General features: G+C 42.4%; 5 protein-coding genes across 6 annotated transcripts in view; 3 read left to right on the top strand and 2 right to left on the bottom strand.

Annotated features, from left to right (window-relative positions):
- The window catches only part of LOC311233518 (rap1 GTPase-activating protein 2-like), a gene marked incomplete at its 3' end in the record, with an annotated part of 221692 nt that extends 207680 nt beyond the window's left edge, over positions 1-14012 (top strand). The window contains exons 13-24 of the mRNA XM_084320484.1: positions 531-660; positions 1193-1348; positions 2805-2876; positions 4264-4350; positions 5361-5504; positions 5883-5987; positions 7493-7584; positions 8819-8926; positions 10013-10121; positions 10643-10739; positions 13823-13893; positions 14004-14012. Of these exons, the coding sequence (XP_084176610.1) occupies positions 531-660; positions 1193-1348; positions 2805-2876; positions 4264-4350; positions 5361-5504; positions 5883-5987; positions 7493-7584; positions 8819-8926; positions 10013-10121; positions 10643-10739; positions 13823-13893; positions 14004-14012 (1180 nt within the window). The remainder of the gene's footprint in view (positions 1-530; positions 661-1192; positions 1349-2804; positions 2877-4263; positions 4351-5360; positions 5505-5882; positions 5988-7492; positions 7585-8818; positions 8927-10012; positions 10122-10642; positions 10740-13822; positions 13894-14003) is intronic.
- A 35771-nt stretch (positions 14013-49783) lies between these two features.
- smpd1 (sphingomyelin phosphodiesterase 1) lies at positions 49784-78257 on the top strand. The gene is made up of 9 exons (XM_084320859.1): positions 49784-49921; positions 50088-50376; positions 55611-55931; positions 59506-59786; positions 62781-62954; positions 66729-66900; positions 70844-70920; positions 72501-72646; positions 76199-78257. Exons 2-9 carry the CDS (start codon positions 50155-50157, stop codon positions 76612-76614), a joined length of 1809 nt encoding a protein of 602 aa, XP_084176985.1. The 5' UTR covers positions 49784-49921; positions 50088-50154; the 3' UTR covers positions 76615-78257.
- A 550-nt stretch (positions 78258-78807) lies between these two features.
- On the bottom strand, positions 78808-108312 carry tpte (transmembrane phosphatase with tensin homology). 2 transcript variants are annotated; one of them, XM_084320860.1, is made up of 19 exons: positions 107744-108312; positions 105982-106107; positions 101846-101932; positions 98449-98496; positions 95737-95901; positions 91214-91333; positions 90356-90455; positions 89735-89798; positions 87509-87573; positions 87361-87421; positions 86887-86968; positions 85563-85651; positions 85210-85271; positions 84745-84825; positions 84286-84391; positions 82148-82245; positions 81792-81887; positions 81597-81667; positions 78812-81134 (listed from the first exon to the last, which is right to left on the bottom strand). In XM_084320860.1, the coding sequence occupies exons 2-19, from the start codon at positions 106029-106031 to the stop codon at positions 81029-81031; spliced, it is 1551 nt and encodes a 516-aa protein (XP_084176986.1). In that variant the 5' UTR covers positions 106032-106107; positions 107744-108312; the 3' UTR covers positions 78812-81028. The 2 variants fall into 2 exon arrangements, with proteins under 2 accessions (XP_084176987.1, XP_084176986.1); XM_084320861.1 differs by lacking the exons at positions 101846-101932; positions 105982-106107; positions 107744-108312 and adding an exon at positions 101803-101814 and having other exon boundaries at positions 78808-81134.
- A 430-nt stretch (positions 108313-108742) lies between these two features.
- Positions 108743-119568, top strand: fgl1b (fibrinogen like 1B). The gene is made up of 8 exons (XM_084320227.1): positions 108743-108940; positions 110426-110660; positions 110940-111099; positions 114805-114902; positions 115670-115758; positions 115857-115982; positions 116975-117039; positions 118476-119568. The coding sequence occupies exons 1-8, from the start codon at positions 108854-108856 to the stop codon at positions 118654-118656; spliced, it is 1041 nt and encodes a 346-aa protein (XP_084176353.1). The 5' UTR covers positions 108743-108853; the 3' UTR covers positions 118657-119568.
- Positions 119569-123099: 3531 nt separating this feature from the next.
- thsd1 (thrombospondin, type I, domain containing 1) lies at positions 123100-139590 on the bottom strand. Its single transcript, XM_084319610.1, has 8 exons — positions 139474-139590; positions 136236-136350; positions 131013-131416; positions 128607-129267; positions 127158-127319; positions 126208-126586; positions 125273-125828; positions 123100-124479 (listed from the first exon to the last, which is right to left on the bottom strand). The coding sequence occupies exons 2-8, from the start codon at positions 136288-136290 to the stop codon at positions 123772-123774; spliced, it is 2925 nt and encodes a 974-aa protein (XP_084175736.1). The 5' UTR covers positions 136291-136350; positions 139474-139590; the 3' UTR covers positions 123100-123771.
- Positions 139591-142162: the final 2572 nt, after the last annotated feature.

The following is a 142162-nucleotide window of genomic DNA, read 5'->3' as shown; positions in this document are numbered from 1 at the left end:
AATCATGATTAACAGCTGGGAGTGATGACAGATGACAAACAGCTGGGATGACAGGATGCCTGAATGCCTTCTACAACAAAACTTTGTTTCCGCGTCTCTGATTGGCCAGGTCATTTCTGGTCATGTGACATGTACGCCCAATCGTGGGACCGCAAGTTTCTACACTGGTTAAGCTTAGGCGCTCTTTCGAAGAAGGTTAGAGTTTGTCTTAGAGCATGGCGATAGAACGCCAGGTAGTTTGCAGGCTGATAGACCCAGAAATAGGTGCAGAACTTGCTGTCCCACGATTGGCGCACATGTCACATGACCTGGCCAATCAGAGCGCAAAACTCGAACGCGGAAACGAAGTTCTGTTGTAGAAGGCATACACGCAGACAGGATACAGGATACAAAGGGTGTTTACATCTCCTCTCCATGGTATACAGTGTTTTAACATGTTAGACACAGTGACCACCGGGCGTAGAACTGCCACCCTCCAGTTGTCTACATTCTCATCATCAACCTCCTCTTCATCCCTCCATGTCCGATAGGTTTCGGGGGGGTTTGGATGTGTCCCACGGTCAGACAGGGTCCCGGTCTGTCTACACCATCCACCGAGACCTGGAAATCATGTTCCATGTCTCTACCAAGTTGCCCTACATAGAGGGGGACACACAACAGGTACACAACTAGGCTGGGTGTCATTTGAAATGTTCAATACCACTTTTTTTCAATATACCTTACTTTGCTGAGTCATGTGTGCCGCATGATTTTGCTGTATGATTTTGGATTGTGGTTGAACAGAAGAAATGTTATATCTTGGAACAAACATGCTTATTGGCTCGCTGACCCTGATGAGATTAACTACATAAGTATGTAAATTTGGTATCAAATGACTGTCATTTGATGCCTAATTTCGATACCACAGCATTTTTCGATAGTATTGAAGCAATTTGATTGATAACATAAATGTGTGTCGAATTCCAACACCCAGCCCTATACACAACACACTATAACATGTCTCCACCAAGCTGTCCTACACAGAAGGAGACACACAATACAATATACAATACACATGTCTCCAACAAGTTGTCCTACACAGAAGGAGACACACAACACAATATGCAGTAACATTTCTCCACTAAGCTGCTCTCAAAGAGATGAAAGCTAGAGGGAGCAGTTCCTATCTCACACAGTCCTACCTTCTCCCCAGCTCCAGAGGAAGAGACACATAGGAAATGACATAGTCGGGGTGGTGTTCCAGGAGGAGGCCACGCCCTTCGTGCCGGACATGATCGCATCCAACTTCCTCCACGCCTTCATTCTGGTGCAGGTGGAGAAGCCCTGCTCCGAGAATACCACCTACAAAGTAGGTTATACACAGCCAGGCCTGGGCACACTGCACTGAATAGACCTTCCTTCATACAAGCGGCCATCAGGCTCCACAACAGTGGGCAGGGACTGCTGCCAGACATCCAACTACTAGGAACATAGTAGCTGACTCCCACCTAAAAGGACAATATACTACCTTATGCATACCGCACCTTATGTGAATACTGTATACTTCATCAGATCATATATTTAGCATTTAGCATTTTAGCATTTAGCATTTTTAGATTATATATTAGATTTAGATTATTGGATTATTAGATTATATATTGTATATATTTAGCATTTTAGCATTTAGTTTTTTTAGATTATATATTAGATTAGATTTAGATTATTGGATTATTAGATTATATATTGTAACTATTTATTGTAGGGCAAATATAACTGAGATGGCATACATACCCTCATCCCGCACCTTGTTGCCCATATGCACATGTCCAGAGTTAATTATATTGATTTGTTATATTGTTTACACAGTTTTTTGTACTACCTGTACCTCCCCTCCCCACTCCCCCATGCTGCTATGATACTTGAATTTTCCCAAGGGGATCAATAAAGGAATATCTTATCTTATCTTATCACCCCCAAATTATGTTTTTACAGGTGTGCGATCATACCAGTTTGATTACAATTTTGATAACTGAACATTCTAATGATGACGTGGCTTCTGGTCACCGAAAGCTACAGACGGTTTCAATTGTGACAACATTAACATTCTAAAAGGACCCAAGTTTGTTTCCTGTCACAAGGTTTTGCTAATGCAATAACTGACAGGAAATACACTGTTCCCCTAGCAACAGAATTCCAGTGAAACTGTAAAATTGTAAAAAGAGGGAGAAATTCCCCCAAAAAACGTCCACCTGAAAGGATCACCTTATTAGTTATTATGAACATAACACAACACATGTTTAACATTTTGTAGACCATACATACAGTATATTCCATTTACCTAACAATACTACATCCTTCAACAACAACAACAACAACAACAACAACAACAACAACCACCACAACCACAACAACAACACAAAATAAAGTCACATTAATGTATTATGATTCTGTTGTACACTACTCTTCCATTTAAAAAAAAAAAAATTAGCAGCTGCATTACATTTTTCAATTACATATCTCTTTCAGAGGCATATTTCCTCTGAGCCCTTGAAAATGTCCTTGACACTGATTCCCTTTTTAAATTGAGATAGAAAGGGAGTTCCTCAGTATGCAGACTTTATTGTATTTTGTATTTTGTATTTTGTTCATTAGTTCGGCAAATGTGCCTGATTGGATGAGTGTGCATTCTTTGTTCTTTCATCATATCCATGTATTTCGTATGGAGCAACGTGCATATTGTGTTACACATGTTGAAGCTTTGTGATGCCTTTTGACCTGCTTAGAGCACACACCCGGGAAATATTGATGACTGGTGTGATTGACAGGTGTCTGTCACGGCTCGAGAGGATGTACCATCGTTTGGCCCTCCTCTCCCAAACCCAGCCATCTTCAGGAAGGTGAGAAATTACACTTACAAGAGTTTGGGGTGGGTGGGTGGGCTGTTGAGGTTTGTTATGTGGCTGTTCATAACTGGAGGAGAGGGTTAAATGAACATGCTAACCAGTGCGCTGCGCTTGCCTCGCAGGGAGGACTTTTCTGTGACGCTTTCTGTACTCGACATACTGTAGGCCTTGTGTATGTATGTGACAAATAAACCTCTTGAATCTTGTCATATATTCAATCAGTTTCAGTAACTACAGAACACATTGTAATAGACTCACTTGTTGTTGTTTTGTGGTCCGGCCGTCTGGGCTTGCACTTTACATGATAAAAAAGTATCCATTTAGTTAGATAGATCCAACACTGTCTACAGTATCTCGTGATTATCTCTCAGACTCCTGACTTAGTTCCAAGCATTATTTTCTCGACTGACGAGTCACTGAGCTTGCTTCGAGCACTAGAAAACGCGCCCCCCAGACATCATATTTGAAGACCCTAATAGGCTACATTTATTTGCTTTCCCCATTGGCTGTGACAATACATTGGCTGCAGTGACGCCCACCACTGTTTGATTTGTGCGTGCCTGCAGGCTGCAGCGCCGCCACGCTCCGAATGGTAATCGCAAGAATAGCATGCATCTATTACGGCAAATCATTAATCATACATCAAAATAGCCTAATTTTATTATTATACACGATGATGACGATACAGAAAATTACAGAAAAATGAGAAATGCATGGCAAAAAGTATTTTAGAGACCCCCCAAAAATTCACAAATCATGGTTCGCACCCTTTATGGGGAAATGTGCTTTCCGACTCTTCTCCAGAGTCAGACAAGAAGATACACCAATTATAGTATGGGTATGAGGGGATCCGGGAGGGTACTGGGTGGGTATGAGGGGATCCGGGAGGGTACTGGGTGGGTATGAGGGGATCTGAGAGGGTACTGGGTGGGTATGAGGGGATCCGGGAGGGTACTGGGTGGGTATGAGGGGATCTGAGAGGGTACTGGGTGGGTATGAGGGGATCTGAGAGGGTACAGGGTGGGTATGAGGGGGTCTGAGAGGGTACTGGGTGGGTATGAGGGGATCTGGGAGGGTACTGGGTGGGTATGAGGGGGTCTGAGAGGGTACTGGGTGGGTATGAGGGGATCTGGGAGGGTACTGGGTGGGTATGAGGGGATCTGAGAGAGTACTGGGTGGGTATGAGGGGGTCTGAGAGGGTACTGGGTGGGTATGAGGGGATCTGAGAGGGTACTGGGTGGGTATGAGGGGATCTGAGAGGGTACTGGGTGGGTATGAGGGGGTCTGAGAGGGTACTGGGTGGGTATGAGGGGGGACCTGGGTTTTGGGTCAGATGTATATGTGATTTAGTGTGAATGGTTCCTGGATGTTCTAGATGGATGGTCTGGAGTTCAGAGAGTTTCTGCTCACAAAGCTCATCAACGCTGAGACGGCCTGCTACAAGAGCGAGCGCTTCGCCCGACTGGAGGTTGGTCTGAGTGCAGTACAGTAGTTCGCTTTTCCTCTTCTAAAGCATTGACTTATTCTTAACACATGCTAAAGGACTTCAGGAGAAGTCAACAGTCTAAAATTATATCTTCTCTCCCCGAGGATCCGCTGTCGCCATCTGCCATTTCAATCAATCAATAATTCCAAACAGGCAAAATTGCTTCTTGTAGGAGTAATACTCTAGCCTAGATCAAGCCCTCTGAGTCACTGTCAATCACTTCTGCCCTTTTTCTTTTCATATTCCTATATTTCTAGGAATTAATTCCATGAATCACCTGAATAAAAATTCATTTTTTTTTTAAAAAAGGGCAGAAGAGGGCGCTGTTGACAGAGATTCTCGAGGCTGGATGCAGGCAAGTAGGTCCCAGGACATCAAATCAAATCAAAGTTACCTAGTAAATCATATTATATTAGAAATCAGAAATACTATCACTTCAACATAATGATAGTATCACCTTTCCCCCCTGTGTATTCTACATGCATGTAATAGTATATACATAGATCTATTATAAAAGTATAATAGATCTTCCTTGCCTATCTTACTACCTACTATACTAATTATGTCTCTACTACTATGCACTCAACACTGCAGCACCCAAGTTTCAACATTGTTTGATGAACATTGTTACTCAGCTGAAAGAGTTGTACCCTTCCTGCTGACTTGTCGTACAGAACTTCTAAGTCGCTTTGGATAAAAGCGTCAGCTAAATGACTAAATGTAAATGTAAATATAAATATAGGTACAGTATGTGTGGATGTATGATGTAATGTCAGTGTACGATGTGTGTGTGTGTGTGATTGTGGGCCTGTTGGGTAGAGATCAAGCAGCTGGCAAGGTTTCTCCACTGTAGTGAGTAGCATGGCAGCGTGGTGGTGGAGACGATGTTTCCTGTGCCCAGGAAATGTCCTTAAATGCCTGATGATCTGCGGATAGACATTAAAAACGTGTTTTTTTAGGGTACTTATATGTGGGTATTTATATGTGTGTAGGAGCGGACGCGGGCCGCCCTGCTGGACGGTCTCCATGACGAACTGCACAGGCACACCCAGAGTATGCTGGGATTTGGGGCAGGTCCAGAGGAGGAGCGAGCAGAAAACGGTCACGCCCACGGAGGACTGTTGGAGTCCATTAAGGTAGAGGGATGGGCCCAAATGAACATTAAACCTGCAATATGGAATTTTTTCATGAAAAAATATCACTTCTTTAGCAAGCTCCCGAGATGGGCTGAACAAGAGGAAACCCTCCCAACAGCGATGCATGAAACACAATGAAATTCCCCAGTATGAACTCTTCTGGTCAGTATGCTGCGAGATCCATAAAAGGCTACGGTCTCATCATTTCTTTTTTTTCTTATTCTCATCTTTCTGTCTCTCTCTCTCCCCCTCTTTGTCTCTCTGTCTCTCTCCCTCTCTTTCCATCCCTCTCTCTCTCCCCCTCTCTGTCTCTCTCCCTCTCTTTCCATCCCTCTCTCTCTCTCTCTCTCTCTGTCCCTCTCTCTGTCTGTCTCTCAGAGGGCGATGCGAGGACGGAGTATCTCCATGGAAGCAATGGCTAAAGGAGGAGGTGGTCTGCCCACCAGTCTGAGTGGAGGAGGTCTGGCTCACATCAGTTCTGAGGTGAGTAGTGGAGCCCACAGGCTCAGTCCAGACAGACAGTTCTGAGGAGAGTAGTGGAGCCCACAGGCTCAGTCCAGACAGAACATACGATATTTAATGGGGGGGAGGGGTAGACAATGTCAATCATTTTTGCCACTTTGCCCTTAGTGGCCTCTCACAAGCATGGCACTCTGTGTAGCATCGGTTCAATCCATACGAAAGTACTTTGCATCTACTGTATGACACCATGTGTCTTGAGATGATGGTAACCTAAAATCTTTCCATCGTTCCTTCCATTTTTAATGTCTTTGTCTTTGCATCTGCTCATGTTCTCTCATGTCCTCTCATCTTCTCATGTCCTCTCATATTTTCATGTCCTCATCTTCTCATGTCTCCTCATATTTTCATGTCCTCTCATCTTCTCATGTCCTCTCATCTTCTCATGTTCTCATCTTCTCATCCTCTCATCTTCTCATGTCTTCTCATCTTCTCATGTCCTCTCATCTTCTCATGTCCTCTCATCTTCTCATGTCCTCATCTTCTCATGTCCTCATCTTCTCATGTCCTCATCTTCTCATGTCCTCTCATATTTTCATGTCCTCTCATCTTCTCATGTCCTCATCTTCTCATGTCCTCTCATCTTCTCATGTCCTCTCATCCTTTCATGTCCTCATCTTCTCATGTCCTCATCTTCTCATGTCCTCATCTTCTCATGTCCTCATCTTCTCATGTCCTCTCATCTTCTCATGTCCTCATCTTCTCATGTCCTCTCATCTTCTCATGTCCTCATCTTCTCATGTCCTCATCTTCTCATGTCCTCATCTTCTCATGTCCTCTCATCTTCTCATGTCCTCATCTTCTCATGTCCTCTCATCTTCTCATGTCCTCATCTTCTCATGTCCTCTCATCTTCTCATGTCCTCTCATCTTCTCATGTCCTCATCTTCTCATGTCCTCTCATCTTCTCATGTCCTCTCATCTTCTCATGTCCTCATCTTCTCATGTCCTCTCATCTTCTCATGTCCTCATCTTCTCATGTCCTCTCATCTTCTCATGTCCTCTCATCTTCTCATGTCCTCATCTTCTCATGTCCTCTCATCTTCTCATGTTCTCATCTTCTCATGTCCTCATCTTCTCATGTCCTCATCTTCTCATGTCCTCTCATCTTCTCATGTCCTCATCTTCTCATGTCCTCTCATCTTCTCATGTCCTCTCATCTTCTCATGTCCTCTCATCTTCTCATGTCCTCATCTTCTCATGTCCTCTCATCTTCTCATGTCCTCTCATCTTCTCATGTCCTCTCATCTTCTCATGTCCTCATCTTCTCATGTCCTCATCTTCTCATGTCCTCTCATCTTCTCATGTCCTCTCACCTTCTCATGTCCTCTCATCTTCTCATGTCCTCATCTTCTCATGTCCTCTCATCTTCTCATGTCCTCTCATCTTCTCATGTCCTCTCATCTTCTCATGTCCTCTCATCCTTTCATGTTCTCATCTTCTCATGTCCTCCATCCTCAGACATCTACCAGTAATGTGAAGTCTCCAGTGAAGCGGCGCTCAGGACTCTTCCCTCGTCTGCTGAGTGTGGACAGCCAGACGGACAAACACAGTCAGCGCAGGTAGGACAACTGGCCACAAACTATACACAGGTCTCCTGTTTACCAACATCGCTGGTACCTTCAGCTTGGTCAGTTGTCCCTATGAGCACAATTGGCAGTGTTTGCGGGTGGGAAGCCGGTGGGGTATGAGTCCTGGTCGTAGGGAGCACAATGACTAGAATTGACATAATGACTAAATAGGGGATGGGAGAAAAGATAGAAAGGCAAACATTTATAAATAAAATAACAATATTGATACAACAGCCAATGCACAATTGTGATCAGTATATTATACAATATCTTGTTTGTAAATCTTGTTAAAACATGAATAATTATGGAAAATCAGGTTCATTTAGCCCTCCTGTTATCCTCAAATTTACTTTACACCCCTTATCCTTGGGGTAATTTTGACCCCAGCAGTTTAAACCTCCAGAAAATAATCATAATCAAAACTGTTACCCACGTGTATGTTTCAGGTGCTTTATGTTTCTTTGTTGACTACCTAAATAACTTGTTAAATAAAACATTACCCCCACCCATCATTATACATCCAGAATACCTATTATGTGACTATAGAAAAATATATAAATCACCATAAAATCTCAGTAACATTCTATGCTGATCTTTGCTGCTATACAAGCTTTTATATGTTTGCTTCTCCCCTATGTTGTGTAAACTACCAATATCCTTGCGGGAACCATATATCTGAGTTCTTGCAATGTGGGTATTATGCCCCCTCCCCTCCCCGTGTTGCAGGAACCATATGGCCCCGCCCACATGTTGCAAGAAATATCAAGAGTTCTTGCAAAGTGGGTCATATGTACATCCCCATTTCCAGGAAATTATCTGTCTCCCCTCCCCCATGTGAACTATGAGTGGTTCTGGCACTGCAGGTATGGTATGTTAGATTAGGGCCCTAAAGCAGAGGGAAGATTTTTTAAGATTATACATTTGCATTTAATAGTCACATCAATATCATCCTAAACAATTAAAACAATGTATGTATAATATATGTTTTATACAGTCTGGGGTCACAGCCTGGCGTACAGAGTGTGTACAGGACATTGAAAACACATCATCATGTTCATTTTATGTTTACTCATTTATCCTCATAAAATCAGGAAAGGTCATGAAATAATAAGCGAACAACTTTTATTAATTTTCAGTTTCAGTTTCAGTGGTTGCTGCATGTACTATCGTTGGTAGTTGTACTTCATGGTAAATAAAGGCGATTGTTATTTTGTGACTTCCTCAGTCTTCTCAGTGAACAGAGAAGCTTCGACTGTGGTCATCTACCACAGGAAGTGAGGTCAGACACGCCATCCAATCCTGGCTCTCCAGAAGCCTGCCACAACAAGGACCGGTGTGTGTGTGTGTGTGTGTGTGTGTGTGTGTGTGTGTGTGTGTGTGTGTGTGTGTGTGTGTGTGTGTGTGTGTGTGTGTGTGTGTGTGTGTGTGTGTGTGTGTGTGTGTGTGTGTGTGTGTGTGTGTGTGTGTGTGTGTGTGTGTGTGTGTGTGTGTGTGTGTGTGTGTGTGTGTGTGTGTGTGTGTGTGTGTGTGTGTGTGTGTGTGTGTGTGTGTGTGTGTGTGTGTGTGTGTGTGTGTGTGTGTGTGTGTGTGTGTGTGTGTGTGTGTGTGTGTGTGTGTGTGTGTGTGTGTGTGTGTGTGTGTGTGTGTGTGTGTGTGTGTGTGTGTGTGTGTGTGTGTGTGTGTGTGTGTGTGTGTGTGTGTGTGTGTGTGTGTGTGTGTGTGTGTGTGTGTGTGTGTGTGTGTGTGTGTGTGTGTGTGTGTGTGTGTGTGTGTGTGTGTGTGTGTGTGTGTGTGTGTGTGTGTGTGTGTGTGTGTGTGTGTGTGTGTGTGTGTGTGTGTGTGTGTGTGTGTGTGTGTGTGTGTGTGTGTGTGTGTGTGTGTGTGTGTGTGTGTGTGTGTGTGTGTGTGTGTGTGTGTGTGTGTGTGTGTGTGTGTGTGTGTGTGTGTGTGTGTGTGTGTGTGTGTGTGTGTGTGTGTGTGTGTGTGTGTGTGTGTGTGTGTGTGTGTGTGTGTGTGTGTGTGTGTGTGTGTGTGTGTGTGTGTGTGTGTGTGTGTGTGTGTGTGTGTGTGTGTGTGTGTGTGTGTGTGTGTGTGTGTGTGTGTGTGTGTGTGTGTGTGTGTGTGTGTGTGTGTGTGTGTGTGTGTGTGTGTGTGTGTGTGTGTGTGTGTGTGTGTGTGTGTGTGTGTACTATATTTGTGTGTGTTTGTATTTGTGCACATGTTGTTACATTATTATTTATTCAGGTGTACTATGTCTAATGGGAAAGGAACATATGAGTGCATGTGTCCAATTTTGTATGATTGTATGATTTGTATGATTCTTTTTTTGTTTTCATTTTTGCTTTTGCTTTTAATTCAAGCATATTTTTAATGTAAAAATCATCTCACCTTCTCTTTCCATGTGCGCCTCCATCTGTAGGCTCCATGTGAAGCCGAGAGAAAGCAGTAAGATCTCCCGCTCCACATCCAGCACCGGTAGCTTCACGGCTCTGACAGGAGAGATGGATCTAGCTGAAGACCTAGACACTGTGAGTTCATTCTCTGACCCCATCATTAGACCTTGGCCTGAGCTGCCGGGTTTGAGTCAGTCAGACCTGTGGCTTTTATCTCTTGTAATCCCCCTTTTGGGCTCGATCAGATCACAATCAGAATCACTCTATTTGCCAGTGTTGCATAGACTTTGGTTATCTGCACATACAATGAGGTAGCAGTTCTAACAGGACACCACACAGAGTATAATAGCAACATACAGTAATTTACCTGTCACTGAATAAAGGTTCTCTCTTTATCCTTCCATCTCACTCTCTATCTCTTTCTCCCATCACTCTCTCTCCCGATCACTCTCTCTCTCTTTGTCTATCTCTCCATCTCTTTCTCTCCCATCACTCTGTACCTCTCCATCAATTTCCTCATTTCCTCCATTGCTCGCTTTCTTCCCCTCTCTCTCTCTCTCTCTCTCTCTCTCTCTCTCTCTCTCTCTCTCTCTCTCTCTCTCTCTCTCTCTCTCTCTCTCTCTCTCTCTCTCTCTCTCTCTCTTCTTCCTCTACAGAGCTTCCAGGCAGCTGCTCTTCCTCCCCCAGGCTACACCTCCTCCTCCCTGGCAGTGGAAGGTCAGACCCCTGTCATCATGTGCCGCAGTCCCACAGGTGTTTAAGCCTGACTTTAAAAACATCCCTTTAAATATTTAAAGCAAAGGTTTATATTAGTTTAGTTCTGCATTGAGGAAAGAATTAAAAACAACATTAAACTACGAACAACACCTTAGGATAACACATTCAGGTATTAAAGATTCTCTTTCCCAATGCGGTCCTCAATGTCACACACCACATACAGAACACAGTCAGTCAAAGTTATGTTTATTGTAATTTTTCCATTGACATGGAAGCACGAGATATAGTACTCAGGTCTCAGTTATAGCCATTTGATACTAGATATATACTAAATAAATAAATACTGATCCTCATGACAGACATACAAACTGATTCAATAAAAATCCAGTAAAACGAATCATTCAATAAAAACGGTCAATAAAAACAGTGAATTGATTCAATAGCAAACTAATCCATTTCAATAAAAACCTAGTCTAATTCAGTAAAAACTTCACTTGATTCACTGATTAAAAGATTAAACGAGATAGGTGCCATAAAGTGCTACAGTGCAGTGTGCAGAGGCATGGCACTGAATGTGAAAACAAAACATAACACATCATTAGAAATATCGTCAATATCCTCAGTAACAACTATAACATTCTCATTAACCCTTTCACTACAAAATATTGAGTGAACACCAGTATGGGTTTAGGGAAAATAGAACTACTACATGCAGTGATGGAGATGGTAGAAGAAATAACAAAAGCAATTGAAAATGACAAGTGTTCTATTGATATTTATATTGACCTACAGAAGGCTTTTGATACAATAGATCACAGCATATTAGTGAGAAAATTGGAGAAGTATGGGATACAAAGTATAGCTAACTCTTGGCTGAAGAGCTACTTGGAAAACAGACAGCAATGTGTGCAAATTAATGACACTGTGTCAGGATTTAGGAAGGTCACCTGTGGAGTACCCCAGGGATCTGGGATAGGTCCAAAACGTTTTATACTTTATATTAATGATATGTGTAATGTTGCAAAGTAAAGTTTGTTATTTTTGCAGACGATACAAATGTATATTGCTTAGCAAGTAATTTAAAGGAACTTGATATTGAAAGATAACTTGAAATTCTCAAAACTTGGTTTGATGTTAATAAATTGTCTCTCAATATTAAGAAAACTACATTTATGGTTTTTGGTCATCAAAAAGAAATAGAGGGGGATATCGAGTAAAAAATATGTGATGTAAAAATAGAAAGGGTTTCTGATTAAAAATGTCTAGGGGTAGTTATTGATCAGAAATTAACATGGAAACAACATGTTAACTATATTCAAGGGGAAATAATCTAAGTCAGTAGTAATATTGTATAAATGTATGGATATATTAAACTATAAAGCCTTGTACCTCATTTACTGCTCACTTATACTTCCTTACATATCTTACTGTGTGGAAGTATGGGGGTCGACATTTAAAAAGACTGTAAATCCGATAGTCTTACTGCAAAAGCGGGCCATTCTGAACCTTTTCAAGGCTGGTTACTATGACCACACAAATCCATTGTTTATAAAGTCTCATGTTATGAAATTTAATGATTTGGTTTATTATAAAATTATGCAAATAATGTACAGAGCTAAAGCAAAGTTACTCCCGGACGGGGTGCAATGGTTCTTTTCAATACATGAAAGAAAATATGATTTGAGAGATATTTGTAAATGTACTGTTCAAAAAGCTAAGAAAGGGATTAAAAGGAGGTGTATTTCTATTATTGGGGTTAACTTGTGGAACAATGCTGGTATAAAGTTAAGAATGAGTCATTCGCTTTTGGTTTTTAAGAAAATGGTTTGTAAAGCTATTTTTGAAAACTACAAATGTGAATAATACTTAATTTTTTTGTTATTTCTTTTAGAATACTAGTTTTACTTTAAGAATATAGGACAGGCATGTATAAGCATTATGCTTCAGTCTACCTTTTCAGTCACTGTCAAATCAATTATTGTAAAATTATTGTGCATATTGTATTGTGTGAGATGATGACTGAATAAAACTACTACTACTACCCCACTACAGCAGGTTAACCCTTTCACTACCACACTACAGAAGGTTAACCCTTTCACTACCACACTACAGAAGGTTAACCCTTTCACTACCACACTCTAGAAGGTTAACCATCTAGGTGGCCGGGTAGCGCAGCGGACTAAGCATCTGTCTACCACCGCAGAGACACTGGTATCGAATCCAGCTGTCAGCGGTGCCTCCGGCTTGGCCGGTCGTCATACTGACACAATTGGCGGTGTCAGCGGGAGGGAAGCCGCTGGGTGGTAATCTGGTCGTTGTAAACAGCGACTCCTACAGGTCGGTCAGGGCGCCTGCACAGCGAGGAAGGGATCTGGGTGAGCTAGTGTGCCCTCCCACGCGTTACACTCACCCAATGAGTCCTCGCTGCCAGGTGAAAAGAGGCTGCTGGCTGTCTCCTATGTATCGGAGGAAGCATGTGATTGACTTCAGGGCTCCCTAGACCGGCAAGTAGGGGTCAAATGCACGCAACGACCAGGAAGGGGAGGGGGGAATTGGCACAACGACTAAATTGGGATGGGAGGAAAATACAAGAAAAATAGTAGGAGAAAAAGTGGATAAAAAAAAGAAGGTTAACCATCTGTAGTGTGGTAGTGAAAGGGTTAACCTTCTGTAGTGTGGTAGTGAACGGTTTAATGAGAATGTTAGGCAGTACAATAATGTAACTGTGACTTTAAAGGTCCCATATTGTGGGAAATGGGTTTGCCATGTCTTGCTGTGGATTTGGTATTCTGAAGTGTTATTTAGGCACGGACGGGGGACGACGACATAGGTACGCCTTGCCGTTTTGCTAGGGGTGTTACGTGCAAATTAAACAAGCCAATCAGAAGTATTACCCTGTATCATGTCACACCAATCAATTAGCTTTAAATTTATCAATTTAATTAAAGTAAAATAGATTTACTCTTGGGTGTGGGGTAGCAAGGCAGGGAAGGGAATAATGAATAAGACATGTGGTGTGCCCTACACCCACCAAAAAGAGAGAGAAGAAAGAAAAAATGTATAATTAAAACACAAACTGATGTTTTTTATTGTCTGTTGTCTTTCCTTTTTGCTTAAAGAACTGAGAAATAAAAGCTCTCCCAGATCCAACTTGAAGTTTCGTTTTGACAAACTGAGCCACTCTACAGCGGTAAGTATCTGACTAAACTCTGTGGGGCGAATTCACAAAGAATGTATTGCGCGGTGGTAATTGCACCCTTAACTGCGCGAGTTTAGCACGGGTGTCCGTGTGCCTGCCAGATTTTGTGACCACGCAGATACCCCCATGGATATGCGCGCCGACTGCGCATGTGCCCAGCTGTCATAACATAAGCATGCAACGCTGCCGCTTACAGACACCAAAAATGGACTATAAACAGAGCTGCATGTCTGCAGCCACATGCGTGTACGTGTCAGTTTCCTCATTTTACTTTTCCGGCAAGCCATCTGAAGGATCGAAGTGATTGCAGAGCCGGAAAACAACGTGGAATACATATTTACAGTACCCAGCGCTGAATCAATAAACGCGATCGATATTTGGAATGGCAGGAATATATAATATCAGGAATTGGAATAATCTTTTTGGAGAACATCTGATCTGAGGTAAGGAATCTTTTTTACCAGTCTTGGGGTAATCGGATCTGTTTTCACCTATATATCAGCGTTTGTGGGTGTGTGTGTGTGTGTGCGCGCTGATCAGGAAATGAGAGAATAGATTTTTCAGCCCGCTTCTCTAGCGTGCATAAGTACACATATACTATCGATAATCTAGCGTATATTTGAAACCGATTCATAAATAGGCAGAAAAATGACAAGGTTTTTTGTGTATTCCAGAATATTCCAGTAAATGCCGTTTATCACGGAAAAGTTATATTTTCCTGAAACTTTCGAGAAAACGAGGGCTTTTCAAAATGCTATAAAACGGAAATGAACCGATTAAAAAAACAATCCGTTTCGACAATGTTGACTGCAAACAAGTCATTGATAAGCGACGGGCAGATTAGACACATAGCCATAATTTAAGACATAGATTATGCGTTCACAACGCTATCATTGAAGTGGGTGGTGGCATTCAATGGGGGTAAGGCGCACCGCATTGCTGGTAATCAAAGTGTTAAAGGCTATATATACCAAATATACTCGAAAACTGACACGGACACCCGTGCGACGTCCGTGCAGACAAGAGCAGTGGCGAAATTCACAAAATGTATGTCACGCATACCAACACGCACCCGCGGAAGCAGTAAGTACAATTGGGCCTAAGGACATTGCACGGATGAAATACTAGCGCAAATATGCCCATAGGTGTGCAATTTGCTCCTGATTTACGCAATCTAACGAATTCCATTTGCTCATAATAGCCTACTGCTGAATAATATTAATTAATAATTATATACATTAATTATAAATTATTTTGTGCAGAGACACCGGGTTCGACTCCGGCTGTCGGCGTTGCCTCCGGCTTGGGCCAGCCGTCATACTAACTCAATTGGCAGAGTTAGAGGGTGGAAGTCGATGGGTGGTAATCTGGACGTTGTGGACAGCGACTCCTACAGGTCGGTTGGGGACGCCTGCACAGCAGAGACAGGAAATGATGGGGGTAGTGTGAGCCTCCCACACGTTACACCTCGCCAATGAGAGTCCGCGCTGACAGGTGAAAAGATGTGACAGGCTGCCTCCTCGTGTACCGGAGGGGACGCGTGATGCAAGGCTTCTATCCTCCCTACAACCGGCCAGTGGGGGGCATATGCGAGCAACGTTCAAGACAGGGGAGGGAAGAATTGGCACAATGGAATTGGGATGGGAGAAAAATAGAGAAATAGGAGAAAAACAGGAAATGTAGTGATAGTAAGTCACAGAGAGGCTGACAGGAACCAGGATGATGCTCGGGGCAGATATACCAGCCAGGGCCTAGCTGCCCACAGACCCCCCTACAACCACATAGACTGTTAAACCACCACCCAGCGTGGCCTTATCAGTAGCCCTCTGTCCTGGCAAGCCAGTGTGTGTGAGAGTGAGAGTGTGTTGTGTGAGAGTGAGAGTGTGTGTGTGTGTGTGTGTGTGTGTGTGTGTGTGTGTGTGTGTGTGTGTGTGTGTGTGTGTGTGTGTGTGTTCAAGTTCAAGTTCAAGTTCTTTAATAGTTGTCATACAGAAGTACAGAATACTTTCATACAAAATGCTTCTTACTGTTACGCTCCAGAGACTGTGCTAGACAAGATAGTATCAAATAACATAATAACATAATATAGCATGAATTTAGAAGAAGAAAAATGAGGTCACAGTGTTCGGTATAGACATATGTACAATGTTCTGAGTTACCATATAATATACAATACACAATACAATGCAGTGTACTAATGTACAGTACTATCTAGTGCAAAGCAGAAATGGGATGAGGTACAGTTTTAGGTACAATTTACAGTAAGGTGTACGAGTTGTAGTGCAATCCTTCATCCATAAATATAAAGTGTGGGGAGTGGGTGCTACAGTGTGTTTGTTTAAAGTGAGTGTGTGCGTGTGGATGTGTGTGCTATGTGCGTTTGGTGGTTGTTGTTGTGTAGTGTTCATTCATTGTTCGTTTAGCAGCCTGATGGCCTGGGGATAGAAGCTTCTTCTGAGTCTTTCTGTGCTCGCCTTGAGACTCCGGTATCGCTTGCCTGACCGCAGCAGTTCAAAGAGGCAGTTGTTCGGGTGACTGGAGTCTTTAATGATTCTCTTAGCCTTGCCCTTGCAACGCTTGTAGTAAATGTTCTGGAGGGTGGGGAGCCCCCCTCCAATTGTGCGTTCGGCTGAACGTGTCACTCTTTGTAGTCTGCTTCGGTCTTGTGCAGTGCTATTCCCAAACCAGGAGGTGATGTTGCCGGTCAAGATGCTCTCTATTGTACATGAGTAGAAGTTCTTAAGGATCTTCTGGCTGACTTGGAACTTCCTTAGGCGCCTGAGGAAGTAGAGGCGTTGTCGTGCCTTCTTCACAACACTGTCAATGTGTGTGGTCCATGTCAAGTCCTCGGATATGTAGGCTCCGAGGTACTTAAAGCTGTTGACTCTCTCAACCGGTGCCCCGTCGATGCTGAGGGGGCTGTAGTCCTTGACCCCCGACCTCCTGAAGTCCACAATCATCTCCTTTGTTTTGCTGACGTTCAGGGAGAGGCTGTTTTCCTGGCACCATCCCGCCAGGACCTTGACCTCTTCCAGGTAGGCCCTCTCGTCGTTGGCAGAGATCAGGCCCACCACCACTGTGTCGTCAGCAAATTTGATGATTGTATTGCTACTCCGCTGAGCCACACAGTCGTGTGTGTACAGGGAGTAGAGGAGGGGACTCAGAACACAGCCCTGGGGGGCCCCTATGTTGAGGGTGATGGATGAGGAGGTGCAGTTGCCTGCTCTCACCACCTGGGGTCTGCCAGTCAGGAAGTCCAAGACCCACTGGCAGAGGTCATAGCCCAAGCCCAGGTCCCTGAGCTTGGCTATGAGTATGGAGGGGACTATGGTATTGAATGCCGAGCTGTAGTCGATGAATAGCATTCTCACATAGTTCCCCTGCCTCTTGTCCAGGTGTGATGCTGCTGTGTGCAGCACATGGGCTATGGCGTCCTCCGTGGACCTGTTGGGGCGGTATGCAAATTGCAGGGGGTCCATGTTGATGGGGAGGGAGGAGCAGATGTAGCCCTTTACTAGCTTCTCAAAGCACTTCATGGCTATGGAGGTGAGAGCTACAGGGCGGTAGTCGTTGAGGCAAGCAGGCTTGGATTTTTTGGGTACAGGGATAATAGTGGACTTCTTCAGGCAGGTGGGGATGACAGCCTGTTCTAAGGACAGGTTAAATATGTCAGTGAATACTGGGGCCAGTTGGTCGGCACAGACTTTTAGGACGCGGCCGGGGATGCCGTCCGGACCTGCTGCCTTCCTGATATTCACTTTTTTAAAGGTCCGCCTCACCTCATGCTCTGTTACCCTGAACACTGCGCCTCCATCAGCAGCCGACCCCCCCCCCCCCATTGCCGAGGCTTGTGAGCTGGTGTTGTTATTACCAGCATCAAACCTCGCATAGAAGGTATTGAGGTCATTTGCTAAGGAGATGTCACTGTTCAGTTTGAGGGAGGCGCCTTTGTAGTCTGTCATCGTTTTGAGCCCCTGCCACATAGCTCTAGAGTCAGCTTGTTCAAACTGGAGTTCAATTTTATCCCTGTAGCGCCGTTTGGCCTCTGACACTGTCCTCCTTACGTTGTATCGCGCCACCTTGTGGTCATTCATGTTGCCTGCCACTAGGCCGTCGTTGTATGCTTTGGTGCGCTCTCTCAGAGCTTCACGGACGGATTTGTCTACCCAGGGTTTTTGATTTGGGTAAACTTTCATTTTGGTAGTGGGGATTGTTTCTTTCACCCTAGTACAAACATAGTCCAGCACTGTTTCCGTGTAGACATTAATGTTATCTGTGTCGCGGAACACACTCCAGTCTGTGTAGTGAAACACTGACCGGAGCGTCTCCTCTGACGTCAAATCCCATTTCTGCACCTCTCGCGAGACTGGTGTGAATGAGTGCTCCTGCCAGAGTCTTCAGGGTATTCTTGTTTACCAGAGAGGAGATCCGGTACAAGAATCGAGTTCGTTGGTTGACTTTTTTTATTACATTGGATGGCATTTTGTCACAGGAAAGATTTGCCTCTAGGATGGAACCCAGGTAGGTAATTTCATCTTTCCTTGTGACAATATTGTCACCCACTGTAACTCAGAAGCCGTCGGTCTTGCAGCACACCCAGAGTCCACAGTTAAAACAAGATCATCGAACATTCTTAAAAGAGCAGTTTCAGTGCTATGCCGAGGTCTAAAACCAGACTGAAACTTCTCATTGTGATCTTGGACACTACACTATATTATTGTTATTATATTATTGTTCCTGCTCTGGCTGGCACCCTGGAGGAAGTGGCACTGCTAATATGCTCAGGATGCTCACTAATCCTGTTTATTTACAAGGGGCATAAACTACAATGGGATATTACAAGCAACTGGTCATTTAGTTGCATCACAGTTATTAGCCAATATTAGCTCGTTTTCAATGCCTGTCCTTGGAGCAGGTTGGTATGCTATGATGGTCAAAATTGTGGAGTGTACCTTTAAGACGCTTGTGTTTTGGTTTTGTATGCGTGCATCAGAAGCAACGTCACTGCAACATGCCATTTTGTTAGTTGAGAATAAAGTTTATCAAAAGGACAAGAATTCTCATTAATTTCAGTATTGCTTCTTCATCTTCATCTTAATTTTGATCTTCTTCTTCTCCTTCTTCTATGTCTCCTGATACAGTAGCATGAAGGCTTCAGGAGGACAAGGTACAACAAGGAGGTACAGAAGAAATGTCTGTCTCTCCAAGACTTGTGACTAAAGACAATGAGGCAGATGAAGTAGCAAATACACACACACACACACACACACACACACACACACACACACACACACACACACACACACACACACACACACACACACACGCTTACAAACACACACTCTGGGCTTAAAGTTGACACTAGACAACAGCAGGTGCAAATGTACATTTAGTCTATGGTTGTCAATTCTACGAGCCGCTTTGGCAGTTGTCAGCCTGTGTTCAGGCAGTCTCTTCTATCCTAACAAGACTAGGTTCCCTACTAGTACGGCTGGATACTCATTCACAACACTGTCTCAGTGACTACCTCAGTCAGTCCGGCACAGAGCTCTTTCAGGTGTGAGTTATTTTTATTCGAATATTATCTTATAATTCTACCACTCTATAGACAGTTTCAACGTGACACCATTCTAAAAGGACCCACGTTTATTTCCTGTTGCAATGTTTGCTAATAAAATATTTTGGGTCCAAACTGTTCCCCTAGCAACAGAACACCAGTGAAACCGTCTATAGGCCAGTAGCCATTGTAACATCGTCATTAGAATGTTAAGCTCTCAAAATGTAATTGTTTATAAAGAAATGTTCATAAACATTCTATCTTGGTCCCAGTGTATTTCCTAATAAAGTTGCTGACAGGAAACACACTGGGGCCCAAGCTGTTTCCCTAGCAACATAATTATTTTGAAAAGGATACCTGAAAGGTGCAGCTAATTTGGATACTTAGTATATCCTATAATAATAACATTAATAATAATAATAATAATAATAATAATAATAATAATAATAATAATAATAATAATAATAATAATAATAATAATAATAATAATAATAATAATAATAATAATAATAATAATAATAATAATAATAATAATAATAATAATAATAATAATAATAATAATAATAATAATAATAATAATAATAATAATAATAATAATAATAATAATAATAATAATAATAATTATTATTATTATTATTATTATTATTATTAATAGTTGGCAAGTTCTGAAATTCACTGTGACTGGCTGATGAAAGCATTACCGTAGTAACCTGGAACTCATTTGAATAATTGATTAATATTCACATACTGTACTGTACAATACGACTACAAACAGGCAAGAGACACAGACACTGTAAAGCCAGTGGGACAGGAAAACACCTGCCAACTACATGTATGTGCTCCACTGACAACCAGGTTGACAAACTAGTCTCCAGAATATCATCTCGCATTTAATATCACTGCTTTAATAATGGAAGTTACGGCAGGCAAGAAGTTACTCAGAATAGCATTTTTTTGGGCACTGAGCTGCGTGCACGCGCACACACACACACACACACACACACACGCACGCACACACACACACACACACACACACACACACACACACACACACACACACACACACACACACACACACACACACACACACACACAGTAGCAACACTACTAAAAGACAAGAGGTTGGTTAGGACCAAGGCAGTTCTGTTCTCTGTATGTAACAGGCTTATGGCCTTATCTGTCACTTTACATCATTCTGTTCCATACAAAAAATTATATAGAGAAAGATGCACCAAACAAGGTATTGGTACGCTGGTCCTGGATAACGGGCCGATATCAGACTAAAATACACTACCACCATCAGAGAATTTCCCCAAGGCATAAAGATGCATTGTGTACGATTTTCTACCTTTTTCGAATGAGGACCATGTAGACTCCAGCACGTCCACAATTACGTAGGAATAACATAAGCACGTAATTTAGTGGTTTGAGCCTACGCAGTCCTCAGCCGACATGGACCGTGTAGACTCGACTCCCAGTGTGCTTAATGTAATTGCACACGGTTGAGTCTATGCCGTCCTCATTTCAAATGACCAAAAATCGTCCACAATGTGTCTTTAAATCTAATACCAGGAGCCATGTGTAACACGTCAGAACTGGAAGCGACTTGAATGATCTGCCTTTCTCGAATGGAGAAAAACATTAGATTTTTTGTTTTTGACCCTAAAGTAATTGCCTACATCTGCACTCTTACACATTAGTTAGAGTTTGGTACTGAGGAGAATCAATATCGGCAGTGGAAAAGGGGTATTGGTTCATCTCTATATCATACACAAGATAACAGAGAGACACATCGTGGACAGCAACGTGAAGTCTGGGTTCATGTTATTCACAAAGCCTCTCAAAGTGGGAGTACTGATCGAGAGTCAGCTTCGGGTTGGTAGTTTGAATAAGATCATTAACTTGGTCACTGATCTAGAATCAGCTTTAGGCTGTTAGTTTGAATAAGGTAATTAAGACAAGTGTTCCTGGTCACTAATCTAGAGTCAGCTTCTGGCTGTTAGTTTGAATAAGGCCACGAAAACAAGTGTTCCTGGTCACTGACCTCAGATCAGCACTCCTACACTGGGAAGCTTTGTGTGTTCAAGTCAAGGGCATACAGCAGAGAATAGAGTCTAAACTTACTCTTCTGTTTTGAAATATTTATCCCTAGTCAAATGTGCCATTGAAATAGTTGATTGGTACTGTAGCATTGTCTGTTCATGCTGGTCAAGGTAGGAATCAGGAGTTTTTAAGACCAGAGGGCTAACCCTGAACCAAAGCTGTTGTCTTTGCTAGCATGAATTACACATATTCATAGGATTCTGATGACGTCTCACATGTTATTTGATTACAATCACCTGTTGTTCTGTCCACCAAGATGTCTGCAGTGATGATGTCATGGAATATAGGGATGACACACACGTTTAGCCGGCATCGCTTGTTAACTCATTTACAATCAAACTATCAAGCAAAACCCGAAGAGTTCTGTTCCAAAATGAGATATTGTTGTGTCTTTTTCTATAGAGTTGATAAGCCTCCCATGGAGCTCTTCACTGGCCTGCTCACTGTTCACTGCCTAGGTTGTGCAGTATCCTCTCTCTGATATGAATACATACAGTAGGAGACTGAGTAGGTTTGTTTTACTGTTCTTTAGTGACACTTTGCTATAGTACAATTACATAAGGTTCACTAGTTTCAACATACCTGTTTACTGATCTTTAGTAACTCTTTGTTTGCACATGGTTTGCTAGCTCCAAAGTAACAGTTTAGTAACACTTGACTAGAGTACAAATAACCCCAAGGTTTGCCAGCTCCAACATAAAGGGAATAACAATTTACAGTCACACGCAGCCAGCGTGCATGATTTTGAATTGTACGACAATTATTAATGTGTAACAAAAGGTTACAACAAAATGTGAGAAACCAGACCAAACGCACAGCATGTATAAAGAAAATAATTTAAAGTCAAACCCCATCACCACAACAATATCCATTTGAGAAATTGCCTATTTACTCAAATCAAAACTCGATATGGAAAATGTATGATCTACAGTATGCTGAGAGCTTCACTTTCAAAAATAGTTATAATAGTAATTAGGGCTGTCAGTTTATCGCATTAATTAGATTAATTAATTACACAGCAAATTATTGCGTTATGAAAATTAACTAAAAATTAATAAAAAAAAAAAAAAATCTCATTCATTCTATAAGAACGTAGAATGAACATTTACAGACTTTTTTTTTAAATGGTCCATTTGCATGTTCTTGCTATCTGATTCTAGGGACATCTATGGATCTCAGGGAATGTATTCCCAGTGTCAGAAATACTGTGTCTGTTACTAGGCTTGAGTAAATTGTAATGAACCAAATTATCTTTGACTGAATAACACCATGCTAAAATTGACCAGACCTGAAAAATCTAAGCAAATTAATAAATGGAAGATTATTAAACAGAAGGTTCTGTAGATACAGTACTGAATTCTGCCATCCGGACACTTGCAATTTGAAATATGATTATAGAATATAGAATATCAGCCCTAAAATGGTTATGTGATTAAAATGCAAATCCTGTAATTTATTAGATTCATTTTTTAATCGCCTGACAGCACTAATAGTAATTCAATATTGAGTGATGAACATCAGATACTGTGATAAATAGCGTGTAGCATTTTGGAATGAAACCCTTCACTTGTTAATGTTCCTATCTCTCTGAAACAACAATCCCTGCAAATAAATACAAATCATAACTGCCTTGTGAAAGTGAGGGAAAAAGAAAGTTTGTATATTTTGCACTAAAATGACAAAATGCTGTTGTGTATATTTCCTGTGGATGCTATTTATGAATTATGTCATGTAAAAGAAAAGAAAATGTATAATTTCCAATGGGGGGCACTTACCTTGAATATAATAATGATGATTCTAATTGTGTCAATTGCACTGAAAAGCACAAAGTACTTATTGTCTGCCATTATTCTCCTCGCTTTGCAAATCTGATTTCAGGTGTGAATTCCTTATTATGTGTCTTAAACCTTTGCAAAAACCTAAGGTTTTAATCAAGCGATGGTGTGTAAATTATTTTCAAAGGGATTATAAAAGGAAAATGTAACATATAATTTTTAAATGTTGATTTCTTTGTACTGGATGTTTTATGTGATTGTATTATGAAGGAAAGCTGTGAGGTTTCTGTGAGATTCTTAGCTGTAAGTTAGGCTGTATTTCCAAATTGAATATTGTAGGTCAATGGTTTTCAAACGTGTGTTCCGCAGCAGGGGATAGTGGGTCGCAGAATGAGGCATGAGGACAAAAGCAAAAGTATCCTAATATCCTTATCCAAGTGAAAGGCAGTTTGTGAACAGAATATACAGTACAAGTAATGATGTTTAATTTTTACTAACAATGTTGAGCTAAATTAAACTTTTTGACCTTCGTCCTTCATCCCGTGACCCACCTGGCCCCCCTGCTTGGAGACGCACGTTTGAAAACTGCTGTTTTAGGTTACCGTACTCATGGTTCCACCCAGGAATTTGTGAAGAGATAGTCCAATATCGCTATTACCTTACTATGTAAACAGAACGTATATTGCTGCCATGTGGGAGGAGGGTAAATATGGACTCGCTCTCATTGAAAACAACAAAAGCTGGAGTGAGAAAGTACCTTTTTTAAGTTGCCAAATTATCATTTTAATTTCAGTGATTGTAAATTCAATTGATGGAACATAATATGCAAACCGTGTCTTTTAATTTACCAAACAGCCATTGCAATAGCGAGAATCATTTGGACCAAAATAACCCCACTCCACGAGATATCTTGTTTACATAATAACGGAATTGGGAAATAGGGCCATTGATTCTCCAGTTGAAGTGATCTTTTTTAAACTGGCTGATGGAACTGAAAGTGGTCCAGCACCATGGTTACACATGGGGAAATGACAGCTGCACTTTGCTCCCACTGTCGTCTCAGAGATGACTACAGAACTATGTTTTATGTAGGGTAGTGTCTAGATCTCGTAGCCCGGCAGGACGTTTCCATGGGAATCATCACTTTTTGACCTAGCTGCAAAGGCGTACCTCATCATAATTTCCCCCTAAAGAGTTGTTTATACATCTATCCCTTACCTTCACCCTAACCTCAACCACTCCCACCTCCTAAAGGGTTTTAATTAATATACAAACAGCTTTCCAGAGGCTGGGACCAAGAGCCACTGAATGTGTTTACATGCACCAAGTATTCTGGATAATAGCTCATATTATCACAGTCCAAAGTATTCAGCACATCCTGTTTATATGCACACAATACCTGACCACAAATATCCCTGTATACACAAATAAAATACAATATTGTTCATATTACCATGGAAACTGAGCTAACACAGACTGCAAAAACCATCAGTAAACACAGGACATGTATACCTTATACATGCCTCAGTGTCCCAGACATTGGTGTACGTATGTTATTTGGGTTCTCATAATCATTATAAGAGTTTATTTGGGTTGTTGTAAACAGGATATGATGCTTTCATGAGCCAACTAAACTGGAATATGAATGGCATATAAGCGCAATTGCTGGCAGAAGTCTTGGCCAGGCTGTACTTGAATACTACCGGTATGTAGGCTACGGTACCATGTTGCCATAATTTCTCTAGAACCTAAGATCAGTTGGGAAGCACTTAGACTTTTAAGAATATCGCAAGTGCTATTCCTCTGCCCCGGGACAGTTCGGTCAATGTTGGTGAACGTGCACCAATCTCTCCTAAAGCGAGATATCAGAGAACCTTCTCTATGAATGGGGCCCTGATTTATGTAATCTCGAGGTTAACATTCCAGTGCGGATCTGTTGGCGATACTAGAATGTAAACCTTATTTGGGTGCGAGACCTCAACATGGTATGGCTCCGCCTCCACCCATACATGTCTACTGTATGATTTTTCAAAGTCCACAAATATCAACAGAACTGTCCTGGGGCACAGGGATATCATACATTCTTAAAATGGGTGGCACTCCTCTTTATGTTTCCCCTCCTCTCTGCAGTGAATGTATTAATTTCCAGCCCTCTAACCTCACCATTACTCAATTACAGATAATGAATCCCAAGGTTTTTTTCCACGAATTTTATTTAATGTGTGTGTTTTTCCTTACAGTATGTACCAATGGATAATTTGCTGAATAAAATGTATTTTGTGTCAACACCACGTGTTACTGTTTCCTCCCAGTTTTCACACGACATAAGTCTAATTTATATCAAGGATTATGTCCTCTGATGAGATCACAGGAGGAGATATTTTTCAACTCATTAACTGAAGTGGATGATACTCTTTCCTTCCCAGTCAGCTCCCATGCCAGTCCCATCTGCATTCTCTGCTCCTGTACTGCTCAGTAGTAGGGGTATAACGGTCAGATCGATAATCCCATAGACGTGCCACTGGCAGCAGTTTAGGTCATATTCTTACCACGGGAGTGTCTACAGCTTAAAGATGCACTCTCCACTGAGATCTTAGGCTTAACAGTGTCTCTCCTCTACTCTGTGTGAGTCAAAGATATAGGGAACACTAACAGTAACATAATCAGATGTACTGTCAGAGACTCATTGGTGCGCATTCAAGCATATTGATATTGATTTTCTTTCTTGCATATTTATGTGAAGGCACTGTAGGACATGTGCTGAATGCAAATGCAATAGAATAATGAACGTAGTCATCATAATACACGTCATGACGTGCGCATTTTGGCTGCTGAATATTGCATTCCACTTGCCCTCTTCCTGTTATGGTTTGTAACCGACCCCAATCGCACAACACAAGACAGGTATGAGAGTAAGCCAAGAACGGGCATTTATTGAAAACACTCAGAAAAACGGCACTGTCCCTTTAAGGGAGAACACCAATACTGGATAAACAAGAAAGGGAAAAGGCCCAGTGCCTTTAAGAGGCGAGCTGGCTAAGGGGAAGGCAAAGGGAAGGCTAAAGGAAACAGGGCCGGGGCAAGGGAAGGCAGGAACAGGGAGGACTAGGAGGACTGGACAGGGAGGACTACGAGGAACTAGAGAGGGGAGAACTAGGAGGACTAGGGAAAAACAGGGTAAGGCCTTGGAACAGGGCGAGGGCTGGAGCTGCATACTGGGACAGAGAAAACAGGGTAAGGCCTTGGAAAAAGCATTAATGATGTTGCTGCTCTGCAGCTTCTCCCGGGATGGTAGTCTGGGGAAGCAGGTGGGAACATCAGAGCCGCTCAGCAGACTTCTCTCGGCAGATCTCCGAGGTGGGTAAACGGAACCGAGAGGGAGAGAGGGAGTGGGTTAGCTCAGAGTGCAGTTGGAACAGAGCAGGAGACAGGAGAGGTGACTTGTAACCAAAAACAGAGTTATCCAAGTGACTGAATCTTCGGTGTATAATAAACACTGTGAGCGAAGTCCCAAAATACAAATCCAGGTGATAATATCTTCGGTGTGTAAACACACAGTGGGCGATGTTAGGCCAAAATATCCCAATGAAACAATCCAAAAAGGGCTAAACGCTGGGTGAGTGACTGTCTGATAAAAAGCTGGATATCTTCAGTGTTATATAAACACACGAAAAACGGATAGGATCAAAGACAGTCATAAAAACTCACCCAGGCGCTGTGCGTAAAGAGCGTTGGAACAGAACGGAGCGAGCGCGTCGCCACGGGGAAAAGCGGAGGTCTGAGTGGTGCGCGACTTGCTTAGAGTACGCGCCGGTACGGAGGGCGCATCTGGCGCGGAGGTCTGAGTGGTGCGCGACTGCTTGGAGTGCGCGCCGGTACGGAGGACGCATCTGGAGTGCGTCTGCGCGGAAGAGCGCGCCAGGCTCGGAGGTCTGGATGGTGCGTCTGGGCGTCTGCTGCGCGGAGGTCTGGATGTGCGTCAGGACGTCTGCTGCGCGGAGGTCTGAAGTGGATCACTGGGATACCTCCCGTGGAAGTTTTAGAGAGCGCAGTCCAGTGTCTCCCTCAGGCAACGGCGACAGGAGGCGAAGGCTGGAGCACATCTCACGCCGGAGATGAAAACATGCAGCATAAACAGACAGTGGACCTCCCGAAGGAGTCTTGGTGATAGAGAATATGATACGGAATGATACGGCATGTTACGGCACGACCCGACAAGGGACAGAGGGGAAGAGCCAGGTACTTAAAGCCCACAGGGGTGCTAATTAGAATACACATCAGGTGCGGGAGGATAATTGATACTTGAACTAAAAGTTTGTGTTCGGCACCAGACCAATCAAACACATAATGACAGGTAGTCCAAGGGTGTGGCTGCTTGAAGAGAAAACGAGAGTAACGAACGCGAGGGTGGGGGCTAGTGAGGTGAGGAGAATGCAATTGAAAAACAGTAGGCTTAAAGGAACAGAGCGAGTAGGTGAGCAGCGGACAAAACCTCACAGTACCCCCCCCTCCACGGGAGCCACCCGGCGACCCAAAAATACAGACAGAGTGGCAGGGGACAAAACAAGGCAAAAAACAAAAGGTACTGGGCCAAGCCAGCAGGGGAAGCCACAACAAAAGTGGGGCTAGCAAAAGAACAGGGTAGCCGAGGGGTAACTAGGGTAGCAGAGGGGCAACTGGAGGAGCTGAGGGGTAACTAGAGGAGCTGAGGGGTAACAGCCAAGGGCACTGAAAGCTACAGGGCCTATGCTAGCTGTACTGCTACATCAACATAGAGGCTGCGCTAGCTGCCGGAGCTAGGCTAGCAGACAGGGCTGGAACAGCATGAGAGAACAAGCTAGCTGGAAGGACAGTCCTAGCTGTGGGGAACTGACCTCGCTAGCTGAAGGGGCAGTCCTAGCAGTGGGAGAAAAACAGACACTGCTAGCTGAAAGGGCAGTCCTAGCAGTGGGATAAACTGACCTTGCCAGCTGAAAAGGCAGTCCTAGCAGTGGGAAAAACTGACCTTGCTAGCTGAAAGGGCAGTCCTAGCAGTGGGAAAACTGACCTTGCTAGCTGAAAGGGCAGTCCTAGCAGTGGGAAAGCCACACAAAAGGTGGAGGCCATGCAGAGGGACCGGGTCAGCTGCCTGGGCATGGCTAGCTACAGGGCCTATGCCAGCTGCAAGGGCTGCATTAACATAGAGGCTGTGCTAACAGCCGGGGCAAGCTAGCAGACTGGGGCCATGCAGAGGGACTGGGTTAGCTGCCAGGGCAAGGCTAGCTACAGGGCCTATGCCAGCAGCAAGGGCTGCATTAACATAGAGGCTGTGCTAGCAGCCGGGGGGAAAGCTAGCAGACAGGGGCCATGCTGGTAGTAGAGGCCTAACAAGCTGCAGGGGAGCTAACGAGGCTAACAGGGAACCAAACAGGGGAGTCAACAGGCTAACAGGGGAGCTAAACAGGGCTAACAGGGAAGCTAACAGGGCTAACAGGGGAACTAGAGGGAACAAGAAAAAAAAAGGCAAACTCAACATACACCGTCTGTGCTGGCTGGGGTCGTCGATTTGGTCGGGTCGTACTGTTATGGTTTGTAACCGACCCCAATCGCACAACACAAGACAGGTATGAGAGTAAGCCAAGAACGGGCATTTATTGAAAACACTCAGAAAAACGGCACTGTCCCTTTAAGGGAGAACACCAATACTGGATAAACAAGAAAGGGAAAAGGCCCAGTGCCTTTAAGAGGCGAGCTGGCTAAGGGGAAGGCAAAGGGAAGGCTAAAGGAAACAGGGCCGGGGCAAGGGAAGGCAGGAACAGGGAGGACTAGGAGGACTGGACAGGGAGGACTACGAGGAACTAGAGAGGGGAGAACTAGGAGGACTAGGGAAAAACAGGGTAAGGCCTTGGAACAGGGCGAGGGCTGGAGCTGCATACTGGGACAGAGAAAACAGGGTAAGGCCTTGGAAAAAGCATTAATGATGTTGCTGCTCTGCAGCTTCTCCCGGGATGGTAGTCTGGGGAAGCAGGTGGGAACATCAGAGCCGCTCTGCAGACTTCTCTCGGCAGATCTCCGAGGTGGGTAAACGGAACCGAGAGGGAGAGAGGGAGTGGGTTAGCTCAGAGTGCAGTTGGAACAGAGCAGGAGACAGGAGAGGTGACTTGTAACCAAAAACAGAGTTATCCAAGTGACTGAATCTTCGGTGTATAATAAACACTGTGAGCGAAGTCCCAAAATACAAATCCAGGTGATAATATCTTCGGTGTGTAAACACACAGTGGGCGATGTTAGGCCAAAATATTATCCCAATGAAACAATCCAAAAAGGGCTAAACGCTGGGTGAGTGACTGTCTGATAAAAAGCTGGATATCTTCAGTGTTATATAAACACACGAAAAACGGATAGGATCAAAGACAGTCATAAAAACTCACCCAGGCGCTGTGCGTAAAGAGCGTTGGAACAGAATGGAGCGAGCGCGTCGCCACGGGGAAAGGGTTGTCCAAGCGGAGGTCTGAGTGGTGCGCGACTTGCTTAGAGTACGCGCCGGTACGGAGGGCGCATCTGGCGCGGAGGTCTGAGTGGTGCGCGACTGCTTGGAGTGCGCGCCGGTACGGAGGACGCATCTGGAGTGCGTCTGCGCGGAAGAGCGCGCCAGGCTCGGAGGTCTGGATGGTGCGTCTGGGCGTCTGCTGCGCGGAGGTCTGGATGTGCGTCAGGACGTCTGCTGCGCGGAGGTCTGAAGTGGATCACTGGGATACCTCCCGTGGAAGTTTTAGAGAGCGCAGTCCAGTGTCTCCCTCAGGCAACGGCGACAGGAGGCGAAGGCTGGAGCACATCTCACGCCGGAGATGAAAACAGCATAAACAGACAGTGGACCTCCCGAAGGAGTCTTGGTGATAGAGAATATGATACGGAATGATACGGCATGTTACGGCACGACCCGACAAGGGACAGAGGGGAAGAGCCAGGTACTTAAAGCCCACAGGGGTGCTAATTAGAATACACATCAGGTGCGGGAGGATAATTGATACTTGAACTAAAAGTGTGTGTTCGGCACCAGACCAATCAAACACATAATGACAGGTAGTCCAAGGGTGTGGCTGCTTGAAGAGAAAACGAGAGTAACGAACGCGAGGGTGGGGGCTAGTGAGGTGAGGAGAATGCAATTGAAAAACAGTAGGCTTAAAGGAACAGAGCGAGTAGGTGAGCAGCGGACAAAACCTCACACTTCCACTTTTCCACAAAATAATGTGAAGACGTCGAAAGGCTTTTCAAGTTGGTCAATAGAGGGCAGTTCTAAAAAATAACAAAGTTCAATGCCCAAAAATACAAAAATAAAAGCATAGGGTGGAAAACATAGAAATACTAGAAACAGGCTTCCGGTTTCCACTCAGGTCGGATGGCTGCGTGATTTTTTCAAGCTCTGCAACCACTTCACATTAATCGTTATAACGACGTTAATTTCACGCCATACGCTCATAGCACACATCGTAAGGATGTCCAAACTAATACCGAACCTGACTGGAACGTTAAAGGAGGAAGACAGAGATTTTATCAGGACTTTATTCCGTGAGGAACTTGAAGCTAGCACACTGAAGCTAGCTAACAGATTGGACTCATTCCAAGCAGAGCTAGCAAGCGTGACCACGCGGCTCTCGGGAATTGAAGATACATTTTGAGTCCAACTCCACCATTGTCTCAGCTATTAAAGACAAGATGCTTATTCATGAACGGAGGGTGGCCGACCTAGAGGACCGAAAGACGGTCCCCCGGAGAGGGGTGGACATCCCCGCGACTTCATATTCTGCTGCCTGCGTTTCACTGCATGCCGGGCTCCTTCGGGAGGCCGGGAGGCGCCCTCCAACCATGGGTAACCTTCCCCTCAGATTCGCCGTGGACTTTGGTGATTGCCCCGCCAAACATCGCAGAGGCTTCTCTCAAGCTATGGTCTACGCCCGTGGAAAGGCCATCGATGTTTCCCTACTCTACTCAGCCACCTTGAAAGTAAAGATGGGCCACGGTGCTGTTACATGCTACCTCCTGTTCACCCCGCCGACTGAGGCGCAACGTCTCCTACGGAGCGGCATGGTATTCTCCCCCCCCTCGGCGGAACTGGCTACAGGAATCGGGGTGTAACAGGCCTGGTCCTGGATGGCCTCCCGGCCGAGGGGGGTGGACCCTCCTCGGCGGAGCTGTCTACGTGAATCAGGGTATAACAGGCCCTGAGCCTGCTTAAGCTAAGTACAAGGCATGCTGGTTATCCGTCTCTCCCAGCTAACACTACCGTTACCACGCGCCTACCATAACTTTTTATTCCAACAGAACGGTAACGCTCAAGGTTTATCTTCGCTGTATTATCTCAACGACTGTTATGCATATTGACTTTTTTCAAGTTTCACTTAGACAAGCTGTGTTTTAAAGTAGGCTACGTGAATCAGGTTATAACAGGCCCTGAGCCTGATTAAGCTAAATACAAGGCGTGCTGGTTATCCAACTCTCCCAGCTAACACTACCGTTACCACGCGCCTACCATAACTTTTTGTTCCAACAGAACGGTAACGTTCAAGGTTTATCTCAGCTGTATTATCTCAACGATGGGTATGCATACAGTATTGTCTTTTTTCAAGCCTAACTCAGACGAGCTGTGTTTTAATGTATCTGCTTTTTATCGTCTGCACATTGAACTTCGCATTGAACTTTGCATAGATTTCTTCTCTGTTGAGCGAAGTGGGTTCCTTTTTCTAAATTGTTACAAGTTGTTACAAGTTTTTGGTATGGTTAAGTTACACAATGTTGTTGTGGTTGCTATGCTCGGTCATAGTGGTCAACTGATGTTTGATCGATATCGGACAAGTATTCTGATGGGGGGGGGGAATGGGGGGGTGCGTTGCTTTTTGTTTTTATTTTTGTTTTCACGCTCATGCTCGGAACTCAATAGGACCTTAACGAGTGGATATGTATCTGTTCTAATGCTCTACTCCAAACGAATTACATTCAATCATACTGCAGCCCTTTTAGACTATGGCTAATTTAAATATCTTGATCTCGAATACAGGGGGTCTTAATCTACCGCATAAATGCACAAGTGTACTAACGTGGCTAAAAAGGAAGGAAGTGAAACGCACCTTTTAATGACTGATAATGCAAGACTGGCAAATAGATTTTACCATAACATAAGTTCTTCTTCTTTTAGCACCAAGTCCTGAGGGGTAGTCATAATAGTGAAGCGAAATTTGAATATTAAACTGTTAGATGTGTGGTCTGATGCAGATGGTCGAATTACTATTGCTAAAATGGAATACTCTAACCGAAAAATTGCTCTGATCTCTGCATACGCCCCTAATTTGTATGACACTAACTTTTATGCTGTACTCACTGATGTTGAAACTACCTGATTACTCGTTTATAGTAGGAGCTGATTTTAATGCAGTATGGGATCCATTGATCGATAAATCAAAACACACTGAAACCTTTTATCAGAAACAAGCTACCACTGCCCTACAGGCCTGGTCCAAGGACACGGGGGTAATTGATATGTGGCGTTCGCTCAACCCATCCGTGAGAGATTACTCTTTTTTCTCTTCGAGAGATCAGACCTTTTCCAGAATTGATTATGTTTTTTCTTCTCCGCGTCTCTTTGATAGCTTTGATGTTGACTTATTGCCCATTGCACTTTCAGACCACAAAGGTATCCTTCTCAAGGGTTTTCTCAGTAAAATAACATCCTGCGCCCCTAGATGGCGCTTTAACTCAACGCTGCTGAAAAATGGAGAGTTTAACTTGCAATTTAAAGAGAAGCTCACTGAATTCCTGCAGTTTAATGCAGGCTCGGTACAGGATCCCAGAATTCTATGGGATTCAGTTAAGGGTTTTATTAGAAGTAACACTACTCTCTTTGCATCTAATCTCCGCAAGGGACGTCTCTCCAAGCTGGTGGAATTGGAAAAGCTTCATGCCACGTTGATCTCCTCTTTGCAGCACAACTACTCTAGTCGACTGGAGCTTCAAATTAAGGTGGTGAAAAAAGAGATTAACTCCATTTTAAGACAACAGTCTGAATTTCAAATGCACAGAACAAGACAGCACTACTACTTTCACGGCTCCAGGCCTAGCCACCTACTAGCTATGAAGATACGAGCCAGTGAACAATTAGCTGATATCCCTTCCATTAAGAACCAACAGGGGGAGGTAACCACCAACCCCAAAAAGATTAATGATACATTTCGCTCTTTTTATTCCAACCTGTACAAGTCAGAAGTGGTCTTTGATCATACTAAGCTGGAGGACTTTCTTAATCAAATCAACTTACCACAGGTCTCAGAAGATGACGCTAAACGGTTAGCTGCACTTATCACACTAGATGAGCGTAGGGAGGCGATTGCTGATATGCAACGGAGCAAGGCTCCCGGTTGGGACGGCAATCCTCTATCTTGCTTTCTGGGATGTACTCGGTCCCTTAATACTTTCAATGATTTTACACTCAGTCGAAGAGGGCAATTTTTCCAGAGATGTCAATATGGAGCTTATATATGTTTTACTCTAGAAAGATAAGGACCCCACCGAATGTGGCAGCTATAGGCCCTTAAAGTGGAGATGAAGCAGTGAACAATGTGATCCTAGTTTGTTTGTTGTGTACCTTGTGTAAGACAGGGTTCTATAATCAAATGTGAAATCTATCTTATTTGTCTGAAAAATCAAATATAATATCCCTGTTTTCAACATGGGCGCCGCCATTTTGTTGCTGACGTCATGGCTGACGTCATGGGGCTGGTTTGGTGTATACACTGCTGGTTAGCTGCCTATAGTGAATGGGTCAGTCAGTAAATAAAATGTTGCCTACAAAACAACGGGACCGCGGTGGTTCTGTTTGTATTGCTCCTGGCTGTTCAAACTAATTTTACCATGTGAAAGAGAGGAAAGTTGGTTAATTTCCACAAACTACCAGTGAAAAAAACAGTGTTGTTGGCACGTTGGCTCAGGCTGGCTGCACTCAGGCGGCGCGACCAGCCTGTTGGACAGGGAAGGAGGATCTGCAGCGAACACTTCATTGCCTCGGATTATGTTGTTGGGGGTGGAAGGTTTGTCCAGAAGACCACTAATCAGCTGAAGCCGGACGCGGTTCCCTCAGTCTTCGACAGACAGACCGGCCCAGGCAGTTCAGCGTCGCGGAGCATTCAGCCTGCTGGCTACCTAGATCCACTTCAACCAGCGTCGCGGAGCATTCAGCCTGCTGGCTACCTAGATCCACTTCAACCAGCGTCGCGGAGCATTCAGCCTGCTGGCTACCTAGCTCCACTTCAACCAGCCGAGCGTCGGGAGCTCCAGCAGCTTGTCGATGTGCTAATAGCCTGGAGCCAGCTACCGTTAGCTTGCCGAGGCTATTAGCACACCGACAAGCTGTGTAGCCAGCTACCGTTAGCTTGCCGAGGCTATTAGCACACCGACAAGCTGTGTAGCCAGCTACCGTTAGCTTGCCGAGGCTATTAGCACATCGACAAGCTGTGTAGCCAGCTACCGTTAGCTTGCCGAGGCTATTAGCACATCGACAAGCTGTGTAGCCAGCTACCGTTAGCTTACCGAGGCTATTAGCACATCGACAAGCTGCTGGAGCTCCCGACGCTCGGCTGGTTGAAGTGGATCTAGGTAGCCAGCAGGCTGAATGCTCCGCGACGCTGAACTGCCTGGGCCGGTCTGTCTGTCAAAGACCGAGGGAACCGCGTCCGGCTTCAGCTGATTAGTGGTCTTCTGGACAAACATCCCACCCCAACAACATAATCCGAGGCAATGAAGTGTTCGCTGCAGATCCTCCTTCCCTGTCCAACAGGCTGGTCGCGCCGCCTGAGTGCAGCCAGCCTGAGCCAACGTGCCAACAACACTGTTTTTTTCACTGGTAGTTTGTGGAAATTAACCAACTTTCCTCTCTCTCACATGGTAAAATTAGTTTGAACAGCCAGGAGCAATACAAACAGAACCACCGCGGTCCCGTTGTTTTGTAGGCAACATTTTATTTACTGACTGACCCATTCACTATAGGCAGCTAACCAGCAGTGTATACACCAAACCAGCCCAATGACGTCAGCAACAAAATGGCCACGCCCATAATGATAAATGCTTCAAAAATGCACATAACAAATAGTTTTTTCTTAGAAACTGCTTATTTTTATAACGTGATTTTTTCTGTGGCTTATCTAAATACTAATGTGATGCTATGAATATGTATTTATCGCTATGCTTCATCTCCACTTTAAGTCTCCTCTGAGCCGATCTCAAGCTGATTGATTGATTGAATTTATTTATCAAAATTACATACAATACCGGTACACAACATGTACAGCCATCACATAATCTAAAATCGTCGAGGATTAAAACACAATAAAACCTTACGGTTTATTTCCATTGTGGTCCTCACAATGGACAAGATTACTAGTATGCACCATGCACAAATAAGACATATAAATACAATAAAAAATTGAAAATAAAAAAATATAATGCAATAACACAAACAAAACACAAAGTCTACAGCACACCCCCATATATCATCATCCTACGTGACTAAGCCATTTCTTCATATCTTTTTTGAAATTTCTTTCTGAGACAATCATTTTTATGGACACTGGCAGTTTGTTCCACTCATAGGCTGCAGAGTACCGAAAGGTATTTTCCCCCATTGAGCTACTGAAAATGCACAGTTTGATGTCAGTTAACATGCCCCTCGTTGCATAGGAGTGGGTGTCCCTAAAGCACATAAAATAATTTGAGAGATATGAGGGGACCCTATTATACATTATTTTATGGGTAAGGCCCAACTTGATTTGAATAACCCGTTTTTCCACTGGGAGCCAGTTAGGTTGTTTAAATATGGCTACATCCAGGTGCGGGTAGGACGCTTCAACACTACTCTAATCATTTTGTTTTGGGCAGTCTGAAATTTATTTTTTATTTTCTGGGGTGCACTACTGTACCAGAAGGAGGCAGCGTAGTCAAAATTACTCTGGATCAGGGCACCTGACAACATCCTAAGTGTTTTTTTATCCAACATCTCAGACTTACGTGCTAGGGATTTGGTCCTTTGGCTTATCCTAGCCAGGGCTTTCAAGGCCATAGCCTCCCCTAGCTGTGAGACATTCGTCGAAGGTGCATCCTAAATATACTACCGAATCATTACCAGCAATGACCGACTCTTCTGCCTGGATCTTCAGCCCTGGGGACCTTCGCAGCTTTACTTTGGATCCAAAAAGTATGGCCTCAGTTTTCCCAAGGTGGAGAGACAGCTTATTGTCAGCCAGCCATGTTCCCACACTCTGAAGCTCCTTACTTAAGGTCTTCACTACCTCTCCTAGGTTTTTGTGAGACACAAGAATGGCAGAATCATCGGCGTATAAAAACAGGTCAGACATACAGGCAGATGTCATGTCATTAATATATAATAAAAAAAAGAGTGGTCCTAGCACACTCCCTTGAGGCACCCCACAGCTAACATTCTTGGGGGAGGAAAAGGTACCATTTATATTGACCATTTGGGTCCTTCCCGAAAGGTAGGAGTTTACCCATTCAATTGACAACCTGATGAAGCCAATGGCCTTTAATTTCATTAGCAGGATGCCATGGTCGACCGTATCAAAGGCCTTTTGGAGGTCGAGAAGACCATTCCACAAAAGTGGCCTGTGTCAACCTCTTTTCTGATGCGGTCCGTTAAATAGAGGAGGCATGTTTCCGTAGAGTGGGATCGTCTAAAACCTGACTGAAGTTCAAATAAAATATTGTGACCTGTTAAAAATGCATTAATCTGCTCGTGAATAATCTTTTCCATGACCTTGGATAGAACACTTAAAACTGAAATTGGTCTGTAGTTACCCTTTTCAGATGTTTTTCCCTTCTTATGGAGGGGGATGACTCTAGCACTTTTAAAATCAGAAGGTACCTTGCCCTGTTCTATGGAGAGATTAATGATATGAGTTACCACGGGTGAAATGCACTCAACTGCATCCCTTAAGAACCTGGCCGGTATATTATCGAGACCTGTGGCTTTGTTGTCTTTTAATTCATTTAGCCTCTTGAGAACAGTACTCTCCATTACCCTGCTAAAATGAAAGGAGTTGGCTTGAAGCCCTTGTTGACGATAATGTGATGCACCATATGTGCCAGAGTGGCAAGGGAGCTCCTTAACCAGGTTGCTTGCCACAGAAGTAAAATAGCTGCCTGCTCAATATTCTGCCACTTCCACCTTATCAGATATGGTAGAACCTTTTATATCCAGGCTAAAGCTGCTGGGTTTTGTTTTAATGTTTTTGCTGTAACCCAACTCTTTCAGGGATTTCCACAGCTTGCGTGAATAATTTTTATGTTCTACTAACTTTTCACACATAAAGGATTTCTTAGCCAGTTTTATTGTCCTGTTCACTTCATTTCAATTTTTTTTAAACTCATTAAAAGTTGTCTCATCCTCATAATTTCTTAAAATAAATAAAACTTAAATTCCTTAACTTAATCAACTTTAAAATCTCATCAGTTACCCATGGCTCTGTACGTTGTTTGATTCTAACTATCTTAAATGGGGCCAAACTATCTACTATTTTTAAGAAAGCTGATTTGAAGTTGACCCATGCCTTGTCGACAATTCAGAACATTAGACCAATCTACTTTGGTCATATTCTCAATGAGAGAGTCTTTACTATACTTTTTCAGCAATCTCATTTTTACTGAATTATGGCAATTAAAAAAAAAATTCTGGATCTTTCTGTTGGCGAAAATCATAGAGTGGTCACTGAGGCTATAATCAACCATGCCACTGTTGATAATCCTACTCCTGTCGGACACCAGATTAAGGTCTATAATAGTTTGGGTAGTGGTTGTGACTCTCGTGCCAAGGTTCTAGCCATCCGACTTCAAAGGCATATGACATCTCTAGTTCACCCTGATCAAACTGGTTTTATAAGAGGCCGCCTGGTTACTGACAATATCAGATGGTTGCTGCATGTGATTGATGCCAGCAAAGATGTCGCAGTCCCTACAGCTGTCATGTCCTTGGACGCAATGAAGGCCTTTGACAGATTGGAGTGGTCTTATTTATGGGCAGTTCTTAGAAGGATGTGGTTAGGTGAGGGGTTCATTCATATGATCAAAGTTCTCTACACAGGGCCTTCAGCCATGATCTTAACAGGGAAGTTCTGCTCGCCACTCTTCTCTGTCTTGCGCTCTTCTAGACAGGGTTGTCCTCTTAGTCCCGGACTTTTCGCCTTATCCCTCGAACCTCTGGCTCAATACATAAGACAATCCCAGATTATATCTCCTGTTTCAATTAAGGGCACACATCACCATATCAGTTTATACGCAGATGATGTACTCTTATTTATGCAGAATCCCGCCATCTCTCTACCTCATCTTCTCAGCGTAATAGATGAGTTTGGCAGCCTATCCGGCTTTAAAGGGGACATGCATTATAAATGGCTTTTTTCAGTATTTACCATTGTTTTATAGTAATAGGAGTTAGTATCAATGGGTCTGTGTCTCTAATTACCATATTGACTCATCAGTCTAGTCTCGAGTTCACGAGATCTTCCCTCACTCAACTAAACTGTTCTGATTTGACGGTTTCTGTGACGTCCCCTCTATGGTTGTTGTAGCGCACAGTGAAACCTGACACTTCCTCAAACAAGAGAGGCAGAGCGAGCGAGAGAGAGGGAGAAGGGGACCTGTCTTATCTCACACATGCAGCGTTTGTTTACACAGTGCTCCATGCCTTTCTCTATCTCTCTCTCGCAAGCAGTCGGACTCGGGAGGAGCATATCACTGTAATATCTTTGTGCATGCTCCCACGCGCACGCCCGTATTCCGATCCGTACAATAATAATCACAGGGGTATATAGTGTCATTTGAAACAAGTTACCAATGCATTGTCCCGTGGGATTATGCCCCCCGCGGCGAAATTAATTAGTATCCCCCTCAATCTCTCTATCTCTCTCTGTCTGCCAGGCTCAGACTGTGTGGATGACTGTCACTCAAAGTGCTTATGGGCGGAGCCAGGCCAACACAGCCTGAAATCCAAAGTGAGAACAATGTGGTGTTTGAATACTTGATTAGAAATATAAAACAATGATTTTTTTTTAATAAAACCTTACAGAGGTGTTCCATAGACTCACAGGAATTGTGTAAAGTTTCCCAAATAGTGCTAGGAATAGTAATGCATGTCCCCTTTGAGATCAACTGGCCAAAATCTGCCTTTCTTCCACTTAATGAGACTGCGAAGGCTACCATCCTCCCTGCAAACATACTTATGGTGGAGCACTTTAAATGTCTCTGGATTGAAATATTCCCCACTATTAGCCAGACGGTAAGGTATAATTACTCCAGCTTGGGTGACAGGATTACGAATGACTTCAACAGATGGTCAAAATAAAAAAAATCATTACAGGCCTGTGCGTCAATAAAATGAATATTTTACCCAGAATTAACTTTATCAGCTCCATGCTCCCGTTACTTCCTCCTGTTGGTTACTGGCAGAAATTGCACTCTGCCTCATATAAATTCGTCTGGAACAACAAACGCCCGCGCTTAACACATTGGTTGCCAGCAGGGGGTGCGCGATTTATCGCTTGAGTGCCAGCGCTTTAGTCAATGAGAGGACGAGCACATTTGGGAACGCATAAACTATATCTTAAATTATGTGTCTAATACACCTGTCGCTTATCAATGACTTGCTTGCAGTCAACATGTACTAAACGGATTGTTTTTTCATCAGTACATTTCCGTTTTATACCGTTTTGAATACAAGTATAGTTTGGAAGATTTCTAGTGATTCCAGAAAAATCCACGTTGTCATTTTTCGGCCTATTTATTAATCGTTTTCAAATAAACGCTAGATTATCAATAGTATATGTGTACTTATGCACGCTAGAGAAGCGGGCTGAAAAATCGATTATCCATGACCTGGTCAGCGCTAACGTCATACACGCACACACATACACACACACACATTGTGAAATCTGTGAAAAAACATCTGATTACCCCAAAACTGGTAAAATAGATTCCTTACCTCAGATCAGATGTTCTGCAAAAAGATGAATCCAATTCCTGATCGCCATTCCAAATATCGATTGCGTTTATTGATCCAACGTTATACCTCGAAACACATAATCGACGCTTCTTCCAGTTCCCTCAGTGGATGCAATAGTCTCAGGTTATATGCCTGAGAAGTCAAATGTGGAGCCCGGAGTAATTTTTTCTCATGCATTTTCATTTACTCCATTCCAATGGGTGCAATACCATCCGGGAGACGATGGGGGGCGGTATTTGCCCTTTTCGAGCTCAGAGCCAGTCCCAATGATAACGTGAGGCTGGATGGATGAAAAATGAATGGATATCGCTAATAAAAGAAATAACAATTAAATAACGAGATTTCTCGTCATTGGCACTCAACGCATGGCGGCCAACAACGAGATTTCTCGTCGTTGGCACCCAATGTGTTAAAGAGATCCACTGCCCAGATGAGTAAACTCGACTGGGGTTTAGCATTTCCAGACTTCAAATATTACTTTCAAGCTTTTTCTTTGAGACCATTGATCACATGGTTCGACTCTTGAGCAGCCGTATCCTGGCGACCATTGGAGGAGAAGATAGTATCCCCACATAGACTTCAGGATATAGTGTATACCAACATATCAATTAAGCAATGCAATTTACGATTTGGCCCTCTTATCACACATGTGATCCAGACTTGGCGGGACACCCAGAAATTGTGTACTAACCGCCATCGGTGGCATACGCGTTCCCCTCTATTTAATAACAATCTACTCCTCTACTAGGTACCCTAGATCGGAAAAGAAAGGCATTCACATGTTGGGGGATATCTTCGATAACTCTGGTCTCCGCTCTTTCCAGGATCTATCCGACGGATATGATCTCCCCGGAACTTCCTTTTTCTTTTATTTACAAATAAGGGCAGCTCTGAAGGCTCATGGCGTGCCATGGGACGCTCCACTAGAACGTCACCGATTTCACAAATTATTTTATGACAGAGACATCGAGAGGCTTAGTTTCTGACTTTTATCGCCATTTACTTATGTCCTCGTATAAGGACCTCCCCCTGGATATGATTTGGAGAAAGGATGTCCCGGAGTTGGATGTAGATTTTGATTGGGATACAGTCTGGGAGAATGTCCAGCTATCCTCACGCAACCCAGATCACCAACAGATTCATCAAAGAATATTTCACAGGACTTATCTGACCCCCAGACGATTGAATCTAATGGGTCTCAGACCTGACTCTCGATGTACCTTATGTCCAAACGGTGCCACAGGAACATTTATGCATATGTACTGGGAATGCCCTCCTGTTGAGCTCTTTTGGGAAAATGTTACCTCTCAGCTCTCAGATATTTTCTCTCTAACCATACCTGTTTCTCCTTCTGTATTGCTACTTAATGACGTTTCTCAATTACCGACCTCTACACATGTGAAAAGACTGGTTCTAGCCGGCCTCACAGCCGCCAAAAAATTTATTGCCTCACGATGGATACACCCAGACAAACTCTGCCCGAAGGTATGGATTCTCACTTATCTCGATGTGATCTACTTGGAGATATCCACGGCACGTGTTATAGGGGTCAATGAGTCTAACATTGCGACCTGGGTGGCTGCTGCTGCAAAGCTAAATGAGCGCATATAGCTGATTGCTGAGTACTGTGTTATGTATGTAACTCTTGTTGGGGTCCTGGGATGGGTGGGGCCCATCCCAGGGAGCGAGCGAGTGTCAAATGTCCACGTATACATTCTTTGTTTTTTGGGGGGGGGGATACTTCTGGGGGGCGGGCAGTGGGGGGGTTTGTAAATGTCTCTTGTAGTATAATCTTATTTAAATTTTATTTTCCTCTCCATGTCCCCAATGACCATCATTACATTAATGCAAAATACATTAATTATCTATGAAATTGCAATATTTACACACATCCCCCAGTTTGTTTCAGCCACATCACAATACCATTTCCCCCCTATAAAGAGAATGGTGACAAAATGGCAACCAATGTAATCAAAAAAGTCAACCAACAAACAAGATTCTTGTACCGGATCTCCTCTATGGTAAACAAGAATACCCTGGTTTTGATAGTCTATCAGTGAGCTGGATACAATCCTACCTGGAGGGGAGAGAACAGATGGTGGAGGTAAACGGTACCCTATCTCCCCCTCACAGTGAGCTGTGGTGTTCCACAAGGAAGCATACTAGGACCGCTACTATTCCTAATTTATGCAAATGACATGTCGTCAGCTTGTGACTGCAACTTGTTCCTGTTTGCGGACGACTCAGCCCTGCTGGTCTCTGACAAGAACAAGTTACAGGTTGAAAAAGCCCTCAGCTCGGAACTAGGCAAAATCTGCATATGGCTCGCCGACAACAAACTATCATTACACATGGGCAAAACAGAGTCCATTCTCTTCGGTTCAAATAACAAACTCAGCAAGACCGACGACTTCTCGGTTACAGTGGGTGACAATATTGTCACAAGGAAAGATGAAATTACCTACCTGGGTTCCATCCTAGAGGCTAATCTTTCCTGTGACAAAATGGCATCCAATGTAATAAAAAAAGTCAACCAACAAACTCGATTCTTGTACCGGATCTCCTCCCTGGTAAACAAGAATACCCTGAAGACTCTGGCAGGAGCACTCATTCAAGGGTACTACGACTATGCTTGCACCTCATGGTACCAAAGCACCTCAAAGGCACTAAAAAACTAATTACAAACATCTCAAAACAAGCTAGTCAGACTACTGCTTGACCTGACTCCTAGAACCCACCTCACCCCTGCCCACTTTGACAACCTAGGATGGCTTAGAGTAGACGACAGAGTACAGCAACTTGCAATGGGCCTGGTCTACAAAATACACTACGCGACCAAGATACCCATGTACATGTCAAAATACTTCCCAAAGGTCAGTGAATACCACGATCACAACACCAGAGGGAGCTCCACAAATCATGTTAAACCCAGATTCGGCTCAAACAAGGGACTAAACACGTTTCGCAATTATGCCACATCAATGTGGAACGCCCTACCCAAAGCTGTAAAGGAATGTGAATCACTACCCACTTTCAAAAACACTCTGAAATTACACCTACGGGAGACTGCAATTCAAAACTGGCCCCTACAAATGTCCTAACCCAGTTGTACAGTAAAAGACCAAGTATAGGTTAATAAGGTTTTCAATCAATCAATCAATCAATCAATCAATCAATCAATCAATCAATCAATCAATCAATCAATCAATCAATAGTTCAGTCCCACTTGAGGAAGTGATCTTTTTGAAGAACATGCTGCAAAGAGAGGCAAGTGTTTTTTCTTACCTATATTTCATTTTTTTTATTACATTTCAACTCTGTTGTATGAATAAATTATAGTAAACAATTGTTTAGGAAAGAATAAACAATAGTGTTGCAAATTATAACAATTTCATGATTTCCTAATGCGATGTGGTGCTAAATGTTTAGGCTAACTATGGACTTATGTGGCTACTATAAAAACATCAACCCTGTCACATTCAACCCCTTCCCAATTATTATTGTGACAGGATTAAAAAAATATTCAATATTCAGATATCAGTATTGAATATCAGATGGAAAAATCAGCAGCAGAGAGGTGAACAGAGTACAGGGCAAGAATAAATGCAGATCCAGAGAGAAGGGAAGAATATGTCAGGAGTGAGCTTGAGGTGGAAAAAAGAAAGAAATCAATGAACTGAGTGACAGAGCTAAACGACAAAAGCATAAGATGCGGAGGAAGAAGAAAAGAGAAGCTTTGTGCAATATCAACAAACCTCGGCAAAGTCCTGATCATTTCATTTCAACCTTTATTTAAAATCGTAAGCTTCTAATAATAATCAATATGTAGAGCAAGCCAGACCTATGTATTTTATTTTTATTTAATTTAAAAAAAATGTTTTACTGCTGATGATATGGACAGATCCATTCCAGAATTCCATTGCTGCCTGGAAAGAATTTTGCAATGTTTTTGATTTAATGTTCAAATACTTCATGAAATGTTTTATGGTTGTTTTTTCATAATATGACAGTTTAAAATGTGACTGTTGCCAACTGTGACGTCTTAAGAATTCAATGTTATGTACTGAATACATATAGTTTCAATCAAAATGAGATTCTAGCAAGGTAGTCTTCTTTACAGTAGCCTACCTATGCTGTATATATGTGTTTTTTTCCCTTTTTATACTGCTGGCGATATGGACAGATCCATTCTATTAATGTCTGTGATGAATCTATGCTTGATGTTTTTGATTTAATGTTAAATACATCATGCAATGTTGTTTGTTTCATGTTGTTTGTTTTAATTAAATTAAATTCCCATTTTATTGAATGTTATGTCATTAATTTCTCAGGTAAATAAATCCATACAATATTGAAATATAAATCATACAAGAATTTGCTTTAATATCTTTTAAAATGATATTCACATAGGGTCCAAGTTGTCTGTGACAGGGTTGAGCTCAAAACAACTTTTAGTGACAAAGAAAGGGTTAACAATTGGCGGCTAGGTGGCGCAGTGGGCAAGGCGCTCGCCACCAACGCAGGAGATGCTGGGTTCGAGCCCAGCTCTCGGCGTTGCTACCAGCTTGGCTGGTCGTTCATACTAATACAATTGGCAGTATTAGGGGGTGGGAAGCTGGTGGGTGGGGATCGGACGTTGTGGACAGCGACTCCTACAGGTCGGTTGGTGTGCCTGCGCAGTAGAATCAGGAAGCGACGGGGGCGGCGTGTCCCTCCCACGCAGACCCTCGCCGCTGAGAGATCGCGCTGTTCAGGTGAAAAGATGCGACGGCTGCCTCCTCGAGTACCGGAGGGGACACGTGATGCAAGGCTTCGTCCACATTGCAGCCGGCCTGTGGGAGGCATGGCCTACAGCGTTCGAGACAGGGGAGGGTAGAATTGGACAATACGAAATTGGGGAAGGGAGAAAAATAGAAAAATGGGGAGAAAAAAAGTAGATAAAAAAAAAAGGGTTAACAATTGTGGGAGAATGTTACCAGATCAAATCAATGTCAGGTAGGCTTGATAAATACCCAAATAGGTACAAGTAAATCAAAGAGTTACAGCTGGATGACTCAGAGTGGACACTGGCTGGGTGTATCCAAAGTGAGCTCCTGATTGATTGATTGATTGATTGATTGATTGATTGATTGATTGAAAACTTTATTAACAGATTGCAGAATGGGTACAATACAGTACGGCTCAATACAAACAATTGTTAAGGGGATGCAGACCAGAAAAAGACTTTCGTCTTGTTTACATCAGGGTCCCCCATTTTAAATTCATCAAGACATTTATGACATACATGACATACAGATACAGTACTGTTTCATCAAGACATTTATGACATACAAGACATATACACAATATACAGTACTGTTTAAGAGAAAGATTTTAAAAGAAAAATATATACATTCGAAGGGGAAGAAACTGTACATTGGAGGGGGTTGGGTGGGTGGGCTCTGGTGTTGTGGTCGTGGAATTCACTGACCTTTGGGAAGTATTTCGACATGTACATGGGTATTAGTGGTGTAGTGTATCTTGTAGATCACCAAAGTTGTTCACATTATATACAGGAGGGGCTAAAGGTGTGTCCATTGTGTAGAGGTTTCCCGAGGTGTGAGTGGGGGGGGGGGGGGGGGGGGGGGGTCTGTGAGGGGAGGGGGGTGGAGTGTTTTGGGGTCGTTGGTCTGGAAAGGTGAGCGTGTGAGGGGGGTGAATTGTTACAATTTGGATGGTGGGGGATACAGTTATTCCACACTAGTCCACTATCAGATGTAGTGATCAGAAATACAATTATTTGAGGTATTTCTTTCAACAATGGTATGACCCAAAAGGCACTTGTCCAGGGAATCGCCCAACAATAAAATAGCTCTCATTTACAATACATTAATCACAGTGTGGATGTACTGAATGCAAAGTGGTAGAATGCATTAAAAGACTATGGTGAAGAGATGTGTTTTTTTGCTTTGAACTACAGGAGACGAGACATGAAACACAACACACTCATACACAGAGCTGTCTATATGCCTTTACATTAATAGCCTCCAAAACACCTCCAAGAGAGAAAGATTTTGTACCAAATCAGGACATCCGCGACCAAATTATTTGAAAGAAAATGCGGCTATATTGTATTGGGTGTATTACAGAGTGTCACTAATAAGCAGAAATGAAGCTTATCTGAACATTTATGAGTTAAGCAGTGATGTAGTTATTAGAAAAGCAAACAGACTATATAGTGCTATGTAGTGTATTTTCTGTGTAAGGAGACCATACCTGTACACTCGCATCAAGTCGGTGACCCGCACCTGTTTTTTCCATCTCAGGAACATTGCTAAGCTTAGGTCGATTGTTTCCCATTCTGACCTAGAGTTGATTATCCATGCCTTCATTTCTTCTCGTCTAGACTACTGCAATTCGGTTCTCACCTGCCTCCAGTTCATCCAAAATACTGCTGCAAGACTGCTAACCAGATCAAGCAGAAGGTGTCACATCACTCCAGTTCTGGCCTCCTTGCACTGGCTTCATATACATTTTAGAATTAATTTCAAGGTCCTGGTGCTCACGTTTAGAGCTCTGCATGGCCAGACACCAGAATATTTAACCGACCTGCTGGAACCATATGTGCCCAGCAGGACCCTGAGGTCAGCTGACCAGGATCTGTTGGTCATTCCGCGCACCAGGTTGATCACCAAAGGTGACAGAGCCTTTCAATCTGTAGCGTCTAGACTCTGGAATCCCCTCCGAGCTGCAGCGTCTGTTGACATTTTCAAAAAAAAAATGCTAAAAACATTCATGTTTAAACAGGGTACTGTTTGAGCTTCTCTCCAGGTATAAAATATGTCTATTGTTTTATTTTTTTAGTGATGCATTGTGTTTTTGTTCTGTCTCTTATCACTTGAATGGTTCTTGCTTTTTATATTTATATTTTATATTTTATTTCTGCTGTATGTAAAGCACTTTGTGAGTTCTCTCTGTGAAAAGTGCTATATAAATTAACTTTACTTACTTACTTACTTAGTTACTTACTTACCTGTTCCCCAAACTAAACTAGAGTGGGGAACATAAGTACATAACATGGACAGAGAAACATGGAAAGACTCAACTATAACGGAGCAAGAGAGAATGGGAAGAGACAGGTCCATGGCAGAGGAGGGGGAACAAAGAGGTGTGTGTGTGTGTGTGTGTGTGTGTGTGTGTGTGTGTGTGTGTGTGTGTGTGTGTGTGTGTGTGTGTGTGTGTGTGTGTGTGTGTGTGTGTGTGTGTGTGTGTGTGTGTGTGTGTGTGTGTGTGTGTGTGTGTATATGTGTGTGTAAAAAAAACACAGGTTTTACCATCGAAGCTCAACCTTTCCATCTGGCTCCCTGGCAGTCATAGCCCACACTGCATACACCATGGTCACGAACAGACATCAGAAACCATGTCTCACGTACTCAATGGTTGTCATGCATACAAAGGGCTCTACATTTGTAGGCATTATAGGATCATGGATCTGATTGCAGACAGTGTCAGTTCCACATTCAGGTCACCTGCAACAGTGTATAAGCACACCAGTGTGAAGCCATGTATGTTCATGTATCTGTGTAGTGACAATTCACTGTTCTCTGATATTTCAGCAAACACTCCCGATGTTGTTGTTGTTAATGAGAATAACAGAGAGGTTCTCATCCTAGTCTTTCGCCGTAGACTAAAGACTCACTTCTTCAACCATTATCTGAAATGATTAAAAAAAAAAAAAATCGAACCCTGACTAACCTTACTGTCATGCACTTGTCCTAATAAACTAACCTACACTGTAACACGCAACACTTGATGAACATTGTTACTCAGCTGATAGAGTTGTACCCTTCTTGCTGTCTTGTCGTACAGAACTTGTAAGTCGCTTTGGATAAAAGCGTCAGCTAAATGACTAAATGTAAATGTAAATGTAGAAGTTGGCTGTACGTTTGACTACAGTCTAGATTAGAAGAAGCCTTTACAACCAAAATGTTGAAGTATCAACTGTTAGAGCATACCATATCACAACTGGGTTACAACTGTAAACTTTTAGTCTTCATATTTGGAAGCCTGGGTCATGTTCATAAGTTGGGTGTTAGATGCCTTCAGGTGGCCGGTCTTCCGAAGGGAAGAGCCAAACAGTTAGCAAGATATTGCTCAGTGTCAGCTATTATTGGCAGCCACGCAATTTGGAGAAGATGCTGCTATCTGTATCCCTGAGCTGTGTGTTGATTGTCAGGTTCATCATCCATGTGTGTGTGTAACTTTGGTTGCCATTGCCAATTTGGGCACGAACAAGTGCACTGATAATATTTGGGTCCTTTAAACATTGTCTTTGTGTGGACATAAATAAAGATTCTAAATGTGGTGCTGACTGTACAAAGGAGAGGAGCCAAGGGTTGTCAGAGTTATTAAATACAATAATAGGACTGGGTATCGGAAAGTGTATGCATTTACCTGTGTGTTTGTGTCCTGTACCCTGGGCTTTAAATGTGTTCAGATCATGTGTGTGTGTGTGTGTGTGTGTGTGTGTGTGTGTGTGTGTGTGTGTGTGTGTGTGTGTGTGTGTGTGTGTGTGTGTGTGTGTGTGTGTGTGTGTGTGTGTGTGTGTGTGTGTGTGTGTGTGCGTGCGTGCGTGCGTGCGTGCGTGCGTGCGTGCGTGCGTGTGTGTGAGAGAGTGAAAGGGGCAGTCCATGGCCTGGCAGGAGATGCAGCAAGAGGGGCAGATTGCAGAGCAGGGGGAGAGTGGGCCAGTCCTGGACCATGGCAGAGAGAAGATAAAAACAGAATGTTGTATTGGAAAGGCACAAAAATGTGCCCATATCCAAAGGCTGAGATCTTCCTCAAGTTCTTGGTTTAGTTCATGCTAGTTTTACATTTCTTGTTATTACAGTATGTGCGGTGTAGCAATGATGAGGTCATTGCAGTCTATCTTTTCTGAAGCTTCCCTTGTGTTCCATTTAAAGTCAGAAGTCATAAATTCCCATTTGGGGTGTTGTGTTCAGTGCATCAAGGGTCCAGCTCCAGCTCAAAACCTAGGAAAATAGGATGTCCACAAGAGGCTGATGTTTGTGTGCCTGGTTTATAAAAACTAACAATACTGTATGCACAGTTAATCACATTACTGTTAAACTGTTGAATATTAAAATTAAATTAAAATATTAAAAAATATTAAATTAAAGGACACTTACATTTTGGGGGAAATTAGTTCAGAGTTCAAGTTCAAGTGTTTTTTTTGTTTCCAAATACAAGTCTATTTTTCATTATAATCTTTTTTATATATATTCAAAGGCCATTCATTATATTATAGTAATAAAATAATAGTGTGCTTTGTTTTGCCTTTTGTTTGTGTTTGGCTGCTGATCTTTGGCCGATCCTGAAAACACACGTGACCTGTCAGCTGACACTGTGCCTTCATAACAACAACATGAGTGCATCTTCAAACACCACGCTGGGGGGAGGGCTTGTCGACCTCGTCAAATAAGAAGGAACAACGGAACCCAGTTTATTATAAATTGTGTCTGTGCCTACATCTAACCGGGGTGGAAGAAGCCGACCGTGTCATATCTCTTGGAGGTAACGTTACTGTCACTTAGGCGAGAGAAAGAGAGGGCTAAGTTACTAGCATTGATGCTGGCTTGCAGACTCGTGTTTGTTTACATTATGTTTGCTAGTCCGCACTGTGTCCAGTCATTTAGCTGGTCATCTTATTGAATGCTTTCTGTCTTTTTGTCAACGCCAGAGTGTCTTTATAGGCTACCAGCAACAAGGAAGGACGTTGTGTGCTACTACTGCTGCCTGCGAGCAGAATGATGAGGCTCTCAGCGGTGCCTCCAACGGTCGGGCTGATAGTCTGTGGCCTGGTTCTGATGTCGCCTCTATTCGGGACCGCAAACCCGATCCAGAACCAGGGGGAACCCGGCCTAGTGTTCATGGAGCAAGTCGGCCGCATGCGCGTCGGAATAGACTGGAAGAACCTAACCTGTCCGATTTGTAAAGCTGTCTTCACCGTCCTTGATGTCGCCCTTTTGGTAAGAATGTTCTTTTATCTATACTCAAACAAGGGGTCACACTCTGTGTCAATCATAAGGCACTTGTGAATTTAGTTTGACACTCAAAATATGAATTATTCTTGTTTGCTGCAGTGCACACTGTCTTGCTCAAAACGTTCTTACCCCACTTGCAATGGGCCTGGTCTACAAGATACACTACACCACAAAGGTACCCATGTACATGTCGAGGTACTTCCCAAAGGTCAGTGAATACCACGACCACAACACCAGACGGAGTTCCACAAATCATGTGCAACCCAGATTCGGCTCAAACAATGGACTAAACACGTTTCGCAATTATGCCACATCAATGTGGAACGCCCTATACCCACAGCCGTAAAACAATGTGAATCCCTACCCACCTTCAAAACTGCTCTCAAAGAGCACCTAGGGGAGGCTGCAATTCGAAACTGGCCCCTGTAAGTGTCTGAACCACCCTCCTAATATGTACAGTTCCAGGGGTGCAGTCGTAATATGGGCGAAGGCCAAACGCCCGCGCACACGCGCTCCCGTGCACGCGTGCACGCGCATACATGTTCCCTCGGTTGCGCACAGAACAGATGATATCCTTCCAGTCGGGAGATCAAGCAACCCCCCACCACACCTACAGGGCTTGTATTTGGTTGTCGGTATCCTATTATTATGCAAAGTCTAGGTGATAAGGGCGCGACGAGTCATTTTTGTGTCGTCGCGCCGGTGTCACTTATCACCTAGACTTTGCATAATAATAGGATGCGCGCACTTCGGCCTCAGTGACGAAGCCCAAACGTCGTTTGACCGCGTATGCCCAGCACTGCACCCCTGTACAGTTCCCTCCCCCTCGTATGTATATATTTACGGTTAGGATCTCTGTTTAACACTTTGAGAGCCAGTCCGTGTTTTCCTTTTTACCCCCTTGAATGCCCACATCCACTCCAATGTTAACGTTAATATCGCCTAATCTATGTTTTAAATTATGGCTATGTGTCTAATCTGCCCGTCGCTTATCAAAGACTCATTTTCCAGTCAACATTGTCATGGTAGATTGTTTGTTTATCGCTTCATTTCCATTTGATAGCATTTTGAAAATCACTTGTTTTCGCGGAAAAAACAACACATTCTATGATAATCGCCTTTTACTGGAATATTCTAGAACGTTGTAATTTTTCTGCCTTTTTATGAATCGTTTTCAAATAAACGCTAGATGATCGATAGTATATGTGTACGCATGCACGCTCGTGCCGCCAGTTGAAAATCGATTCTCCTATTTCCTGACCGCGAGCAGAGTCAAACAGCCTATCACCATAATCACATAAAAGCTTATATATCCGTGAAAACGGGTCTGATTATCCTAATACTGATGACATAGATTCCTTACCTGAGATCAGATGGTATCCAAATGGTTTATTCCAATTCAAGTTTCAAGTTTCTTTAATAGTTGTCATACAGAAGTACAGAATACTTTCATACAAAATGCTTCTTACTGTTACGCTCCAGAGACTGTGCTAGACAAGATAGTATCAAATCAAATAACATAGTATAGCATGTAATTTAGAAGAAGAAAATGAGGTCACAGTGTTCGGTATAGACATATGTACAATGTTCTGAGTTACCATATAATATACAATACTATGCAGTGTACTAATGTACAGTACTATATAGTGCAAAGCAGAAATGGGATGAGGTACAATTTAGGTACAATTTACAGTAAGGTGTACGAGTTGTAGTGCAATCCTTCATCAATAAATATAAAGTGTGGGGAGTGGGTGCTACAGTGTGTTTGTTTAAAGTGGGTGTGTGCTATAAAGTGTGTGGAGTGGGTGCTACAGTGTGTTTGTTTAAAGTGAGTGTGTGCGTGTGGATGTGTGTGCTATGTGCGTTTGGTGGTTGTTGTTGTGTAGTGTTCATTGTTCGTTTAGCAGCCTGATGGCCTGGGGATAGAAGCTTCTTCTGAGTCTTTCTGTGCTCGCCTTGAGACTCCGATACGTCCCGATCGCCATTCGAAAAAATCGCTCATTTGATTGATCCATCGTGTATACAGTAAAACACATATTCCCCGCGGCTCGGAGGCTCCAGAGTGAACCCTGGTAGACCCCGGTTACATGAGTGAGAAGTAAAATGTGGAGTGCGGGGTGTTTTTTTTTCATTTTCATTGAGTCCAATCCATAAGGGTGATTTACCATCTGGGAGACAATAGGGGGCGCTTTTTTCACATCTGAGCGCCTGGGGTGACTGGATCTCCAACGGTAGGCTCGCTTGATGCAATATGATTTCAGATCGCTAATAATAATAAAAAAACGAATAAAACGAATATTCTCGTGAGTGGGCATTCAACCCGGGGGGTAATAACACGAGAAAACTCGTGGGTGGCATTTAAAGTGTTAACAGTACTGTATATTTGTATATCTTGTATGCCACAAATGTAACAGTACTGTATATATGTATGTCATGATTAGATTAGATTTTTATATCTGTATGTTGTGTATGTCATAAATGTCATTATGAATTGAAAATGGGGGACCCTGATGTAAACAAGACGAAAGTCTTTCTCTGGTCTGCATCCCCTTAACACTTTGGCTGCCATGGGTTAAATTCATTATCAACCGTAGGTTGCCGGCTCTATTTGTCTATAGAGAAAGTCCCCTTCTTTGCAGGGCTATAACTTTTTAAATTCTATTGCTACATTGCCATTATTAGGGCCCATTCAAAGTCCTATATGTATTGTTCATTGTGTAGCAACGTTAAACTTTTTCATTCACATATTCATAGTAAAGTATGGTCTAATGTATAAGTATGTTTTCATCTCTTTCTGCAGCTTTCTCCAGAACGTGATCTATAGCCCCAAATGCATTATATTGATGATGCAATACAGTTTTATGGCAATCAGCGCGATATAAAAAATTCCAACTAGACGTACTTCTAGAAGTTACTACACATCATCTGATGTTGACCGGATCGGCTAGGGGGCGTTTATAATTCCGTGGGCAGCGTTATACCAATCATCTAATGTGGGTCAAATGTTGATCATAGCAGTTAGTATCGAAGACGGTAATTTTACACGCTAAAACTCACCCCAGTCTCCGCGCGCCGTTGGGCGATCATCGTAGAGTAGAAATTTTATCATTATGGGATGTAGATTTACCCGGTCCATTCCCAGCTTGTATAATGGTATATACGTCCAAATCATGTTGTTTATCGAGTTATTGGCAATCGATCGCTATGTAGTGTGTCGAGATCGAGCCTCGGGACCTATAGCGAGTGCCCGGAAGTAATACGGCCCGGGCGACCAGCACAACCTCTACGGCACTTCCTGTTAAGCGATTGCGCCGATCGGCCACCAGATGGCGCTCCTGAACCGCCAGAGAGCTCAGTGGGTCCTCCTGGTGGATCTCAGGCCAGCGGAGGGGAAATATGAATCCGGTCCCAGATTTTTGAAATATTGATATCAAAGACGCTGTAATGGCCGGGAATGACGTGTTTAGGCGTTTCCCGGCACCCAAAGTGTTAATTAACAATTGTGTGTATTGAGCTGTACTGTATTCTGCAATCTGTTAATTCGTTTTCAATCAATCAAAATGTTTTAGCTGATCTGGGACAAAATTGCATTATTCAAGGTCTGAAACTCATGACACACACGCTTATAAAATTGTTCTGGCCAAATTACCAGTTACTGTCGGGCTAATTTCGCGTAAATAAAGTACTTATCGACCACAGGAAAAATATGCAAATCGTACATTATAGCCATATGTATTAACGAAAATGTACAATGTGTACATAATAAGTAATATATTGAGGTTAGTTTGACTCCCGATCTCGCTGTTTGTTTTGGCTTTTCTTCTATATACGAAATATAAACATTAAATACAATAAGTAAATATATTACTTATGGCTATATAATACAACATACATTATGTAAAACATTTTACGTTTTCTGATGAGACTGTTGTTACTGTAGGTGTCTGACAGCAACCTAATCATCCCTCCTTAATTGGCTTATTTAATATCTTATCTCCGGAGCCTTTCAGCCATTGTGTATTTGTTCAGTTCAGTTATTATTATCACTAAACTTTTTTGCTGATTCTCTTTAAAAGCACTGCTTTAATGTGACAACATATTTGTAGTCTGTGTAAAGCTGCTACTATCCATTTGTAGATTCAGCCATTGATTATTTCGTTAATTGGTGCATCTAAACAAGTGATTCTTTTTTTAAACTAACAATTCCAACATTTTCATTGAGTTTACTTGTTTTTATTATAATTAAAAAAAAATCCCATGAATGCACGCTGAAATCGAGCTAAAGCATGTGCTGTTACAGGGTATAATTTTTTTAGAGCATTTAAAAAATGTACTTTTGTACTTCTCTCAGACGAGACTCTTTGGAACACTGTCTGCCAATGAAATGTTTCAAATCATCAATGCAGTAACCTTTTTAATCCAAGTGGTTTTAGGTCCCAATTGTTTGCAGGCAGGTAGTCTTTACTATCATGTGACAATGTCATCTCTATTTGAGCATCTCTTTGATGCACCAGTCAGTGTAGTCATCTTGACTTCTTCCTCTTCCTTTACAAGAGCCACGAGGTCTGTGGTTTTGGTGTCTGTCATGCACCACTGTTAGTCATGTACTTTCCCACAACCATAATGCTAATATTCAATGTTGTTTCTAGACAACAATGGTCCTGCCAGGTTGTCACTTTTGCATGAAATGCTGTATCTAGAAAGGGATGTTTTGGGGTCTGAGGTCTGTTAGTTTTTAATTAAAAAACTATTGTTTATTTCTCTTCTTTACACATCTTTGTTACAAGGAGCTTGCTGCTCTATGCATTAGGGGTGGGAATCCAACAATACGATGTTATCAATACTTAATCACAATATGATATTATTGGGATTTAAACATTTTGAGTATTGCGATAATATTGCCATTTATTACCTTTTTTCAACTGCAAATTATATCCCCAAAGGAAAACTGTCAACATCTGTTTTATCTAATGAGATAAAGTTTTCAGTCTGTTCATCTCACTTCAATAATTTTTTTAGATACCCAATATTGTATTGTATATATAGCCAGGCAAAATATTGCAATACTATACTGTATACACCCCCCCCCCCCCTACTGTGCATATTTAGACACATTATTTATTTGTTTTGGGAATGTCTACACAAACGAGGGGGGGGGAAGAGAAACAGAAAGAATGGTTTTGTTCTTTTCATCCTTATTTTCTCTTTCCTGCTCCTAGAGTGACGTTAATGAGGAGCGAGTGGCACGGGCGGTAGGCGAGGTGTGTGTCCGGCTCCACCTGGCAGAGGAAACGGTGTGCCGTGAGATAACGGAGCTGTTCAGGGATGACTTCATCAGGGCCCTGCAGGAGTCCTTACTGTGGCCCTCTGAAGCCTGTGCTCTGCTGGTGGGCCCCTCATGCGGTAACTTTGACATCTACGCCCCCTGGAACATCACTTTGCCCAAGGCCCCCAAGCCCCCGGTCTCCCCACCGGCCCCACCCAAACCTGGATCTCCTCAGAGCAGGGTGCTCTTCCTCACCGACGTCCACTGGGACCAGGTTAGTGTGTGTGTGTGTGTGTGTGTGTGTCTGAGAAGAGCAACTGTACTAATGTGAAATAACCACTCCATAGTGGGGCTGGGCGATATGGGAACAAAATAAATATGATATTCGCTTCAGAAGGACTTTTTGTGGCGGCTAAGTGGCGCAGTGGGCAAGGCGCTCGCCACTAACGCAGGAGATGCTGGGTTCGAGCCCAGCTCTCGGCGTTGCTTCCGGCTTGGCTGGTCGTTCATACTAAGTATTAGGGGGTGGGAAAGCTGGTGGGTGGGGATCGGACGTTGTGGACAGCGACTCCTACAGGTCGGTTGGTGCGCCTGTACAGCAGAATCAGGAAGTATCGGGGCAGCGTGAGCCTCCCACGCGTTACTCCTCGCCACTGAGAGATCGCGCTGTACAGGTGAAAAGATACGACGGCTGCCTCCTCGTGTACCGGAGGGGACGCGTGAACACTTAAGGTAACCAACTTGCATTCAGCGTTTCGTTCAGCGTTTCTCTGATTGGCCACACGCCCACGTGACCGCGCTAGCACGCCCCCTTATACGCGCCCTGCCGCTCTGTGTGTTGCAACGCGTTGCAGCGCGCGGCAGAGGCGCTCGCCTCGTCAATACGCACGCTCGTTCGGCGTGAGCCTCCAACGAGTGACTTGTCTCTCTTCTGACCAATCAGTGGTCTGCATTGTACGTGTACAGTAAGGTACAGTAGGTTACATGTTTGATTGATTAACTACATTACCTGCTGTGCTGTAGGCCAAAGCAGAGGTACAGTAAAAACACAGGTACAGTAGGTTACATGTTTGATTGATTGCGTCCTTGTGTTACATAAAACCCATCTGTGGCCTCGTGCAGAGGAAGGTGGTAAATGCATGTTAAGATATTCGAAATCGTCACAGCAGTATAGTTTGTTTATACTTCAGAAATATGATATTTAAACATGGTCCCCAAAATGAATGGAAGCGAATGAGGAGCCTGACACCTGGGAGGAATGGGGGTGTTGCAGCGTTGGGGATGTTTAAAAAATATAATTGAATATATAATATAATAATTTGTGCTTCACCTAAAAGCCTCCACTGATGTACAGTGATTCAAACTCCCTCAATGTGCAGTTTCTGACAGCTGTGCTGTGTTGTCACGCGAAATGACGTTATGAATAAAAACGCAAAATAACATTATATAACGTTGCGTTATATAACGTTACAATGTACAGTTTCTAGTTAATCAGTCAGCAGCCTCCACTGATGTACAGTGACGAGTGAATCTGGTAGTTGTTTTGATAAATATGTTGTGTATTCTAGCGATTCGAACATAACATTACATTTCCGCGAGGGACCTCTGCCGCTCTGCAACACACGGAGCAGAGCGGCAGGCGGCGATAAGGGGGCGTGCTAGCGCGTGGGCGTCGTGGCCAATCAGAGAAACGCTGAACGCAAGTTAGTTACCTTAAGTGTTCACGCGGAGGGGACACGTGATGCAAGGCTTCGTCCACATTGCAGCCGACCAGTGGGAGGCATGGTCTAGCAACGTTCAAGACAGGGGAGGGAAGAATTGGATAATACGAAAATTGGAATGGGAGAAAAATAGAAAAACGGGGAGAAAAAGTAGATACAAAAATTACTTTGTAATATCTGATCATTAATTTAGACAACAACATTTTGAATAAAGATTTATGATCTAAAGAAATCCCATGATAAGTGGCAGCCCTAATGCCCATATTGACTGTAACTCCTTCCAAGCACTGCAGACACAAGTGGTTTCCTTTCGACGGGTTTATTAAAGGCTTGGTCCTCCAATCCACCGTGAAAACTTAAACAGAAACATAAGTCGCGTCAGGTCAACACAAACAATAATATACACGGTATGAAAACAACACATCAGAAAAGCAAAATACAAACAAACATTAAATACCTCGTTGGCTGCATGCTACATAAAAAGGGGTCTTATTCTTCTGTTCTTGGTAACAGTCTTGATAGTGGTACACTACACATAGTGGTACACTCTTAGAATTTAGAGAGCCTGTACAACTCGTCTCTGACCATTCCTGCCGCTTGCTCGCAGGTGTCTTAATCAGTCCCAGTCTCCGACCATCCTTAATCAGTTCCAAAGGTAAAAACGCGACAGCAGCCTAACGGGACACCATATATGACCAGACGTCAAAATGAATATATTATAAATTGTAGCAAATTAAATAATAAAGAAAATAAGAAATGAAACATAAATACATTCTCAAATATTACACTTACAAACTGAAATATCATATAAATGATGAAACCATATAATGGCCACAGTCACATTGACCTTTCAAATAGTGTGCATATTATTATGAAGTCAGGTCATATGGTGATTTAAAATCTGCAGCACAATTGTATGTAATAATTGCAGTTTGGTCTCCAGTCTTCTTATTAATAAAAAAATATCTAATTGAGTGATATTGCAATTTTGTTATGATTTAAGGATGTTGGAGGGAATGATGATTTTTGTCATTATTTTTGCGGGGAACAAAAATGTGTTTCAACAAAAAAATTGGAATATCTGACAAACGGTACTGCAGCCTCAAGATGGGAACCAGCAGCCTCCAGGACAAGTTTCCCCCTGCGTCATTACTTTTACCAACCGATTTCTAGTTCCGCGATCTGATTGGCCACTGACGTTTCTGGTCATGTGACATCTGCGCCAATCGTGTGACGCCTGTTTCTATCACCGGTTAAGCTTAGGTACTCTTTCGAAGTTGGTTAGAGTTTGTCTTAGAGCAGGGCGATAGAACACCAGCCCTGATTCCAAACTCTAACCTTAACCAACTTCGAAAGAGTCGCCTAAGCTTAACCAGTGATAAACTAGGCGTTAGGTAGTTTGCAGGCTGTTAGAGGCGGAAATAGGCGCAGAAACAGGCATCACGCGATTGGAGCATATGTCACATGACCAAATCGCAGAACACGAACACAGAACTGGAAAACGGTTGGTAAAAGTATAGACTCTTCCCCCCCAGGCTGTCACTCATGAACACATGGCCCTAGCCTGTGCTACCTTATAGCTGTCACTGCTACTGATTTTCACACAATACTGACCTGCACATACCATTGCTTTGCATACAGTAAATGTATAATTTATATTTAATATTTGCTATTTTATTTGCACACATTACTCGTATAATTTATATTTGCTATTTAATTTCTTAATACTATGCTGCTATTTTAAATAGTTTTTATAGTTTACACTATTCTTATTAGGGCGACAGGGAGGTAGAGCAGTCGTCTGGTAATCCAGAGGTTCCCGGTTAGATTCCTGCTCCTCTCGGGCAGCGTGTTGAAGTGTCCTTGAGCAAGACACTTAACTGCTCCCGATGAGCGGGTTGGCACATTGCATGGTTGCCTCTGCCGTCGGTGTGTGAATGAATGGGTGAAATGTGAGGAATACATTTGTAAAGCGCTTTGGATAAAAGCTGCTATATAAATGCACCATTTAACCATGTATTGTCTGTACTACTATGTGATGTTGGAAAAAAAACAAGTTCACTCCTACTTAAGAAAAGGAGGGATGTGACTAATAAAGTTGAAACTCGTGGTCGTTTCTATTCCCAGGAGTATGCAGCAGGCAGCAATGCAGACTGTAAAGAGCCTCTGTGCTGTCGTAATGCATCTGGTCCTCTCAGATGGCGTCGCAGGGAGGCTGGGTACTGGGGGACCTACAGCAAATGTGATCTGCCCCTAAGGACCATAGAGAACCTTCTGGAGCACGCTGCCAGCATCGGGCCCTGGGACTGGGTCTACTGGACCGGAGACATACCGGCCCATAACGTCTGGTCTCAGACCAGGAACCAACAGCTGTCTGAGCTGACCGTCATCACCAGACTCATCCACAAGTAAGCGAGAACTCTGCTAACGCATAGTTTTTATAGTTTTATTAAAAGGTTCTTTGACTTGAATCTAGATTCCTTTTTGTACGATCATTTTAAAGAATATGCTGGAAAAAAAACTGATGGAAATTTAGCATTCATACTTTAGGTAATAATATAAATAATAATTAATCATTTTAGCTTTCACTGCATCACATAAAATTCGCAAATTCATGTAAACCTCAGATCTTTGACATCAAGATGACAAATAAATCACAACGTTGGCTCTGATTTGGTTAACACATTCTGTGCCAAAAATGTAAAAAGTTGTTATTGGGCGACAACCATTGAGTGCCAAAAAAACGTTGACGTTTTTGGATTGTTTTACTTTTTTTTTTTTTTATATTTCTATTCATTATCCATCCAGGGACCTTAGTGTTACCATAGGGAATTAGTCTGAGATCGCCAAAGTGCAATACCGGCCGCATCTAGCTAGACGGCGGTATCGAGCACCCTTTGAAACCTTGTATCTTGGCCTGTGCGTCGATTATGTCTCCGGTCGGACTTTTCTTTGTCGGGTGAATGGAGCGGTTATAACGATCGGATTGAGATGAGTCAAATGCTCCCGGTGCATGATGTGTGGTGGATTATGTTGGCGACACGATAATAATAATAATAATAATAATGACTTGGATTTATATAGCGCTCTTCATGACACACAGAGCGCTTCACAGAGTCTATTATTCGTTCATACACAGTCATACCAGTGGTGGTAAGCTACAATTGCAGCCAGAGCTGCCCTGAGGCAGACTCACGGAAGCGTGGCGAATAATAATCGCCTATGGCCCCTCCGACCACCACCAACATTCATTCACATGCATACACATTCATACGATGGACATCAATACTTGGAATCGTGATCAGATAATTGGAATATTATTTTTGGGGTACATCCTAGTGAAGGTAAGGGCTATATGATATCATTCCTGCGTTGATCCAATCATGTCTTCACCCCAATCGGAACGTATGTGTGTAACGTTACTCCACAACGTATGCCGTTGGTGACGATCAAAGCATCAAAAACGACCCCCCCCCCCCCCTTTCATGCATTCATGATGAAACATTATACCTACTAACTAGATTTGATTTTAGAATAGTAGCTAGTCCAGGCAAGAAACGGCAACAGTTATAGTGGAATTGACACGTAAGGCTATAACTCAGCATTTCGGGAATTACCCCAGACCGATCTAAAAATATACTTATATATTCACCACGGTATAACGCGCGAATGTATGCATGGAAAATTATATCTCTTTTGCATCTTGACCGGAAGAAAGTCACTGTCAAATGACCATAGTATTGTATCCATGGCTATAATATAGAATATAGATTTAGCTCTACAAACAAGGTGACGCACTCCTATTATTTTAAAACATTGGCCTTGCTACAGCGGGCCGTGTCTAATGGCTGGTGCTGAAAGTGTTAAGTATAGCATTGGTCTGTAAGAACCTTTTCTTTTTATAAATGAGGCCTATGGTCGACACACTGATAGTATACTAACAGGAATAATCATAGTATTTGCTTAGGTCATCATCACAGACATCTTGGTAGGTGAATAGGTGTAATCAAACAACAGGTGATCACAACCATGGCCAATGGATTGTGTTGATGATGCCATACTGGTAGGAACAATAGACCTAATTCACAAATGCACTTAAAGAGTTGCGAGGAAATTTCTTCTTAACTCCACTTGCAAAGTTTCCAGGACAATTCTGGCATTCTTGAACGGTTTCTTGTCTGGGATTTATTCTTGGCTAAGAATAAAAGCACTACACAAACACTGCAAATGGCAGTGAATAAATAAATAAGAACTAAACTAAATCGCGCGGATATAGTACACGCTCAAACCCTGTGCCACCACACGTACTGGTACTGTCCACCTTGGGCTTTTTAGCCTCTGGGATATTCCAGAGGGAGCTAGGAGACTGGGTGGGCAGTCGTGGATGGAATCATATAATTGGTCACACAATACATCCAATTCTCATATACTGAACAACAGTCGAGAGAGGATTCCATGCCATTGCTGGTCTGCCCAACCGCATCGGTGCAATTGACTGCACACATGTGCAATTGACTCTTGAATGCTGCTGGCCAGTATGACTTACTACTATAGGGTCTTTATACCTGTAACACTGTACATATTAATAATACAACTCTGTACATACATCTGATGAGCACTATTATATATATATATAGTAGTATTTATATATTTTCTACCCAGTTTAATCACCTGTGCATTGTATATTAATATTGCACTTTACTGTTACATTTGTACTTGCCAAACTTATTTTTTTTTTGTTCTGTACTTGTGCTGTATGATTGACGATACATTTTAATCTTTCTCGTTGCCTGTGGACTCCTGTAGTTGCATGCTCTTATAAGGAGCTGGCGGGGCGTTTATGCAAATTCAGGTGTACGAGAATGCACATTCAATTTAGGAATCGGTGGCATTCTTCATTCGGGGAAGCGCAGCTGAGAACACTTCTTTCTTAAGTTTGTTCTTGCAAAGTTCTTAAGAAGATATTTACGAAAGAAACTTAAGAAAATGTTTGTGAATGAGGTCAATCTTTTTTTTTTTTTTTTTTTACTTCTTCGTGAATGTTCTCATCTGAGAGCAGGCCCAGGTAGACTATCTGGGGTTCCATGGGAAATTCATAGCCTAGTTGTATAAATGACTTGGATGACACTCTTCCAAAATATTAGTATTTTAGTACATAACCAAAAGCTGTGAGAATGATTGCCATTCATCTGCCCACACGGTCTCCAGCAGGGTTTTTGTTCACCTAGCTGTTTAATTTTAATTTGTGGTGTGATGAAAAATCTAAATTTTCCAGACGAATTCTCTCCATCCTCTCGAGCTGGTGGAAGTATGTTGCGTCACTGTTTTCTTTTTACCAGGAAAGCTGTTGAAACATGTAACTGATGTCGCGGCCCACTTCTTTATCTCCTCTACCTGTCCAGACACTTGGGTCCCAACGTGACTGTGTACCCCGCTGTGGGGAACCACGAGAGCACCCCGGTGAACAGCTTCCCTCCTCCCTTCGTCCGCGGCAACAGGTCGTCGTCCTGGCTCTATGATGCCATGGCAGTGGAGTGGGCGCCATGGCTATCTAAACCGGCCCTGGTCACACTGAGGTATGTGGTTTTTAAATCCTTGGAGCCACAAGAGTTTGATTCTGCAGATGGAAAATCTGCTTTTTGGAACTTTATTTACCATCTGGTTTACTCGCAACATTTACAAACATTACCATGTAAACGAACATTTTGCAGCCATAAAATACAGCAAATGCAATTATAAATTCATATTTACTTGTTTTAGTCCTTGTATCAAAAGCCCAGTCAACTAACTAGAGAACATGTCTCCATTACTATTATACTATTATTTGTTTATATTTTGATCACTGATTGGGTCTTTCTAATAATATCTGAATGTGAAACTATAATTATTATCTTCTCTTCATGTAGCTCCGGTCAGAAGCTACATGCAGACAAACAAGACAATGAATCAATTAAAATAAGCCAATAATGCCACTGTAAAAAGAAACGCCACAATAAAACAGTCAAAACAGGAGGTATCATTCTAAAAGAAAATATTTTAAAAGAAGCGCAAAAGCCTCTGTTTTGAACACTGAGGCAGCATATCTCCTACCAGATGGTAGGATCTGAAAGCAGGTGCTGAGGTTATGTGTTAAGTCCCTCACCATCTTATCTGCTTTCTTCATCGCCCTCTGGTCATAGTCTCTGGAGGGTTGAGCGCTGCTTCTCGCAGTGTAGATGTGTTGAAGCCTATGCTATATGTTGTAGTCGATACAGCTGTGTAAGAAACTGCCGCCTTCCCAAAGACGTGGAGGTTGAGCAGCTGTGGAATTACTGTTCAGTAAAAAAAAAAAAGTGGTGGCAATCCGGCTCTACATACTGAAGCCTCTTCATGAGAGGTTATTTTGTTGACCTACTTCCCCAATAGCTGAGGTTACCATTTCATTGTTTGGAGACAGTAGTGGTTACACTTGATCTGTCACTATTGCAGGGCTGTACACTGCGACGAGATGGTCGCAAATTGCCCCTTAATTTGGTCGTTGCGATTGGTAAATAATATTTGGGGGCGGGCTTGCGAGTAGTGATTTCAACCCTTGCATTCGCATTTCACTCCTAAATTATCCAAGGCGTGTGATGAAGCCACTCACGCGAGCTGAGCACTCAGGTATGATCAGCGGGGAAAATTGACTGAGCACTCACTCTGATAGACTGGCTGACTGTCTGTGTAACGTTAGTGTAGTGGTCCCGACTGTAGCAGGGACGGCGGAGCTATAGGCTAACGTCAGTGTAGTGGTCCCGACTGTAGCAGGGACGGCGGAGCTATAGGCTAACGTCAGTGTAGTGGTCCCGACTGTAACAGGGACGGCGGAGCTATAGGCTAACGTCAGTGTAGTGGTCCCGACTGTAGCAGGGACGGCGGAGCTATAGGCTAACGTTACGGGGACGGCGGAAAAGCGGTCAAAGCGGACTCCACAACACTAGTTCCATTCGTGAGGAAAGGGGGTGGGTTATATTGACAACGCTTGACAACAGAAGTTTAAACATAACTTCATATTTATTGGTTATTCGTTTCTGTATCATCCACTTTCCATCTCTGTGTGTTAGACTCTTCCTGTTTACATTCGAGTGTGACGTCATCACCTACGGCAGCTTAGACTATCAAACCGCGAACCTAGAACAAAACCCGTTCTCTCGTTCGTTCTCGCCCCCTCTCTCTCTACATTCAATGATTTTTAAAGTAGCCAAACGTTACAGACAGTATAAATACTAACTGGATAGTTGATGATACACGTTTAATTTCATTATCTGAAATATTCTAAAATCATTAAGTCTGCTATAAGCCATTATCCCTTTGTGTGTGATTATTATCTCACAGTAGTGTGTGTGTGTGTGTGTATATATATACACACACACACACATGTGTGTTTGGCTAAAGTGGATAGAAAACACAGTACTGTGCAAAAAAAAAGGCACCCAAGAGTTTTTATATAAATAGTTTTTTATTAGTGTGTCAGTAGACTACTCTTAGTACATTTTAATTAAATTATTTTTTAAAGCATCTTCATGGTTTAATAATGCAAACATATGTTGCAGGGACTTATTATAATCATCTTATTGGCGTGACTGTATGCATCAAAGGGTTAAATCAAGCATTTTTAAGTGCTTTAGAGGAAATGTAAAAATATCGCGATATGCATCGTGATATGGCCAAAAAATATTGTGATATCATTTAGAGGCCATATCGCCCAGCCCTACTATAATGGTAAAATAGTTATTTAAAAATGTGCCCCTAAAAAATATTCTTTGCCCCTAAATTTCTCATTTAGGGGCAAGTGTGCCCCTAGTGAAAAAGCTTAGCGTACAGCCCTGTATTGGACTGTGCACTCATTCTGCATTCTCAATTTGATGTGGATGCGAGTAAGGCTGTACTGAAAGGAACACGCCAACATTATGGGAAGTGTGTCTTCTCCAGAGTCAGACAAGAGGATGGATACCAGTGTGTACTAATCTGGTGCTGTGTGTTCTTGTTGAGGACCCTGTGGACCACGTACAGGGGTCCAACATTTAGAACACATTTATCATTTGTCTTGGCCACCATCTTAAAGGGTAGCCCTACAGTATTTCCTAATTACCATTGATTGATGAGGAGTCCTCTGCACAACCCACGCTGTTCTTCATACTGGATACCCACAGCTCTTTCTAGATCGAAGCACGTGATGGCATGCAGTTAGGGGTTTATTACAAGTCATGAAAACAAAGTTGTGCACGTTTCTTCTTGACAACCATGATGAACCATCCCGTGTTAAAGAAGGAAGGAAGAAACTTCCCTCCAGTCAGAACAGCAGAAACCTGCCTAATTTTCCACCATCGACTAAAAACACTTTTTCAATAAATGAAAAAAAAACATCTTACTATCTTTTACTATTTATACTATGCTACTATGTCTACATTACCATCTACTATTAAATGCAAGTAAAATAACTTGACAAAGACCATTAAGTGTCTTTTCCCCCAAACCTATTTGAATGAATACCAGTATCAAAACATAAACAACATTATTTGATTGAAAGTTCTGCAAAATAATGATGATTTCCAAATAGATGATTTCCACCCAACTCCTCGTCCAATCAACAGTCATCTCCCGCCTCGACTACTGCAACGCACTGCTAGCTGGCCTCCCGGCCACTGCCACCAAGCCTCTTCAACTCATTCAAAACGCAGCGGCCCGCCTGATCTCAAACCTACCGAAGTCGGCCCATGTCACCCCACTTCTTAGGGACCTGCACTGGCTCCCCATTGCTGCACGTATCCGCTTCAAGGCCCTCGACCTAGCATACCGTGCGGCAAAGGGAACCGCTCCCGCCTACCTCCGGTCAATGGTCTCTAACTACACACCCTCAAGACCCCTATGCTCTGCATCTTCTGGCCGCCTCAGACCTACTCCTATCCAAGCTCCCGGAGGGTCATCAAAGAGAAGCCGCCTATTCTCAGTCCTTGCCCCACAATGGTGGAATGAACTACCCATCCCAGTTAGGACAGCCGAATCCCGTCCAATCTTTCGCCGTCGACTAAAGACTCACTTCTTCAACCATTATCTGAAATGATAAAAAAAAAAAAAAAAAAAAAATCTAACCCTGACTAACCTTACTGTCATGCACTTGTCCTAATAAACGAACCTACACTGTAACACGCAACACTTTGATGAACATTGTTACTCAGCTGATAGAGTTGTACCCTTCCTGCTGTCTTGTCGTACAGAACTTGTAAGTCGCTTTGGATAAAAGCGTCAGCTAAATGACTAAATGTAAATGTAGTAAAAAATGACATGTGGAATAATTTTTGTAACTTAAAAAAAGAAGTGTGTCATTCCAGATATGGAGGGTTTTATACGCTGGAGATCCAGCCTGGGCTGAGGTTGGTGTCCCTCAACATGAACTTCTGTGCCAGAGAGAACTTCTGGCTGATGGTCAACTCTACTGACCCTGCCAACCAGCTGCAGTGGCTGGTCCACATCCTTCAGACGAGCGAGGAGAAGGGGGAGAAGGTGAGCCAAGAAGCGGGAGTCAAGGTTCCTATATTACGAAGCTTTAGTCGGAGACGGTCTAATACAGGCTGTAAAGGAGATTGATCACTGGTCATTTTGATTGGAGAAACTTGTCTGATTATTTAGTTGTGTACCATAGTTATCTGTACTGAAACATTTCTTCTGTCTATTTCGTCTTGTCTGATTCTCCTAATTGAGAAGTTATCTGTTAAAAAAATACATCCTTCTTATTCATCCTTCTTATTCAGTTTAACTTAATTCATTGACAGCCACGCTCTTTTCCTATCTTTACTCAATGGCGCCAGCGTTATTGACCATTTTAGCGATGTTTGCAGACCCATCGTGTGTTCTGTATTATAGCTATGGAGACAATAGTATGGCTCATTTGACAGGCATTGTTCATAGTCCATCACTGACTAACCAGTTCATTTCTACATACTGTAGTTTGTGCACTATTACACGCTAAACATCGGCCCTTTCCAAAATAATCCAGTATTTTTTCATAGATTGCGAGATATGACGCGTTATATGCAATATGCCCAAATCGTTCGGGTTGCTCGCCTGAAACCCCAAATACTTCCAAATCAAAGGTATATACCATGTACATATGTGTCTTCGTTTTAACTCTAAACTGCAATCGTTACCAAAAGCATGTTTTAGGTCTGGTAAAATACGACACTGTGATCGGTACATAAACATGTTTCAGGTTCAGTAAAATAGACATAGAATAGACCTTACCTTAGCCAGAAGGTACTCTAAAAAGAATAATCCCAGTGATCCCATCGCCATCGCGATTACTTGTGTATAATCGTGTATACGGGAAATAGGTTCGAGGTAGGGATGTTCGATGTTGGCTTCTTTAGCGATATCCGATATACCAATATTGTCCAACTCTTCATTTCCGATACCGATATCAACCGATACCGATATATGCAGGGTCCCCCCCCCCCCATGAATGAATGAATTTATTCACACACACACGATATATTACATGTACATATCTTCATGTGATAAAACGACGACGCAATTGTGTGCATGTGCCAGGTCTCCCAAGAAGCTATTTAAAGCTTTTGGAGGGAGCCTGATCACAAATATAGACAAGTTTCAAGTTTCTTTAATAGTTGTCATACAGAAGTACAGAATACTTTTATACAAAATGCTTCTTACTGTTACGCTCCAGAGACTGTGCTAGACAAGATAAGTATGAAATAAAATAGTATAGCATGTAAAATAGAAGTAAAAATAGAGGTCACAGTGTTCAGTATAGACATTTCGATTATAGAATTTTCGATGCAGAATAGAAGTAACTGAGTTACCATACAATATACTATGCAATGTACTAATAAACAATACTATATAGTGCAAAGCAGAAATGGGATGAGGTACAATTTACAGTAAGGTGTACGAGTTGTAGTGCAAATCCTTTACCAATAAATATAAAGTGTAAAGTGTGTTTAGGTGATCTAAAGTGTGGAGAGTGGGTGCTGCAGTGTGTTGTTTGTTTAAGTGAGTGTGTGGGTGTGTGTGCTGTGTGCATTTGATGGTTGTTGCATAGTGTTTATTGTTCGTTGAGCAGCCTGATGGCCTGGGGATAGAAGAGTCTTTCTGTGCTCGCCTTAAGACTCCGGTATCGCTTGCCTGTCCGCAGCAGTTCAAAGAGGCAGTTGTTCGGGTGGCTGGAGTCCTTGATGATTCTCTTAGCCTTACCCCTGCACGCTTGTTGTAAATGTTCTGGAGGGTGGGAAGCCCCCCTCCAATTGTGCGTTCGGCTGAACGTGTCACTCTTTGTAGTCTGCTACGGTCTTGTGCAGTGCTATTCCCAAACCAGGAGGTGATGTTGCCAGTCTATTTTTACAAAATATAAACAACAAGAAACAAAAACAAAACATAACATACAACGTGGGTAGGCTTACACACCTACCTACTAACTGACATACAACATAGATACATAAATTAAACATAGATACATAAATTATTATTATGCATACTTTTGACAATAAATAAAATAAGAATTTGTTCTTACTTGCTTGCCTGGGTAAATAAAGGTTAAATAAATGTAATATATATATATATTTTTAAACTGATACAGATCATTTCCGATATGTAAGGGATAATGTATAGCTACGAGGTCATTGTCGCAAAATAATTGACTTGACACGGAGTTTAGAATACCGAGGTGCCTTATACCTAATTCATTTTACACCATCGACAAGACGAGATCAAATGCAGACGCAGTTGTTCTGTGGCTCTGTCAGCCCAAATAAAGTTGTTATTATTATCGCCGGTGTTGTGCCAAAATCCTACTCCCTGCTACAATCCCACTCCCCCAACTAAAACGGTATGGGGCGCTGTGTGCGACTGTCTCAGACAGTCATATTAATATACATAGTATGTACAGTTTCATATTAATGCGTTCGGAGATATCGCGCTGCTGCTGTTATGGGGCGTCAGTCACTGTCTGATTGCACTGATGCAGTGTGTGTCAGTGCCGTGGGCTTGATTGTTCCAGCTGCGAACAGCGGTCATTATTGCTCGGTTGCACTGATGCAGTGTGTGTCAGTGGGCTTGATTGTTCCAGCTGCGAACAGCGGTCATTATTGCTCTGTTGCCCCTGGCAGAGGTCCGTTATCGAGTAATAACGGACCGCTGCTGAGCGCTATTGACCATCACAATCAAGCATTTCGGCGAATGTTAAAACGCCATGTAATAAGACATTTTAATGCCAATATCGGCCGATAATATCGGACATCTCTAGGTTGAGGCGATAAAATCTCAGAGCGATTTTTTTCATTTAGCTAATGAAAAGATTTCCGGTTAAACATGGTAAACACGACCCCATTCGAAGGCAGTACTCATCCGGTAATATTTTTGTTGCACATTTATAGCAAATATTTGTGTTTGGAAAGTACTGTGCATAGGACTGGATAAATGAGACTTAGATTATACTGTACAATGTGTTTGAGAGTTTGTAAACGGATGTTTTGCTGTTGTTAAAACATCAAGTTCATCATACCGTAATTCCTCTAATAGTAACCCCGGCTTGTATTTGTTTCAACTGTAGCGGGTACCAGGCTTGTATTAGGAGGAGGCCTGTATAAGAGGGAGGCCTATATTTCAAATTTTCAAACTGATCATAATGAATAAATCAACATTTTGTGTCAGTTTGAACCCAGTAAAATGTACTGGGTTCATTTATTGAAACCAAGTACTGTATGAAATAGTAAACAGTGCAATTACAGGTGGTCACTGGTCATTTCAACGTTTTCAAAGTGAAATCAAGTAACTAGCTCAGTATGCAGCTCAGTATATTAGTAACCCGGCTTGTATTAGGAGGCCGGCTTATAATTGCTTAGCTCAAGAGCGCACCCGGCCATTAATAGAGACCCAGCTTGTATTTGAGACCCGGTTACTATTAGAGGAATTACGGTAGTTCAGTTCATCAAGTATGGATACAGTGTTAGGATCCTCCATTCAACGTGGAGGCGTGTGATGAAAAATACAAATAAATAAATGGCCTCAGGGATTCAAGGCAACACTGGGTGAGTAATTGATATACAAATGATAATTTTTGGGTGATGTCTTCCTTTTAATCAGAATATATTTTAATGCCAATATCGGCCGATAATATCGGACATCTCTAGTTTGAGGCGATAAAATCTCCAAGCGATCGCTCTGTCCTGAGGGGAAAAAGTGTCCCCACACTAAACTATCATTGCAATTGTAACGTAGGCAGATGTGCCTAGAATGGGGGAAAGGATCAAAACCCAAGAAAAGTCCGGTTTGGCGCTCAACCGTTGCGACTAAACCCGACTTTTCTCCGGTTTAAGTTATTGGTAAAAAAATATTCAGTCCATTTCATCTTCTCTGATTCTCTTTCTAGTTGTGTCCATTTTCATCTTGTCCGATTCTCTTAGTTTATTATCTCGCTCTCTCCCTCTTTCAGGTACATATCATAGGCCACATCCCTCCTGGGCTCTGTCTCAGCAGTTGGAGCTGGAACTACTACCATATCGTCAACAGGTAGGTAGTTACACAAGAACCTCTTGCTCGGGGGCACTGTCTGCCAAGTTGTTCTATCCAACCAATTGACAAGTAAATGAGAATCACAAGAGAGTAAATGGCAATAAAGAGGCCACCTTATTACATTGCTGATAATATTAGAACTGTCCTTGATTAAAGAGATTTTTTGCCGACAAGTGGTCACAAGTTTATTCAACAAATTAGTAAAATAGTATATCCCACATCGGTGTCCTTCCACAAATAAATGCAATAATTTCAGAAGGACCTCATTTTAAATCTAGTGCCAGAACATATTGTAAGTATAGAATAGAATATTCTTTATTGTCATTATACTGTGTACGAGATTAAGAACTCAAACTTAAGGTGCTACACAATAAATCACACAAGTACACAATTATCAAATAACACAAAAGGTTCACAGTAACACAGCAAAAGAAAGTTGCCATCAGTCAGGATATCAATGTGATCTATACTGTAGGTATGGTTCTATTGCACTTTGTGAATAGAGGAATATACATATATCAAGTTCAAGTTCAAGTTCTTTAATAGTTGTCATACAGAAGTACAGAATACTTTCATACAAAGTGCTTCTTACTGTTACGCTCCAGAGACTGTGCTAGACAAGATAGTATCAAATAGCATAATAACATAATATAGCATGAATTTAGAACTTAAACTTAAATACTTATTGCACAGTAGTTGTGGAAGGGGGTGATATGGATCGTGTTAGAGTTCAGGGTGGTTAAGGCTCTGGGGAAAAAACTGTCCTTAAGTCTGTTTGTTCTGGCTCTGATGCACCTGTAACGCCTGCCAGATGGCAACAGGTCCAACAGGTGTGAGCAATCCTTTTTATTATGTGTTTTACTCTTTTGAGGCAGTGGGAGTTGTGAATGTATGTCTGTGATGCCTACCAAAGATGTGCCCATCATCTTCCAGTAGTAACTCATTAAAGGGAACGTATTATGAGTCGTTGTATGGATTTTATGGTCTGAAATGTTATTTAGACGCTGGGGGAACATGACATTATGTACTCCTTTTTTGTTTTGGCCAAGGTTTTGAAGTCTTCAGATTAACAAGCGGTTCAGAATTGCTTCCCCTCAATGATGTCACTATTGTAACAAAGAGATTCAGACTTCTTCACTTCTCCATTTTTTACTTCCCACTTTGAGAAAATATAGTCAAGTGGCTAGTCTTGTTTCCCAGTTCAGCTACTAAAACAAACATGACCTTTGGTTAATAATGTTGAACCGAAGCACATGATGACATGCAGTTAGGGGTTTATTACAAGTCATGAAACAAAGTCGTGCACGTTTCTTCTTTACAACCATCCCGTGTTAAGGAAGGAAGGAATTTCCACCATCAACAAAAAATGTCAATCAATACAAAAAAAGTCTTACTATCCTTTACTATTTATTTATTTACTATGCCTATACTACTACCTACTATGCTAATATGTCTAGTAGTAGTACTGTATATGTATCAGTCGTATATGTCCTGCTCACTTGCACAATTTGTATGTCGCTTTGGATAAAAGCGTCCGGCCGCTAAATGTAAAAGTAAATGTGTGTGTGTTTCTCCAGATACGAGAGTACGATCACGGGGCAGTTTTTCGGTCACACTCACTTCGACGAGTTCCAGATGTTTTACGATGAGGAAACTATGACCCGTCCGGTGGGAGTGGCCTTTATCGCTCCCAGTGTCACCACCTACATCAACCTCAACCCAGGTGAGGGCATGGGTTACTTACAGGCCCATTCTATCTATCTAGTATTTTTTGTGACCATGTAAATTTGGGTTATATTCGCATACATTCTGAAAGAGTTTGTTTTGTAGATGGAAAATGTGCTATATTTTATCAATCATTAAAGGAACACTTCACCCAAAATGTATAATTGTATATCAATTACTCGCCCCATGTTGCCTTGAATTCCTGAGATTTGTATCCAGGAAATGTTTTTCCATCATATGCCTCCATGGTGAACGAAGAATCTAAGCACGGTATCCATACTTGATTAATTGAAGTTAGGGGTCCAATTTTTTAACAACTGCAAAACTACATCAAAACATCAATTTACAAACTGTCAAACAAATCAGGAACTATAATCCAAGTCTCATTTATCCAGTCGTATCCTCAGTACTTCCCAGACACATGCATTCTCGCCAAAGGATTTGCTAATGAAAACATTTCCTGGTAAACATGGTAAACACGACCCCATTCGAAGGCAGTACTCACCCGGAAATGTTTTTGTTGCACATTGAAAGATAACAGTGCCTTTGATCATTTAATCCACTCGTCTGGCTTTCCTCCGTGACTCTCCCCATCTGTGTTGTGTTTGTTTTCAATACTTCACATTGGCTGTCACACACTATCAAACCCCGTTGGTACATCCGTAATCAGGAGAAAACGACACTGGCAATGTGATCTCTTTCCTGATGTTTATTTTCATAAACATAGCTTCGTACAAGATGTAACCCATTCTGTAATGTCCTTGAACACTTTGAAGAAAACCTAAATTCATTATTCTCCACCGTCTCTTCTATTAGTCCAATGATTTTGAGGCCTCGTCGGCGGCCAAAACCTCCCCTGTTAGCCGAAGCTAGCGATGACGTGGCATATTCCCTTCCTCAACGCGTCTGCTCGCCTCCGCATCGTGTCTTAATCTGGCTAGTCTTCTGAAGACCCCACAGCTTACCGTCTCGCAATGTCGAACTCTCTCTCGTGACTGTTACTATGGCAACGTCACTTTTGACCCAAATCACTATAGCAACGGCGATGTTGATATTACCGCACCTCTTACCCCAAAACAAACGCTGTGGCTTGGTAATGCACTTTCTCAAGATCGAGTAACCTTGACGCTGTGGCTATCCGCTGTTGATGTTAACAGCACAGCCCAAATCCTCATCTGCTGCTATTAGTCTGCTGCTAACACACTCTTCTTTCTGTTGTCCTCCTCTGAGATGGCTATGAGTAGATGCTGTCATCCACCGATATTTACATTATATACACATTGAAAAACAAGGCTACTTCCTTCAACATTTATAGCAAGTTTTTGTGTTTGGAAAGTACTGTGCATAGGACTGGATAAATGAGACTTAGATTATACTGTACAATGTGTTTGAGCATTTGTAAACGGATGTTTTGCTGTTGTTAAAACATCAAGTTCATCATACTTCAGTTCATCAAGTATGGATACCGTGTTAGGATCCTCCATTCAACGTGGAGGCGTGTGATGAAAAATACAAATTAATAATGGCCTCAGGGATTCAAGGCAACACTGGGTGAGTAATTGATATACAAATGATAATTTTTGGGTGATGTGTTCCTTTAATCAGAATATAGGTTTCTTTTACTCCTATGTTTACAAAAATTACCAAGTAAACAAACGTATGCAAATACAGTTTTAAAAGTTATTTCTCTGTCTAGTGTTAGTAATTGTATCAAGAGCTTGTATCAACTAGATTCAATCAACTAGAGAATGACAACATGACTCAGGCCTATGTTTTATTTTTTTCGTGGTGGGGCTACGTGTTTGTTTACGTATTGGATCACTAAGTGGTTCTCAATAATGTGGTCTGCGGAGCCCCAGAGGGTCCCTGAGAAAAGAATCTCTGCCTTTGATTGGCCCTAACACGTGCATTCTGCAAAGACCAGCCCCGATCTGCCTCTGATTGGCTCTGATCATCACCCTGAAATTCGTCTTGGCTGAATGACAGGCTAAACAAAATAGCCATATGAGCATCAACTTTTCTAATTGAAACGATAAATAAGCACATCGTCTCATACTGGTTTCATAATACGTTTCCGAATGGACGTTTGGATTAAACAAAGTGTATGCAGTGATGCTTTCCAGGTATGTGTCATGCACGTTAATTAAGCTATGTAACGTTAGAGCGCAGCTAACGTTAAGGTAGCAGGAGCCGGCCTGTCTACTCAACCGCAGCAATGTTCACTATGAATTGAAAATGGGGGACCCTGAAACAAGACACGTCTTTCTCTGGTCTGCATTCCCTTAACAATTGTGTGTATTGAGCCGTACTGTATTGTACCCATTCTGCAATCTGTTAAATAAAGTTTTCATTCAATCGCTATGTGCCTAAAGTCAAGACTCTACACAGTACTGAACTAGAAAAAACCCGCAAGTAAGTCAAGTATGCTGGAGTGAGGCGCAGACGGAAGTGGCCATAAAATACCAGAGGGAGGTGAATGAATGAGAACTTTATTTAACAGATTGCAGAATGGGTACAATACAGTACGGCTCAATACACACAATTGTTAAGGGGATGCAGACCAGAGAAAGACGTTTGTCTTGTTTATATCAGGGTCCCCCATTTTCAATTCATAGTCACATTTATGACATACATGACATCATGACATTTATGGCATACAGGTATATAGTACTGTTACATTTGTGACATATACGATATGCAAATATACAGTATTGTTACCCATAGATCCTAACAGAGAATATATACATATGATGGGGAGGAGACTGTACATTAGGAGACTGTACACAAAGTGACGTCAGACTACACCTCCCTATTTAGGAGCAAATTGTTTGCATGATTAAAAACGATGGTTCAAACATCCGTTCGAAAAACCCTGGCGAATGTTCGAATCCCAAAAACAGGCTTGGGGACAGCTCTAACTGGAGCTGAGTTGAATGTGTTAAAATAGACATAAAAAAGTGAAGGATTGGATTTTGTGAGCTAACTGTAATACAATGTTATTTTTTACAATAATTTACATAACATCTTAAGAAATTACTAATGTGTATGGGAACTGACAAAAAAGGTAATGGTAAAGGTAACTCTTAAAATGTATTATTGCAGCGGCAAAAGGCGCAGTGAAAATATTTTGGTGCACCTAAATTATGTGCTGGTGCACCTAAATGAAAAAGTTAGGCGCACTAGTGCAACCAATGTAAAAAGTTAGTCTGGAGCCCTGAACAGCGACTCCTACAGTTCGGTCGGGGCGCCTGCACAGCGAGGGAAGGATCTGGAGGGAGGTAGTGTGACCTTCCACACGTTACACTCTCCCAGTGAGAGTCCGCGCTGCCAGGTGAAAAGAAGTGGTGGGCTGGGTACACATGTGTCGGAGGAAGCATGTGATAGTCTCCGCCCTCCCAGACCAACGGTAGGGGGTAGAGTGCGCAACGACCAGGAAGGGAATTGGCATAACGACTAACATTGGGAGGGGAGAAAAACGGAAAAAGAAGGGGGGGGGGGGGGTAATAATAATAATTTAAAAAAAAAAGTAAGATTCTATCTTGTTGTCCAGGTTACCGCGTCTACCTCGTGGACGGGAACTACGAGGGCAGCTCTCGGCTGGTGCTGGACCATGAGACCTACATCCTCAACCTCACAAAGGCCAACCACCTCCCCGGGAGAAACCGTCCGGACCTTAACCCCACGTGGAGCCTCTTGTACCGTGCCACCGAGGCCTATGGCGTGGACAGCATGTTCCCCGCTGACTACGACGGCCTGATCAAAACCTTCCTTGGTGATGACCGGGTCTTCCAGAAGTTCTGGCACCTGCGGCACAAAGGGCACGTGTCGGAGCCGTGCATGGAGACCTGTAAGACCTCCATCCTCTGCTTCCTCCGCAGCGGGAGGTACGACGAGCTGGAACAGTGTGACCTCTTCAACGGGTTTGGAGGAAACATGGCCCGGGCCGCCAGGAAGACCCTGTGTTGATCCGATGGATTCTGATTGGAACATCTGGCTAAAACCCCATGTGAGAAGACCCTGTTGGAGTTTTTTGGAGTTGAGTGGCTTGGATATCTTGGTCAGGATGGTAAACGGCAGGCGTCGTGGTTGGATCAATTTACTTTCAGTTCAAAATCTCAGAAATTATTGTTTACTTGCTGATGGGAGAACACATCCATTCACTTGGATAGTACAACCTTTACATGACGGAAGGTTTTCTGTATTGAATTTGAAAGAAGATTCCTTAACTAAGTGAATTGATCCCACCCCTCCAGGCTTTACTATGATAACATTTTTAGTATATTGCTTACAAACGTATCACGTTTCTTTCAAGTTACAAGTTGGGACTCTGGTATAAACAACTTTTTTGCTCCTCCAAGATGCAAACTAAATCGAGAGGGGGAAAAATGTTAACTGAGCTACCTGTACAACATATCAACGTCACTTACATAAATGTCATTAATAACTTGTAAATGATATATATATTATATAATAATATATCAATGTATCTGAATCGATCCATGTGTGTTGTGTTGATCAAATTGGGGCATTGCTTTTTTGAATTGATGCATCAGTCATGCCTGGGAACCAATGGCTTTAAATCAGTGGTTCACATTCTATACTAAGAGGTTAGTGTAAAACGGTGACTCTTGTATATTGAGTTCATTCACATACTATAGTAAATCCATTTCAGGGCCCTTGATCTTATCAGAGAAAGGTATGGATTTCTTAATCCTTGCATTGGGATTAGGTTTAACCCTTTCACTACCACACTACAGAAGGTTAACCTTCTGTATTGTCGCAGTGAAAGGGTTAAGGTGTTCTTGGTAAAGTCCAAAGATGTCTTTCCCCCCATTCTGCTACAGTACTTCTTAAGTTTGCTTCCATTTATTCATGGGGTTTAGTTCACCTTAACTTCCGGTGCTCGCCTACGAGGCACAGGATGTCATTGGTTTGGTCCACATTGAGTTGGGCAGATGGTTCTCCAAAGGTTGACATGAGCCTCGGCTTGTTGTCTTTTTATTTTGTAATCTCTGGTTTTCTAATTGCCTTGTAATTACTTTTTGAGTGGTTGTGGTCATACCTATCACAATGTCCCTTCCAGTCAATTTATCTCAAGCCCTGCCTTCTTTTCAGTTGTGATTGGAGGATCAAGAATGAGGACGGGGCTTGAGATAAGTCAATTAAGCCTAGTCTGTGAAGTTGCACACTTTATTTTGTATTACCAACCTCTGCCCTTGGGGACAGGTAGGAAGCGGTCAGATGTGTGATCTGCCTTCATTGTCTGCACTTTAATAGTTTTTTCTATTAAGTAGCTCTTTAGTTTGGAGATTGTTTAACAAAAAAAAAACAAGTTTGCAATGCAGACCTAGAATCAGTTTGAAAGGCCCAATAAGAATGTTGTGTGACTTCATATAGTCAATAGTATGTATGATGGTAGGTGGTGGTGATTATGTAATTATAAAAATGTGAACTGTAAAAACCATGTTACCGGTATTTAAAAGACTGAATAAAATATCAAATCTAGAAGCCATAATTAAGTTGTATCTTCTTGGATCCTTGCAAAGGTATGGATTTTTACTATACTGTCCTCCACAATATATACATTTTATAGTAAACAAATATACAATACTGCATATTCTAAAATTAATTGAATATGTGGTGGTTATGATCAGGGCTGAAGTTGAATAAAAGATTTATGAAAGAAAGTGGTCAATTATTTCAACATATTTTTATGGCGTTTTTGAAGGACAATTTAGTCCCCTAATGGTAAGAGTGTGAGTATTTATTTTCAATCTGACATTACAAAAAAAACATCGAAATCAGTGATGTTGCTCATCATTGACATACTGTATGATGGCCTGTAATAATCCCCCCCAGAAAAATCCACTTTGCATTTCATATATTGAAAATATATATATTTAAAAAAAAATCAATAATTTGTGATGCCATCACAGAATGCAGGAAATTAAGTCTTTGTAACTAACATTTTCCTGGTGGGGGACCCCCGCTTAATTAAAATCATTTCCCCAGTCCGGCACCATGACTATTGTATTACAACATAATGACCTAACGTCATATTGCACTGTAATTTATCGTCAAATAGCTATATCAAAAAAAGATATATACTTGGGCCATATCGCTAAGTTATGGGTTAAAAATAAACATGCCATACAATTTAGGTTCATTTATTTCATGTGGTGATTGTTATACATTTATATCTAAACCGAAAGTGATTTTATTCCCTAGTACTGTGAATTCACATTATAAAAAATAAAATCATACAGCTCCTCTACCATTGGCCTATTCCAGAGGCAAATATTAAACAGGAAATATTCACATAATTCAATGTGTGGACTCTAATCTCAAATCTTAAGTGGTCCCTTTTTCACAGAAATGCATACTGTATACAAAACTGATGTAAATCATAAAACACATAATCAGACATCTAGCTCAGTGCAATACATACTTCATGCGTTGTCAGTGCTTTCTCGGGAGTGTCACTTTTTAGGTGTTTTTAATCAGTTTCTTTCTCCGAAGTCTTCTATAACTGTAGCTTTCAGTGGCCAGATGCCATAGCGACATGTAGAATGTTCAGATCTCAAAATTCTAATCTTGCATCATGAGAGCTCATGCACTTGGAATGATTTATATTAAACTGGTAATGTGTTCCAAGGCACAGAACAGGTGTTACAGTAACTGGTAAACTGTGGGAGATTCCCTTCCATGTAGCTTTTAGTAACCGATCCTTTCAGTCATCCACTGTTTGTACTCCAGGTGTGTTGACAGTTTCCTTGTATCGGTAGAAAATGAACTGCATGATACAGATTTCCAGAATTGCTTTGTACAGACGTCTTCCTGTAAGTGCGTATAGTTGTGTTCATGGCACAAGTGGATCAAGAATATATACATCCAGAATAATCATTCTAATGTCTTAGTTGTTGATTGGTCAGAGCTGTACAGAGGTATATTTTCCGTCTTGCACAAAGCAATTCATGCCTCGTATAGAAGTAAATTCTCTGCACGATAAGGGGAAACCAGTTTCACAACTGCACAATACATAAGAACTATACTCAAAGTAATTATTTTCTTCTTTTGTCAATCACTTGAAAAGAGATTCTTTCATACCCGGTAATAATCTTAGTAGAATCCTGATGCAGGTTGCCATCGAAATAAGAGCTGTACAGATACAATGCTCAATAATAAATGTTTGTCCTAAGTGCATGAAGCTGAAAATAGCCAACAGACCATTAAGCTTTAATCAGCAGCAAATTGACTGAGTTATCTCTTACAACATTATTACATGCATCAGTTTCTAACACATCCAACAGTTAAATGATAGCAGTGTTGGTCATATTGTTCTTCCATTTCCCTACTATTTGCTATAGTGAGGTGCATTACCAGCACATGTATGATAAATTCACCTCACGTCACGTTTAAGAAAAACACAAAACAAAGGAGAAAAATCCTCCTTAAGACGGCCATGCTACGTTGCAAAGTATATACTGAACACCTAAAAGGCTTTACACTGTGCCAAACTTGCATGTTAATTCCAAACCTGCCTGGGGCACCATACATTTACAACGCCCTGAAACCCCTAACTAGAGATGACTTAGTTGGATTCTATGAAGTGTCCAGCTATAAGATAACTAATGTCCAGTCTCCTAGTATTCTGTGGTTATCACTTTCCATCGTCTATATTGGTATTGAACATATTGACTTGTAGCACATGGGATGCCACCTTGCACTTTTAACATATATAACCTTTCACCTGGAATGTCTATCGTGTGCTATAATTGGTCTAATCAATATGTCGATTGATGACCTGAAGATCTTTTACATTTCTTTTTTTTTTAAGCTTAAGACAACTCTCTTCATCCTAATCAATGTTAAGCGAAAATAATGTGATAATTATTGGGGTGGGGTGGGTAGAGCATTAATTCTCCCATTGCTATAATGTACTTCATAGAATGCATCCATTCCACTCAACCTCTTATGAAGAATCAAAATCTATGTTGTTTAAAGACAAACTCCTCACCAAAAATATGAATCATGTGTGACGATTCTTGACACCCGTATAGTAATTCATATGAACTGAATTTTGTATTTATCTTTAGGAGAAGGGGGTCATCCAGGACTTCCTTACACATTTGAGGACGAAAGTCTAAATAGGCACATCAGGTGTTAATAATAAAACACGAGAAGAAAATAGAACCTGCACAATCTCCTGCTCCAACACTTGTTTACTGGGTTCTTACCTCTTCATATGAGGTGACACAGTTTGTTGACCTTCATAAATCTTGACAGTTATATCATCCACTTAACCTAGAACCTCATGAGCAATGAAGCCCCTTTAACCCGTGGAGATGTATCCCTGTGACAGTGTCTTTCCAAATGGCTTTTATTCAGGTTCTGAGAAGAACATAGTGACACCAAAGTCCTCCTTGTAGAGGTTCCAAGTCTTTGGTTTGTGAGGGTTGTCCAACTCCTCCCTGGACAGAAACAGTCTGTGGAGAGAGGAGAAGCAGAGGGTTTATGGTCATCAGTGAAATTGGACGTTTTTTCTAGATTTGCACATAAAATAAATGTTGGATTTTATTTTAAGGGATACCTCTTTTTCACTGCTGATAAAAATGTCAAGGGGGACATCACCCAAATTAAGAATTTCAATGTGTTATGTCCATGGCCAGGGTGAGTTCAATCAATGTGAACATGGGCTACTCTATCCCAAAGCCAGAAACCAGAGAAGTATGACTCAAAAAGCTCCTCCATTGACAATGAATGGGAGACTGATTTTATGAACCTGCATTCTGTTTATTTGAGAGTTCTATACCCACATGAGCTTTTTTCTATAGTAGTGTTCTCAGGTGTCCTTCACCAGTATCAGTATCGGTGCCTCCCTACCCGACTACATACCGGTAAGTGAAAGTTTAAACCTTAAGAAACCGGTCATGGTAGCATGAACGTACCTGTTGTCCTCTACGAACGAGGTATTGAACCAGAAGTAGAAGGGACAGTCTTCATAACCTTTAGGTAAACCCTGGAGACGATAAGACGACAGGACAGAGGACATAACGTGATTAGGTTTCGGCAGTCCGGCCAAGCACAAAGCTTCTTTTGATAATACTGTAGTTCCACTAGCGGAAACACAACAAGCGACTCACGGCACTCGACTCAAACATGACTTTGACGTCTCCCTCGACATTCGGCCCATTCTGTAGGCTGATCACCGCAGCGTTGCTGCCCGCATCAGGGAAGACCTAGAAAGCAATCCAGAAACACGCCATTCAATCATCCACCAAACAATCATGAATCAATACAAAGACATTTGAATAGAGTCTTTATTGCCAAGTAAATTTGTACATGTGCCAGTGATTTGTGCTCTGCATTTAACCCATCCCAACTATTTAGGAGCAGTGGGCAGCCACACACCTCAATACATTGACCAATCATCAATCAATTCATCAGAAAATCAATATCTGAGGGCTGAGGAGTGTGTAACTGAGAGGATAAGACTTACTTTGCAGTTCTCCTGTTTGGCACAAACACATTCAAACACCAGCTCCTTCCTCACTATGATCTTGACCTTCAGATCACTGCCATCTCCTCGACCAACACCTGAACACACACATAAACATCTCCTAAAAACACACAAAACACAGACACACCACAAGCCGCCTGGGCCGGTCCTTTATACCGGCAGCCATCAGGCTCTACAACAAAGGGCTTGGACGGCTGGCTCTGCTGCCAGAACTATCACTGTCAGAACTCGGGACTTGAGAACTAGAGACTCACATCACCATACTGACTATCTTGTATTTTGCACTAGAGACTCATATCACTGGACTCGTATCACTGGACTATCTTGTATTTTGTACTTTTCTATATTATATTGTATTTGTATTTATATTTTAGTATCTATAGTGTATATAGATACTGGACTGTATAGGACTGTGAAGCTATGTATCCCCCACCTGGCCTGTATTCCCCCCCCCCCCCCCCATGCTGCTTTGACACCCGAATTTCCCCAAGGGGATTAATAAAGGATCATCTTATCTTATCTCATCTTAAACATCTCCTAAACAACAAAACACACATAAACATCTCCTAAACAAATACAACACACACACAAACATCTCAACCCACACCTGAACACACACGTAAACATCTCCTCGACCCACACCTATTGTGGAGTGTTCTGTAGCCATGGTCTGTAGTGTTTACCTGCTATAGAGTGTTGTGCTGGTCTGTAGCAGGCACGTGCACACATAGAGCCCAAAGGGTACTCGAGCACCTGCCCTTTTGTGCCTCATAAAAAAGTGCCCTTTTTATGGCAAGTTTATTTATTTAATTTTTTCAAGTTTAAGTCAGTGATAAAAGTGTCTTTCAAGGATAAGTGAGCTCCTGCACTGATTATTATAGTTTAATATTCAATATTTGATCACCAAAAAAAAACAAAAAGCATAAAAAGGGGGCCCCCTGCCCAAAAAGGCCCCCCAAAAATCGGGCTTTGCACGCGCACAGGCCCAGTGCCCTTTTCAGCCTTTGAGCACCTGCCCCTCTAAAGTCCTGTGCACGTCCCTGGTCTGTAGTGTTTACATGCTATAGAGTTGTGTTGGTCTGTAGTGTTTACCTGCTATAGAGTGTTGGTCTGTAGTATTTACCTGCTATAGAGTGTTGTGTTGGTCTGTAGTATTTACCTGCTATATAGTGTTGTGCTGGTTTGTAGTGTTTACCTGCTATAGAGTGTTGTGTTGGTCTGTATGGTTTACCTGTTATGGAGTGTTGGTCTGTAGTATTTACCTGCTATAGAGTGTTGTGTTGGTCTGTAGTATTTACCTGCTATAGAGTGTTGTGTTGGTCTGTAGTATTTACCTGCTATAGAGTGTCGTGTTGGTCTGTAGTATTTACCTGTTATGGAGTGTTGTGTTGGTCTGTAGTGTTTACCTGCTATAGAGTGTTGTGTTGGTCTGTAGTATTTACCTGCTATAGAGTGTTGTGTTGGTCTGTAGTATTTACCTGCTATAGAGTGTCGTGTTGGTCTGTAGTATTTACCTGTTATGGAGTGTTGTGTTGGTCTGTAGTGTTTACCTGCTATAGAGTGTTGGTCTGTAGTATTTACCTGCTATCTAGAGTGTTGTGTTGGTCTGTAGTATTTACCTGTTATGGAGTATTGTCTTGGTCTGTGGTGTTTACCTGCTATGGAGTGTTGTGCTGGTTTGTAGTGTTTACCTGCTATAGTGTTGTGTTGGTCTGTAGTGTTTACCTGCTATAGAGTGTTGGTCTGTAGTATTTACCTGCTATAGAGTGTTGTGTTGGTCTGTAGTATTTACCTGTTATGGAGTGTTGTGTTGGTCTGTAGTGTTTACCTGCTATAGAGTGTTGTGTTGGTCTGTGGTGTTTACCTGCTATGGAGTGTTGTGCTGGTTTGTAGTGTTTACCTGCTATAGTGTTGTGTTGGTCTGTAGGGTTTACCTGCTATGGAGTGTTGTGTTGGTCTGTAGGGTTTACCTGCTATAGTGTTGTGTTGGTCTGTAGGGTTTACCTGCTATGGAGTGTTGTGTTGTGTTGGTCTGTAGGGTTGACCTGCTATGGAGTGTTGTGTTGGTCTGTGGTGTTTACCTGCTATAGAGTGTTGTGTTGGTCTGTGGTGTTTACCTGCTATGGAGTGGATGCGGATGCTCTTGACCTTGAGGCGCTGAGGAGGAGGCATCTGTCTTTTGAACGTGCTCTTCATGGCCTCATAGTAGCCCACGTACCTGCTCTGTGGTTTTACACACAAATCACTGTATCAGGTCAGTAAAAACACTACAGAGCCTGTTCTAGTGTCTAGTCCTAAGAAAGGATGGATTGTCTTCCTACAGTACAATTACAATAAGATAAGAACTCAATTAATCCCTGCAGGGAATCTGGATTGCCATCATCATCACCACCACCACCACCACCACCACAGGGCAATGTGTAAAAGAGTACCAAGAATTGTCTGGGCAGTAAAATCTCCTTCAACACCGACCAATGAAGTGTCCTCGAGCAAGGCACTGAGCCCCCAACTGCTCCAGTGGAGCTGCTCAGTGGGCAGTGTGTAGATGTCATGATCAGTACTGTACTGGTCTTTACCTGAGAGGGAGTCTCCACTCCCTGGAACTTGGAACTCTGACTTTTATCTGTCCTCCTCTCTCCAAAGTAGTCTAGACTGTCCTGGGAGACAAATTGGGATGAAAAGAATGTGTTTTACTTGATTGGATATGGAGACGTCTTGCAATTAGGAACAGAGCTTACAGTAGCTTCATAACCACAGCACATGGCAAAGTAAATCTCTCATCTTCACGAGCAATTCAACCTTGTTCCCAAAATCATATTTTCTTGAAACAAGTGAATAAATCTGGGATGAGATCATTTCACTTGACCCAGTAAAAATTTGCTTATCTCAAGGATTCCTTGAAAAGCTCAAGTATCTTGAAACAGAAGAAGTGACCTGCCTAATTTCATGTTTGGCCATTTTAATTGAGTTCTCTTGTTTTTTCAATATAAACTCAAAATGCTTGGTATGGTAAGATCATACTAACTATCGGAAAGACCTACCTGTGCATTCTCAAACTGGTCACTGTCAATCAGCCAAGTACAAATCAGAGTGCCTGTCCGTCCTTTAAAAACAGAGCATAAGTGGAAATAAGATGCATTTAATATATTACAAATGACAATTTTATTGCCCATATTACTTATAAATCATATAAAAATATATACAAATTATTTACAACTTGTATAAATAAATCAAAATCTTTCTGAGGCAGGGTGAACCAAATATAAGCCAAGAAGATACTTGCCAACTCTGAACAAAATTAAATGGTAATTTAGTGCAGTTGCTGTGCTCAGCCAGCAGAGTGTGCCCTGATGGTTGATTGTTTATGACAATGAGATGTTAAAAGGACGTTTACCTTTCCCTCCTTTGCAGTGAATAGCTATGATGTTCTTGGGATCAGCAGCCATCCACTCTCTCACACCGGCTGTGTATTTCAGCATGTCCCTGAGGTTGTCACATGGGCAGACATGCATTAAAACACACACACACACACACACACACATGCACATACAGTATATACACACACACACACAGTGAGAAAAATAGAGATGAATGAATCATTGCATTAATATAGCGCTTTTCAGGACACTCAACCGCTTTACAATGTAGAGCGGAAATAGCCTCCTCCACCACCAACGTGTAGCACACAACCTTGGGCTATGCCGGCTCAATGGCTGCCATACACTGGCCTTGATGTCAGAAACTTGATTGGGAATTTGTCCCGGAAGATCAGAGCTACTGTTTATGATAGATGCCATGGGTCCTTAACGACCGAATTTGGTCAGGACCTCGGTTTAACGTCTCATCTGAAGGACGGCACTTGCAACTGTACGGGTAACAGAGGCAGTGTTACTGCCAAGTCCAGAGTAGAGGATGACATCTTTTCGTGATTCCCGCGGGTCCCGTGGGATTCCCACGTGATGAGTCAATTTCACTTTGAATCACGTGATTGGGCAGGACCGGGAGTAAAAGGGAGTGGGAACTATGACAACAAAATCAACTGGATTTGGACGGGAGTGATATTTGAAAATGTCTCACCCTCGTAGTTTTCTTTCAGTCTCAAAACCCTGCAGCACAAGCGAAACGAACTACACCGGAAGTCTAGTACTGCATCCGGCATGCAACCTCAAGCCTGTTAGGTTGAGCAGAGCGAGAGTAATGGAGGCGTGTAATATTGCAATTAAAAAAAACTGGGAGTGGGATTCTATAAAAGTTTGGCTCGGGATTGGGACGGGATTGGGATCAATCCTCTGTGGGAGTGGGAGGGAGTGGGATTTTTTTTTAAACTCTCACTTGGGATTGAACCTGCAACCTGCCCATCATGAACCCTGAGCCCTACCCATGTAGCCACACTGCCGTCACACAATTGTCAAAACATCAATCACAATTGCCTTGTCTCCATTAGCTATGTTCAGCCTGGCTGGGGCTAGCCATGGTCCGGCATGGTACAGTATGGTTGGGTTATGTCTCCATTGCGTTTCTTGTAAACTCTCTGGTTGCTAGACAACCTTTAAAAATTCACACCACACAAGCTAAACCCAAGATGATTACAACAGTCCCAGCCGGGGTTGTGAAAGGTGGCCGTCTCAGCTGTGGTCCAGCCAGGTTTGGCCAGGTTCTAAAAGATGTTGATTGAGAAACAAAACATAATGCAGCTAATGATTCATAATGCGACTCACTCTAGAGAAGGGACGTTATGGTCGTCTATGAACACACGCTCCACCCTGTAGTGGAAGAACACGGGGTCATAGCCTTTCTCACCTGGGAAGAGAACAACAATGTGTCGGACAATGTGCATAAAGACAATTCAGGGAGTCAGGTATGTTATCATCACAAAAGTATGCTATATAAAGTATGCTATATCGCCTTTCAAATACTTTCTGTTGGTCGTCTAAACTTGTCTGGAAATAATAGACGAAGAATAAAAATTTGTATAACGTTAGCACTATTCTAGTTTACAAGATTCATAGTGAACTGAAAGTCAATTTATTCATCACATACACATTATCCATGTAAAATGGCAGTGAAATGTTTCTTCCACGAGCCCCACCTAGACTGCGTGATCATCAAATAGAAAGATGAAATAAACTCTAAAGCATTTCATTCTAGAGGAGCTGGTCAAATCCATGTGTTGAAGGAGAAAGACAACTTACTGCAGAGGTTATACACTCTGTAGTGGTCTTCATGTTTAGCATCTAGGAATCTGGCCACCTCCTACAAGGAGAGAGAAGAGACATACTAACAGGCCTCTATGGAGGTATGTTGTGTGTGTTTGTGTGTGTCTTTCTCAGGGTGTCTTACCTTGATGGGATTCCTGTAGAAAGACTGCTTTCCAGAGGAAGGGAAGGACATAGCGATGACACGGTCTAGAGAGAAAAAAATCTTTTTTTAATACTCCTTTTTTCTTTGTAGGAGTTTTTCCGTATCTTCACTAAGGGTTAAGGTCAGGGGTTATTGTTCCATTGTAATGTGGGCCCGTGAAATAGAGCTGCTATGGCAAAAAAAATATATATATATTGGTCAATATTGAGATCATGATTACCCATCGACTTTGGAAACATCATGCATTTATTGAACTTAAAGAAAACAGTGGATTTCCTTGAACTTTAAATATAATTCTTTTTTTTATCTACTTTTTCTCCCCATTTTCTATTTTTCTCCCATCCCAATTTCGTATTATCCAATTCTACCCTCCCCCGTCTCGAACGTTGTTAGACCATGCCTCCCACTGGTCGGCTGCAATGTGGACGAAGCCTTGCATCACGTGTCCCCTCCGGTACACGAGGAGGCAGCCGTCGCATCTTTTCACCTGCACAGTGCGATCTCTCAGTGGCGAGGAGTAACGCGTGGGAGGCTCACGCTGCCCCCGATACTTCCTGATTCTGCTGTACAGGCGCACCAACCGACCTGTAGGAGTCGCTGCCCACAACGTCCGATCCCCACTCACCGGCTTTCCCACCCCCTAATACTGCCAATTGTATTAGTATGAACGACCAGCCAAGCCGGAAGCAACGCAGAGAGCTGGGCTCGAACCCAGCATCTCCTGCATTAGTGGCGAGCGCCTTGCCCACTGCGCCACTTAGCCACCCCAACTTTAAATATAATTCAACTGAAAAACGAAAACATGACCTGGCTCAAAGGCTTGACCCAACTTAAAGTCGACCCCCCCCCCAAAATCACAATTGAATATAAAATTAGATTAATTGCCCAGCCCTACTGTGAAGCCAGTTGAAACATGTAATTGTGATATTACGCTATATACAAATAGGTTTGACTGTACTGTGTAGTGTGCTTGGTAAATGTGGGAAACATATTGATGGGTAAATATACTGACATACGTGCACATTCCCCAGTTAATGTGGGTGTGAAACAGGCTTATCAGAGTGGTGCTAGACTCCCACTACGCCACATGATGAATTCAGCCCTTCAGATTGGCTTGTATGGTAAACATGTTGATATACACGGTGTAGGAGATTCAATCATTAACCATGCAAGGGTATTGTTAGCTTATCTTGCTGACTCTGTAGCTATGGGAACCAAAGTTATCAAAACCATTACAGCCCAGAGATGAATAGCAGGGAGGTGTTAATTGAGAATTTGCAGACAAACATAAGACGTGTCAAACAAGATTAGCAGAGCTAGTGTTTGCTGGCCTCTTGTTTTCTATAGCCCATATTTCTGCCGTCTAATGTTTTCAGGATATGATCGGCACCTTTAACCATTTGAGGTGAGAGTTTCCTCACAGTTCTATTTTGAAATTCTTGAACTCCAGTTTACAATGACCGGCGGCTAATGTGACATCATTACAATGTTCAGTTGTCAAAGTTGTGATCACACTGTTATGATTCGACGCCTCAAAATGATGACAAAATCCTTTTTCCCAATTGTCAATACAAACAGATAGCGCTTATCATCATTAAATATATGTGTACATCCAACTTCAAAAACAAAATGTGATCTTGAATGACCAATGATTTGTCTTTTGTAAGGACACATAGAATGTTTGATAAAGGCATCTTTGGACTATTTTATTTGCCAATGAGGTTAAACGGAGTCAACAGAACTCAGAAATAACATGTACCAATTGATCATATCCCAGTTGGCCTTTATATAAAATTAATTGGCTATAATTGCATGATAAAAAATTATTATGTGTTTTTGCTTCAAGTTCATTATTAACCAACGCTATCTCTTAAGCAAAGATTTATGCACACCATGTTTTATCCGTTCACTGATACTATGAGACCACGTGCATATTCTTTAAACATTATTTGTATGTAATCTATGTAGCATGTATGGGCAACCAACCACAGTGATGCGTTTCCCAAGGTCTTTAGAAAAAAGAACATAATCCGATCACAATGCAGACATGTATGTATTGTATATGACTGTCTCGCAATGTATCACATATCCCAGAATTGCCTGTATCGTGATACCATTGCCATCATCTGCAACATACATCATGATAGAATCGTATTCTGAGTTACTCTGTGATTCGCATCCTACCGCCCAGAGAGTCATGCTTACCCGTAACGTAAGTGAGGTCCAGATCGAATCCATCCTTCTGATAACGCCGCTTATTCTCAGAGACCTGATGCAAAATAGAAATATCAATCATCAGCATCACTGGCAGAGAGTTCCCTGGGTCTTTAGGTTGTCATGGTGACAGTCCTCAACAGGAGTTCCCAAAGAGGCTCCATTTAAAGGGTTCCTCACTTCTTTTCACAGCTGGCCCAATATTGAGGTTGGAAAATCGATGTTATTGATGTTTGCTTTTTAATAGAGGGCAAAAACACATGTTAAGTCTGTTAAAGTTTGTTTGTTTGGAATGAGAACCATGTAGACTCAAACAAAGTTCAATTTTGTGAAATAAGCATTCAGTCATTTAATGAGTCTAAACGTGTTCATATGTAATTTAACCCAAAGTTAGCTTCTCAGCGACTTCGGGTTCCTGAGAAGCGCTATACAAATCAAATGAATTATTATTAAAGTGCATACTGTACCAGAGGGAAACTTAATTAAACTAACTAAACAAAATTTCAAGGGTCCTTATTTTCATATCAGAGAAAGGTTGGGAAAGCATGCTGTATCTGATTTAATTGCATTAGACATCCACAGTATGTTATGTTGCCATAGTGATGACCTCACCATCCTCCTGGTGACCTTCTCAAGCTCCTTCTTCTGAGATGCTAGTCTGAACATCCTCACCAGGATCAATATCCTCAGAGCACGTAAGAACGACAATACCCTGGGAATAGATAAACACACACACACACACACACACACACACACATGCATACGCTTAAAGGTAGAATCTGTTATGCTAAAGCGACCTCTAGGTCAAATAACTAGGTACTGCACTTTGTTAAAAGAAATTGTTTTGGTCTGATGTGTGTTGGAGTTGAATGAGTATAGGGGAGGGGTTGCTATTGCTGGCCACACCTCAGGCTCTGCCAAGAGATATCTGGAGAAATACTATAATAGGTTACTATATACACTATAGTATACTACTATTTACTATAACCCTAATATGTATATATTCATAATATAATAGATTACCGGTATATATAGCTATAGTAACTTATTATACTGTGAATTTCTCCAGACCTTTCTTAGCAGAGCCTGAGGTGTGGTCAGTAATAGCAACCCCTCTCTGTTGTGCGAAGTGCAAACAAAGTGCAATACCAAGCGGCAATACTAATACCAAGCCTAGAGAGGTCGCTGTTTGATGGCATTACAGATTCCACTTTAAAATGAGAATAAGCAAACTACAAAAGGAAAGAATTCTTACTATATGCCATAAAAGTATGTTTTGACAAACAATGGTTTCAAACCTAGTTATCTTAAGTTTGTAAAATGTGTATGTGTATGAATGTAATACATCACATTCACACTTCAAGTGAGTTGGATTAATTTTACAACTGCAAATACAGGGACAAAAATTAAGAAATATTATATGGTTCTTCATTGCAATGATTCAATTAAGCAGGAGGTGGAGCCCAGTACCTGGGGATGAGGTTGGCTCCTGATAGGTCATAGAAGGTGTAGATCATGGTGACGACCAGAGTAATAACCACGATGCAAGCATCCACAATGTTTAGTTTGGAGCTGAAGTACACCTTGAATCTGAAACACACACAGGACAATTCAAACACGGAGAAAGTAGATAATGCCAACTTGAGACATGCAACACAACACAGAACATGTCAAAGTAAGGCTGCATCCTCTTAATCTACAGTCTAGACTCTAGCATCAGCAAAGATAACCATTTATATTGTGATGCCCAATTTGCTACAGAAAGCTATTGTAGTAGTATATTTAGCAACTACCGTAATTCCTCTAATAGTAACCGGGTCTCAAATACAAGCCGGGTCTCTATTAATGGCCGGGTGCGCTCTTGAGCTAAGCAATTATAAGCCGGCCTCCTAATACAAGCCGGGTTACTAATATACTGAGCTGCATACTGAGCTAGTTACTTGATTTCACTTTGAAAACGTTGAAATGACCAGTGACCACCTGTAATTGCACCGTTTACTATTTCATACAGTACTTGGTTTCAATAAATGAACCCAGTACATTTTACTGGGTTTAAACTGACACAAAATGTTGATTTATTCATTATGATCCGTTTGAAAATTTGAAATATAGGCCTCCCTCTTATACAGGCCTCCTCCTAATACAAGCCTGGTACCCGCTACAGTTGAAACAAATACAAGCCGGGGTTACTATTAGAGGAATTACGGTAGTTATCATTTGTGACATAATGTAAACAAAGTGCCTTGTGGCAGGACCAGGAGTTATGGAGCTAAAGTGTGATTCATATAGCCCTGGATTTAGGTTAGCCCGGGGTTAACTTCATGTGGGTGAAAAGGGGCTAAGATAGGTCAGTTCTTGAAAAGCCCTTTTGTAAATTAGTCTCGTTGTTAGGGTTTTGGTTGTCTAAGACCCTTCTACTTACCGGTATATTTGTATTTTTTTTATGCTTAAATCGGGTATTTTCGGGAAGATGCTAAGCATGTCTCTGGCACCGCAATAATGTTCACAACTATGCTTACTATTGTAAACTATAGAAATCAGTCGCAGTCAACCAGTACCTGCTAACGGGTCGGACCATTTAGCTCAACTGGTTGACGCGGCTGTTGCGGAACACAAGATCACGAGTTCAAATCTCTCGGTTACATTGGTGGCAGCGGTGGGATCTCGCTTCCTTGTAGTTGGGATTATAGCCTGTGAAAGCATGAAAGCAGTGTCACATAGCAATGGGGGTTGGATCTCAGTGCCTTAACCCCTGGGATGGTGCTTGTGGGGACGAAAGAGCGTGCGAGGATGCACTTTCTCGGGGGGAGGACGTATGTAAACTATAGAATCATCATTCACAGTCAACCAGTACCTGCTAATGGGTCGGACCCTTTAGCTCAACTGGTTGACGTGGCTGTTGCGGAGCACAAGATCACAAGTTCACATCTCTCGGTTACACTATCTTTAATAAACACCAGATGTTCAGTATGTCCTTCAGCATCCACAAACATGAGGTTGAAACCATGTAGTAGCAGTAGCAGTGGTGGAAGAAGTACACAGTTCCTTTACTTAAGTAAACGTAGAAATACCCAGATAAATTAGTACTCTAGTAAAAGTCCTCCATTCAAATTTGACTTAAGTAGAAGTAGAGAAGTATTTGCTATTCAATGTACTTAAGTATCTAAAGTAAGATTATGCATTCTACATGACATTTGTGTTTTCCAGTGCTTGGGAGCAATATGAAATGAAAATGGGGGACCCTGATGTAAACAAGACAAACGTCTTTCTCTGGTCTGCATCCCCTTAACAATTGTGTGTATTGAGCCGTACTGTATTTGTACCCATTCTGCAATCTGTTAAATAAAGTTTTCATTCATTCATTCATTCGTTCATTCATTCATTCAAGCCTCGATCCATTGACCTCTATAGGTTATGTTAAAGTGGTACGTGGTCCAGTTATGCTGCTCTGATTAAAGGTTGTGTTAAAGTGGTATGTGATCCAGTTATGCTGCTCCGATTACATCCTCTTGAAGTTGTCTGGCTTGTGAAGGCTTCAAATGTGAGATTATATAATCTTCATACATTTTTGCCACGTTTTCTATGCAAAATATTTCCTAGTAACTGTCTGATGGGTTCAGATAAATGTAATGAGAGTAAAAAGTACAATATTTCCTTTGAAAAGTAGTGGAGTAAAAGTATAAAGTTCCCTAAAATGTACAAATAGCTTAAAAAGGTTCTTAAGTACAGTACATGAGTAAAATACTTAGTTACTTTCCACCACTGAGCAGTTGCCCCTTGGTGTAAAACTCCTTCTTAAGTTGAAGACCACCACTTCACTGTCTGAATTGGATCCTTAAAGGAAAACGCCAACATTTTGGGAAATTAGCTTATTTGCCATCTTCCCTGGAGTTAGACAAGAAGATACATACCCTTTTCTTCTCTGTGCGTGCATTAGGCTTAGGGAACAGCCGCTCCGTTAGCGTAGCTTAGCTTCATCACTGGAAGTGGGGCAGACCTTTACCCTGACGTTCCCTACAGTCCCCTACAGTCACGAAATACACTCCAAATACAACTCCAAAACGTTCCTGTAAACATGTTGTGACCTGTGTATTTACCACGTGGAGAAATACAAAATAATTGTATTCGACAATTACGTTTTCTAAGAAAATATACTCTGAACAATTTTTTGCCGAACCACTCCTCTCGGGGCGCAGGATCCGAACCGATTGAAGTTTATGGATACCATGACTTAAAATCCTCTTACCTTGATGATTAAAAGCCTCCCAAATTTAGAAAACAGTATTCCCATGGCTGGTGTTGATATGCTGCACGCTAACGGAGCCAACCAACAACCGGACACTCAAGCAAATAACGAGGCTAACTTCCGGTCGGGGGGTTCCAAAATAAAAGAGCGACGTCTATAGCACCGGAAATACATTTATTTGGTACATTATCTAACTTTTTCACAAACCTAAACTAACGTTACAACTAACCTAAAGTTAGTTTAGGTTCGTGTTAACGTTAGATAATGTATAAAATAAACTTATTTCCGGTGCTATAGACGTCGCTCTTTTATTTTGGAACCCCCTGACCGGAAGTCAAAATTTAACCTCGTTATGTGCTTGAGTGTCCGGTTGTTGGTTAGCTCCGTTAGCGTGCAGCATATCAACACCAGCCATGGGAATACTGTTTTCTAAATTGGGGAGGCTTTTAATCGTCAAGGTAAGAGGATTTTAAGTCATAGTATCCATAAACTTCAATCGGTCCGGATCCTTTGAATGAAATGAGAATGTAAACAAACTGGCATCACGTTAGAAAGTATCACTGCGTTGCGTGAAATCACTGCGCCCCGAGAGGAGTGGTTCGGCAAAAAAAAATGTAGAGTATATTTGCTTAGAAAACGTAATTGTCGAATTCAATAATTTTTTATTTCTCCACGTGGAAAATACACAGGTCACAACATGTTTACAGGAACGTTTTGGAGTTGTATTTGGAGTGTATTTTGTGACTGTAGGGGACGTCAGGGTAAAGGTCTGCCCCACTTCCAGTGATGAAGCTAAGCTACGCTAACGGAGCGGCTGTTCCCTAAGCCTAATGCACGCACAGAGAAGAAAAGGGTATGTATCTTCTTGTCTAACTCCAGGGAAGATGGCAAATAAGCTAATTTCCCAAAATGTTGGCGTTTTCCTTTAAACGTTCATGGGCATGTGGTGTTGTTGAGGGGAGGGTTCGCTGTTCAGGGCTGATCAGAGGATAAGTGTTGAGCATGGACTGCTTGCCAGTAAGTTAACTAGTGACCGGTTATACGTACATGAAGGTGTACGCCATAATTCTCACTGAATTAAAAGAAAGGGAGTAGAAGTAACAACACAAGGTGTTCCCTACAGACTGTGACAATGTTTCAAATGTGTCAGCAAAGACTTCACTAAAAACCAGGCATCTCATGTTCCACGTCATGTAGCTTACCGTGTCCAATGGGTGGTTAACGTGAGGCGCGAGGTCCAGTGAGATTAAGGTAAGGGGTGGGCTTAACATGAGATGCCTGGCTTTTAGGGAGTCCCGTTAACAAGTAGCATAATTGCTATGAAGCCGTACTCGAGTCACTGTGCTTCACATTTCCTGTGCATAACTTCCTGTTTAACAGTTCATCCGAATTGCAAACAATCTTTCTGCTGATTCAGACTTCTGAGGCGTGTCATTCTATGATACATATTCACTCCATCTCCCTCGGTCACGTAAACACTCTCCCTCTCTCGATCATCATAATAATAATAATAATAATAATAATAATAATAATAATAATAATAATAATAATAATAATAATAATAATAATAATAATAATAATAATAATAATAATAATAATAATAATAATAATAATAGTTATATCTATTATTTTGTATTATATTGCAATGCTGCTGTGATGTGATAATAATACAATTTTTCTTTTTATTTAAATATGTTTTGAAATGTATTATATTTATTAAATATAAACCTCCAACACAGTCACTCACCCTTCCACATAGATCCGTAGGAGAACGTCGGTGAGGAAGAACAAGGAGATGATGAGAGACAGGGCCTCTATGCCGTTTCTAGCCTCTGGATTTATTGTGGCTGGTAGAGCCAGGTCCACAATCACCAGCACAATGTCCACTATGATTAGGACCACACCAAATAGTCTAAATGAAAACAGAACAGAAATAGACTACATCAACATCATCATCATCATCATCATAACCACCATCACCTGAATTATACAAGACCCACCCTCTTGCTCTGATGAAGGCCTCGTGGCTAAGATTAACGTGCATGTTAGTTGCCATAATAGTCTTGAACTATGTCTTGAAGATCTGTGTGCGTGTGTGTGCTACCTCTTAACTCTCTTAAAAATGTAAATAAATGAAAATGTAAAAACACTTATTCAAAGCAACTGCCCTTTGTGTTGTATCACAGGATTTTAGATCATGTTAAAACTATTTTTCAATACCCAGTCCTTGAAGCAGGTTGCTAAATAATAATAATAATAATAATAATAATAATAATAATAATAATAATAATAATAATAATAATAATAATAATAATAATAATAATAATAATAATAATAATAATAATATGTACAGTACATGGGGGTTTTGGTGCCCTTGCTCAGGGGCACTTTGGCACTGTCTGCACCGGGAATTGCACTAGCAACTGTTACGATTACCAGACGGCCTCGCTAACCAGCCTACAAACCCGCCGTCAACCTGATCTGTAGTGGACAAGACAGGCAAACCTCACCATGGTAATAATAACAGCCACCAACTAAGCACCCATTTATGCAGAGTTACATACGGTGGAAATAAGTCTCTGACTTTATCCCTTTTTATTCTCAATGAGATGCTCAAAGAACCATGGCTTCCTGTGTTGCCGATTATTTTGTAGCTTTCAAAGGAGCTTTTCATACTGCATTTTTTTTAACGTAAATCTTAACTATCTTTACCCCAACACTTAAACCTAGGTTAGCTTAACCCGTTTCACACCGACAACAGAGCTATATTTGACCCTGGTTTAACACTTAACCCTAGGTTAGTTTAACCCATTTCACACTGACAACAGTTAACCTACGGTCTGCTAATACCGTACATTGTATTAGGGATGCACCGAAAATTCGGCCACCGAAAATTATGGGCCGAAAATGGTTAAAAAGGCTCTTTCAGCCGAAAGGGTTTTAGCACCGAAAAAATATCACAGAATGTCAAAGAACAGGGTTACGTAACGTTCGTAACCTAAAGTGTTGTTGTGATGACATAATCAAAACGTGCACCGTGTAACGTGAGCAGCTTGGCAGCTCTTCCTGCGTTCTGCAGCCTGTAATAACTAACTCCTCTTGGGAGTCGCGCTGTTTCTATAAACTCTGCGAGCAACACATCCAATAAATGCGTCTTTAACATGCTTTATATCCTCGCCATTACTATATGCCTGTCACGGTTAAAACCTTTTGAACTAACGTTAGCGTTAAGCTAGCTAACGCTTCCATTCCTCTTTGACCCGTCTCTCGTAAGCTACGTCATGGGAGATGTAGTAAATACAACAGTCCTGTGTCTGTGTCTTTATGCAGATCGTTATGCAGTTTTAAAGCACCTTGGCTTTGTTCTGAATGCACTTTGTTGTAGTTATCCTACAGAGAAAAGAAAATGCACTCTTGACTTTAATGTACATTTTGTTGTATGCAAAGAGAAAATGTTTAAATTGTACAATCTTTCAGCAGTCAGTCTGGAATTAATGTATGCATTCAAAAGTGCTGAATAAATGTTTTATGGGCCCATAATAGTGATTATTAATATTATTTAAGTAAAGTTTTGCCATAATCATGTATTTTGCCATAATCAGGTAGCTGAAAAAAGAAAAGAAATACATTATATATATATTTATATTAATCATTTTCGGCCTTTCGGCATTCGGTTTTTGGCCAACTGTTTCATATTTTCGGTATCGGTTTCGGCCAAGAATTTCCCATTCGGTGCATCCCTACATTGTATAATGAGTTTCATTGGCCTTGTGCATAACTGTCCCATGCAACTCATGATATCTTTTGATACTACACTATTGGTTTACAACAATTTCCTCGGAAGAACATATGAGGACACATCCGATTATACTGCGAGCTTCCCGTTTTGGAAAAGGACACGTGTCATGGTTTTTGAAGACTAAACCACTTGCCCCCATTGGACCTTATTGGAGCCGCTGCCTGGTGAGAGGATGCAGCACAGTTTCTCAACGCTAAAGTGACTGATGGCATGTGCTAGTCAACATCACGCCAGACACGGTTTAAACAGCCTGGTTTAAAAAGAAAAGTGGAAAAGGTGAAAAGCCCTAAATAAAAATAATTAATAAGGAGGACTCCAAAGAGACCAGGCATATTGAGGGCAGCAGTGTCCTAATTGTTAGAGAAGCAGGTATGAGACCGGAATGTCACCGGTTCGATTCCCAGGACCGTCAGGAGAAATCTGGGTGGGGATTGAATGAATAACGCCCTCCCCTCCCTCAACACTTACTGTTGAGCTGCCCTTGAGCTTAACTTAACTCCCAACTGCTCCAGCGGAGTTGCTCAGTGGCCAACAGTGCCTGTGGTTGTACTGGGCAGCTCCTTGTATGTGAATGTGTGTAAGTGTGAGGGTGAAGCAGGGCCCTGCTCAGTGAACCTAGCCTGGGTGAAGAGTTCAAAGAGAATACCGACACAAACTCACCGAAATCCAAAGGACATGACGAAAGGTGTTATCTTCTTCCGGATATTCCTACGGAAATGGAAAAAGAGGGAAGGGGACAATACCTGTCACACAAACGTACACACATACTGTATACGTGCGTAATGAATCGCTCCAGCAACAGTAGGTGTTGTAGCCAATTTGATTATTTTACTGTGGTTACTTTATTGTATGAAGGTGCTGTGTTATTGTGAAGGTGTTATTGAGATTATTGACTAATTAGCTGGGCAGGTGGCATAGGCTGGGCTCAGATGATCTCGGGCACAGCCTATTTGTATGTGTGCCACAGGTGCGCAGCGGGAGGGAATTGGGGAACCGTCACAGGGAAGCCACACAGTTTTTCAACAGTGCGTGTTTTGTTTAGTTATTTTCAGGTTTATTTTGCAACACAAGTCATTTGTTTAAGTTACAGTTTAAACACAGAGTTTATGTTATGCTTTGCTTTATCCACCCTGCAAGTGAAAATAAAACATTTTAAATGCACTCAACGAGACGACCTGGTTTACAATCAACAAGCACCACGCGTTGGAAAGAGCTTCGTACCATATTCCCTCACTGGCATCTTTTTGTTGTTCGGTTGCCCTTATAGTAGGCTTATATTATTCTAATGACTTGTTTTATTACTATAGTAGTAAGTCATGCTGTAGAACATTTACAGTACACATCTTAGCGTGACATCTTATTTAGTCTCAATACGGAACGACTGCACGCTTGGCTCTCCACCTCCTGCTCTGTCTGTGCGTTGGCGAGTGTGGTCATGAACCAGGGGGCAGGGCATATCCACGATCTCCTAATAAAACAAGTCATTGCAATAATATAAGCCTACTGTTGCTGGAACGATTCATTATGCACGTATACAGTACAGTACGTGTGTGCGTGTGTGTGCTGAGGCAGGTGGCCAGGAGTGTGAATATATGTAAGGGATAATGTATGGCTACGAGGTCATTGTCGCAAAATAATTGACCGACACGGAGTTTAAAATACCGAGGCGCCGCGCCGAGGTGTTTTAAACGTAGTGAAGGTCAATTATTTTGCGACAATGACCGAGTAGGCTATACATTATCCCGCTTATTACATGGCTAACTTACTAACAATATACCTAATTCATTTGACAAATCGCAGTTGTTCTGTGGCTCTGTCAGCCCAAATAAAGTGATTATTATTATCGCGGGCAGCCTCTGGCTCCGCTGTCAGTGCAGCGCTATACATTATCCCGCTTATTACATGGCTAACTTACTAACAATATACCTAATTCATTTGACAAATCGCAGTTGTTCTGTGGCTCTGTCAGCCCAAATAAAGTGATTATTATTATCGCGGGCAGCCTCTGTGTTCTGGCTCCGCTGTGTTCTGCCTCCGCTCTTCGCTCCGCCCTCTGTCATCGCCGGCACGGCAGTGTCTAATTGCACTGAAACAGTGTGTCAGTGGGCTTGATTGCGAACAGCTGCGCTCTGCGGTCATTATTGAAAAATCTGCGGTCATTATTGAAAAATAATTACCGCAGTCGGGGGGCTATTGACCAATCACAAGCAAGCATTTCGGCGAATGTGAAAACGCCATGTAATAAGGAATATTAATACAGTCTATTCCACTATAGCTATAGTGTGCTGTATGATGACAATACATTTTAATTAGGGATGCTCGATATTGGCTTTTTTACCGATACCGATATTGTCCAACTCTTAATTTCCGATACCGATATCAACCGATACCGATATATGCAGGGTTTCCCCCCCCAAAAAACGGAATAATTTCAGGTAATTAACATTACATATCTCTTGTCGTGTAATTAACACAACATTATGCATACTTTGACAATGAAAATTTGAAAACCGATACCGATATTTTCCGATATCAAATTTGTATGCCAATATCGGACATCGCTAATTTTAATCAAATCTAATTTTGATCAGTTGCAAATCGCTTCTGCGCTACCTGTTGAATACAGGGGTCAGCACAGTACAAATGCAATGTTGAGCCTCTCGCTTCCGTTTTATGCTCTCCCATAGGCTGTGCCCCTATGCCGTATGGAACTCCTCTCCCATAGGCTGTACCCCTATCCAGTATGACATTTTTTTTATGTTTAAATATCAACATTATCTGTCCATCCTCAGTAAATACTATCAATATAATACTCGTGACTTCATCTGGTCTTTTCAAACGCACACACATACACAGAATGCCCCTCCCCCAGTCCCCACACAGAAAGGGAGACTGCCCCCCCCCTCCTTCCCCAGTTCCCTCTCCTGTTCTCTCTCAGGGTTAGCTGCTTAGCTTAGTTAGCGTAAGCAGCTAACGTAACGTTAATTTAGGTATTTAACGCGACGTGGGCATAAAGGAATGGCAACAATGCAAAGCATGTTAGATGCATTTGACCCGTTGCAGGGGAAAAACTGCACGGACTTATATCGGGTTGCAAAATAGGCGCTCTGTAGCCCTGCTCTGCTGTACAGAGCTACACGGCGTTTCACACTACTGGGCGGATATGACTCGCCAGATTTTCAAAATAAGAGTGTCGCAATATGAACCGATCCTTTTTTGTTTTGTTTTCTTTACTCGCCAGTGTGGCTAGTGGTCTTCATGAATCACTCGCCAAACATAAAAAATACTCGCATTTGGCGAGTAAAATCAATAGCATATATCTGCAGTGCCACAACCCCGGCTTGTACTGTGTGTGACTGTGCGTCAGGGCTTGTACTGTGTGTTGTTTCCCGTAAAACCCGGAAGTAGTCAGTTTGTGCTGCTTATTTTTACAAGCAGTGAGGACTCGACAGCATTTGCATTTCTGTGTTCCGTGTTCAGTGTTCCATGTTGCGGGTTAAGGTTAACAGCACAAACTGACTACTTCCGGGTTTTACGGGAAGCCCCGCCCAACAACACACAGTACAAGCCCTGACGCACAGTCACACACAGTACAAGCCCTCACACACAGTCAAGCCGGGGGTTGCGGCACTGCAGATATACCCTACTCAGTAAAATGGCCTAATTTCCTCCCCTGCCCCTATGCAGTATGGAGCTCCCCTCTCCCATAGGCTGTACCCTTATGCAGTACGGAACTCCCCTCTCCCATAGGCTGTACCCCTATGCAGTATGGAATTCCCCACTCCTATAGGCTGTGCCCCTATTCACCTATTTATTTTTAATGATTTATATATAAACCATGTCCAAATGAATGAAGCTGTGTGTGAACTTACTGCCTGGTACCAGATGTGTGGTCCAAATGAATGAAGCTGTGTGAACTTACTGGTACCAGATGTCTGGTCCAAATTAATGAAGCTGTGTGAACTTACTGGTACCAGATGTCTGGTCCAAATGAATGAAGCTGTGTGATCTTACTGGTAGCAGGTGTCTGGTTCAACATGAAGCTGTGTGAACTTACTGGTAGCAGGTGTCTGGTTCCACAATCTCTTCCTTCCCATCATCAATCTCCACCTTAGCATCCTCCATCTTATCAGTCTTTTCAGTGCTACAGTTGAAGATAGATAGATACAGACAGAGACGGATACATATTTCAGCATTTTAACAGCTAAAAGCAGATAAAAACCTTCCATAACCTTAACATTGCCAAGATTAATTTACGCAGCACTATAGAGTCTAATTTCTCACTTTATATTTATATGTTGTGTCTGTCCACTATATGTTTGTTACTTTGTTATTTCCCCCCCCTATGTAAAGCAACCTTGGGTCTCTTGAAAAGCGCTATATAAAATGAAGCTATTATTATTATTATTATTAGGGTCACACATTAGAATGATGGTAGTGATACACTGGGCAACATTAGGGCAATGCGCTTGCCAACAGGGAATTAAGTGAGACAGAGAGAAAATATATGCAATAGAATTGATCTAGGCAGTAAGCGGTTGCCAAGTGTAGCCGGTACAACGCTGTACCTGCCAAACACTTCGACCATGCCTTGAGTGAGAGTCGAACCCCGGGCGTCCGCACTGCGGGCGACATCACAAACCGCTGCGCCAAGAAAGGATATCCTCTCTAAGCGCTCAGTTTGGATGCCTCTGGGGAGTGAGTTTTACTTCTATGTACCGTAGTCACACTATCGCGGTACATATCCGTTACATTCACCCCCCCTTAACTCACACCACTCAGGCATCCGGGTCAAACGGCACCACTGTAGCCGGTACAACGCTGTACCTGCCAAACACTTCGACCATGCCTTGAGTGGGAGTCGAACCCCGGGCGTCCGCACTGCGGGTGACATCATAAACCAAACCGCTGCGCCAAGAAAGGATATCCTCTCTAAGCGCTCAGTTTGGATGCCTCTGGGGAGTTAGTTTTACTTCTTCTATGTACCATAGTCACACTATCGCGGTACATATCCGTTACACAAGTGTAACAGGGAAGCCCGTGGGTATGTCCACAGTCACGGAAACAGGTGTGTTGACGAGTGACTGTGGCAGTGCGGGCTGGTAAATTAAACTCACTTCCCCATAACAGGGTTAACAGACGCATAGGTACGGTAGTTAGGAGTGAATTCACTTCTTAGTGCAGCGGCCTGTGTCGTCGCCCGCGGACGCGGGAGCCCCCTGTTCGACTCCCCCTTGGGACATTCTCATTTAACATCAAAAACACAACGCAGACCCAGTATGATCCGTCACACAAGCAAATAAGTGCAAGTGTGTTGACACATCCACTTTTCCCAATGAGCAATGTTGCCCAAAAGGTTGGCCAGTGTATTCGCACTGAACAATAAATCAGCTTTATGTTGATATTGCAATATGAGAGACAAACACAATATCGATCACTGAGGCTTCAGTAGGTTACATTTATTCAAATCATAAACATAATCAATGAGTAAGAGGTTTCCCCTCCAGATGTATTTTATACTTTAAATGTTTTATTACTTTACTTGTTACTATATCGAATAACAATGTGTAAATATGTTTGTTCCACCAAATTGTTCAATAAACTACTGAGAATATCTTAGCAGCATCTCTACACCTTTACCCTCATCAAGAACGCAAGGATCTATGAATATGCAAATAGTTAACAAGCACCCATTGATATTGACCAGGAATTTCAAGTCGGCAGCTTATATTCTTTCAAGACAACTTCAAGTCAATACCTACTCAGTTTCCTATGTATGCTAAAGTTAAAAGTGGCAGGTTACCACATATTGGACCATGAGAGGTTCACATGCAACTCAGATTTCAGGGAAGTATAGAGAAGCTCTCCCTCTCCAGGAGAAGCATGTGAAAAGACGGGTCCTGAGAGCAGCTGAAAGGAAGTATAGAAAGTCACGCCTCACTGCTGACATCGACACATATCACAACCTCTTGTTAACATTCTCCAAAACCATTACTAATGCCAAAGCTTCTTTCTTTCACCATAGGATCGAGGCCTCTGCCAAGAATCTTCGCAAACTGCATGCTACCATGTCCTCCCTCCTCACTCCCCCCCCACCCCCCCCCCCTCCCTCATCTTTCTCTGCCGAAGACTTTGCGATCTTCTTTGAGGAAAAAGTGGAGAACATCCGCAGCTCCTTCTCCCAACCCCCACCCATTCCAAATGCTGAATCAAGAACCTCATCCTTCACTCTGTCATCTTTCTCTCCCATTACAGAAGCCGAGACCCTGACACTGGTAACGTCGAACCGTCCGACTACATGCCAGCTGGACCGGCTACCTTCCCCACTCCTCCAGACCATAGCACCAGACATCCTCCCATTCCTAACTGCAACCATCAACTCCTCACTCAACTCGGGGGTGGTCCCCACCTCCCTAAAACAAGCCAGTCACGCCCCTCATAAAAAAACCATCCCTGAACCCTACCGTCATAGGCAACTACCGTCCTGTCTCTCTTCTCTCCTTCCTTTCTAAAACACTTGAACGTGCTGTATCCAACCAACTTACTGCTTATCTCTTACAGAATGACCTCCTTCGACACAGTCAACCACCAGATCCTCCTCGCGGCCCTCGCAGGAATGGGAGTGGCTGGCTCTGCGCTGACATGGTTGTCATCATACCTCAATGACCGCTCCTACCAAGTGTCATGGAGAGGGACCCTGTCGGCCACCCGCCCCCTGCGGACGGGTGTCCCCCAGGGCTCGGTTTTAGGACCCCTTCTCTTCTCCCTCTACACTAAATCACTGGGTAACATTATCACGTCTCATGGCTTCTCCTACCACTGTTATGCCGACGATACTCAACTCTTCCTCTCCTTCCCTCCCTCAGATATCCACGTCTCTGAGCGGATCTCGGCCTGTCTGTCCGACATCTCTGCCTGGATGACGACCAACCACCTCAAACTGAACCTAAGCAAAACAGAATTGCTCCACCTGCCGGCCAAATCCTCCCCCCTGACCGACCTTTCCATCACAGTCGAGAATGCAGCTGTGACCGCGTCCCCGACCGCCAAGAACCTTGGTGTTGTCCTCGACGACCAGTTGAACTTCTCTGCTCACATCGCAGCGACAACCAGAACCTGCCGATTCCTCCTGAGCAACGTCAGAAGGATCCGCCCCTTCCTGACAAAAGAAGCCACCCAACTCCTCGTCCAATCAACAGTCATCTCCCGCCTCGACTACTGCAACGCACTGCTCGCTGGCCTCCCGGCCAATGCCACTAAGCCTCTTCAACTCATTCAGAACGCAGCGGCCCGCCTGATCTCAAACCTACCGAAGTCGGCCCATGTCACCCCACTTCTTAGGGACCTGCATTGGCTCCCCATTGCTGCACGAATCCGCTTCAAGGCCCTCGACCTAGCATACCGTGCGGCAAAGGGAACTGCTCCCGCCTACCTCCGGTCAATGGTCTCTAACTACACACCCTCAAGACCCCTACGCTCTGCATCTTCTGGCCGCCTCAGACCTATAATAATAATAATAATAATAATAGGGAGGGTCATCAAAGAGAAGTCGCCTATTCTCAATCCTTGCCCCACAATGGTGGAATGAACTACCCACCCCAGTTAGGACAGCCGAAACACGTCCAATCTTTCGCCGTCGACTAAAGACGCACTTCTTCAACCATTATCTGAATTAAAAAAAGAAGAAAAAAAAAAGAAAAAAAAATTATCTAACCCTAACTAACTAACTAAACTAAACTAACCTACACTGTAGCACTCAACACTTTGATGAACATTGTTACTCAGCTGATAGAGTTGTGCCCTTCCTGATGGCTTGTCGTACAGAACTTGTAAGTCGCTTTGGATAAAAGCGTCAGCTAAATGACTAAATGTAAATGTAAATGTAAATGGTGCTCTGGTGAAATCTGTATCTAGTTGAAGTCATGTATCCAAGAGGAGTTTACTATAAAATAAAATGTAATGGAAGGGAGGGAGGCTTTGAGCACAAAAATACTATAATAGGATGAAATTGATCAGCAATTGGAATCCAAACAATAGATTGCAAATCATATCACAACTGCAACTGTCAAACATAATCACATTATGACATTTTGTCTAGAATGGGACAGATGCAGGCAGGCACATTCCGTATACTGCTGGTAAAACATCATTGTATTCCTGATATAAAGGTTAAAGGTGGATAGTTTCACTCACCCATTAGGCTTGGCGGAGGCCAACCCTGGACTGAAATGCACAGAGGTCATGATGATCCTAGTGGCGTTCACTACTCCCGTCTCTCTTCTCAACTACTTCTGTAATCTGTATCTCGTTGTTTTTGGTCTAGATTGAAAATAAATTGGTCATGTGGAAAGAATGTGAGAAAAGATTAGAATTCCCTGCTAGGCCTGTTGGTTTTGATTGATTGATTGATTGATTGATTGATTGATTGATTGATTGATTGAAAAGTTTATTAACAGATTGCAGAATGGGTACAGTACAGTACAGCTCAATACATACAATTGTTAAGAGGATGCAGACCTGAGAAAGACTTTCGTCTTGTTTCCATCAGGGTCCCCCATTTTCAATTCATCATATGACACACATGACATACAGATAGACAGTACTGCTACATCTATACATTTATGACATACCAGATTTTCAAATACAGTACTGTTTGTGATACTAAAAAAATCCAGAAGAAGAGTATATACATTTGACATAGAAACTGTGCATTGGGGGAGGTTGGGTAGGTGGGGTGGGGCTGTACATTGGAGGTGGGGGGGGGGGGGGGGGGGTTGGGTAGGGGGGGGGGGGTTGGGTAGGGGGGGGGACACTGTACATTGGAATACTGACATACATTTGACATGGAAACTGTACATTGGAGGAGGTTGGGTAGGTGGGGTGGGGTTGGGTGGGGCTGTACATTGGAATAGCCATGCTTGGTCTTTATTGTACAACTGGGTTAGGACATTTGTAGGGGCCAGTTTTGAATTGCAGTCTCCCGTAGGTGTTCTTTGAGAGTGTTTTTGAAGGTGGGTAGTGATTTACATTCCTTTACAGCTTTGGGTAGGGCGTTCCACATTGTTGTGGCATAATTGCAAAACGTGTTTAGTCCCTTGTTTGAGCCGAATCTGGGTTTTACATGATTTGTGGAGCTCCCTCTGGTGTTGTGATTGTGGTATTCACTGACCTTTGGGAAGTATTTTGACATGTACATGGGTACCTTGGTCGTGTAGTGTATCTTGTAGACCAGGCCCATTGCAAGTTGCTGTACTCTGTCGTCTACTCTAAGCCATCCTAGGTTGGCAAAGTGTGCAGGGGTGAGGTGGGTTCTAGGAGTCAGGTCAAGCAGTAGTCTGACTAGTTTGTTTTGAGATGTTTGTAATTTGGTTTTTAGTGCCTTTGAGGTGCTTTGGTACCATGAGGTGCAAGCATAGTCGTAGTACCCTTGAATGAGTGCTCCTGCCAGAGTCTTCAGGGTATTCTTGTTTACCAGGGAGGAGATCCGGTACAAACATTGTATGGTAGTTACATTGTATGGGAGATAAACAAAAACGTTTAGTGTCCTCTCCTGATCAGGGTATGTGAGGACACAGGTGTCTGTGTCTCATTGTGTGTGTGTGTGTGTGTCTCTCTCTCTCTCTCTCTGAGATTCCCCTCATATGCAAAAATTGTGATTAGATTAAATGTATTGTCATTGTACAAGTACAAGTACAGAGTACAACGGAATGGAGTCCAAGAAATCCATTAAATATAGGCCGTTTGTGTGCATTTCCATAACTTGAAAGAAAGAAAGAAAGAAAGTACAAATACAGTAAGCAAACTTGAGAAGCGGTGGATGGATGCACTAGATACATGTGCATAGATAGCCATTGGGGGGAACACGTCAATGAGTGTTTCAAAGCGGAGAGTGCAGAAAGAAGAACGAACGAAAGGGAAAGACTTATCAATAAACTAGATTTATGAATATACAAACCTTTCGGTATCAACTCATCTAGGAAGATAATCATGCCACCTCTTTCCGTCCTCTGTTCCAGTCCTTCCCGTCCCTTAATTGTTGTTTGTTTGGTTTATCCCGTCGTGATCAAATTCTTCCAAATCGATGAATTCCCACACGGAAGTCACTGTAGTAGTAGGCGATTGACGTCCGTGAAATTATACTGATTGTCTTGTGACTTCTCGTGAAGACAGAGAGGAATAGGGTTCAAAGGTTAACCGGGTTCTTTTTTCCATCCATCCACTATTCCTCCTCTGTTCTGCAAACGTAGCGGTTTCGAACTTCCTGACGAGCAGTGATTCTTTTCCTCTCTTGCATTACCCTGCTGCGACTTTTACTCAGCCAAACTTCCACAGCTGGACCCACGACATCTGTCGCTGTCTCGTTCTTCTTGCAAACTTCAAGTCTAGTTATTACGTTTTTTTATTCATGCTGATGCTACAATATAAAACATCGTCGCGTCTGACAACATCTGGTTTTCATTTGCATTCACATTCAAAATGTGCCATAATTAAAATGTGGCCAACCTCTTGCCATGGGCAGCGATTCATAATAAGGCTACTGGTGATGTCAGATCGGTGTGTGGATAATTTACATAATGACACTGCTTGTATTCAGATCATATTTATTGTTAACAATACTGCTGGTATGTGAGGAATGGAGTGCGCACTACAGTTACAACGTCACTCCCCCAGACAGACCGTGTGTAGTGGTAGGTGTCCCAAGGCAGATCTGGGATCAGTCAACCCCTCCCACAACCCCCTCATGCTTGATATGTGGGGAAGGTAAAACTGACGCAGGTTCGGTGTGTTTACGCTAGTTCACTGTAAATTGGCCCTCGGTCTAATGTGGACAATGCAGAACGGACCGAACCTATAAATAATACCACAGATAGTCGTTAAGACTCGTTATGAGAAAGGAACACACTGCACTTGAGGGAAACGAAAGAAGAAGATTCAGAGCAGAGTTTATGCAGTTTATTAAGCTTGGAGAGTTCATTGTGTTATTTTTTCTGTTGAAAAGGCAAATGTTAGAAGTATTTTATACATTTTGTTGGATACAATTTCGTCTTGTAATACTTTAAAACTGATGCCCAAGAGAAGCATTACAGCCATGCCACTGCTGCTTCTACTGGCGCTGGTGTTCCCAGCCACAGCTTCGCCTTCACACTTCTCAGTATGTATTGCACAATATTATGAATTCATATTGAATTGATTGGATTCGGTTGATTGATTGATTGATTGAAAATTGACATACATGACATACAGATAGACAATAGGCTACTGCTACATCTATACATTTATGACATACCAGATTTACAAATACAGTATTGTTTGTGATACAAAAATATTCTAAAAAAGAGAGTATAATTTGACTAAGAAACTGTACATTGGAGGAGGTTGGGCAGGTGGGGTGGAGGGGGGGAAACTGTACATTGGAGGTGGTGGGGTGGGGGGGGGGGGTAACTCATGTACTTTGGATTATCGACGAAACCTTACTTGGTCCCAAGAAGAGGGTCTCGTGTATTATTGGGTTAGGACATTTACTGTACATTGGAGGGGGTTGGGTTCGTTAGGACATTTACAGGGGCCAGTTTCGGATTGCAGTCTCCCGTAGACTGTGCTCTTTGAGAGTGGTTTTGAAGGTGGGTAGTGATTCACATTCCTTTACAGCTTTGGGTAGGGCGTTCCACATTGATGTGGCATAATTGCGAAACGTGTTTAGTCCCTTGTTTGAGCCGAATCTGGGTTTAACATGATTTGTGGAGCTCCCTCTGGTGTTGTGGTCGTGGTATTCACTGACCTTTGGGAAGTATTTTGACATGTACATGGGTACCTTAGTCGTGTAGTGTATCTTGTAGACCAGGCCCATTGCAAGTTGCTGTACTCTGTCGTCTACTCTAAGCCATATAGGTTGTCAAAGTGGGCAGGGGTGAGGTGGGTTCTAGGAGTAAGGTCAAGCAGTAGTCTGACCAGTTTGTTTTGTGATGTTTGTAATTTAGTTTTTAGCGCCTTTGAGGTGCTTTGGTACCATGAGGTGCAAGCATAGCCGTAGTACCCTTGAATGAGTGCTCCTGCCAGAGTCTTCAGGGTATTCTTGTTTACCAGTGTATGGTGTATGGGAAACACTGTACCTGTAACTTTATAAGTGAAAGACTCCTAAATGTATATTTGTGATGCTGAAAGACTCCTAAATATATCTTTCTGATGCTGGTATTGACTGGATGAATACCATAGATATTAAATGTTAAAGGTAGTTCTGGTTTTTGAAACCCTAGCCCTATTTGCTACCAATGATGTTGTCAATTGGTAGTATCTATCTCAAAACAACAGAGCTTTTCCTCATACTAGCTCCACTAGTTAGCCACAAACTAATGCAAAGTCAGTGGGGTCAATCTGTATTATTTGTCTGTATGAATTGACTGACGCTCACTGAAACGTAATCCACAGTATACACACAAAGTAGAACTTCAGTTAGTTTGTACAGACAGATGCTTGACCCTCATTGACTTTGCATTGGTCTGGGGCTAATTAGCCAAGGAACAGCATGGATTGCTTTGAGAAAGGACTCCTCAATGCCTATCAGCATCATCATAATAGGGAATTATCCCTCTAATGTCATTGTCATACTTTGTCCTAAATGTGATGTTTCTGCCTCTAGGCTATGGAGCCGTGTTTTGAGCTCGCAGGGCTGCGGCGCAGCATCAAGAGGCTGGAGAACAAGCTTGTGATCGGGGCGTGGCAGATTGACCACCTGCACAAGCACAAGTATTTCCGTTCCCCTCAGTCTAGTCTGTCTGACTCTGACCCAGACCCTGACGCCGTGCCAGGAGACAACATGACAGGACTGCTGAACCAACTTCTGCCTGCAGGCAATATTATTGTCCATGACAAAGGTAAGGGGAGAACAAAATCATACGCACTATCTCAGCAAATAGTTTCTATGTAGCCCTACAGTGTCAATTTGGCATATGCACAACCTACAGAGCACATGCAGTATTCATACAGTATATGAACAAATCATTCAGTAATTTCTTATTATTTTACTCAATTGTTTGTGCTATAGTACTTACATTTGCACATTTTAACCAAAAATATCAAAACTGCAGTATAAAACACTATGGATGTTAATTAGCAATCTTTTAGTGTTTGACGTTTACTTACAATGTTTTTAGACTGTTCTGAGTTGTATGACAGACTGAAGCCACCAAGTGGTTTCTACCGGATCAAGCCCAGACCAGACCAGGAGCCTTTTTTGGCCTACTGTGACATGGAGGACGGGGGCGGCTGGACGGTGTTCCAGCGACGACGACACGGGAGAGTGGATTTCAACAGGTGCAGACAGTAGGCCTACTACAGTCACTTTCACCAAAGTAGATAGAAACCATCAGTAGAAAGTACAGAAACTTCACAGGAAGCCAAACATCAGAGTGATCATTTCCCTTGGTGTAGAATTATGTGTACCAGTTTAATTTAATCTCATCTCATCTCATCTCACCTCATCCCATCCCATCCCATCCCTTATCATATCTTGTATCATTTTATTTAATCTCATGTCATTTGATCTAATCTACTCTCATGTCATTGTATCTAATCTCATCCCATCTCTTCTCATCAAATCTAATATCCATCTCTTCTAATCTTGTGTAATTTTATCTAATGTCATCTCATGTAATTTGATCCAATCTCATGTCAAGTCATTTGATCTAATTTCATCCCATACCATCTCTTTTCATCTAATCTAATCCCATTTTTGCAATTCACTATGAATTGAAAATGTTTGCAATTCACTATGAATTGAAAATGGGGGACCCTGATGTAAACAAGACAAACGTCTTTCTCTGGTCTGCATCCCCTTAACAATTGTGTGTATTGAGCCGTACTGTATTGTACCCATTCTGCAATCTGTTAAATAAAGTGTTCATTCATTCATCTCATCTAATATTGTGTAATTTGATTTAATCTCATCCCATCTATTCTCATCTAATTTTATCTCATTCCATTTCTTATAATCTAATCTAATCTCATCCCATCTATTCTCATCCCATCTCTTCTCATCTCATCCCATCCCATCTCTTCTCATCTAATCTTATCTCATTCCATTTCTTATCTAATCCCATCTCATCTCTTCTAATTTAATCTAATCCCATCCCATCTCTTCTCATCTCATCTCATTCAATTTCTTATAATCTAATCTCATCCCATCTATTCTCATCTAATCACATCCCATCTCTTCTCGTCTAATCGTATCTCATGAATGAATGAATGAATGAATGAATGAATGAATGAATGAATGAATGAATGAATGAATGAATGAATGAAAACTTTATTTAACAGATTGCAGAATGGGTACAATACAGTACGGCTCAATACACACAATTGTTAAGGGGATGCAGACCCGAGAAAGACGTTTGTCTTGTTTCCATCAGGGTCCCCCATTTTTCAATTCATATAGACATTTATGACATACACAACATACATGACATTTATGGCATAGGGACATATAGGTATTTAGTACTGATACATTTGTGACATAAACGGTATTCAAATATACAGTACTGTTACCCCTAGATCCTGACAGAGTATATACATATTATGGGGAGGGGACTGTACATTAGGAGGGGGTGGGTGGGTGGGAGAGAAATATACATATGGCGGGGAGGGAATATATACATGCAGTGGGGAGGAGACTGTCTATTAGGAGGTGGTGGGGGTTTTGGGCATTTACGGTGGCCAGTTTAGAATTGCAGCCTCCCGTAGGTGCTCTTTAAAGAGCGGCTTTGAATGTGGGTAGGGATTCACATTCCTTTACAGCTTTGGGTAGGGCGTTCCACATTGATGTGGCATAATTGCGAAACGTATTTAGTCCCTTGTTTGAGCCGAATCTGGGTTTAACATGATTTGTTGAGCTTCCTCTGGTGTAGTGGTTGTGGTATTCACTGACCTTTGGGAAGTATTTTGACATGTACATGGGTACCTTAGTCGTATAGTGTAATCTTGTAGACCAGGCCCATTGCAAGTTGCTGTACTCTGTCGTCTACTCTAAGCCATCCTAGGTTGTCAAAGTGGGCAGGGGTGAGGTGGGTTCTAGGGGTAAGGTCAAGTAGTAGTCTGACCAGTTTGTTTTGTGATGTTTGTAATTTTGTTTTAAGCGCCTTTGAGGTGCTTTGGTACCATGAGGTGCACGCATAGTCGTAGTACCCTTGAATGAGTGCTCCTGCCAGAGTCTTCAGGGTATTCTTGTTTACCAGAGAGGAGATCCGGTACAAGAATCTAGTTCGTTGGTTGACTTTTTTTATTACATTGGATGCCATTTTGTCACAGGAAAGATTTGCCTCTAGGATGGAACCCAGGTAGGTAATTTCGTCTTTCCTTGTGACAATATTGTCACCCACTGCAACTGAGAAGCCGTCGGTCTTGCTTAGTTTGTTATTTGAACCGAAGAGAATGGACTCTGTTTTGCCCATGTGTAATGATAGTTTGTTATCAGCGAGCCATATGCAGATTTTGCCTAGTTCCGAGCTGAGGGTTTTTTCAACCTGCAACTTGTTCTTGTCAGAGACCAGCAGGGCTGAGTCGTCCGCAAACAGGAACAAGTTGCAGTCACAGGCTGACGACATGTCATTTGCATAAATTAGGAAGAGTAGCGGTCCTAGTATGCTTCCTTGTGGAACACCACAGCTCACTGTGAGAGGGGGGGGATAGAGTACCGTTTACCTCTACCATCTGTTCTCTCCCCTCCAGGTAGGATTGCATCCAGCTCACTGATAAGCTATCAAAACCAATTGCTTTTAGCTTGTCAATCAGAATGGAGTGATTGACAGTGTCGAAGGCCTTTTGTAGGTCCAGCATGACCATGCCGCAGTATTTGCCCGCGTCCACCTCTTGTTTGATGTGGTTGTTCAAATAGAGGAGGCATGTGTCAGTGGAGTAGGACGTTCTGAAGCCAGATTGGAATTCGTAGATTAGATTTTTTTCCGCCAGGTACATTTCGACCTGTTCGAAGACTATTTTCTCCATGACTTTCGAGATGGAGGTAAGAATAGAAACAGGGCGGTAGTTGCCTGGGTCTAATTTGCTGCCATTTTTGTGCAGAGGGGTCACTCTCGCAATTTTGAAGTCCTTGGGGACGTGTCCCTGTTTTATAGAGCGGTTTATTATGTGAGTGATGACTGGGGTGATGGCGGCTGCTGCGTCTCTGAGGAATTTGGAGGGGATGTTGTCATGGCCAGTGGCCTTGTTAGGTTGGAGGGCGCTCAATTTTGAGTACCTCATCGGTTGTTACCATTTCAAGTTTGAAGTCGTCTTTGTGGACCCCTAGGTTTTTGTAGTATGCTACTATGTGTTCTACCCCATAATGCCCTGAGTGGGAGGGTAGTTTGTTTACCAGTGTTGTGGCTATGTAAGATGTTTAAGTAATTGGCTACATCCAGCTTGTCTGTGATGAGCGTGTTGTCCGTCTTTATGTTTATGTTTGAGAATCTGGTTTTAAGTTTTTTACTGCAGCCTAGTCGATTATTGAGTAATTTCCAAAGTTCGCGGGGTTTGTTTTTGTTTTCCTCAGTTTTGTCGTTGATGAAATTTCTTTTTTCTTTTTCCATCTCTTCTCATTGAATCTCATCCCATCGATTTTCATCTCATCTCATCTCATTCCATCTCCTCTCACCTCACATCATCACACTTAATATAATCTCATTTGATCTCACCTCACCTCACTTCATCCAATCTCATGTTATCTAATCGTGTCTCATCTCAACTAATCTAATCTTGTTTCACCTCATCTCAACTCATCTTCCTTTTTCTTTCTTTCTAATAATAAAAGTAGCACAAGGTACTTGTGCCCTAATGATAGCCCAATCCCATTGCCAAAGAAAGTCTAACATGCCTATAGATACTTACTATGGAACTAACTACACACTATGATTGTATTACATGGCCCATAATGGCCCCCAAACAGCATTGTCAAAGTCAACTAATCAGTTAATCAAATTGTGTCTCATCCCACCTCATCTAATCCCATCTGGTCTCATGTCATTCTAGAGACTGGGTGGACTACAAAGACGGGTTTGGTGAATTAAAGCATTGGAATGATGAGTTCTGGCTGGGGAATGAACACCTTCACTCCCTGCTGACAGAAGGTCAGGTGCAACACTCCCCACAACGCCCCAATGCATCTTAAAGCACTATACAGTCTTTTTGACATGTAGGTTCCAAGTCATTCTTACCTTGACACAAAAATCAAGGCGCCCTTGTTTTTTTCATTATATTTTACTGTTACTGAAAGGTAATTTTCACCACTGTCACAGGCTTCCATTGTATCTGAAAATGTGTCTTAAACACCACATGAACCCATGAAAGTCACCACATCTGACTTCCCCCCCTTGAAATATTGCTCTATGGTACCTTAATACAGTGTCTAATATCATAATGGCAAAACCTTTCAGAAAACAAGTGATGGCACATACAATGTCAAATGTGGTGACTTTCTTCAGTTCATGTGGTGTTTTAAACACATTTTATAGTTACACTTGAAGCCAGGGGCAGTAGTGAATCGGCAGAAAACAACTTGTGAATCGGCAGACATTTTCTTTTTCAGTAACGGTAAAAGATTATGAAAAAAAGAAGGGCGTCTTGATTTCTGTATCAAGGCAAGAATGACTTGGAACCATGTGTCAAAAAGACTGGAATGACCCTTTATTTTAAGTTGTTTTAACTCCTCCCTCATGTTTACACTAACACACCACAACACTATTCCATACTGTACATGCCATACATCAGAGTACTTAAGTGCTTCAGTTCTCAAGTTCTTTAATAGTTGTCATACAGAAGTACAGAATACTTTCATACAAAATGCTTCTTACTGTTACGCTCCGTTCTATTGTAAACCGTCTCTATTTACGTTAAGGTAAGAACCTGGTGAAGATAGAACTGATGGACTGGAATGGACAGAGAACTCATGCCTTTTATGAGAACTTCAGGATCTCTGATGAGAAGGTTAGACATGTTTTATTTTCCATAAAGTATTTTTTTAATAAGTATTTTTTTAATATATCCTCAAAAAGTAACACTGCTTGCTCTGACACCCCTTCCAGGACAGGTACCGTCTCCAGTATGGCCAGTACAGTGGGCGTGCAGGGGATGCTCTGGCCGGGGGAGGAGGCATGGTGGAGCGGTGGTCCGCCTGCCTCAGTGGCATGCAGTTCAGCACCAAGGACCAGGTATAGTGGAACCTCGCTGCTAACGAGGACACAGTGTCGGAACATGTTAAGCATTATGAGCGCAGATTCTCTGAACATGAGTCAAAGTGCCATGCCTGTGAACCGCCACTAGAGGCAGAGTGGCCAGCTGTCTATGAGATGCTTCGTGTCGAAATACTGAACATTTAAATTTTTATGGAGTCAGTGGTTCTGACCTTAACAATGATAATGTTGTAATTTCTAATTGAGACGATGGTAGTTGTGGTGATGATACTTGATGATGATGATGATAAGGATGATGATGATGGTGCTGGCAAAGCATGTTAATAATTGGCCCTGGGTGGTGATGATGATGATGATGATGATGATGATGATGATGATGATGATGATGATAAGGATGATGATAAGGATGATGATAAGGATGATGATGGTGCTGGCAAAGCCATGTTAATAATTGGCCCTGGGTGTGGGCGGCTAGGTGGTGTAGTGGGCAAGGCGCTCGCCACCAATGCAGGAGACGCTGGGTTCGAGCCCAGCTCTCTGCATTGCTATCAGCTTGGCTGGTCGTTCATACTAACACAATTGGCAGTGTTAGGGGTGGGAAAGCTGATGGGTGGGGATCGGACGTTGTGGACAGCGACTCCTACAGGTCGGTTGGTGCGCCTGCGCAGCAGAATCAGGAAGCGACGGGGGCGGCGTGTCCCTCCCACGCAGACCCCCGCCGCTGAGAGATCGCGCTGTGCAGGTGAAAAGATGCGACGGCTGCTTCCTCGAGTACCGGAGGGGACACGTGATGTAAGGCTTCGTCCACATTGCAGCCGGCTTGTGGGAGGCATGGCCTAACAGCGTTCGAGACAGGGAAGGGTAGAATTGGACGATACGAAAATTGGGATGGGAGAAAAATAGAAAAATGGGAGAAAAAGCTGATAAAAAAAAATTGCCCTGGGTGGTGGTGATGATGATGATGATGATGATGATGATGATGATGATGATGATGATTATGTAATTGACAGGACAATGACCGCTACCTTCAGGGCAGCTGTGCCCAGGAGAACGAGGCAGGATGGTGGTACAATAGGTGAGACAGTTCTAATCACTCATTGATATCTGCACTGTCCTCTTCATGAACATGTCAAGTGTCTGTAATCTCTGAAATGAAGGAGATAAAAAAAAACGAGTATTTTACTATCATGCACTTTCCCCCTAAATAATCATCTTTGCCTATATTACTACCTACCTACTATACTATGTCTTTACTACTATTCACTCAACACTGTAGCACCCAATTTTCAACACTGTTTGATGAACATTGTTACTCAGTTGTAAGAGTTGTACCCCTCCTGCTGACTTGTTGTACAGAACTTGTAAATCGCTTTGGATGAAAGCATCAGCTAAATGACTAAATGTAAATGTGATCTGATGTTTGTTCCAGTACCAGCACACCATCTTCACTTTATATAAGTTCACTTATTTCACTCATATTTATATGTATAATTTTAATGATGCAACTAGGGACGCACCGATACCACTTTTTCACTGCCGATACTGATTCAGAGTACTAAACTTTCTGTATCGGCCGATACAGAGTACTGATCTGATCCATCTCTTTTACTAAATAGTATAGACTTATCCGTGTGGCACCACTGGACACGCTTCTTGGAATCAGATTTTAGTATTGGTGAAATTCTCAGATACCGATACCATATTAGCCTGGTATCTGATCGATATCCCTAGATGCAACATTTCAGTCACTTCAGACCTCCATCTGGCATATCACTACTTTTTAGGGGTGTAACGATGCAACCTCACAACGATTAATTTCGATTACGATTATTCAGGCAACGATTCAATGCATCATGAAATCTCTTCATTTGACCACGATTCGATTAGATTTGATTAATTTTCTATCAGTTAATTCCCCAAAGATTTTGAATACACAAATGTGGCTGGGGGAACTGATTCACTCAGCATGAATGGACTATAGGTCAATAAAAACAACAACAATATTAAACAAATTTGTTTTTGATTATAATCTATTCTAACATTTTCAAATCGATGCAGTTGAATCGTCACATTATAATCGATGAATTTCGATTAATCGATGCATCGTTACACCCCTACTACCTTTACATCATCATTTAGCTGACGCTTTTAGCCAAAGCGACTTACAAGTTCTGTACAACAAGTCAGCAGGAAGAGTACAACTCTGGCAGATAAGGGTATAAGTAACATTGTTCGTCGAACTTGAGTGCTACAGATTTGAGTGCATAATTGGCATAGTAGGTAGTAATAGAAGTAGATTCCTTAGTAGCAGAGTGCATAATAGTAAAAGACAGTACAAAGATTAGTACTTCTTTTTTTCATTTTGTTAGTTTTTTTCATTTCAGATATTGATTGAAGAAGTGTGTTTTTAGTCGATGACGGAAAACAGATTTGAACAGATTACAGTTACCACATTTCTGTAATCAGATTATTGCCATCTCATCACATGTACCCTATAATCCGTCTCTCCAGGTGTCACGCGGCCAACCTGAATGGGAAGTACTACCGCGGTGGGACGTACAAGGGCCAGTATGACAACGGGGTGGTGTGGGGGACCTGGCAGGGCCTCTGGTACTCTCTCAGACACACCACCATGAAGGTGCGGCCCCTGGCCTTCTTGGACAGCATGGGCAGCGGAGCAGGGGAGGACTGACATGTCACCAGGGGTGTAAAGTACTTGAATAATTGTACTTTGTTACAATACTTAAGTACTGTTTTTGGGGATTTGTACTTTTAGGTTTGTATACTTGTACTTTTACTCAATTACATTTCAGAGGGAAAAAAACATACTTTTGACTCCTTACATTTAAAATGCAGACCTACAAAGTACAAATCTCGCAGGTCCAACTATTTTAATTAGTATATTTGTTTCTCTGGCCGAACTAACGTTAATGTTATTAATCCTGCGGCCGCACTTTATTTAAAAACAGCCAATCAAATCCCCATCAATGGAAAATTAACCCGCCCATACCCATGCTGATTGGTCCTTGTGCAAGACTAGAAAGCGAGGATCTTTGATTAAACACCTGCTATCAGAAGAATAGACAGTTAGAAAAAAGTTTTAACTTTAACTTTTTAGTACTTAAGTATATTTAAAAGTAGAAACTTTTTGACTTTTACTCAAGTGTGTTTTTAGCCAGATACTTTCCCCCCCTTGGTGGATTTTTTTTGTCAAATCAGTTGCGCAATAGTCACTTTTGGTGAGTTGTTTCTATACAATTCACTTATACGACATTTAGGTATGACACAGGACTACACAAGCATTTTTAGTATAGAAATGTTTCAACAGACTAAAGCAGGGAACCACAATATTTTGCATACAAATTATGCAGAATGTAATATCATAACTGTCTATTATTTTTCTTGCAATTGAGCCAATTTTCCTTAGGTACGGTTTTGGGGTATGTGTTCAACAGAATGTAGTATCAAAAACACATTCACAAAAAGTATGGGTTACTGAATGCTGAACTGCACTGTTATAATCACTAAGCCATTGTAAGACCTTACCTGTGTCCCTGTATCACTTGTCTCTGCTGCCCTTTGATTAAAAACATCTGTATGTCCATTTTCCAATTTCTTTGTGGCATATTTCAGTTAGTCACCTATAGTAAAAGTCACCTAGTAAAAGTGAGATAATTGACAATATCAAAACATGCTAGGGCTGTACCGAATAGTTCGAAGCTTCGTTCATAATGTTGACATTCGAATTCCAAATCAACAGAAAGAAAATTGTAATAATAAAAAAAATAAAAATAAAAAAAAATTTAATTTGCCAAGGTATGGCGAGTGCCACACCTTGCCATACCAGAATGACGCCCCTGGGTAAGTATAATTTCTGGGTACTTTTTATACCCCTGCTTATGTCATTCTATGGGGAGGACTGATGAGGCTGGACATTTCCAGGTTTCAAAATACAGTAATCCTCCTTCTAATATTGGAATAGAGCACCACCCTTGAGATGAAGAACCGAATACTGCGGCAGTAATAATACGATGAATGTTTTCAAACCGAATTTTGAAAAGCCTGTCAATTGGAGTGTTGTATACATTTATAGTTAAAAGTGCTATAGATAACATTCAGGTGCATTCATTTACATTTACATTTAGTCATTTAGCTGACGCTCTTATCCAAAGTGACTTACATGTTCTGTACGACAAGTCAGCAGGAAGGGCATTCCACAAGGGGAAATGGGAAGTATCTACTTCTATTACATGCACACAACATGTAAACAACACCATTCATTTTGGACCCGTTACTTTTTCTTTTATTATACATTTGTCAATCAATAATTTATTTGGAGGAAAAGCAATACTTTTATTCTGCACCTTTCTAAAAGCTCTGCGGATGTATTATTTAAAAGAAAAGATTACTCTACTGTACGTAAATGTTTTATCTATAGCACCTTTAAAGAGGGAATGCTACTGTATATCGTGAGGTTTTAGTGCTGCTGTGATGCGGCCATAGACACTAGGTTGAAAGCCAGCTAGGTTTGAGGCGGGTATTCGTGGCTTGGACTAGGTTTTACTGTGCGTGGGCGGGGCTTCGTGGCTTGTACTCGGTTTGACTGTGCATTCGGGCTTGTACTCGGTTTGACTGTGCAATAGTCAGTTTGTGCTGTTTATTTTTACAAGCAGTGAAGACTCGACAACATTTGCATTTCTGTGTTCCGTGTTGCAGGTTAGGGTTAAGGTTAAGGTTAGGGTTAAGGTTAAAAATAAACAGCACAAACTGACTACTTCCGGGTTTTACAGGAAACAAAACAAGGTACAAGCCACGACGCCCCGCCCACGCAGTCAAACCTAGTCCAAGCCACGAAGACCCGCCTCAAACCTAGTCCAAGCCACAAAGCCCCGCCCAGACGTTGGGCTTGCGGCTCTGCAGATATACCCTACTCGTGCCCCCCCTAAATTTCATATCAGCCATTATGGAAAGACACTAAGACAGAGGAGAATGTTACCTTTCCAGTGATAGCAATATTATTCTAGTCAAAATAGAACCAAAGATATGTCATTTTACATTATTGAATGTCACCAATGCATGTTGAAAAAGTTCCCAGTACATTTAGAGACATTCAATATGTAAAATGGTATATAAAAAAGTTGAGATCCAAGGCAGCTCTACAAGTTTTAAAATGCCTTTATTTTATGGCTCACATTATTTAGAGAATTTAAAATAAACCGACATGTTTCGGCCTTCATCAGGGTGTTGAATGGTATATATGTGATTATATTTGGACTAGAACAATAACATTGGTGTCACTGGAAAGGTAACATTCTCCCCTGTCTTTTCCTAATGGCTGATATGAAATGTAGGGGTGCTACAGCCCCCCCTAAAAAAAGTTATCTAATAATGTTGATACCTGCCATGGCCACTAGGGGGCGTATTGCAGTGGCCCAATATCCAGATTTCATACAGAAGGTTAACCCTTTCACTGCCACATGACAAAGGGTTAACCCGTTCACAACCACACTACAGAATGTTAACCCTTTCACTACCACACTGTAGTAGTAGTGTGGTAGTGAAGGGTTAAGCTCCACACTTTTATCACAAAATTCACAATTCTGTTGAAAATTGGAGCTAAGCTTCCCCACTATTATCCCTATTATACCGTTTCAACAACATCTCTGCCCAAAGAGGATAGTATAGGTGCATCTATTAGACAATTTGTGTAGGAGTGTGATCTGAACTGACATGCTCTCCTATGCAGAGCTCTACACCTGTATGTCAAGCGTAGTAGGACTAAAAATACCACTAAAATAGGTTCTTCATCTCAAGGATTCAAAAGAAGAGGAGTAAATACATTTGATTCCATATTTGAATAATTTTATTTTCATGTATTTTCCCCTTCTTTTCACTATTTGAACATAATATCAAAAGCTTTTATCTTACATTTCATTTCAAGCACATCCTGTTCATAAATGGCAGTTAAGATGTATAATTATGTACTGAACAATAAACCAAACAGCATCTAAAAAAAAATCTCCCTGATGTTTAGTCGATTGTCTGCGTCACAATTCCATTTTACAGCGACACAGGTCTCGTGCTCTGCAGAAAGACTACAACATGAACAGCGTTTGGGATAATAATCCACCTTAAAGGTAGAGTCTGTAATGCTGTCGAACAGCGACCTCTAGGCAAAAGAGACCCATGAGTGTGAATTTCTCCTGACCTCTCTTGGCAAAGCCTGTGTGGCCAGAGAGGTGTGGCCAACAAGAGCCTCTCCTATCCCCACTGAACTCCAACCCACACATCAGACCAAAACTAAAAATTTAAACAAAGTGCAATACCATGGGGAGCCTAGAGGTCGCTGTTTTACAACATTACAACCTAAACTACACATTCAAAGTGCCCTATTTCACTATGACAGTAAACTGAAGATCTCGATTTCATGGAGGGGGTTTAGCTTGTCAAAACTAAATTTGTTGTTGTTTTTTAGCTATTGCAATGGCTGTTTGGTAAATTAAAGAGACAATACTTAGATATTACATGTATCAGATGATTTACAATCTCAATCTCTTTTCAGCAAGAACAAGCTACATTCATCCTTGCTCTCACACAACAACAATAAGCTTTCTGTTTCCATAGTAACGTCATAGGAAAATAAGCTACAAAAGCTACAATACAGTACAAACACCACGTTGGACTTCCCTTCAGTCTGTCTGTGTTGGAATGCAGAAATAGTAACATAATTTATGATAACATTCATGTCATTTGAATCATTCTCTACTATCTTGCGTCGTGAAGATTGTCCAGGAGAAAGTCTTTCAGTGCATACAGATATAGAAGGTCCAAATTCAATATGAATTTAATGGAGAAAACTGTACTCTTAAGTCTTAACAAAACAACAGTTGATATAGGAAGGAACCTGCGCATAGTTTTCAGTAGTGAGATGATCTTTGATTAAGTGTAAACTGACAAAACTGATTTCATGCTTTTGGGGATGCAGCCCCTATAGAATGAAGAGATCCATCCAGCTTGATCCCATCCAATCCTTATGAAAAAAGTACCATGGTATTTCCAAAAAAGTACCATGGTATTTCCAAAAAAGAATCATGGTATTTCCATTATATTTTGGTACAATGATGGTATAGTGACCAAAAACATTATGGAAATACCATGATATTACCACGGTATCAAGGTCTAAATTGGATTATATCATGGTATTATTTAAGTACAAAAGTGGTACCATGGTGATACATGACTTTTACCATGGTAAGAGTACCATGGTGAATTACAATGGCCGGTAACAAGGTAAAACTGAAATGACCATCATACAGTACTACCATGATACTTTTTTTGTAAGGGAATGGAAGCGGTTACTTTTGAACGCCATTTAATGTGTTTCACCCTATGGCAAGTATCTAAACATTTCAGATTTGCAGTAGAAAAACATTTTGGTGTACACAGCGAATAGTAATACCTAAATCAAAATGAGACGTTATACTGGAATATGTCTCCACGTTGCCTCGCATGTTTGTGTGTATGCACGCCTGCATGTATGATACATTTAACCAAGATCAGATACAACCTCAATAACATGTTACATTCAACTGCCCATTGTGTTGTATGACAGTGTTTTAGCTAATGTCAGCTCCTTTTCAATAGGGCTGGGCCAGGTTGGCACACATATACATGGGGGTTAGGTGCCCTTGCTCAGGGGCCCTTTGGCAGTATTGGCACTGAACCTGCGACCCTTCGACTACTAGATGTCCTCCCTAACCAACCTGCATCCCGTGTTTGTAGGAATGTGTGTATGCGTGTTGGCGATCTACTCATCCCCCGTGTATGTTGAGGACAGGTCCAAGTCCATCATCCTCTGCTCTGCCTCACTCAGCCCGTAGGGGGAGCCCCCGCTGCCACTGTAGTCCCCAGACATGGGCAGAGAGCGGCAGCGACCTTTCCTCTGCTCCGAGGTCGACACGCTAAAGGTGGAGCTGCGCTGGCGCCCCCTCTGGCCGGAGACACCAGAGCACGACTGGGCCTCCTTGAGCTTGCGAGCCAGGATGTTCCTCTGAATGGGAGAAGGGCCACGGCGGCTCCACTTCTGCTCGGCGCGATCCAGACCCAGGTGGTCCACACCGCGGGAGCTGACAAGTCCACCTACCGGGCCGCCAATCCCTGAGGTTCCCCGTCCAACACCACCGACACCACCTCCACCACCCACACCACCCCCACCACTCTTCTGCCTCTCTCTCGGCCCAGTGCCATTCAGGTCTGCTTTACCAGTCACTGGTAACTCAGTGACTGAGACGGCTGTGGTGTTGGTCCCTGTGTGTTTGAGTTCATGTTTGATACAAGGAGCAGCTGCCTCCACCCAAGGCCTCCGTTGGTCATTTCCGAGGGGCCGGGATTTGATCCTAGCCCAGTCTAACGCCCCCTGCTCTGGGATGGGGTATGAGGGTAAGGGGGAGTACTGCTGGTTCTCCCGGACACCTCTGGTCCGACAGCTTCCCTCAGGGAGGGTCCTAGGCGCCACCTGGAGAAGATAACATAAATGGTTTTGTGGAGTGGTGATTCACAAAGGATTATCCTGGTTACATTTGAACCTAGTCTCTGTCTTTTTATTATCTGGGATTATACTGATTCATTTCTGACCAAAATCTCAAAGGTGTGAGTTGAGTTTTCTGTGCACTTAAGCTGGTAGCAGCTGTTCTGGCAATCTAACAGCACAACAGATACACAGAGTGACCTGAAACACATGTCCTTTCAGAGTTAAAAAGGACTGTCTCTTGTTGCTTATGAGGACATTTTATTATCAAGAGAGTTGAAGCCAAATAACTCAACAGTAGACTGGATATTTTATATTTGATCAGCATGATGTCAGATGAAAAATGGGGTCTAGGTTGGAAATAGCTCAATTGGCCTATTTCAAACCCCACCCTCTTTTCTTGATCCACCAATCATAACTGGCTTACCTTGGACAAACAGTTGCCCTATTTCTCTATGACCGGTAAGTGATGATATATACTGTACTTATAAAGTATATCTGTACTATGTAAACAGAACGCATATTGCTCTTATGTGAGAGGGGGGGTAAATGCTATACTCTCTAACTGAAAACGGATGTAACAAAATTGCCATTGTAAAACACCAACTTTATGATAATAGGAAATCATGACTGTAATAATATTGATGATAAATGTCACATCTAAGCCATGCTTTTTAATTGACCAAGCAGCCATTGCGAAATAAAATGTTGTATAGCTACCGGTAACCCCCCCTACATGAGGCATTCTGGCAACAGAATACAATAAAAGTGAGTGGCCAACCTGTGTCATGCTCCTCTCCCTGAACTGTCTGCAGAGAGCGGCAGGAGGAGGCTGGGGTTTGGTGTCATTAAAACTGGAGGTCCTACGGAAATTAGGATTCCTCTGAAATGAGTTTCCTCCTCCCTTTTCTCCTGCCCCTCTCCTGAGTCCTCCTAATCCGCTCCTCTCCACCATTTCCACCCAGTCAGCCGTACGGTCGAGCCGCTTCGAGCCACCCCCGCCATCATAACCAGAGACGGGAGGCCCCAGGATGAGCTCCACCCTGGGGCTTAGTCTGTCCGACATGGTCCTGGAGGTCTGTGTCGGTGTGGCTCTGGGCTCGGGGAAGGGTGCGGTGATACGGAAGTGGTTGTTGGCCTCCTCCTGGAGGTCCAGGGGAACGGGGCTGGCGTTGAGCCCAGAGGGAGTGGACCCTGCTGGGATAGGAGTGGAGGTTTGGGTGGGGGTCTCCAGCAAGGTGTCCTGGACAGGGCTTGAGGAGACGTGGTACAGCTGAGTCGCCTCCTTCAGCCCTTTCTTCTTCATCTCTTTCAGCTGCTGCTGGGCCAGCCGGTACCTGGACAGAGACACGTCTTTTATTCTCCACGACAAGGATTAATGCAATGATTCTGACAATTAATGTTACAGTAAACATAGTTACACGCACATCCAGGATCAGGTGCTGGGTTGAGTAGAATCCAAGAAAAGTGTGGAACCCAAAGGAACCCACACCAATATGCCTCAATATACCTTTATTCAAAGGGTAATTTAGCCGATTTTAACCTGAATCCTATCGTTCTGTTGTGAGGAGGACATGTGATAATCTGACATGTAACTCACCAACGTGTTCTATATGTCTCGAGAGCTCGGCCTGTAGAAACATCTCGAGAGCTCGGCCATGTTTACAAAGAAATGTCATGGTGGAGCAGGGCAATTAACCAGTTGTCTATACATACCCAAAGATGGGCGGCAGGACCTTCTGCGCTGAGGGAGACAGCCTCTCGGGGTCCTGTGGCTGGCAGCCGAGAGGAGGTCTTTCCGTCTGGCCGAGCCCAGTCACTGGCACCCCCTGCTCCGACAGGCTGGGTCTCTGGAGGCTGTGCCCACAGATGGAGGCCTCATCAGAGAGCTTACGTCCTCCAGGGGAATGCATGGAGCCTCTGCGCACGGAGCTGCACTGGGGGGCCCGGCAAAGCTTTCTCCACACTGTCACCAGGATGGTAGCTAGAATGACGGCCAGACACAGGGAGATGCCAGCCACGACCACAAGGTTACCGCCCAGGGGGGTAACGCCCACAGGCGCAGGGGGGATGTGCGTGGAGGGAGGAGGCAACACTGGGGGAAGGGAGAAAGACAATAATGTAAATATTAGGTTATGTAATGGTGCAGGCTTGAAGGATAGCAGGTATAAATGTACCTTTGGCTCAATGCCAGCAACAGACAGTGCTATGCTCAGACAGAGATGGGGAAGAATGCTTTTACGTTCATCGGCTCCCTCTGCTTGGAATAGCCTGCAGAATGACTTGAAACTTAAAGGAGTGCCTCTATCTGAATCTGGAAGCACTTATGATCAATGGTTACTCAATGGTGAATGTATCTAGGCATTTATATCGTTTTAGGATGTTGCCACATACCCGTATCCCTAAGTTGTTTGTTTCTCTTTTGTCATTAGTCTGTAAATTGTTATGCTGCTGTCTTGACCAGGTGTCCCTTGCAAAGGAGATCCTTGATCTCAATGGGATCATATCAAAACGAATGGCTTGGCCTGTGGGTCACCCTCCTAGAATGTAAAGTGTTTTGTGTCCTAGTACTAAGCAGTACATGTTGTCATTCATTCATTCATGATGGAAAAATAGTTGCGAACTGACAACAATCAGAGAAGCGAGAAAGGAGGTGAGAGGCTGACCTGCGCAGTCTTCCAGTGAGCAGTGGGACTGTTCCTTCACCATGCCGGTGCACTGCATCCCTCCAACACCAGAGGGCACCAGACATGCCCTCTCACGTTCCCTCACACCCTCTCCACAGCTCACACTGCACAAGCTCCATGGCAGCCACGGGCCCCATGATTCTACGAGAGAGAGAGGACCAAAACAATAACAAATTACTCATCACTGAATAAGAGATTCATCCTAAAGGTTTCTTGAACAAAATTCTGAAAACTTTCTAAAATTCTCAAACATCTCTAACCCAATTGGCATTTTCAATTTTAAGTATCAAATCTTAACTTTGTTTATGGATCATAAAATCTGTAAGCTATTGATGACAAAGTATGCAGATACAATTGTTGCTCACATAAGCATGTGAGTACCTTTTATGTACAGCACACTTTCATTTTACTCAAGTCATTTTCTAAACAAATACTCCAACTGAATTCCACTCAAGTGACACTACTTATACTGTATGTGAGCAATATATTCCAGTACTCTTTCAATCCCTGCTCTTTGCATGCCTCTAGAATTACCCTAGTTTAGGCAAACCATCCTACTGTATGTATGTACATATAATACATACAGTATATAACCATGTACTTATGTACATAATAGATGCATTCCATGATGAGATGAATATCGTCATGCGATGATCAGAGTGGGACAGTGGGAGATGATCAGATTGGGACAGTGGGAGATGATCAGAGTGGGACAGTGGGAGATGATCAGATTGGGACAGTGGGAGATGATCAGAGTGGGACAGTGGGAGATGATCAGAGTGGAACAGTGGGAGATGATCAGAGTGGGACAGTGGGAGATGATCAGAGTGGGACAGTGGGAGATGATCAGAGTGGGACAGTGGTGGGAGATGATCAGAGTGGGACAGTGGGAGATGATCAGAGTGGGACAGTGGGAGATGATCAGAGTGGAACAGTGGGAGATGATCAGAGTGGGACAGTGGGAGATGATCAGAGTGGGACAGTGGGAGATGATCAGAGTGGAACAGTGGGAGATGATCAGAGTGGGACAGTGGGAGATGATCAGAGTGGGACAGTGGGAGATGATCAGAGTGGGACAGTGGTGGGAGATGATCAGAGTGGGACAGTGGGAGATGATCAGAGTGGGACAGTGGGAGATGATCAGAGTGGGACAGTGGGAGATGATCAGAGTGGGACAGTGGGAGATGATCAGAGTGGAACAGTGGGAGATGATCAGAGTGGGACAGTGGGAGATGATCAGAGTGGGACAGTGGGAGATGATCAGAGTGGGACAGTGGTGGGAGATGATCAGAGTGGGACAGTGGGAGATGATCAGAGTGGGACAGTGGGAGATGATCAGAGTGGGACAGTGGGAGATGATCAGATTGGGACAGTGGTGGGAGATGGGAAGGGGATTGTTGGTTCTGATCCGTGTCCGTTCAGGCTCACCTGCGTTCCTGTGGACCACCAGGCAGGTCTGCGCCGGGCTGGGGGAGCGGCTGAAGTTGAAGACGAACCGAAAGCAGTACTTATTCCTTCCCGGGTAAAACACGGAACAGTTGAACTCTGTCTCGTTCTCCCCCTGAGTCAGCCAGTTGAAGGCCAGAGGAGGGGCGGAGGGCTCCTCTGATCCAAACCCCCCCAGCGATGTCCCCGCCGTCCCCGTCCCAGACGAACCCCCGACCCCCGGCCCGGCCCCCCCGTCCCGATACAGCAGTACTTTCCCGTTGATGTGAGCACAGGGCGGGGTTAACAGTTTGACAGTCATGGTCCCCTCGCAGCCAGACTTGTAAGCATTGGCGTTGTCCACCAGAAGCTTGTACGAGAAGATGCGTGAGAGGTAGAGGGGACCCGAGCTCTTCACCTCGTGGGTGACGTGAGGCGACCGCAAGGCCACCCGTATGAAATCTCTCTCCGTGAAAGGGAACGCGCAGGACAGCTCAATGCTCTGTGAATGAAGGGCTTTGATTGGGTGGCGTGTGCGAGCTCGGACCTTGTCGATGCTGTTTCGACCTATCTGGTTGAACTCCAGGTAGCTGACTTCCAAGAAGAGGGCGGAGTCTCGGGTCGTGGAGCAAGCCTGGAAGTGCTCATTGGTGGAGATCCCCACCTGGTAGTCAATGCAAAATTGAACAACAATGATGTCATTGATCAGAATTATAACTGATTATCGATTTGGTAACAGATAAGTACATTGAATGTGAAGTTAAATTATAACCTGTGATCATTAGGTCCAATCATCTTGAACCTTGGTACATATGAGGGAGGGAGTCTACTGTACTTTAAAGGTAGAATCTGTAATGCTGTCAAAGAGCAACCTATAGGCAACAGAGCCCTGCTTGGTATTGCACTTTGTTTAATTTGTTTTGTTTTGGTCCGATGTGAGTTGGAGTTGAGTGGGGATAGAGGAGGGGTTGCTATCAGCTGGCCACAGCTCAGGCTCTGACAAGGAGAGGTCTGGAAATATTCACATTCTAATAAGTCACTAAACTCTAACCCACAGCAAGCAGGGCTCTTTTGCTTAGAGGTCGCTGTTTGACGGCATTACAGATTCTGCCTTTAACACATTGACTGCCGTTCACATAGATCTACGTTTCTGTGGCCCGACCGTTGAGTGCCGGAAACTTAGATCTACGTTTCAGTTTCGTTATTTCTTTTATTCGCTATTGCCATTCATAATCAATCGAGGCACCGTGTGCATGCTGTCCTGAATGTGTCTGAGATCGCAGACGGCCAATACCGCCGCCTAACGCCTTGCGGCCGCTATTGCTGTTTGACGGAGTTCCCTGGGATTACACAGGATCACTCTACAACTATACTCATATTCACCACGGTATAAAACGGAAATGTATAGATGAAAAAATAATCTGTTTTTTGCACGTTGACCGGAAGAAACCCACTGACAATCGACGGCGTTATTAGATCCATAGCTATAATATAAAATATAGGTTTAGCTACAAACAAGGTGAGCGCTTACATGGGGTTAATGGGTGGCAAGGCCTATGCACTTCCCGGAAGGGGCGTGGCACCCAATGTGTTAAGGTACACCTTCATTCAAATGTATGCATTTTTACGATACCATCCTCAACTATAACTGTTGGCCAAAAACACCTCTCCTGGAGCTTTAAGCAAGGCTAGTGGTCCGTATCCGTTTCCTTTCATTTGTGCTACTCTAGGCTAGCTTGCAGCCTGATAGCTTTCTATCTTCTTGTCTGACTCGGGTGAAGACAGTAAGCACATTTCCCATGCTGTGGGCATGTTCCTTTAACTGATGAACTTACAAGAGACTGCAGACTCACAAAATTGGTCCGGCATAAAGATTTGATCCAAAAAAAAAAATTGTCCGTCATCAGGAAATAGAAAAGAGCGGTCCTCATGTATTTCTGATGCTTGATTCTTCTCTCAGACTGATGTCTTGGAACTAGCCCAGGCCAGTATGTAGTAACTACTATTAGTTCCAAGACATTGTGTCGATCTGAGAAAAGAATCTGTGGGAAGACTGGTGTTTTCTGTTGTGGATGGTTAAAACGTTTGTCTGCATGTTGTGGTGTGGATTAAAACGTGTTTCAAGACCACGTGTGCTGCCCATCTGAAGCTTCCTGGTTCACTTGGAACCAGACCAAACCTCTGACCGCGGGACTCGGTAAGTAAGCTTATACTTAAGCGTTGATTTTCATTACTGGTAAGTATTTCATACCACTTAATGTAAAAGAAAATCCAAACTATCCCTTTGAATCTTCATTGGGCTTCAAACCTGAAATGACTGCTTGCAGCTGAAAGTCCGTTTTATGATTATACGGCACAATGAACCAATATTTAGTCACTATGTAATTTATAAAATCCTATTTGTCTCACCTGAAAAGATCCTGAGTGATTACTGGCCCTGTCCACAGCGATGTGAAAGGTGGGCCAATGCACCTGCAGTTCAGGACTCCACCACCCGGCGTCCCCACATGGAACAACACCATCAGTCGTCCCATTATCATCAGAATCTGTGGTGGCCAAGCTGGTCCGCCTCAGATGGAATCGGAATGTGCCGGCGTAGAGGAAGCAGGAGCAGCTGAACTCTACCCTCCCCTGTGATTGGTTATCTGGGAGGCTCCTGGTTAGGAGGGTGGCGTTGGTTTCCATGTCAACCAGAGTGAGAGTGGTGTTGTTGGTGGTGGTGCTGCTGTTGCATTCTGTGCTGAAGTCCACAAACACACTGGCGTTGCTAAGGGCGACGTGGAGGGAGGGCCAGAGGTCGAGCCCCGCCATACCTAAAGGACAAGAGAAACAGAAGAAAGGGAGGAGAGAGAGAGAGAGAGAGAGAGAGAGAGAGAGAGAGAGAGAGAGAGAGAGAGAGAGAGAGAGAGAGAGAGAGAGAGAGAGAGAGAGAGAGAGAGAGAGAGAGAGAGAGAGAGGGAGGGAGGGAGAGAGAGAGAGAGGGGTATCGGCAGGGAACAAACTTAACTTTTTGACTTACCAGCCATTTGGCTGGTAGATTTTAAAAACTACCAGCCATCCAGATGTTTTACCAGCCAAAAATTATAAATAGCTTTTTAGTATATCGCCATGCGTTATTATTACTATATAATACTCTCGTATGCTATTTTCAATTCATATCATAAACAACATAAGGAATATTAGCATAATTTTGAGTGGACTGAAGGAATGAGTCAGCGTTAATAGTTTTAAATGCAAATAATTTATTGCGAATTTATTTACAATATGGAAGCAAAAGAATTAAAGAACATATTAAAACAACTTCAAACAAGATAAACAAATCCATACTTGCCACCTACAAGGCAACAAGGGATGTTAGCGGAGTCTGTAATGCATCCAGCCTTGTATGGAATAATAATATAATAATAGATAATAATAATAATACCGTCCACCCCTAATATAATATAATAATAATCTGGTCAGCAGCCTCCACTGATGTAGCGTGATTCAAACCCCCTCAATGTGCAGTTTCTAGTTAATCAGTTAGTCAGTTACGCAGCCTCCACTGATGTACAGTGACGAGTGAATCTGGTAGTTGGTTTATGACGTTACGAGTTAATCAGTCAGCAGCCTCCACTGATGTTATGACGTTACAAACGCAAAATAACATTATACATTATGCTCCGCGAAATAAAGAGAGCTTATTATTAATCAGTCAGCAGCAGCCTCCACTGATGTTATGACGTTACAAACGCGAAATCACATTATGCTCCGCGAAATAAAGAGAGCTTATTATTAATCAGTCAGCAGCCTCCACTGATGTTATGACGTTACAAACGCGAAATAACCAGGGTACAAAATATGCCTCCACATATTTGGTCAAATCAAATGCAAAATTAAATATCAGAGCACAATCAAAAACACGATTGCAGGTTTTTTTGTAGGCTAAAGAACGGATGAAGACAGACCTCGTGTGCGTCTCATGTTACAAACTTGATCTCGTGAGCAGAGCGCATCTCATTTACATTTAAAGGTTCATTGTTTGTAAACATTAGAACGGACACGTGAGACGTGACACACACACACACACAGTTTCACTTTCGTTTCAACTCACCACGCCCGCATCCAATAGGGGCCAGCTGCAGCCCCGGAGATTGTTCCAGATTGGGCAACTTTCGCCCGCTCCCACGACATTTCTCCCTCCAGCTGGAGGCTACTCATATCATATTAATGCCGACGCATGCAGTGGATTTTGTTGGCCGCCAGATGGCGCCCAGGCCTTAATTTATGACGGCCAAACATTAAATCTACCAGCCTGTGGCGGTGGGCGTGTGACTATTTTGTACCCTGGGTATCGGATACCGGGCTAAAATACGAGATAATATAGGAGAATTTCCCTGATATGAAAATCAGATACCAAGAACAATGTGTAACATGCTAGAAATCTAAACAAAAACTGCAAGCCTTAGTGCTCAATTCTGATTTATTGCTCAGATGTTTTTGTTTGGCTGTTCACATTGACTTAAAACATTTTTTATTTAAAATTATAAATGTGAACTGAACTGACCCACAGGCACAAATGAACAATAACAAATATGTAAGTAAATATGGTGGACACTGAAGTCACAGTTTAGGGTTTAATTATAAAGTTCATGTGCAGTGGAGGCTAGCTAATATGTGAGCAGATGATAATGGGGGTGAGGAGGAGGTGAATGAGAGCCATTTCTTCTTTCAATATGCTTTTAAACACAGACCGGTTATGATACGTCCCTCAAGTTTTGCCTGTACAAAAGTATCACCCCAAATACTTATAAGGTAAACACCTCACTGTCCCTCCACTGACCACCTCCACCACAGCTGTCTTCCATGTTTGTATTCACAGAGTGACTCCTGCACCAGTGCAAAATTGCAGAATTGTGAGGAATGTCAATCTAGAGTGACGTAAAAAGTCACATGAATTCCAATATGACTGTTCAGACTGAGGTTGCATTGCATAAGATCTGACCTGTATCTGATTTAGGACCACATACACCATGAAAGTGGCTCAAATCAGAATTGAAAAGAACTGATCTTATGTGATTTAGCCCACTTTTGCCTGCAGTCTGAAAATAGCCAAAGTGACTTGATTGTTCACTGAATTTCTTTTTTTTTTTACAAAGAAGCATGTTAGATCTCTCTAATGGAAAACATATAATACATTTTATTATATCTCAATAATCTTTGTCCAATGACCCCAAACTGATGATACAAGTCTATATTGATCAGTCAATGTAACGGATCGGATCGGGACTTGGTACTCTGTATTGGCCTAGGAGTTAGGGTTCAGAATTGTTATCGACAGTAAAACAAAGTGGTATCGGTGCATCCCAACCCCTGAATCACTGCCAGCGGCGCCCTCTTAGCCAATCCTAAATCACCTGAGATGAGTCTTACAATTATTATAGCTGAGCTCTAACAATACAATGAGGTATTCTGGTTCGGACCTATTGGTAGTACTAGAATATAAACCTTATTTGGGCCAAAATATTACTGCTCCACAAAGTCACTGCTCCAATTATTGCCTATGAAGCAGCCAGGTGACTCTCAGATTTCTAGCTTTCAGAGTGAGTAGTATGAGTGAGTAGTATGAGTGAGTAGTATGTGTGAGTAGTATGAGTGAGCAGGCACGTGCACACATAGAGCCCAAAGGGTGCTCGAGCACCTGCCCTTTTGTGCCTCATAAAAAAGTGCCCTTTTTATGGCAAGTTTTTTTTTCTTTTTTTTTTAGTTTAAGTCAGTGATAAAAGTGTCTTTCAAGGATAAGTGAGCTCCTGCACTGATTATTATAGTTCAATATTCAATCACCAAACCCCCCCAAAAAGCATAAAAAGGGGGCCCCCCGCCCAAAAAGGGACCCCAAAAATCGGGCTTTGCACGCGCACAGGCCCAGTGCCCTTTTCAGCCTTTGAGCACCTGCCCCTCTAAAGTCCTGTGCACGTCCCTGTGAGTGAGTAGTATGTGGGAGTAGTATGAGTGAGTAGTATGTACAGTGTGAGTAATATGTCACAAACATTGAATGCGTGAATGAGGAACTAGAAATTGTCTCTAATTGGTTTCAATGTAACAAGCGTACTCTAAATGTAAATTTTTTATTTCATGGTCTTCTGCAACAAAAATAAATACTACCCTAAAGAAGAGTCTAAAATATTAATTAATGGAAATGAAATTCTCCAAGTGCTCATTCATATACAAGTTCATTAACAATAGGCAAGATCTTCCTAATACCTTCCATAGTTTCTTCATCTTTTCATCAGAAATTCACTCATATCCAACAAACCATAGTAAGAAACTCCACTTACCTTTCTGTCGGACATCTAGCCATCAATTCAACATTAGCTTTAGAGGTCCTAAACTCTGGAACACTCTAAATTCATCATTGAGGTCAACAACCTCCTTATCTATATATAAAAAAAAACTAAAATCTAATTTAATTTCATCATAAATCATCAACATATTAAGTTACATCTGTGCATCAGTGTTACATATATGGCTGCTTGTTCTTTTTCTTTATTATATACTGTTCATATGTTATTCTCCTCTCCTTTACCTTCTTGTACTTTTTCAAAAAAAATTACTGTCTCTGATCTTGTTTTGAGTTTATTTTCTAGACCATGTTTACATGTATTTCGTTCATACAGTATATATTTATGGACAATGAGATGGGAGTGGAACTTTGTACAAGCCCTTTGGGCTTCGTTCCCTCCTAGCACTGTTTTTTTTATTTTATTTTTTATATTGTGCTAAATAAATAAACTAAATAAACTAAACATTGACTGAGCTGTCCTGGAGAATAGCAATAACGTGTGGGGATTCTTAAAATGGTATTCCCCTTTATAGACTATTGTGCTATAAATGTTGTTGTGCACGGCTCATATCCTGACAAAGCAACCCTCCCCGAAGGAAAGAGGGTGTGGGGAGAGGAAACGGCAGCCCCCCCCCCCTCCTCCTTTTCCTCCAGGGCCTGCTGAGTTTCTCTCACCCGTCACAGCCAGGACATGTGACATTTTCAATTTGGTTACAATTCTTCACCGAATAGTTTTCACATTCAGGGAAAGATGTTTCAACGTTCGCCTGTCAACCGTGTTAGCATTCCTGACGAAACCATGGGGGCACCACTAGCCTACAGCTCAGTACAGTAGTAAAGCCCCCTGGCAACGGCGCTTACAGATGTCCTTTAAGGAAAATGAAAGACAATGAAGAGACTTCCTCTCTGGATGACCGGTAGATACTGTATAGTTTGCGTTCCACCATGCGTGAGAGACCCAGGTTTGAATCCAAGGTGTGCTACAGTGTTGCCATGAACCCGGATGGGTGAAAGGAGGATGAGTGCAGCAGAGTAGCCCTAAAGCATAAAGCCTATCTTCCTTGGCAAGTGGGACGTCCCCGTTGGCTGACCGGTAGATGTTTGGCTGCCTGCGGATCTACCGGTCTGCCAAAGGGGGAACTGCCACTTGCCAAGAATTTATAATATCATTAGGGCACAAGTATCTTGTGTTTCATGATAAATTCTTGGCACGTGGGACTTCCCTTTTGGCTGAGAAGTAGACGTTTGGCTGCCCGTGAGAGACCTGGATTAAAATCCAGGGGAGTTACCAATTATCACCACTCACTCACCGTATCCCAGGAACGCCAGCAGGATCGGCAGCAGTGAGACAGAACCTGTTGGCATTCCGATGGCTGTGCCTCTGAATCCTCCTACACCGCATGATCCTCGGCCATCCCCAGAGCTCTACGAGTCAACCACACAGGCCAATCAGTACACAGGCAGAAAACAAGGGAAATTAACAATGATCAATGAGATGGAAACAATCGACAGACAATCAACCAACCATGGTGGTTTTTCCACAAAGCAGGATTAGATCATAACATTTGATTTGAAGAACTTTGTTGTCCTCAAGGAGGAATTATCTTTTGATAATTGGGGGACCCTGATGTAAACAAGACAAACGTCTTTCTCTGGTCTGCATCCCCTTAACAATTGTGTGTATTGAGCCGTACTGTATTGTACCCATTCTGCAATCTGTTAAATAACGTTTTCATTCATTCATTCACATTTTAGATTTCAAAGTTATGTTTCAACATTTGCCCTGTTCTGTTTCAATAGTACAATGTTAGCATTCCTGACTAAACCATGGGGCACTGGACTATTTGATGTCAGCTAGTAGCAGTAGTTGCAATATTGGTTACAATGTCCTTTATGGAAACTGAAGAACAATGTAATAAACATATATATTGATAATCACTAAGTTAGTAAGAAAACAAGAAGGAAAAAACATTGAACTGTAACTTGATTTTTTTTGGATGAGTATCTGTTATTGAATATTAGGTTCAGGAAGATCCAGTCAAGTCATACATACTGATAATTGTTAATAATGAACAAAATATCAGAAGTTATTCCATTTTTGGAAATATATCTGGCTAAACTGCGTAATCCTGGTGCTCATAGATGTTATCAGTCCAGAGAAGGCACGGTGGAAGTGTGTTGTCTGTGCTCTCTAACCTGCGGTATGAAAAACAGGAAAACCAGAGCACCAAACTACTGAGCTTTCTGATTTATCATTTCCTCTGTCTTTCATCTCAGCCATTGCCAGGCAGATGTTAAGTTAAGTTGGCAGGATCAAGGGCAATGGCAGGATATACAGAGCATGCATGTCTTCTTGGTGTGGAAGGAAACTGGAGTACCTGGGCTGGAGGAAACCCGCAAACGCAGGGAGAACATGCAAACTCCACACAGAAAGGCCCCCTGCTGGGGTTTGAACCAAGGACCTTCTAGCTGTGAGACAACAATGCTAACCACTCAGCCATATACGACCTTCTAGCTGTGAGACAACAATGCTAACCACTCAGCCATATACCCGTACTGTAGGCCTAAAACTACAGTGATAGTAGGTATTCTTTTCTTATTTCGTATAGGCTGCATCATGGTATTTCCCAAAAACTTATCATGGGATTTTCATAATTTTGGTCACTATACCATAATGGAAATACCACGATACAATATTACAATCGGAATCATGGTTAAATTGGATTATATCATACTATTATTAAAGAACAACAGTGGTACCATGACTACATTACTTTTAATCATCAGGATGTTGCCACAACATCATGGAAAAGTTTATCATGTTTTTCCCCCTCTCTTTCTAGCCATGTGTCAGGAATAATAAGCAACTAAAATAGCTGCATGCTCGTTCCTGAATGTCCCTATTATGTCCTCACAGTTTCTCAGAGAGAATCTGATGTTTTCAAGTGCACTGTTGTTGGTTGGTTTAATGTTCTGGATGGTTATTTTCAGGTGAACCGTTAGATTCCCTATATCACACATCCCTGTACAGCTGTACAGTCCCCCTCCCACCCCTCCTACCCAACCCCCCCCCCCCCCACCCAACCACCTCCAATGTACAGTACCCCCCACCCCCCCCCACCTACCCAACCTCCTCCAATGTACAGTTTCTACGTCAAATGTATATACTCTTTTTTCTGGACTCTTTTCGTATCACAAACAGTACTGTATTTGCAAATCTGGTATGTCATAAATGTATAGATGTAGCAGTACTGTCTATCTGTATGTCATGTATGTCATATATGTTACGATGAATTGAAAATGGGGGACCCTGATGTAAACAAGACGAAAGTCTTTCTCTGGTCTGCATCCCCTTAACAATTGTATGTATTGAGCTGTACTGTACTGCACCCATTCTGCAATCTGTTAATAAAGTTTTCAATGAATCAATCAATCCCTATTATTACAAATTAATTCTCAAACATGCTCTGCTTGTATACAGGAGTCTATTCAGTGTTTCCTATATATTTTCCTTACAAAAAAAGTATCATGGTATTCCCCCAAAAAGGTATGATATTACCATCATTGGATTCTACCATGGTATTTTATAAGTAGCCTATACATTGGCACAATTGCGACAGATGACTTTTACAATGGCAGTATTATGGTAAAGTATTTATACAATGGCTGGTATTATACAGAACAATATGGAACAATGTGGTTTTCTGATGGTAACCGTACCTATACCATCAGAAAACCACATTGTTCCATAATGGTTTCTTCTGAGAAAAAGCAGGAATGTTTTTGTGCTTTTTGAGATAAATTAAGATAGATTAAAATGTTTTGTTAACTTTCTATTTTATCTATAGCTGTGGTAAAGTAGGCTAGTCATGTTCTTGCATGTGGCGGTCACCGTCCAGGCGTCCACCACAACTGCATTCATGTAGAGGAACCACATATATTCTGTAATAAACTAAAGAAAATATGTGAACGTTATCATTATTTATTATTACTAAAGATATGCGTGTTATATTTCCTATGTGTTATCATTGCCCTTGACCAAGGTAGGCTACTGGCATTAGGAGTTGGTCCCCGCGGGCGCCGCACCATATGGCTGCTGCCCACTGCTCCCAAGTAGTTAGGATATTATGGGTAAAAAAATGCAGAGTGCGAATTTCCCCAAGTGGCGCGTTCAACTTAATTTCATTTACCACACTGTGTGAATGAATGAATGAATGAAAACTTTATTTAACAGATTGCAGAATGGGTACAATACAGTACGGCTCAATACATACAATTGTTAAGGGGATGCAGACCTGAGAATGACGTTTGTCTTGTTTCCATCAGGGTCCCCCATTTTCAATTCATATAGATTGAATTGTGATAGTGGTCTATATTGGCCGTCTGCTTCTCAACACACACGGATATTTTTTTTAATCTAGCAACTTTGTTATCATTCCAAACTCTGAAAATGACAACAACAACGTTGTCTGAAAATTAATGGCACAAACGACTCGCTCTCGGTAATTATAGGCACTTATTTTGTCCCGTTACAGTTTTTATACTCACAGTTCCTGTAGAGACAGCACACCATTACTCCAATCAACTTTTCCCATACAGCGAGTGTTATATCAGCCCCTCGGTTTACATTACTGGAATTCTGGATACCACACACACCAGATCAGATCTACAGATCGATTTGTAATGTCAGCGATAGACAGTTGGACAGACCTCACCCCCTCCCTCCCCCGCCCCGCCGAAGGAGCGCCTGTGAGTCAGCGAGAGAGAGCGTGTGACAGAAGCATGGACGCGCCTCTGAGGATAGGCGCTCCCCTTGACCGACAAATTATACGGCTTATTGAACTAAATATGAAGCGGCGTGGTGCTTTGTTTGCGAGCTACCAGTCTTCAAGATATGGACATGAAAAGCCCATGAGATATGACACTAAAATGTGAAGCTTTATCAATTATCAGGACAAGGACATCTAAAAGAACCGTTATCGTGGCTCAGCATTACAGTAGGCCTAATTTGAACATTCATTCTGAGAACACCGCAGCCATTCACCGTCCTAGACTTACATCTTTGCAAAACAAAATATTTAAAATAGTTTTTTTTATATTCAGTATGTTTATAGGTGCCACAGTACTGTAGTTGCCTAAGTAGCCTATATAATAAATTATATTGTAATTATTACAATATTATATAATATACTATGCTTCCATTTTCAAGAATATATATAATCTTCCAGGTACAAACCACGAGTTAAAAAAAACCTTCATCAAAGCCCTTGGTTGAGAGCAATTATGTGCCTTTATAATGTGGTCAACGTGGAGCATCAGGTTTGTTTTTCTAACAGGATAGAATAAGAAGCAACAAGAGAGATTCTGGATCATCAAAGAATTCATGACTTGCAAAAAAAATTCAAATAAAGAATCAGCATGTCAATGTCTCATGTTGCAAAGCCATTTCTACATACAGACGTCTTTGGAAGGTTTACATACAGCAGTAACAGTAAGCATAGACATTTAATTCATAATTCCTAAAAACATTATTGAATGGTCATTTTGGTACATCCATAAAATAGGTGGTAGAGTTGATAGTTGGTTTGGTTCACAAGACTCAGAAAGTCCATGTGTTACAAGGCATCAGTTAAGATAGAAAAATAGACAGACAGACAGATAGGCTTAAAATGCGGAAAAAATAAACAATTTAAAAACAATAATGGTCAATAGAACTGCAACCTCTGTATGAAAAGTGCTATACAAATAAAGTTATTATTATTAATAGTGAGAAACCATTGCTCTACCAAATCTGAGGCAAAGCACACCTCAGATTTGGAAAGCTTAGTAGAGTACCAGGTGTTACCCCATGCCACCCTGTTCTTACCTCACCCATATGGACATTATTAAAAAGTGTAAAGCAAATCAACTTAATTTCCCTGATTACAGTTCCACTTTGGACCAATCCATCAGCTGCCAATCAAGTGGAATTTGTGAGTCAGTGGAGAATCATCTAAATTGGATATACAGTAGTGTTGGTTTAAGATTTTTTTTATTGGCATTACATGTACATTTGTAAAGAACGCATTACGACTTGTTTAGGACTAAAAAAAAACAATGTTTCAGACTTGTGACTTGCTTGAGACTTGTAAAACCTCTGGTAAATAGAATATAAACATGAACATTCAAACTTTGTGAGTCTCACGCACTGCTGTCCGCATGAAACAATGCTGATTTCCATGACAACATTATTCAAATTCTATAACAGCCATCTTGTTAGCTGTAATCCAATCTCCATTTGTGTACCAAATGAGATTACCACTTCTATCCATTCAAATTCAGACAAACCTTGACAAAGAAGCCAGGCACAATAACATAGGCCTTTACAGATGAGTATCATGGGCCAAATACAAACCCTGATGGGAACAGGGTCATTAAGAAGCAAAAACATTTTAAGGTAATTTGTTTAAAGGTCCCGTGTCTCTTATAAATGGCCTTTTCCAGTGTTTAGCATTGTTTCCTAGCAATGGGGGTTTATATCAATGGGGTCTGTGTCTCTAATTCTCATTTTGACTCATCAGTCTAGTCTCAAGTTCATATCCTCCCTCATTCAACTAAGCCATTCTGATTTGACTTTTGCTGACGTGAGTAAGGCACTGGTTGTAGTCACCGCTCACAATCAACAATTCGCTCAACAACAGAGCGAGTGGAATTACTTCCTAAAACGGGTTGATGTGCGCGGGTGCCGACAGAGACAGCAGAGAACGAGCGAGCGAGAGAGAGAGGGAGCATTTACACACAACCTCCAGACGGCGAGCCGCGGGGATGGAGCTTCTCCACTCGCATATCACTGTAAAAATATCTTTGACTCCCACGCGCGCGCCCGTAAAATCCGATCCGTGCAATAATATTCATAGGGGTATATATTGTCATTTGAAACAAGTTACCAATGCATTGTCCCGTGGGATTATGCCCCCCGCGGCAACATTAATTAGTATCCCCTTCAAGCTCTCTATATCTCTCTCTGTCTGGCAGTGCAGACTGTGGGTGACTGTCACTCAAAGCGCTTATGGGCGGAGCCAAAACAGCTTGAAATCTTGAAGTGGAAAAATGCTGCTTTAGAGTACTTGATTAGAAATACAAAACAATGATTTTTTTTTGAAAAAAAAACTTTACAGATGTGTTCCATAGACTCACAGGAATTGTGTAAAGTTGCCCAAATAGTGAAAGGAATAGCAAAATATGTCCCCTTTAAACT

Source organism: Notolepis coatsorum (genome assembly GCF_963971535.1).
Source record: "Notolepis coatsorum genome assembly, chromosome: 8".
Taxonomy (NCBI): domain Eukaryota; kingdom Metazoa; phylum Chordata; class Actinopteri; order Aulopiformes; family Paralepididae; genus Notolepis; species Notolepis coatsorum.
Note: the sequence above shows the minus strand (reverse complement) of the source record. Positions and strands in the feature narration are given on the sequence as shown.

Coding starts and splice junctions, on each gene's coding strand:
- tpte (XM_084320860.1), bottom strand. CDS start 106,031: ATGACCTCTGTGCATTTCAGTCCAGGGTTGGCCTCCGCCAAGCCTAAT. Junction 85,272..85,562: donor TCACTGCAAAGGAGGGAAAG/GTAAACGTCCTT, acceptor CTGTTTTTAAAG/GACGGACAGGCACTCTGATT. Junction 81,888..82,147: donor CCAAACAGGAGAACTGCAAA/GTAAGTCTTATC, acceptor ATTGCTTTCTAG/GTCTTCCCTGATGCGGGCAG.
- smpd1 (XM_084320859.1), top strand. CDS start 50,155: ATGATGAGGCTCTCAGCGGTGCCTCCAACGGTCGGGCTGATAGTCTGT. Junction 66,901..70,843: donor GCGAGGAGAAGGGGGAGAAG/GTGAGCCAAGAA, acceptor TCCCTCTTTCAG/GTACATATCATAGGCCACAT. Junction 72,647..76,198: donor CTACATCAACCTCAACCCAG/GTGAGGGCATGG, acceptor CTTGTTGTCCAG/GTTACCGCGTCTACCTCGTG.
- thsd1 (XM_084319610.1), bottom strand. CDS start 136,290: ATGCCAACAGGTTCTGTCTCACTGCTGCCGATCCTGCTGGCGTTCCTG. Junction 125,829..126,207: donor GTCCTGCCGCCCATCTTTGG/GTATGTATAGAC, acceptor GTCTCTGTCCAG/GTACCGGCTGGCCCAGCAGC. Junction 124,480..125,272: donor GGGAGAGGAGCATGACACAG/GTTGGCCACTCA, acceptor TATCTTCTCCAG/GTGGCGCCTAGGACCCTCCC.
- fgl1b (XM_084320227.1), top strand. CDS start 108,854: ATGCCCAAGAGAAGCATTACAGCCATGCCACTGCTGCTTCTACTGGCG. Junction 108,941..110,425: donor CTTCGCCTTCACACTTCTCA/GTATGTATTGCA, acceptor TTCTGCCTCTAG/GCTATGGAGCCGTGTTTTGA. Junction 115,983..116,974: donor AGTTCAGCACCAAGGACCAG/GTATAGTGGAAC, acceptor TGTAATTGACAG/GACAATGACCGCTACCTTCA.